This window comes from Mirounga leonina, unplaced genomic scaffold (genome assembly GCF_011800145.1).
Source record: "Mirounga leonina isolate KUSES-001 unplaced genomic scaffold, KU_Mleo_1.0 Mir_488, whole genome shotgun sequence".
Taxonomy (NCBI): domain Eukaryota; kingdom Metazoa; phylum Chordata; class Mammalia; order Carnivora; family Phocidae; genus Mirounga; species Mirounga leonina.
Genome location: NW_023270777.1, coordinates 3272692 through 3396551, shown reverse-complemented (window position 1 = coordinate 3396551; position 123860 = coordinate 3272692). Strand labels below are relative to the sequence as shown.

Sequence of the window (123860 nt, the reverse complement as noted above, 5' to 3'; positions counted from 1 at the left end):
TTCCCACTGCTGTGCCTGAATCCCACCTCTGTCCATCTTCCCACCACTGAGCCTGCATCCCACCTCTGTCCATCTTCCCACTGCTGTGCCTGAATCCCAGGGCATTTGTTCCTTCCTGAAGAATTATCTTGGGAATTACCCTCTCAGAGAAGCATTGCTAATTGACCTTCTCCCTCTTCCAAGTTCCTATTGCACTGCATATTAACCTTCACTGGATGCCTCACCCCTTAGGTACAATCCAGTTCGAATAGTGCTGCTCTGAAGTTTGCGGTGTGTGTCCTTTGAGTAAAAGTCTGGGAGTGGAATCGCTGCGTCATGGGCCATGCACAGGTTGCACTTGAGTGGGTACTGCTAACTGGTTGTCCTGGTTTGCACCCCCCCGCACCTGCAGCCGTGAGGGTTCACGGTGCTTCACATCCTCACAAACAGGGTTTTCTATGTTTTTCATTTTGGCCATTCTGGTGGGTGGTATTATATCGTGGTTTGAATTTGCATTTCCCTTATGACTAATGAAATTGAGCACCTTTTCATGTTTATTGGCCATTTGGAGAGCCTCTTTCATGAAAGATATATTCAAGTCTTTTGCCTGTTTTTCTAGTGATTTCTGTCTGGTTCGTATTTGTCATTGGTGGTGGTGGTGGTCCTGTCACTATGCGTGGCGACCTTTGAGGATCCCATCTTCCCATCTGATCGTGAGCTCCTTGAGATTTCTGGAACCCCAGTGCCTACTAAGACCCTCCAATAGTAGACCCTGAATACATGCTCGCTGTTGGTTAAATAAACCCTCTCTGATCCATACTTTCCAGTAGGATGACCATTCTCTTTGAGAAAGAGTGATGGAGGAAGTAGGCGGTAGAGTGGTTCTGCTTTCTCTAGAGCATCTGTAACTATGGCCCCACCTGCCTGGAGTGGCTAGCCTTATCCCCAGGCTTGAGTTCTGAAAATAACTCTACAGGCCCTTTTTGGGTCCTTGGTGCTTTTCTCAAGCCTTCCTTTCCTGACACGCTCACTCCTCCTTTGTGTCCATTCTCTTTCGGGGACCTCCCTTCTGTCTTTGCCATACGTCCCAGGAATCACGCTTCCAAGACATCAGATGTTTAGAGGAACACAGTTTATCAGATGGCTTGGTTTTAACCCAAGGAAACCTTCCAGCTGCTGTCCAGGTGAAGCATGCCACCATCCCGAAGCCTTGCTGCGGATCAACCTGAAGATTCATCTGAGAAAAGCAGCATCCTTACCTCAGTCAGGCGAGGTGTGCGTGGTCCCATATCCGTCTCTCTTCTTTTCTTCTTTTGTCATCCTTGAAATCTCTTTATTGTTCCCTCATTCATTCGTTATGCACTCATTCATCCAGCAAATATGTGCGAGGCACTCTTCTAAGCCCTTGTGGAGCTTACATTCTAATGGGGCTGGAGGAAAAGGATGGGCAGCACATATGATAAATAATAAGTAACATGTACAGTGTGTCCGTTGGTAGTAAGGGGTGGGAAAAATAAAACAGGGTGTGCCAGAGGTAGGGTTTGCCAGAAGCCCTCCTTGAGAACATAACGTAAAGACTGGAAAGAGGCGAGGGAGTGAACCTAGAAGACATCTGGGAGAAGAGCAACTCCAGGCAAAGGGAACAGCAAGTGCAAAGGTCCTGAGGCAGGAGCGCGCCTGGTGTGTTGGCTGTGGTCATTCTAGTCCCCAGGAGGTGACACCTTCCAGGGTGGCGTCAGCAGATCTCAGTATCTGAAATGAAGGGTGGTGTATTAGTCATGTTTGTATCTACCACAGCATCGAGCAAAATATCTTGTGGACATATTCACTCGATAAGGGAAGTTCTTCTTTGAGTAAATGAATTTAGGTTGGACACCCTCTTATGGGCTTCCTCCTGTCGTGGCAACCTCTAGCTGGCTAGTCGGATCTATTACTCAACCGCTCCGAGCGCCAAGTGTAAGGCTTCCAGCAAATGAGGCAGGAGCTGCTCTGCCTGATGACCCAGCTTGGGAAGCCACCTGCTGTTGCGTCTGCTGTCACCAGTTGGTCAAAACAGTCACAAGCCCGCTCAGGCTCCACGTCTTGATGGGCAAGGGGCACGGCTGCACCGTGGAAGAGGCTATGGGATGAGAGATGGGGTGACCCCATCTTGGGAAAATACAGCCTCGTCACCTACCTTCTGTTTTCCCTGGGGAAGAATTCTCATTTTGTGTTGTCATGGGGTTGTGGAGGGTTTTCGGATATTTGCCGGGCAGCCCGGCCAGCATAAACTCCCAGTGGAAGGTGGTTGCTGAGCCCAGCGTCCTCCCTCCTCCCACGCCTGCCCACCCTCCTGCCCCAGGGATGAGCCCCCACCCCCCAGGTGTGGGGATGGTGGGGAGTCAGGCACAGAGCTTGTGCTCTGCAAAGTATGTACACACCTGGGGCACAGCAGGCAAACCTTGTCGTTATTTTTTTGCTCGGTGTGATAATGGTATCTTCAGGTTGGAGAACGCCCTTGTTCTTAAGGGGTGCGTGCTCAGGTGTTAGATTGAACCATATGCACTTGCTGATACTCACTCCTGTTTGATACAGTTCAATCTAACATTTAATAGTGATTTGTCATGATATCCCAACCAACAGCTTGCTTTCAAATGGTTTAGCGCGCGTGTGTGTTGTCAACCTAAGGATTACTCTGCCCACTGGCTTAGCAGCCAAATAGGGGTGAGGCTGAAAGCAGATAGAGGTGGGACACCTCTGCCTTCCTTCCATCCATGACTCCCACCCACAGCCTGCCTCTGACCCAAGCCCCGGCTGCTGGGGGTGCTCACTGCGCCTGCAGGCCCTTAGGACTTGCCCCCAGCCTGAATGGGTGATGCGAGGTTGCTCAGTGTCTGTGCGTAGAGACCCCCTCCCTGCCCTGGCATCGCTGGCAGGGAAGGAGGCATGTATCTGCTCAGGGCCTGGGGCATCAGCTGTGGGTGAAGCACGGGAGTGCGCAGAGGAACCGCTGAAGGAGGCTCTGGTTAAGGATGAGGAGGGAAGAGGGCTGGGGCAGGGGAAGGGGTGCAGAGAGGGGCTCTGCGGGGGCAGCTGGATTTTCCTGGAAGGGTGGGCAGGTAGGAGCAGGGTACGCTTCGCTTCCCGGGGAGGTGAGAAGGGGGCTGATCCTCTGCCCAGCTCCAGGGTCTGCTCTTCCGTCCAGGGGAGGTTTTGAAAGAGCCCAGGACCCTTTGTGTGTGTGTGGGGGGGGGGGCACTTGCGAAAAGCCCCTGGGTGCCTCGCCCTCCTCTAGGGGAAACCTGGCCCCACGGGGTCTCCCCGAACCCCCGCACCACCAGCCTGGAAATTCTCAGAGAAATCAGGCCTGGGGAAGCCCCCCTACGTGACCCCCCCGCCCCCGGAAGGGTCTGCAAGGGGTCTTCCTGCAGAGAGGGCTCCCCAGCGCTCACGGCCCTGCGCCCCTGTGCACCCTGGAGCTGCAGACCTCTCCGTCGGCCACATCCTGTGCCCTGGGGTGCGCGGGGCACGGGGCGCTCTCGAAGCACAGGCCAGATGTGCAAATTCTGCGGCTGTGCCCGGGGCCGAGCGCAGCACGGCTTGCTTTTCTTGGAAATCATTGGTGATTTGTTAGAAAAACAGGAAACACTGGGGCTGCTGGTGTGCATTTTGACTTTTCTGTTTTTGTTTTTGAACTTCTTTCATCTGTCCCCAGGCCCAGGACGTTTTAAGGGTATTTCTGGTCAACCCTGGCCTTTAAGCCCCCTCTTCACCATGCCTCCCCCTGCTGCCTATCCTCTCTCTCTCTCTGTCTGTCCCTCTTGCCTTGTGCCCCCTTCTCCCCCACCCCCAATCACTGCTGTGGGGGGCAGGCAGGTCTCCAGAGCCATGGAAACAGGTGTTGCATCTTGGTGATGCCGTCACTTGGTGATGCAGGGGCATGTGCTTTTGTGGAGTCGGGCTTCCCTGCACCTGTCCCCCCCGCCCCGTCTGCGGTCCCCCCGACCTTTATCACCGTGGTTAGACGGGAAGCAAAGTAGTCTCTGTGCACCGGGGCCACTGCAGCTGGGGCCACTGTCCCCTTGCTGGGGGACGGAGGTGGGTGGCGTAGGTGGGAAGGAAATGCTTCATCCCTCCTGGGTCAGACTGGAGCTGGAAGGGCCCTCAGAAGGCACTTTTTCTGTGGAGACACTGAGGCCAAGACAGAGAGGACTCTGCACAAGGCCCCAGATGGGTGCCTTGACTTTAGAGGAAGAACGGGAAGGGGCTGAAGAGGTCTGGGTCCAAGCTCTGGCTCTGCCCCAAACCATCCCCTCCCGGGCTATGTCTCAGAACAGCAGGAGGTGTGCAGTTGGGGGAGGGGAAGCTGTGGTCGTTTTGTGCACTGAGCATGTAGTAGAAGGCCAGAAAGCCCCCCTTTGGTGCTCACCACTTGGTGAGTTTCCCCTGGGTCTCATCTTGCTAGGGGGTGAACTCTGAACATGCCTGATGGTTCGTTTGGGGCTGTATTCAGGGACTTTTGTTGTCCATCCCCCACCCCATAATGGGCCACCCCATATGGAGAGGCCCATCTCCCATTTTATGGATGAAGAAACTGAGGTCCACAGAGGTTATGTGGCTTAACTCACTGTTCTCTGTTAACCCAAGCAGCCCCCCAGGAGGCGGGAGGGCAGTGGCTCTCTGCCCAGGGAATTGCTGTGCCCCCAGGGCCCCCCTTGCTGGGCTCTGCCCTGGGTTTTCATTCAGTGTCTCTGTACCACACATTTAGCTGGGGCCTCCCCCTCTCCCGGGGGACCTGTGCTTAGGGACTGCCCTTCTGAAGTCATATAAGAAGTCTGATATGAGAGATTAGAAACTCCCCAAACCTCTCCAGGGTGTTATTTTAAGAAGGCATTAAACTGTCTTGAGAGAGCTAGGACAGGTAAGACTAAGAATAAGATGGGAACCAGCAGGGGAAATGGAAACACTATTTAGGGCCCTTCCCAGAGGAGAAGGGGATTTGAGGAGTTCCAGACTAGGGAAGGAGGGTGAGCAGGAAGATGACCCCTCCTCACAGCAGGACTCCTGAATACGGTGATCTGTATCAGGCCCTACTCTCCCTGCCCACATGCCTGTTCCTCTGGGTCACACAGCTTCTGGGGAGCAACGGCTCTTACCCAGGGGGTCCAAGAACTTGCGTGGGAAACCTGCACCATCTTGGTTGTCACCCACCTCTAACTGAATGAAGCTCAGTGTTTCTTCCATTATGAACACAAACAACAAGCCACAGTCATATTAGTAGTGCCTGTGACTTGGTCCCCAGTAGAAATCCAGGTGTGGTCCTATCACTTTGCATGTCATGTTGGGAGCATCTCAAATGACATTTATGCTTTTGACTACTTTCTTTTTTTTTTTTTTTTTAAGATTTTATTTATTTATTTGAGAGAGAGAGAATGAGAGAGAGAGCACATGAGAGGGGGGAGGGTCAGAGGGAGAAGCAGGCTCCCTGCCGAGCAGGGAGCCCGATGCGGGACTCGATCCAGGGACTCCAGGATCATGACCTGAGCCGAAGGCAGTCGCTTAACCAACTGAGCCACCCAGGCGCCCTACTTTCAAGTGATAATAGTGCTTAGACGGCTGCTGGATTTTGTTATTTCATGTGTTGATGAGGAGAACATAAATGACCGTTTCACAAGGTTGATTGTTACAACAAACTAGTGGACTGCCAATTTGTTGTAATAATCAGTATTTCAGTGTAATTCATTTCCTTTGCTGTGTCCCATGTATTTTGTTCTGTGCATTTGAAACATTATTCTGAAGAAGGGTCTGTAGACTTCAGATCTAGGGCATAAAAAGGTTAGGAATTCCTGCTGCTAGAGCAACTAGGGAAAAAATTCTGGATGTTACCTGAGAGCTGAGGGGGGCTTCGACGTTAGGCAGACCTAACTGGCATCCTTCCTGCAGACCCTGAGAAAGTGGCTTTATTTCTCGGAGCCGTAGTCTCTTCACGTGTCAGTGGAGGTAAAAGAAGGTCTACCTTGAAAGCTTGCTCTGTGCATATGCCTGCCTGGTTGGTGATAGTAACAGTGGTTTATTTAAGCCCATGAGACTCAAGCAGGCTCCTTTTTTTTTTTTTTTTTTATCACAGAGGAGATTCCAGGCTAGGTCCATTTCTTACTGTCCTTTATGCAGAAGGGAAATGTGCATACCTGGATAATGTCTCTCATCTTTTTCTTTTGCTCTGGACAAGAGCAGGTGGTCTACAGGTATCCAATATGAATGTTGATCCATAAACTGAAGTATTTAAGAACTAGGCGTGATATGGCCATACGGTGGAATACTATTCAGTCATGAAAAGGAATAAGTATTATAATACACTACAACATGGATGAATCTAGAAAACACTAAGTAAAAAAAGCTAGATGCCAAAAATAGTATGTTGTGATTCCACTTATATGAAATGTCCAGAATAAGGAAATTCATAGAAACAGAGAGTAGATTAGTGGCTGTCAGATGATAGGGGGAGGGAGAAGTCACTGCTAATGGGTATGGGGTTTCTTTCTGGAGTGATGGAAATGTTGTGGATTTAGATCGTGGTGATGGATACACAACATAGTGAATATGCTGAAAGCACTAAAGTGTGCACCTTAAAATAGTGCATATTCTATTATGTGAATTATATCTGAATTTTATAAAGTTAATCACTACCGATCCCATGGACATTAAAAAGATAATAAAGGAATATTATGAAAAACTCTATATCCACAACTTTGATAACTTAGACAAAATAGACCAATTCCTGAAAGACACAATCAAAGCTCACACAAGGATGGATCATTGGAATAGATCTGTATCTATTAAAGAAATTTAACCAATAATTTATAACCTTCCAAAATAGAAAGCACCAGGCCCAGATGGTTTCACTCGTGAATTTTGCCAAACATTTAAAGAACAATTATATCAATTCTGTACAATATGTTCCAGATTATCTATGTAGGAAATCTTAAAGAATTGACCAAAAACTAACAAACAAACAAACCTGGAAACTAGTAAGTGATTATGGGAAGTTGCAAGATACAAGATTAATACAGAGAAATCTGTCGTTTTCCTATATACCAGCAATAAACTGTTGGAATTTGAAATAAAAAATATAACACCATTGACATTAGCACTAAAAAAAAAAAAAAAGAAAAGAAAAAGAAATACTTAGGAATAAATCTGACAAAATATGTACAGAATCTACATTAGGAAAATTACAAAACCCTGGTGGAGTGACGTCAAAGAAGATCTAAATAAATGGAAAGATATTCCGTGTTCATGGACTCAATATGCCAGTTCTTCCAAACTCAAGCTGCAGATTCCATGCCATTCCAATCAAAATCCCCACAAATTACTTTGTGTCAACAAACTAATTCTAAAGTTCATATGGAAAGGCAAAAGATGCAGAACAGCCAACACAATATTGAAGAAAAAGAACAGAGTTGGAGAACTGACACTTCTAACGTCAAGACTTACAATAAAGCTTTAATAACCAAAAAATGTGATATAGGTGAAAGAATGGACAAATAGATGAATGGAATGAAATAGAGAGCCCAGAAATAGGCCAACACAAATATGATCAACTGATCTTTGTGTTTGTTTGTTTTTTTTTTAAGATTTTATTTATTTATTTGACAGAGAGAAAGCAAGAGAGGGAACACAAGCAGGGGGAATGGGAGAGGGAGAAGCAGGCTTCTCACAGAACAGGGAGCCCAATGCGGGGCTCGATCCCAGGACCCTGGGATCATGACCTGAGCCGAAGGCAGACGCCCAACGACTGAGCTGACCCAGGTGCCCTGATCAACTGATCTTTGACAGCAAAAAGTGAATTGACACATTAAGCTTAAACCTTTCACAAAATTAATTCAAAATGGATCATACACCTAAAGATAAAATGCAAAACCATAAAACTCCTAGAAGATAATTGGAGAAAACCTAGATGACCTTGGGTTTGGCAATGAGTTTTTAGGTACAATACCAAAAGTATGATCCATGAAAGAAAAATTTGATGAGTTGGACTCTATTAACATGAAAACTTCTGCTCTGTTAAAGACACTGTAAAGAGAATGAAAAGACAAGCCATAGACTGCAATAAAGTATTTGCGAAACACTTCTCTGATAAATAACTTGTGTCCAGAATATACAAAGAATTCTTAAAATTCAACAATAAGATAATAAACAACCCAATTTAAAAATGGGCAATAGTTGGGGCATCTGGGTGGCTCGGTTGTTAAACGTCTGCCTTCAGCTGGGGTCATGGTCCCAGGGTCCTGGGATTGAGCCCCACATTGGGCTCCCTGCTCTATGGGAAACCTGCTTCTCCCTCTCCCACTCCCCCTGCTTGTGTTCCCTCTCTTGCTGTCTCTCTCTGTGTCAAATAAATAAATGAAATCTTTTTAAAAAATAAAAATAAAAATAGGCAATAGTGTAGTAATCAGGAGAGGCAGTTGGGGCGGGGGGTGTTCTTAAGGATATCGATTGTGTTCTGCGTCTTGATCTGGGTGCTGGTTCCATGGGTGTGATCACTTTGTGAAAGCTCATCAAACTACTCTTATAATCTGTGTACATTTTATACATAACGTCATACTTGAATAAAAATTTCCCTTTAAAAAATAAAAAGCATAAATGGGCAAAAGATCTGAACTGCTCACCAAAGAAGAGATACAGATGGCAAATAAACATATAAAAAGATGCTCAACATCGTATGTCCCTAGGGAAGTTGGAAGTTAAAATGATACCAGTACCCACCTATTAGAATGGCGAAAATCCAAACCACTGAAAACACCAAATGCTGGCGAGGATGTGGAGAAGCGGGAACTCTGGTTCATTGCTGGTAGGAATGCAAAATGGTACAGCCCCTTTGGAAGAGAGTCTGGCAGCTTCTTAGAAAGTTAAGAAGTTTTGCCATATGATCTAGCAGTTGGGCTTCTAGGTATTTACCAAAAGGAGTTGAAAACTTATTTCCACACAAAACCCTGCACCTTCATTCATAAGTGCCCCAAATTGGAAGCCACCGAGATACCCTTCAGTAGGTGAGTGGATAAAAAAATTATGGTATATCTATAGAACGAAATGTTATTTAGTAATAGAAAGAAGCTATGAAGACACACAAAGCCACGGAGGGACGTTAGATGCATATTACTAAGTGAAAGAGGCCAGTCTGAAAAGTCTACATAATGTATAACACCAACTGGGTGACATTTTGGTAAAGGTAAAACGTAGAGACAGTACAAAGATCAGTGGTTGCTAGGGGTTGAAGAGAGGGGAGGGGATGAATAGATGACAGCACAGGGGATTTTTAGAGCGGGTAAAACGATTCTTTATGATACTGTCATGGTAGATACATGGCATTTTGCATTTGGTAACTGTATATAACACTATATAACACAAAGACGGAACCGTAATGTAAACTGCGGACTTCGGTTAATATTGGTGTATCAACGTAGGTTCATCAGTTGTAACATATATACCACAGTAATGGAAGGTATTAATAAAAGGGGAAACTGTGGGCGGGAGGGAGTTGGGGGGTCAGAAGGAGTATGTGGGAACTTTGTACTTTCTGTTCGTTTTTTTTCTGTAAACCTACAACTGCTCTACAAAATTGCAGTTTATGAAAAGAAAAAAAGAACCCATTTCTTGACCCTTCTTACATCAACTGAAATCCAGGTCTGAGTTTCACCCGTCCTTCCGGGAGCTGTCCAGGAGCTCAGAGATTTTCATTTTCCTGCCACAAACCTTCCCCGAGGTGGTTGCCTTATTAGCATGGAGGCAGTGAGGGGAAGGAACAGTATACAGAAGGAAACACATTAATACTACTGTAAATTGCCCTCTGTGGCCTTCGGAACGGCTCCTGGAAAGCTTGCGTTCTGACCTGAATCTCTTCCTTCGGTCCCAGGAAGGGAAATGCAGGAGGAAGGAGGTCTCTGGGGCAACCTGCCCACACCGTGGGTAGTCAAAATTGACCTGTTCCACACCTCCGAGGACTGACTTACTGGGAGGTTACAGTAGATGTGATTTCCCCCAAAGCCTGAGGAAGATCCCCTATTGCTCATGTGGTCACAACATCATGGCCACATGTTTGGATGGGGCTTTTGGTTTGCAGAGCACATTGGCATGCTCACATGTCCGGGGAGAATCCATCGGGGCCTTGGTCCAGAGGCTGGAGTTAGAACCATTTGTATGGTGATTGGGCCACTACTGCTAAGTTGAAAGCCCAGTAGAGGAAACAGTTACAACATAGGCATGGGGGAACAGGGGCGGGAGTGGGCACCCAGCCCAGGTTGCAAGTCGGGAAGGCTTCCCGGAAGAAGTGACTTTATAAACGACGACAGAAGAATGCATATTAGACAAACAGAAGCAGGGGAAGGTGGTGGAAATGTTTCAGGCAGAGGGGGTCCAGGCAGGGAGATGTTCATTATGGAGAGGGAAGGTGAGGGTATGAGACTGGCCAGGGAGGAAGGGCCCGGACTTCTCAGGGTTCTTATAATCCAGGTTGGGGGTTGAACCTTGTCCTAAGGCAACAAAAAGACCATTAGCTTTAAGGGACAGGGAGGGAGTGATAATCAGATGCACATCTGGGGGGACAACTCTGCATAGAATACCCTGTCTATGCTGTGATCCCATCTATGTTTGAAGAAAATGCATGCGTGTTGTAGGTATGCATATGGGCATATTCATGCATTAAAAAGGACTAGAAGGATAACAAGGTCAGACAGGGGGCAAATGTCTGTGCATTTGAAAAAGGAAAATGGGGTGCAGATCAATGGTCAGGCTAAGAAGAGCTTTGAAGATTTATTCTGTCCACTTAGGTATTGCACGAGTCTTTTTTTTTTTTTTAAAGATTTTATTTATTTATTTGAGAGAGAGAATGACAGAGAGAGAGAGAGCACATGAGATGGGGGAGGGTCAGAGGGAGAAGCAGACTCCCAGCCGAGCAGGGAGCCCGATGCGGGACTCGATCCAGGGACTCCAGGATCATGACCTGAGCCGAAGGCAGTCGCTTAACCAACTGAGCCACCCAGGCGCCCCTTGCACGAGTCTTTAAAAACATTTTTATTGAGGTCTGGTTTATATGCAGTGAAGTACACACATTTTATTGTACAGTTGGTGAGTTACGGAAAATATATATACCTGTTCAGGCTGTTCTTAGCAAGAGGTAGAATATTTCCATCGTCCCAGAAAGTTTCCTTATGCCCATTTCTGGTCAGCTCTCCCTGTACCAGCCAGAGGCAACTGCCATTTTTATTTATTTCACCGTAGGTTAGTTTTGCCTATTCTAGAATTTCCTGTAAATGCAGCCATGGTATCTGTCTTTTTGTGTCCGGCTTCATATGCACACCATGTTTTCAGTTTTCATCCATACTGTTACTTGCATTAGCAGTTTGCTTTTTTGTTTTGTTTTGTTTCTTGCATTGCTGAGTAAATGGGTAAACATGTATCAAATATGTTTTCTCATTCTCTATTGATGGACCTGGTTGTTTCGGGTTTGATGCCACGATAAATGAAGCTGCTCTGAGCATTTTTGTACAAGTGTTTATGTCAACATATGTCCTCATTTGTTTGGGGTAAGCAAGTAGAATTATTGGGTCAAAATGGTAGGTACTTGTTAACTTTACAAAGCTGCTAAACAGGTTTTCAAAGTAGCTGCACTATTTGATGTTTCCACCAACAACGTACGGCTATTCCATATCCTTGCCAATTTGGTATTGTTAATCTTTTTAATGTTAGCCATTCTAGTGTAGTGTGATCACATTGTGGTTTTAAATCTCCATTTCCCTGAGAACTAACGATGGCGGGCATATTCTCACATGTTTATCAACCATTTGGATATCTTTTGTGAAGTGTCCGTTCCTATTTGTTCAATTCCAAGATGCAAGTCATTTGTCAGATAATGCGTATCGTGAATATTGTCTCCCAGTCTGTAGTCCTTCTGTAATTTGGTCAATTCAAAATGATATATAAATTGAATCATACCGTTGATAATCTTTTGGGATTGGCTTTTCCAGTCAGCATAATCTTCTGGAGATTCATCCTGTTTGTGGTGTATATCAATAATTATTTCCTTTTTATTGCTGAGTAGTATTCCATGGTATGGATGAACCATAGTTTGTTAAACTCTTCACCCACTAAAGGACATCTGGGTTGTTTTCCATTTGGGGCTATTATGAATAAAGCTGCTATAAACATTCACGTATAGGTTTTTGGGTGAACATAACTTTTCATTTCCCTGAGATAAATGCCCAGGAGTGCAACTGCTGGGCCATATGGCAGTTCGATTGTATGTATTTAGTGCTATAAATTTCCCTCTCAGAGTGCTTTAGCCATGTCCTACAACCTTTGATATGTTAGATATTCCTTTTCATTCTGTTCATTGAAATTTTTGGATTTCCTTTGAGACTTCTTCTCTGACCCATGGATTATCCAGATTTGTGTTTAGTTTCTAAGTGTTTGGAGGTTGTCCTGTTATCTTTCTGTTTGCTTTCTAGTTTGATTCTGTTGTAGTCAGAGAACACACTCTGTATGATTTCAGTTCTCATACATTTGTTGAGGTTGTTTTTTTTTTAAGTTTTTTATTGTTATGTTAGTCACCATACATTACATCATTAGTTTTAGATGAAGTGTTCCATGATTCATTGTTTGCGTATAACACCCAGTGCTCCATGCAGAACGTGCCCTCTTTAATACCCATCACCAGGCTAACCCATCCTCCCAGCCCCCTCCCCTCTAGAACCCTCAGTTTGTTTTTCAGAGTCCATCGTCTCTCATGGTTCGTCTACCCCTCCGATTTCCCCCGCTTCATTCTTCCCCTCCTGCTATCTTCTTCTTCTTCTTTTTTTTAACATATATTGTAGTATTTGTTTCAGAGGTACAGATCTGTGATTCAACAGTCTTGCACATTATGGCCCAGGATATGGTCTATCTCGGTATACGTCTCATGGGTACCTGAAAAGAATGTGTGTTTTGCTGTCATTGGGTGGGGTGTTCTGTGTCAATTAGATCCTGTTGGCTGATGGTGTGACTTAATTCTTATGTGTCCTTGCTAATTTTCTATATAGTTCCTCCCTACATTGTTGAGAGAGGGAGGTTGGTGTCTCCAGCTGTAATTATGGGTTTGTCTTGTTCTCCTTTCCATTTTATCAATTTTTACTTCACGTAGTTTGCAATGTCATTGTTTGGGGAATCACATTTAGGATTGCTGTGTCTTCTTGGTGGTTTCACCTTTTTGTCATTCTGTAATGTCACTCTCTGTCTCTGGTAATTTTCTTTGCTCTGAAATGTACTTTTTCTGATATTAATATAGCCATTCCTTTTTTTTTTTTTTTTAGTAATGTTTACATGGTATGTCTTTGCCCACTTATTACTTTCAATCTGCCGGTATCATATTTGTGAGTTTATTATGGACAGCAAGCCGTTGGGTCATGTTTTGCAGTCCACTACTGATCTCTGTCTTTTAATTGATATATTTAGCCCATTTAAATTTAATGAAATTATTGATATGTTAGGGCTTAAGTCTGCTTTTTTATTATTTGTTTTCTGGGGCCTTTTTTTGGGGGGGGTCTGTTTTTGTTGTTGTTTCTTGGTTTCCCCCCCCCCGCCTTCCTCTGGATACTTGAAAAACTTTTAGAATTCATTTTGATGTATCTGTAATGTTATTATATATATCTCTTTGTATAGCTTTTTTAGTCTCTGCTCTACCTATTATATTTTATATACATATCATAGTTGAATGATGTCATCATTTTACAGTTCTAATGGAGCGTAGAAGCTTTACTTCCCTTTAGGCCCCTTTACCTTTTCTCATTTATAATATAACAGTCTTAAGTATTTACTCTGTATACACTTAAACCACATCAGATAATGTTATAATTTTTGGTTCAACCATCAAATATAATTTAGAAAACAAAGGAAAAGAAAGAAAACCTATCGTATTTATCTAGATATTTGCTTGCCATGTTCTTTCTTCATTCCTGATGTTTCAAGATACTTTTTTTTTTTTTTAATCATGCTCTTTCTGTTTATAGAATTTCCATCATCCATTCTTTTAGGGTAGCTATGCTGGTGACAAATTCCCTTAGCTTTCCTTCATCTAAGAATGTCTTAATTTCTTTTTCATTCCTGAAAGGTATTTTCTCTGGATGTAGGATTCGGGGTTGGCTGTTCATTAAGCACTTGAAAAATGTTGTTCCGTTCCTTTAGGGCTTCATGACTTCTGATGAGAAATCCACTGTCATTTGAATTGTTTTCCCTCTAAGAGAAGGTGGTATTCCTCTCTTGCTACTTTCAAGATTTTTTTTTTCTCTGTCCTTAGTTTTCAGAACTTTGACTGTGATGTGTCTTGGTGTGTATTTCTTGGCTTTATCCTGTCTAGGGTTCACATAGCTTCTTGAACCTGTAATTTTATGTATTTTGCCAAATTTGCAAGTTTTCAGCCACTGTTTCTTTGAGTACTTTTCCAGCTTTGCCCCCTGCCACTCAGACTCAGATGATATGCATGTTAGACCTTTCGTTAGAGCCCCACAGGTCCCTGAGGCTCTGTTCATTTTTCTCTAGTTGGTTTTCTCTCTGTTGTTCGGCTTGGGTAACATTGTTGTTCTGGATTCAAGTTCATTGATTCTTTCCTCAGTCCCCTCCATCTGCTGTGGAGCCCGTCCACTGAGGTTTTTATTTCAAGTTATTGTATCTTTCAGTTCTAGAATTTCCATAGCTATGCATTCCTATCTTCTGTTTCTTTTCTGAGACTTTCTTAGTTTTTATTTGTTTATAACTGCCCATTGAAGCTTTTTTTTTTTAATTTTTTTTAAATTTATTTATTTGACAGAGAGAGACACAGCGAGAGAGGGAACACAAGCAGGGGGAGAGGGAGAAGCAGGCTCCCAGCTGAGCAGGGAGCCCGATGTGGGGCTCGATCCCAGGACCCTGGGATCATGACCTGAGCCGAAGGCAGACGCTTAATGACTGAGCCACCCAGGCGCCCCTCATTGAAGCATTTTTAATGAAGCTGCTTTAAAAGCTTTGTCAGATAATTTTAACATCTGTGATTTGGGTGTTGGCACCTCTTGATTGTCTTTTTTTTCACTCAATTTATAGAATCCCCTTCATTTCATTCCTTGTCCTTGGTGTGACAGGTTATTTTCCATGGACACCTGGCGTTTGGGGTATTATAAGAGTTAAGAGGCTCTGGGTCTTATTTAAACCCCTGTTTTAGCTGGCTTCCTCTAACACTTCGCTGAACGGAGAGGGTACTGCCTCATTACTACCAGGGGAGGGTAGAAGTCCACGTTCCATTCACAGCTTCCATTGACAAGGAGGTGCTCTTTATTACTACTGCGTGGGGTAGGAATTATGGCTTCCAACTAGGCTTCCATTGATGCCTCCCTGCCCGGGAGGCACAAGGGTGTCTCATTACGGCTCCATCGACACCATGGGATGGAGGAAGTGACCTCACCACCACTGGGCAGCAGTGAAAGTCTTGGCTCTCACTAGGCTTCTTTGACACCACCCTAGTCAGGGGGTGGGGGGGGGGGGCTCTTAACTGTCTGGTGGGGCTGGAAGTCCAGGATCCCTGGTGGTCCTCACTGACACCGTGGGGCGGTAGGGGGCTCGTTACTGGCAGAGAAGATGAAAGGCCTGGCTTTCTCAGACACCACCCGTGGTTGGGGGAGGAGGGGTCAGGCACCTCATTAGAGCCCAGCCAGAGTGAAGTTCAGGCCCCCATTTGGCCTTTGCTTGTGGAGATGATGCCATAGTTCTTTCTGTGGTGTTTGGCTGGGGTAGAGCAGTTATTCTCTAAAAGTTTTGTGTCTTGGTTAGGCTGCCTCTTTGCTGAGCCTTTGGCTGGAAAGACCAGGCTTTTCTTGGGGCTTTTTCTGTCTCTACCCATTGGTGTTTCCAGGTTGTCGGCACCTCAGGTCCAAGTCTGGGATATATGGGGCAAAAAGGAAATCCTTTTCCACCATGATCACCACCATGTCCCTTTTTGTTCTCAAGGTCCTTGGCCTTCTCTCTCCTTCGTATGTTAGTCTTGTATATAATGTCTGGGGCTTATAGCTGTACTTTGCAGGAGGAATAGGGACAAGTACATCTACTCCACTTTGCCAGACCTTTGTCTATTTTTTATATACTTTACACCTGTTATTTGTGTGATCAAAAAGTAATGTATAAAATATGTTATTATACAAATGTTTTTTTTTTTTTAAACATTTTATTTATTTATTTGACAGAGACACAGCGAGAGAGAGAGAACACAAGCAGGGGGAGTGGGAGAGGGAGAAGCAGGCTTCCTGCCGAGCAGGGAGCCCGATGCGGGGCTCGATCCCAGAAGCCTGGGATCGTGACCTGAGCCAAAGGCAGACGCTCAACGACTGAGCCACCCAGGTGCCCCTATACAAATGTTTTTAGATAAAGTAAAAATGGTATCTAATCTTGCCTCTCGGATTAACACTTGGCAGGTAACCCTATATAATTTTTTTAGATGTAAAGATTTTTTAAGTAATCTCTACCCCCAACATGGGGCTTGAACTCACAACTCTGAGATGGAGAGTCTCATGCTCTACTGACTGAGCCAGCCAGGTGCCCCTTTTTAGATGTAGATGTAGGACTTTAAAAAAACATAATTGGAAGCATCTTGGATCCTTTTGGTCACACTTAGCAGAAATGAACTTGTGCTGGGTAAATTAAAAAAAAAAAAAAAGAACTCAGCAGAAGGATATCGGGGTATCTTATAAAACCCAAGCAAGCAAAGCTTCTCAAAGGAGTAGACTCTCCCTCACCTCCTTTTCTCTCCTCAGCCTGTTCCATTGGGTCTTCTAGCCCCCTTCATATTCATTCCAAATTCATTCGCCAAAACCTCCATGTCATCAAGTCCAGTGGCCACTTCTCTGTCCCCATGTTTTGGATGCCACAGTAGTATTCCATTCTCCCTCCTCGCATCATTCTTGTTTTGAGTGTCTGTGACATCATTGTCCCCTCTTTCTGCATGAATCTCACCTTCTCAGCATCCTCTTGCTGATTCTTCACATGCCACCTCCTAACACTGGATGCTCAAAATGTGATATAACGTGGACAGAGTAGGACTCTTCTTTTCTCCTCCCAAATTGTCCTCTCCCCAAACTTCCCCATGTCGGCGAATGTGACCCACCAATCTTCATGAATGGAGAAGGCAGAGGCGGTCAAGCATCCAGAAAGGGGGCACATCCACTTGGGGGCCAAGTTTTAAATCAGCCATGATGCCAGCCCCGCCCACCTTCCATAGAGATTTTGGCCAGAACTGTAGCCTGGATTTGCCAAATCCATTTCCATCTGATTTAGACATGATGCCCAAACCATACCAAATATTGGTCTTCAGTGTGGACTGTGAGCCCTTCTGTGTCGTTGTGAGTGTATTTGGTGAGACTGGGGAAAGAATGCATCAGCACTGCTGCTCTAATATCAGTGAATAGCCCCTCAGAGTCCTAGGGGGTTCTAGACTGGGCTAAGTGGAACTCTCAAAAGCAGTGTCTGTTTCGTAAAAAGTTGTAGAAACCACACCTGGCCAAGTATCAAGACGAGTTTCTGATTTCAGTTCCATCCACAAACCTTGATGATTTCTTTTCTTGTTAGAGAAGTTTCTCTTGCACCAATAAACCATATTCATGAATGGGATGGAAAGGGAGGAGGTAAGAGATTTTTTTTCTTAAATAATTGGCAAGAGTTTAAAGAGAGGGAGGAGAAGGCGGCTGACGAAGGTGGATGTGCTGGTGTCTGAGATCAGTGACCTGCTGTTGGAAGGATGGAGAGAAGAGGGGGCTGCTGGGTGGTTTTCACTCTGGGAAGGAAGAGATAACAGGTGAGACCAGTCTGTGCCGAATCTGTTCCAATGGTAAGGCGTCTGGACGTCAGAATGCTCCATACAATCTTCTTTGCCTGAAACTACGAAATAGTCACTGCGTCTTACAAACTGGAAATGATCCTGCCGAGAGTGAGCAGCCTGTAACGAACGCGACTCATCACGACAACCGCCGTCTTTTGCCACATCCAGAAAAATCAGAAAGCTGCCCGTGTATGTGCAATTGGCCTCTCTTGAGTTTTGACATTTACATTTATTGGTCGCTTTGTTACCGTGCGAGCGTTTGCTGGCAAACAAGACAGGCTGTGCGTTTGAAAGGCGGCAGGATTAAAACAGCCTCCAGTGCCAAGTGCCCAGGGGTTAGCCTGGGAGTTTATACCTTGGTAAATTCCTGTAGTCTTTCTCTTGTTCCCCATCTTGGCAGAAATTTCAGTTTGCCCGTCTTAAGGTCCCCTTTATTGCACAGGGATGCTAAGTTGCTAGCATATGCGAAGAAAGGCCATTCATCATTTGCCAGCGAGAGAGCCCTCTACGCCTCGCTCTTTTCATCTGTACAATGGGGACAAGAACGTGTCTACCTCCTATGAATTAATTCGTAGAAAGAACCTAAACAGTGCCTGGCACATAGCAAGCCCTCAGTTAGCATTAGCTGCTATTATTATAATTATCATAGGCGAAGGCAGAATAGGCATCCTGTTTCCTTCCAGGTGATTCCCTGGGTAGAAGGGAGTCAGACAGAACTGGGTTCATATGGTTCAAATATTCCTGCCCATGCTACTTGCTAGTTGTGCGACCTTGGGAAAGTCATATAGCCACCGGAACATTCCTCATCCTTGTGTGGTCAGAGTTTTACAAGGTTGCTCAGAAGGAACGAGATCGTGGACTTCAAGCCCTAAGCGGTCTCTGGCATAGAGTCGCACGCACATTGTTGAGTGTCTTTCTCCTTCCCTTCCCTCATCTTATTTCCTCTTGGTCTTGACCACAACGTTGGTCTTCCCGAGCAGCCCGGCGCCCTTGCCTCGGTAAAGAAGGGCGTGAGCAAAGGTGAGAAGTAAGTGAAGGCTTATATCTCTGTTTCCTTGGCGGTTCTCCCTTTTCGTGCCCATCTGCTTCACCCTGCTCCCTTCCTGCTCCCCACACCCCCTCCAACCATCACTGCTTACCCTTTCCCATTTCCTCCCTTCCGTGGCCCTGGAGTCCTTCTGATGTCCACCGTCCACTGTCGCCACTGTGTTGGACGCATCTGTTACCTAAATGTCCCTCCACAAATCTTGCATCTTGAAGAGTAAGCTAGGCCAGAGGAAATGAGCCATCCTAACCCATGGAGAATGAATCACTGGCAATGAGAATTCGGGTCATTTGTGTGCAGGATGTCCTCGCTGGAAGTCTCAAATTATAACGCAGAGGCGCAACCACATACTTAGACCTCTGAGTGTCTAGAAAACAGCAGGGATGATTTCCTGTGAACAGGGCACAGGAAAGAATGTGGGCTTTGAGAGCCCGGCCAACTTTGGATATGCTTCCAGCTTGGATCATAGGAACTGTGACCACAAGAATTTGGGCAAATACATGGCTGACTCTCCCCGAGCTGCAGGGATTGTGATGACTATGATTATGTCATGGGGTGATTATGGTCATTAAACTAGGCAATCCAGTGAAAGTGCCCCCCCATGGTATCTGACACAGAACAGCCACTTGGAATAGCCAGCCTGTCTGTCTGCCTGCCCGCCCTCTTTCCTTCCTTCCTGTTCTCTAGGCTAAAACTTATAGAGAATTGACATTCCTGTGTAATACTGAAAAGGTGTCCATTAATTATTTCTTTATTCCTTTTTTAAAATTGTGGTAGAATACTCATGACGTGAAATTTACCATCTCGGGGACGCCTGGGTGGCTCAGTGGGTGAACCGTCTGCCTTCGGGTCAGGTCATGATCTTGGGGTCCTGGGATCGAGTCCCACGTTGGGCTCCCTGCTCAGCGGGGAGCCTGCTTCTCCCTCTGCCTCTGCTTCTTCCCCGGCTTGTGCTCTTTCTCTCTCTCTCTCTCTGTCAAATAAATAAATAAAAATCTTAAAATAAATAAAATAAATTTACCACCTTCATGTTGGTAAGTATATGGTTCAGTGGTGCGAAGCACATTGACTTCGTTGTGTAAAACTAAAACTCCGCACCTGTGTCCCCTCCCCCAGCCCCTGACAACCACCATTCAGCTCTGTCTCTATGAATCTCATTACTCTGGGTGCCTCATATATGGGGAATTGTACAGTATTTTTCTCTTTGTGACTGGCTTATTTCGCTCAGCATGGCGTCCTCAAGGTTCCTCCACGTTGGAGCATGTGACAGGGTTTCCCTTCCTTTTTAAGGCTGAAGAATATCCCATTTTGGTATACACCACATTTTATGTATCCATTCACCTGTCTGGGGACGCTGGGGTTTCTCCTACTGTTTGGCTATTATGAATAATGATGCCATGAACACGGATGTAGAAGATCTATTCCAAGTCCCCGCTTTCAGTTCTTTTGGATATACACTCAGAAGTGGAGTTACTGGATCATATGGTAATTCTATTTTTAATTTTTGGGGAAATCACCAGCACCATTTCACATCCCCACCAGCAGTGCACGAGGGTTCCCATTTCTCCTCATCCTCACTAACACTTCTTTTTGTTTTGTTTTGTTTATAATAGCCATTGTAATGGGTGCGAAGTGGTATCTTATTGTGGTTTGGGGTTAAGATTTTTTTATTTGTTGATTTGAGAGAGGGAGGGAGAGTGCGCATGAGCGGGGTGGGGCCGGGCAGAGGGAGAGGGAGAAGCAGACACCCCCATACCCCCAAATCCCCCAGCTGAGCAGGGAGCCTGACAGACGTGAGGCTTGATCCCAGGACCCTGAGATCATGACCTGAGCCGAAGGTAGATGCTTAAACGCTTAACCAACTGAACCACCCAGGCGCTCCTTACATTGTGGTTTTGATTTGCATTTCCCTATTGATGAGTGATGTTGAGCATCTTCTCATGTAGCTCTTGGCCATACGGGTGTCTTCTTTGGAGCAATGTTTATTCAAGTCCCTTGTCCATTTTTTAAAATTTTGTTGTTGTTGTTGTTGCTCTTCTTGAGTTGTAGGAATTCTTTATATATTCTGGATATTGACTCCTCATCAGATATATGACTTGCAAATATTTTCTCCCATTCTGTAGGTTACCTTTGCACTCTCTTGACTGTGATGGGCAGAGTTTTAGATTTTGGTGTAAGTCCACTTTATCTGTTTTTATTTTGTTGCCTATATTTTTGGTGTCATTTCCAAGAAATCATTGACAAATCCAGTGTGAGGAAGGCTTTCTCTTATGTTTTCTTCTGAGAGTTTTATCACCGAAGCTCTTTACATTGAGGCTCTGATCCATTTTGAATTAATTCTTTGATACTGAATATTCCTGTCTCATAATAGCCTGTGTATTTCCATTTATTTACCTTCTTTTGTATCCCTCCAAAAGTTTTATTTCATCAAAATTTTGCCTATTTTTAAAGCTTATTTTCTCTTATTATTTTTTTCTTGCTATTATAGGCAGGGTCTTTTTTTTCCAATGCAACTTCTGTTTTTTACTCATATAATGGAACAATAATTAATTTCTGTCTTGTACCAAATTTCTGTATTTGTACCAAACCACCTTACCTAATTCTCTTTGTGGTAGCCATGTCTTTGGTTGATTATTTTGGGTTTCAATATAAACATTTTGAAGGTGAAAAAATTTTGAGTTATGCCAGCTCTTTAACCGGCAAAGGTAGAACTCATTGTGAGCCTCAATGAAGGAAATGACATGTGACATATAAACTCTCAGAAACTACCTCACCGCACACACTCATCGTGAAGTTACTCGAAATGCTCCAGCTGAGCGAGACGTGAATCAAAATAAAGAACTCGTAACTAGGGATGACATAGTTTAAAAACAAAGAAACAAATAAACAAAAATAACCAGCAAGCAATGAAGTAAATCAATCCTAAAGCTGCTGCCTCCCCCCGGACCAAACACTGCCATTTTCAGTTATTACATTTACTGTGAATGTCAACAAGATTTATTGAAAGAATTGTGATGTAGTGTAAAAGTAGGTAATACAAATCTGATCCAGATCTGTATTTTAAAAGAAAATGTAATTTTACAACATTTCGATTAAGAGAAGGGCTAAAATCGCAGGTTCAGAAACAATTTTTAAAAATTATATAGAAATTCTCCGGGGCGCCTGGGTGGCTCAGTTGTTCAGCATCTGCCTTCAGCTCAGGTCATGATCCCAGGGTCCTGGGATCGAGTCCCGCATCGGGCTCCCTGCTCAGCGGGAAGCCTGCTTCTTCCTCTCCCTCTGCTGCCCCCCGCCCCCGTTTGTGCTCTCTCTCTCGCTGTGTCTCTCTCTGTCAAATAAATAAAAATTTTTAAAAAATTATATAGAAATTCTAGATCCCGATCTTGGCTAGTAAAATTCTGAATCTGGATTAAAATGAATGATGTTGTCAGAAAGCCTAAATTCACAAAGTTGACACATGAAGAAGTTGAATACTTACACGATAACTTCAAAAGAAATTTAGAAAAGGAGTCTAGAAGTAACCTTGAGGAAGAGCCGAGGTCTCACTGATGGACGGCAGAGGTTGACTCCCACCTAAGCAAGAGGGTGCCATGACTCCCCTGGGTCCTAGGCTCAGAGTGTAGTGATAGATTTGCGACTTTTTAATCTGAGCAAGGCCCTTTCCTGCTCAGAGCCTTCATTTTCTTATCTGTAGAATGGGAAGGTTGCACTAGCTGGCCTCCGGGATGCTTTCCTAGTCAAACAGTCTAGTACGTGTGTGTCTTAGAATAATAGAAAGCATTACTTTTCAAGCCTGACTGCAGCAGAATCATCCAGGGAGTGTTTTATTTCTTGGCCCAGTCTCAAAGCTATCTGGAATTGGGCCATAGAATTGTTTATGCGAAGAAAGCACGCTGATAGCTAATAGATAACATTTACTGAATGCCACTGCTTTTTAAAAACATTTTTCATTAATTTACATCCTGGTTTCTCCTCAGATGGTATAAGTGTTTCTCCTCTTACGAAACATTTTCCATCAACTCACTGTGTGCAGCCTTGATCCCTAGTAGACCCCAAGAACACACCTTGCATGCCCTGTCCTTTTAGGCGATGGTCTCAAATGCAAACCAGGCTTCGACTTTTTATGGTAACATTTGGCCATAGGTGTCATCATTGTGCTTTAAAATATACTAACTACCGACTTCTAGATTGCCACCAAAATGAAAACACAGTTTAACTATTCTCACAGAGAGCCCTCAGAGACCCTCCAAGAGCCCCAGAGATTCTCCACCCTAGTTGAGGAACGTTGGATTAGCGGGGAGGCAGCTAGCCCTGCATTGGCGCACCCTCCAGTACCTAGGAACTGTGACCACACGTGAAGTGGGAACTTGAAACAGGGTAATGAAGGACAGCAAGGCATTGAATAACTACCTGGAAGTATGTTCAAAGGATATGTAAGGCTATGGAAAGGGTTTTAGAACTATGGAGGCCATCCACCCAGCTTCCCCTAATGTTAACAACTCACGTGACTTGGTACAGTTACCAAAACCACGAAATGATCATTGGTCAATACTGCTCACAAAATTGTGGACCTTATTAGGATTTTAGCCATCTTCCTCCCATTAACGTCTCCTTTTAGTTCCAGAATTCCATCCAGGATCCCACATTGTGTCTCCTTGATTTCCTCCCATCTGTGGCAGTTCCTCAGTCTTCCCTTTTATGACCTTGACATTCTGGTGAGGACTGGGCAGTTACGTTACAGAATGTTTTCTCATGATTCAGTTGTCGTTATGCATTTTTTTGGTAAGGATCCTGCAGAAGTGACCTTAGGTCCCTCTCCATGCTTCAGGGGAGATAGGATCTTGAAATGTCTCATTACTGGTAATATTACCTTTGATCATGAGATTAAGGTGGTGGTGGGTTTCTCCACTGTGAAATTATTATTTTTCCCTTGTAATCAATTAATTTCTTAGAGGAAATACTCTGAGACTATGCAAATATCCTGTCCCCTCTCAGAATTTCATCCAGAGATTTTAACATCCATACTGAGGACGGTTATTACTGTGGTGTTTGCCTAATGGTGATTTTTGTATTTTTCTCATTCTGGCCACATTTATTAATTGGTATTCTGTCATAAAGAAGATCTGTTCCTTCTTCATTTATTCTTTTCTTCAACTGTTTATGACATCAGTGTAGAATCATGGGTATTTATTTCATTCTACAAATTATAGTCCAACGCTTTCATTATTTATTTTGTCGTTAAAATTATCCTGGCTTTGGCCACTGGAAGCTCCTTCAAGCTGCTCCCATGATATCTCTGACACTCCCATCTCTTTTCAAGGAATGACTTATTTTCTGGCACTATAAGATGTTCCAGGTTCATCTTCTGTATTTCCTGCCCCGGTCCTGGAATCGGCCATTTCTCTAAGGAGCCCTGGTTCCTTTGAGTGGAGAATGGTATTTAGAAACCAAGACCTGGGCACTAGGTGTGCTCATTACTACTGGGATGTCATTTCCTGGGTCTCTCGGCAGAGCTAGAAAATATATGTATGCATTTTAATGCAAGCAGACACACATCTTTTTCACTTCGGTATGTATCTCTGTGTAAATACATTAAAAAAACTACGAGTTCATGCTGATTTCTCCAACTCCAGTCCAATAGAGTTGGTTCATTCTAGATTTCCCACATTCCTTCTTTGTAACTTCTTTCTCCAACAGTGAGAAGTTGGCTCTCATTACCTATGATATATTTACTTATTTGCTTAGTCATAACACACCCGTAAAGAAGTCTCGGGATTTTAAACACACGTCCCTATGGCAAACAGGTTTAATAATTAGAAAACAATGTTTGTATGTAGTTCTTTTTGTCTTTAGCCTTACAGTATCCAGTCAAAATACTATTTTCCAAAGTTCCTCCATTTAATTCTCTCATCCCCTATCCCTTCAATGCGGTTATGTTACTCATTTATAATGCAGTTGGGTTCCTTTGTTTTGTTTGGATTTTTGTCCCCCTGCCCCCCGCAATCCTAGTTGACTTGAGTTATTCTAATTTGGGGTATGTAAAAATCCTGGCTATGGTTCTAAGAGTCAAAGGGATACCCTAAAAATAGCCCCAAAGAAGTGTTGCCTTTCCTCCTCCCCATCTCATTCTCCTCTCCTTTTCACCCCTTTCTTACCCCAGTATCTTTAGTTTCGGGTGTATCCTTCCTGCTTTGATGGCGAGAAATTTTAAAAGTAGGTCGCAGAAGAGATTCTGCCTTGAACAGTCACATGGAGAAGAGCGGGGGCCAGAGAGGGGAGGTCAAACCACAGGGGACCATAGGAAGGAGCAGAGGGAGGAGTGATGCAGGACCAACACGGGCGGGATCAGTGCAGGACCACATGCCTTGGTGCCTCTGTGATTCCCACCTGTGGAACTAAGGCTTCAAAGCATGGGCCTGGATTATTCCAGAACAGCAGGGAAGCTGTGTGGGTGCCGGCCAGAGCCTGGAGGTATATGCTTCTCCCCCATGAGAGGTAGGCCCTCTACCCCTACCATTCCACAGTGTTTAAGAAATCCTCCAAGAAAGAAGCGCCCTTCTCTGCCCCACGTGGGGGCTGGCCCAGGACAGTCGGACCCAGGCAGACCTTCGACTAGTCCTGCGCATTTGGGAAGATGACCCTGTCTTGCATCATGGGGTCAGGTCAACATGTGAAGAGGAGGTCTCCCTCTGTGCCCTCTGCGGTCACTGCCCACCCCCCCACCCCCCAGCTCCAGGCCTCCCTGTTCTGCTCAGGGTCCCTAGTAAGGACTCACCCTTACTGGCTCAGAAGAGGAACTTGGAGATGGGGGCAAGCCCGGCTGTTGAATGTTTCCACACGACTCCACCGGTGGGTGAGGGGCATTCCCATTCCAGGCAGCAGCTGGGATTTCACAATAGACGCTCCTCTTAGAAGGTGTTCGGGGAAGCCAGGCCTTGCCTGCCAAGTGTTTGAAAAAAAGACATCATCCTTGGGGAGGGAGGGAGTGCCACCTTCTTCCCTCTTCATCTCCACCCCAAAGCCACTAGGGTTCTGCTGACAAGTCACAAGAAACGGCTGATGACTGACTCATCAAACGGAAATGAGGGTGCCAAAGGACCAGGTGGTGAGCCACGGGGCGCTGGGTTAACCCCCAGGGCAGCTCAGCTGAGCATCCCCCCGCTGGGCTCCTACCTGCCTTGGCTCCCAGGGCCCAGTGCCTTGGGCAAGTCCAGCCTCTCAGAAAAGCTTGGGGCAAACTCTAGATGGTGTCAGGATTCCCCGGGGGGTTGGGGGGAGCTGGCACGCCGGGAACCGTGCCCCGTGCCCTTGGGGCTACCTGGCCCATCTGCGGAGAAAGTCTTGATTGTCTTCAGCGAACCGCGGGGGACACTGAGGCCAGGAGATGGGAGTCTCGGGGGCCTGGGGAAGGGAAGGAGTGTGGGCCGGCAGGCGTTGGAGGGGTGCTGGGAAGGCTGCTCCCAGAAGCCCCAGGACACTGTGTCCTGACCCCTAAGGACAGCGGTGCAACAGAGGCAGTTTTGGCTGAAAACATTCATTTGCATCTTGTGTTTACAGTGGGATGCAACAGCTCAGGGTGACTCATGCCTGCCTCGTGACACAACCCAATTGTCCCTGGCAGCAGGGACTGGGCGGAGGGGACTTTAAACCCAGTCAGTGTGGTTCAGCCCTTGTTCCAGGCTAGAGATCACCCAGTTCAGCGAGTAGCGCCCTCCTGTGAGTCCTGATCCCCTCCCTGGAGGGTGGGCAGCTGGTGTAGACAGACGTGGGGGGCTCAAGATCCCTAGCAGCTGGGAAGGTAGGTCTTTTAAAGCAAGATCATGTTACAGCTAATTGAGTTTCCATTTTGGGGGGTATGAACACGAATTGGTTCTCTTTTTCTTCTGGTAACTGGCATCTTGACTGTACTGAGAGCGCACTGTAGCGGCGACTGGAGGAACCCAGACTCCCTGGGTTCCTATCCTGGCTTTGCCACCTCTTCGCTGTGTGGCCTTGGGCAAGTCGTCTAACTTCTCTGTGCCACAGATGACCCATCTCTCCATCCGCCTCCCCAAAGGTGATCCACCCATCAGCCTCCTACTGCTAACTTCCCCTCCTCCCCGCCCCCCCACCCCAGCCCTCCAGGGCCAAGTATCAGCAGAACAGCTACAGTCCAGTTTTTGTGGCTAGTTCTCACCCCTCCCCCTCCCTACAATGAAGGACTGTGAAATGAAGGACTTGAGGCAGGGGTGGGTGGGCAACATCTGAGCTCCCTCCAAGAACCCACCCTGGGACTCACGGGGAGAAATCAGCCTGCGGGGCAGAGGGTCCGTTGATGCCATCCGACCAACCATCCATGCCCCAAAGTCATCCTTTTGAAGGTGCCTGAGCTTCCAGCTTCTGCAACGGATACTGGTAGCCCTGAGTCTGGGTAGGACTAAGCTGGAGAGGGTCTTGTACTGGGGCTCCACTGGAGGCAGAAGGCTGAGGCCTCATCACAAGGGTCCGTTCCCAGGACGCACACCCATGGCAGGCGAGGCAGGGGCCGGAAAGCTTGGAATCTGCCCCGTCTGGCTCAGTGGCGTTGGACTCATTGCCTGGGCCACCCGTGGAGGAGTCCGCAGACAAAAGGCCCAAAGGTGTACTGGGAAAGTTGCCCTGGAAGGGCCCAGGGACATCTTTGGGCTGCCAGATGCCGCCCACGGAAACACCCAGCATGCACGGCCCTGAATCCCCAGTGAGAGGTTTTTCTGAGTTCAGTCTGCCACCTCAACAGCCGGGAGGTGGGGGACCTGGCCTTCTGTTCCAGTGTCTCAGTCCTTGGCAGGCTCGTCCCTGCACCCAGACTTTTGCACATGCTGCCTCTTCTTTCTGGAATGTACTTCCCCTCACTTCTCGATTCCTCGTCCGGCTTCAAGGTCCCTTTGGGGAGGCATCCTGACGACCTAGTGTGGGCTCCCCATTTGGCCTGCCCCCAGCACCATCTGTCTTCACAGCATCACCTTCTGTGACGACTTCTTTCTTGGTCTATTGAACTGTTCAGTGTTAATGTCTGACGCCAAGGAGCACGGCCCAGCGGGGACATCACTGAGGTGGGGAGACGCTGGACAGCTCACAGAGGGCTGATGGTTCCTCGGGTACGTGGTTCCTCCCGGGCTGGGGAAGTAGGAGGATTTGCCTACGTGGGGCCCCTGCGAGCCAGGGGTTCCAGTCACGCAGCTGGGTCCGCGTTCGGATTTCGCAGTTTTGCATGTCGTTTGCATGGCTCAGCTCTGAGCTCCATGCTTCTGCTTGTGGTTTCCTGGTCTGTCCCCAGTTCCACAGAGCTGGACCACTGCTTCCTCGGCTCCTCTCCAGGACCTGGCCTGACGGGCCAGCGACTGGATCTGCCTGGAAGGGGTGAATGCGGGAAAGTGGGAGTGTGCCAAAGCCTGTGGCAGGATGGGCAACATCTGAGCTCCCTCCAAGGGACTCAGTACAATCAAGAGCACGCTTGGCACATCCACTGGGGCATTCTTCCCGTGATTCTGATTTTTGCCCAGGAGTCCTCCTGCCCACTGGGGTCTGGCTTCTCTTGGGCACTCATGGGGACATTTGCCACTGCCCCTGTCCACCTCGCAGCGTCCCGCCCTGACCCTCACTGCCTGCATTGCTGTGCTGCTGGGCCGCAGTGACTGTGAGCTCCCCACCTCCGTGCTGTGCTCTGGGCACCGGAACTACGGCAGGGCTGATCGAGCTGGGCTGCGAGCGCCCATGGACTCTGCCGTCCACTCCGCTAGGCCATTTGCTCCCCCAGCCTGGGGCTCTCCCGGCTGACCGGCGTCTGTCCTCCGTGTAGGCGATGACTCAGGATGCAGCCAGGGGCCACGACGTGCACGGAGGACCGTATCCAGCATGCCCTGGAGCGCTGCCTACATGGGCTCAGCCTCAGCCGCTGCTCCACCTCCTGGTCAGGTAGGTCTGGGGGGGCAGGGGTGGGGCTGGTGGGGCCCAAGAAAGCCCTGGGGGCTACAGTGAGCACTGGAGCGCATACAGAAGCCCGCAGGTTCCGGTTCCAGGACCGTGTGTGGGACCTCCCGTGGGCCGGTGCTCGGCACAGCACCTGATGGAGAGTAGCCCGTCAGAATGTGGCAGTCTGTCTGTCCTCCCCTGACACCTTCCTCCTCCTCCTCAGGGCTGTATCTTGCTTTCTCTGCATGTGCCAGAAGCACAGCTCCTTGAAAAGGTATTGGTCCTGCTTAGAAAAACCACAGCTGCTGGGGACGCCTGGGTGGCTCAGTCATTAAGCGTCTGCCTTTGGCTCAGGTCATGATCCCAGGGTCCTGGGATCGAGCCCCGCATCAGGCTCCCTGCTCGGCGGGAAGCCTGCTTCTCCCTCTCCCACTCCCCCTGCTGTGTTCCCTCTCTTGCTGTGTCTCTCTCTATCAAATAAATAAATAAAATCTTAAAAAAAAAACAAACAACCACAGCTGCCGATTCCAAAAGAACAGCTAGGAATTTGTAGATGGCTCCCCCCAGAGTTCTGTTTAGTTGGTTTCTGGTTCCTTCCAGAACCCCATCTCCTTTTTCCCTGCAGGACAAGGGGGCATGTCAGCTGAGCTTCAGGGAGCGGGAGGCTTCCATGTTTCCCAGGACTGAGAAATGGGCTTATCTGCAGCCTGGGGCAGTTGCATCTCTGAAGACTGGTGCCTACTTGTAATAATTTCTCATGCTTCTGAGATTGTGCACCTCCCATGTCTCACTTGCCTCTCTAACTATCCCATGAGATAGGTAGCCACTGCTCCTTGAACTCACCTGGTTCCTTCCCTGGTTCCTTCCTACCTCAGGACCTTTGCACTTGCTGCCTGGAACAGCACATAGCTGGCTCCTTCTCATCCAGGTCTCAGCCCAAGTGTCACCTCCTCTGAGAGGCTTTCCTTGGTCTTTGGGATTACACAGATGTAGATTAAAACTGCCTCTCTCTGGTTGCTATCACCTCACACAAGTCGCTTAACCTCCCAGGAACCCCACCTGCCTCGGCCATAAAGTGAGAGTAGCGACAACAGGGGCCACTTCCTGAAGGGAGGATGGGAGACTCCGTGGGGCAGAGTGTATGCAAGAGCATAGCACCTTATGGGCACACAGTAGGTGCTCAGTAAATGGTAGTTTGCTTCCTGCCTAGGGTTTGACGGAGCCTAAGCATATAGAATGGAGTGTGTGTGTGGAGGGGCATCATTAAGTAAAAGAAGACAAAAATATCTGACTTTGGCCAATTTTACAAAACCCCGTGTCCACATGAAAACACTGTTAGGGTCTCCCCAACCTTGAAAGGAGCTGGTGCACCTGAAGGCGCGCGGAGCTCAAGTTCCACGAAACTCACGGCTGGTTCCCTTCCCGCCTCGCCCCTACTGCTCTGACCTCCACTACACGCACACGCACACGCGCACACGGGCCCCCATGACCACGCCTTTAATTTCTAGGGGTTTGCCCTTGCTGACTGCAGGGAAACAGAGACCGACACAGGAAGGAAGTCTGGGGAAGTTACAGAATGACCAAGTGCTCACTCGGGCTTTCAAGAGATAAAGGCATGGACCTTACCCCTTTCCTGCGCTCCCCTGCCCCGCAGTCCTGGGAAGCCCCACGGCCAGGAGAGCCTTGCTCTTGCTTCTGTGGGGCCCGCGGGAGCCGCGGCTGTTCTCCTCCTCCTTCCAGCACTCTCTGCCTCTGCGCTCCTTCTCTGCACCTTGCAGGTTCCAGCACCCCTGTGGGAAAGCGGGGACAGGGGAGGCTGTGGAAGAACCGTAGCTTCCCGGCCCATCTCTGTGTCTCTTGCAGGACTAAGACACTTGTCTCGATGAGGCATGACAGAGATGACTGTTGATCCAGAGTTTTCTCAGACTCTTACTTTAGCAAGGAGTGCCCCCGTGCAATCCCCGCGGGGATTCCCGCTGCTCTCCAAACCTGAGCTGAACTCACCTCTCTGCCTTTCCAGCTGGCCTGTGTCTCAACTGCTGGAGCCTGCAGGAGCTGGTCAGCAGGGACCCAGGCCACTTCCTCATCCTCCTGGAGCAGATCCTGCAGAAAACCCGAGAGGTGAGCGCCGGCCGGGGACCGAAGACGCAAGGGAAAGGTCCCCACGGAGTGTCGGTTCTGGGGTGCTTGGCCCGGCGTGGGGCTTGGCAAAGGCACTGGGAACCCCTGACTTTTCTGTTCCAGCACTGCTTGTGGATTGAAGGTTTCTGACTAGAAAGGAGGGGGGAAGCTCTCCCGAATTCCTTTCCTTGAAAAGATCCATAAAAGTAGACACAGAAGAGAAAAGTGATTAAACTGAGACCCTGTCTAAGAGCAGGTCCATAATAAATAGGCTTTTATGACTAAGAAGAGGGGTGTGTTTGAGGCTCAGCTGGGCTGGTCTTCCAGAACAGCTGGGAATCCCTACAGAGGATGCTGGCTCTCGTATAAGGAATTCTTAAGTTTTTTTTCTTTTTCTTTCTTTCTTTCTTTCTTTCCCTTTCTTTCTCTTTCTTTCTTTCTTTCTTTCTTTCTAAATACATGACTGAGTTGGAGGACATGTGACTGTCTCGGCTGTCCCTGGAAAGTCTTGTTTTATCAAGACGCCCAAGGTCCCAGTTCTGGTCCCACCATTTACCTAGTGCTGTTAGACCCTGATCACAAGCAGACCAACTCAGAAAAGCTAAACCACCTTTGGGGTTTATAAACTTTATAAACGCAAATATCAACTACCTTGTAACAATAGGGGAGGACTTGTAGAACGGATGGGGCAGCAGGTGTATTGGACACGTGGTCTGTTCAGGGTAAAGAAAAGGAGAATTCTCAATTTGAGCCTGTGGAGCCCAGCACAGATGGTGGGACTTTCTCTGCATCTTCAACGCCCACGAGTTCCAGAAGGGGCTGAGACCTTTAGCATGTTGACCAAAGAATTCTAAATCACGTGCGTATGTAGTCTGGTGGGTGGGTCAAAGGGATGATGCACCGAAGAATACGTAGACCTTGGAAAAAAATATGGAAAAAATGTTGCCTCAGTTACAGTAAAACAGATGCAAATTAAAACCGTAATGAGACAGTCTTTGCCTAGCAAATTAGCAAAAAAATTATAACGAGCAATGCAGGGAAGGGTAGAGTGAACCCGTGTTTTTGTATACAAGTATGGCATATTAAAATTGGCACCATCCTTCTGGAAAGCAACTTGGCAATGAGCTTCAAAGATCAGAAATATGTTTATCGTCTTTGACCCGTTGATCCCACTTCTTGAACTCGAACCTAGAGAAGTAATCCAAATTATGGAAAAAGGTAATGTGCATAGAGTAATGTGCATTGCAAAAAGATTTAAAACAGCCGGACGATAAGATAATCTCAAATGTCCAAAATGAAGCTAATAAATGACGGAGGTCTAGCAGAAGAAATATTATGCAGGTAATAAAAAGATGGGCATTGTCCAACGGCATAAACAAATTTTAAGGTACAAAAAAATTGCATCAGTAAGATTTATTAAATGGTTTAGTGAAAATTGACTAAACATTTGGAAAAATTCAGAGTGCGTTTCCTAGCGCATACCATACAGCAGATGGCATTCTAAGTGGATTAAAGATTTACATTTACGAAAACGAAGCTTCAGAGAAAAGAAGAAAAAAGATATGAATATTTACATGATGCTTGCATGCCAAAGCAAAAACCTATAAGGGAAAAAAACTGAACACTTCTAATATCGGGACTTCAGGGAAAAAATCTATAAAATTAAAAGATACGCAACAGGGGCACCTGGGTGGCTCAGTCGGTTAATCGTCTGCCTTTGACTCAGGTCATGATCCCAGCATCCTGGGATCGGGCCCCATGTTGGGTTCCTGGCTCAACAGGGAGCCCGCTTCTTCCTCCCCCCACTGCTCATGCTCTCTGTTGCTCTCTCTCTCTCAAATAAATTAAAAAATCTTAAAAAAAAAAAAATACCACAAATTAAAAAAAAAATCTTTATAACAGAAATAAAAAGGAACTGCATTACTAGGAGCGGGGGAAAAGGCGGTCTTAGAGATGATGTAGCAAAACAGAAATTCATTTGTAATAATAATAACAGGTAAGAAGCATGAGGAGTAAAAATATACACACTATGATTTACACGTTTGCAGAGGAAAATACGTAGAGGAGAAATGGTGTCAGGAGAATCGTTGCGACATCAGCTGTGGTCGCTTTTGGAGGGGGGATATTGTGAGGGCTTTTTTTTTTTTTTACCTTGTATTTCCCAAATTTTTGCCTAGTGCTTACATTACTTTTCCCCAGAAGCAAGAAAGAAAAGAAAGGACAGAACGAGAAAGCGCTGCTCCGTTCTGCACCTGTGATGAGCCTCACGCTCCTCTCCTGTCCTGTCCACAGGTCCAAGAGAAGGGCACCTATGACCTTCTCGCCCCCCTGGCCCTGCTCTTCTACTCCACTGTGCTCTGCGTAAGTTCCAGCGCCCGCCAGCAGGGGGAGGCGGGAGGGGCCCCGGAGGGGCGGCCTCACCCCTCCAGAGACAAGCCGGGACCCTTGAAACAGGTGTCAGCCCTCTGATGGCTTCCGAGCGGCCCCCGTGAGAGGCCTCCAGAACTCCATGCAGGACGCCACGGTGCCTGGCACCTCCGGGTTCCCGTGGAGGGCCTGTTCACGAGGCGTGACGCAGGTCCTGCTGAGAGATTTTCGGTCCACCCCATTCTGTACCCCAGGAGTCAGTTCCCCCGGTGTGAGCATCCCGTCTTCACCAGGCCGGTGGCACCCCATGACCGCACCTACGCGGGAGCCAGTCCACTTCCAAGCATAGACCTTTGCCTCCCGTGGGGATGTATAAATAGAGGTGGTTCAGGCACTGAAGACCACTCCCCCAAGCGAGTGGTAGCAATCGCACCCTTAGGCTGACCTCCCCGGTGACAGCTTTTCAGAGAGGCGCTCTTACGTACTGGGTATTATGTGTGGTGAAATCATGGCCCTTACAGTAATTGGGCCCCCCCGGGTGCCATCTTGCCCACCCGTAACTCACTCCCAGTGGTAACTTCCGGTTCTTTCTGACCTTGTCCCGGGACGCCCTGCCGCCAGGAACAGAGTGCCTTCTGTGGCACGTTCCAGAAAGGAGCAGGGTCTGTTCGGGAATATCAGTGAGCTCTCTCTCACCCAGACCTCTCTGCTCGCTGCTCCCTTTCCATCCAGACGCCACACTTCCCACCCGATTCAGATCTCCTTCTGAAAGCAGCCAGAACCTACCACCGGTTCCTGACCTGGCCTGTTCCCTACTGCAGCATCTACCAGGAGCTGCTCACCTTCATCGATGCTGAACTCAAGGCCCCAGGTGAGTGTTGGTGTGGCAGGCGCGTGGGGCCTTCATGGTGCGCAAAGGATCCGATGGCTGACAGAAGTGAACACAGGCGGTAACTCAAGGAGGAATTCTTAGGGGAAGCTGAGCAGGGGTTCAAGGCAAGGAGACCCCACTGCATGGTCTGTGCCTGTGCTCTGGCTTGCCAAAGCGTCTCCGAGACTGCCCAGGTCAGACAGAGGGGCCCCCGCAATACTGACAAGAGGCCTTTGCTTGTCCTCTTTGCCTCAGGAGCAAATGGGGAAATGCGTGTGTGGATCGATTCAGTTCTGGTCAGGGGAGTGACCGGGGCTAGGAATGGACGGGTTGATGGGCGCCATGACAGGTATGGACAAGGGCCTGGGGCCAAGTTTTCACACGTGGGGTCTGGAAAGGAGGAATTCTTGAAAAATTGCAAGTGCTCTAATAAATACGAAAATGAGGGCCCAGCAAACTGTTCTAGAGCAAGAGAAAACCTAAGTAGGTAAGATTTACTGCAAGGTGGCCTGAGAGAGTAATTCATCAATGTCAGTAGCTCAAAGAAAAAACGTCACATAAACATCCTGATAGATGCCCTTAACACATTTGATAAAAGTCAGCATCCATCCCTAATATTCAAAACTCTTCTAATATATGGATACTATTAACACGTGGCAGTATTCTTTACAGCCCACCGTGAAATGCTAGAGGCATTTCCATTTAAGTCAGTAACCTTCCTCCTTGTGCTTATGGGGATTTTGCCTAGGCAAAAAGGCAAAAATAAAGAATATTTCTTCTTCCAGAGAAGATAACATTGTAATTATGCAGAGATCAAACAATTGCTTATCTGTCAAGACTAACAGAATCACCCAAAGAACTGACAGACCTAGTAAACAGGTAGCTAATGGCATTAACCAGTAAGGGAACATAGTGATGGGGGGGAAAAAACATCTGTAATAGCAACTAAACATATAAAAGAAGTAAGAGATATGTGAATTACCTACATAGAGAAACAAACTTAAGGGTAAATAATTTAAGAGATGTGTTGCCAGATTGAGTCAGTATTGTAGTAACAGCAGGTGTTATAGAAATAAATACAAGTATGATAAAAAAAAAATACCAACCATATCTTTTAAAATTTACCAAAATAGATAAAGTCTGTCTGAAAGAATAAATGCTCTCCAGTAACATTTACTTATGCATTTATCATGTATGTATTGATGCATTCTTACAGGAGGAGAATGGGGTATTTCCCATACTAGGTCTTTGAAGGTTGTAACCATAACTATAAGGCTATAGGTATTAAAATAGTGCACTCTTGGGGCGCCTGGGTGGCTCAGTTGGTTGGGCGACTGCCTTCGGCTCCTGCAGTCCCGGGATCGAGTCCCGCATTGGGCTCCCTGATCCCTCTGACCCTCTTCCCTCTTGTGCTCTCTGTCTCTCATTCTCTCACTCAAATAAATAAATAAAATCTTAAAAAAATAAAAATAAAAAAAATAAAATAGTGCACTGCTGGTATAAGAATAGATAGGTTAATGGAACAACATAGAATGGCTAGAAACAGGTTAAATATATAAAGATTTGTTATATGACCAAGTGACATCCTGAAACCAGTGATGAATCAAATCGGTCATTTGATAAATGGTATCAGGACCATTGAAAGACCACTAAAACTGAGTTACAGTTCTATCTCAAAAAAAAAAAAGAGTTCTATCTCAAACATAAAATAAATTTCAGGTAGATTAAAAGTTGGAAGTGTGGAAAACGAGACCACGAATGTAGTAGAAGAGAAGTAGGTTACATGAACCACCTAGAGTAGAGAAGAGATACCAAACGGCTACCCCCTCCCCCAGGCAAAAATGATAAAAGATAAGGCAGACAGATTTGAGAGCATAAAATTTAAAGCTTTTATATAGCTATTCAATCATTAAAGATATAGATACAGAGGTACCGAGGGCAAAAGATGTCGAGTCACTTGCTGAGTTAAAAAGCAGGTCGCCAGAATACTATGTATATTATAAATCTCATTTTTGGGTTTTGTTTTTTTTTTTCCTCTTTTAAAATTTGTACAGGTACCAGACCCTGTTTAGTGCCCACAGCACTTAGTTCTCATCATACACATTGAACACACACAGGACCGGAGTACCAAATCTTATTCCCCAGCAATTCCTAGAACCCTAGAGAGCTCAGGACTGAAGCTGTGTGTGTAAATTCCTTTGCAGGGATTCCTGACTTCCTTCCCCAATCATCTGATTTGTCTCCTCCCAGCCAATCAGCTGAGCTGCCCTCCCCCAAACAGTCAGCCTAGCTGTCTCCTCCCAGCCAATCAGTGGGTCTGTCTTCTCCCAACAGCCGTCTGCGGTTACAAAGGCGCAGAGCCCGGCACAGGTTAGGGTTGGCGGGCCCCAAAGCCCACCTGTTCCTGGGACCTCACTGCATGGTAGAGACTTGGGTGCAAGAATTTAGAAAACCACCAGGGCGCCTGGGTGGCTCAGTTGGTTAAGCGACTGCCTTTGGCTCAGGTCATGATCCTGGAGTCCCTGGATCGAGTCCCTGGATCGAGCCCCGCATGGGGCTCCCTGCTTGGCAGGGAGTCTGCTTCGCCCTCTGACCCTATCCCCTCTCATGTGTTCTTTCTCTCTCATTCTCTCTCTCTCAAATAAATAAAATCTTAAAAAAAAAAAAAAAAAGAATTTAGGAAACCAGGAAGGCCCTGAGGAGAAGGTGCTGGATGAGGACAGGTGCTCAGGCACGTGATGAATAGACAGTTTGCCAGTCTTAACTTTGCAAGGTGCGCTAGGTGAACCAGTTCAGTTCAGGGTTAATCTCTTCCATTCCCTTCCTTCCAACTCCTCCCACAAACCAACGGATCTGCATTGCGTCTGGGCTTCTTGCTGGTGACCAGAATTCCTTTAACAAGAAGGCGAAGCTTTTCTTCCTTTCTATAATGTAGGCAGGACGGATTCAAACTGCAGATACCTTGGCAGGGCCTTCAGTGGCTAAGCAAAGATCCAAGTGACTCTTTCTTACTTTGAAATGGGTACGGGCGGGAGATGTAGGGCTGGGGGAAGCTGTCACCTGCACGCAGGAAGACCGCCTCCCAATGTCAGGTAGAAGCAGCTGGCTCTTCTCCACTGAGTGCACGCTATGCCTTGAGATATTTGGGGAGCGGGCAGCTGAGCGGGGACTCTGTTCTGGGCAGCCCAGTGAGCATGGAGGGTGGGCTGTGGAGGGTGAGGGCCTGACACTGGGACGGGGGGGTTCCAAGCCTGGGGGACAAGAGCCAGGCAGAGCAACAATGGGAGCCGTTGATGGGATGAGGGCTCTTGGACTCAGAGTAGAGGACCCCGGGAAGCCCGGTCACTCCTGCTGAGAGCCTTCCCCTCGACATTGCCCCGGGGACCGTGTGACACCTCGGATGTCCTGGTGATGGAGAAGGCCAACACCCGGGTGGAGAGACTGCCTGTGCTAGGAACTCGTCCTCTTCCAGGGAAAGCAGAACCGAAGTAGGAAATCGCGGACCCTTTCGCACATCAGTTATTTTCAAACAGTTAAGAAAAACCACCCTCACCCGGATGAACATGTAGCGAGTCCTCGTCAAAGACGCTGCGCTCGTTACCGACGGAACCGGCGAGATGGCAGAGCTGGTTTAAAGGAGGGTCTGAGAGCCTGATAGAAGTTTCTCCATAAGCCGGAGTAAGATTGCAGAATTAGATGCGAAATGAGTTAATATCGTAGAGGGGGGTCACGCCGTAACCTGTGGGGTGCGCTTTTCGACCGAACAAAAATCCCTTCAATCGTCTCACACCCATGGGTTCACCTCTCACTTCTCAGAACCTCAGCCCTCGTCGGGGGCGACTGGTAAATTAAGCTAAATTACCCTTTCCTACATGATCCCGAAGTAGGCTTGTTAGAAAGCGCCCTAGCGAGCTTCTGTTACCGCCCGGGCGAATATTTTTGCCTCTTTGCAGAGTGTCCCCATCCCCAGTTCTCCCTGCTGAGGGAGGCAGCGGGGTGGAGGCTGGAACGGAGGCCACGGAATGAGCCCTTGGAGGGGAAGCCGAGGCTGAATCACGTAGTGGTTACCAGTACTTGGTATGAGGCCGTGGTGGGGTGGCAGACCTTTATTTCATTTATAGGAGCTTTTCTTCCTCATCCGTAGAATAGCAGCATAGCAACGCCTCCCTCTCGGAGCCCCGTGAGGGTTAATGCTGGCCTCCGTGGACTTCGCGTCGCTGGTGGATTGGGCAGTGGTACCGAAGACACAGGTCCTGACAAGGGACCTGGGGAGCCGGGCCCTCCACCCGTGGAGCCTTAGGGAGCCAGTTGCCATAGCGACGAGCGAAACAGTTGATCCCGCTTTGATGTGGCTGGGTGGGCAGAGGAAGTGGGCAGGTTATCGAGCGTTCGGGCCTCCCCCTTCTTCCTGGCTCCACCCCTGTCGGGTGGCCCCCCCACCTCTCGTCTGGGGGTGGCAGGAAGCCTCAGGTCAGTGCTGCCGGCTCCCGCCCACCACAGCCCTCTTGGGTTCAGCCCACATGTTTGTTGAGTATTTGCTCCGAGCCCCCCGCACGGCTGCGTAGACCACAGTACTTGCCTGCAAAGGACAGATCCGTAATCGTGAGGGGCGACAGTGAGCATCATCCGGGAGTCACAGGACAGTTTCCAGAGCACACGCTGATTGCTCTCCGCCCAGACCTCGGCCCCTCTGGGCAGAGGGAAAAGCAGTATTCCCCCCATTTCATGCAGGTGAAAACCGAGACTCAGGGAAGTTTAATGTGTCTTGCCCACGTTATGGAGTCAGGTGTGAGAGAGGGAACGCGGGCCTTGGTATGACCTCTGCTTTGTCACTTCCTAGCTGATGACCTTGGACAGGTTATATAAGCTCTCTGAGCCTCCCTGTCAAAAGTAGGACTGTAATTTTTGATGATGCTGCTGATGTTTGCATCTCCCGTGGGCTTCCCATGCGTTGACCGCTGCTAAGGGTTGGTCTCCCCTGTCCTCAGAACACCCCTTTGGGTATATAGTTTATTCCCATCTTCCAGAGGATGAACCTGAAGCCTAGACAGGTAGGTAGCTTGGCCACGCTCACAGAGCTGACAAGAGCTCTACCCCTTGAGCCTATGTCTGTTTGATCCCCGAAAGCCATATCCTTTGACTCCAGAAACCTATTCTCACATTTGCATAAAGCTCTTTCTGCCAGGAGGCATAGGCCGGGAGTTGCGTGTGACGGGAAAACCCGGGGCTGTCCCAGCTGCCATTTTGTCAGCACGTTCCTCTCTGGGCAATCTCGGCCGCTTTTCCTTTCACTTGGTGCCTTCGACCCTTCGACCTTCTGTCGAAGCAGGTACAAACCTAGATTCCGTCACTTTGGCTCATCAACTGGTGGCAGGTGAATTCTGAATAATCTTCAGTGGCCCTAAGTTTCTCTCGGGACATTACTGACCAGAGACATTTGCATTTCATACTTTTCTTGTCTCTGATTATGGAATAAAAGGTGTAGATCCCTTGAAGGAAAGTCAAGCATCATTGAATAGCAGGTAGGGCCTTTCCTCAAAGAACGCTCTGGCACCAAATGCATAGGTTTCCCCCCCACCCCAGACAACCACGAGTCCTCCAGCTCTCCAGACACCACCTGAGTGTCCCAATACCCGGCTCGGTTCTGACACTAGCTACCCAGAGTTAACGCAGACCCCACGGGTTAAGAGCTCAGTCCCACAGACTACACCCATTTCGGATGCCATTTGCAAGTCCCACTTTGATAAGAACCCAAAGTGAGAGACGCAACTGGCAGGGAAAAACATTATAATTGAAATCTACTCCTTACCTTTCAAAGTCTTAATTATCACTGACCAAAAGTGGTCTGTCCAAAAAAAAAAAAAAAAAAATACAGAGAACATTTAAAAATTTGAGTATTTGATGACACAACATCAGTGAAAGAGATTTTAATGATTGAAAAACAGTAGTTAGGAGGGACATAACATCACTTCTCTGGTATTCTTGTCAAAGATTCTTGCATCACTCCAATCCTGGGGTGACATGAGACACCCCAAATCGAGGGACATTCTGCGGGAACCAATCAGGACACTTGGGTCAAGATCACGGAAGACCGGGACAGACTGAGGAAGCGTTATAGGTGGAGGAGGCTAAGGAGAAATAAGTCCATGCAGTGTGGGACCCTGATAGGATCCTGGAACTGAAAGAGGACATTACGACCACATAATGTATTTCTTGTATCACGGAGTCACAGGGGGAGATGTAGGGAAAGGAGTGGGGAGCCGCTGTTCCAGAAATCACGGGGTGGGATCAGAAGTAAGCTGGCTGCCCATAACAGAAACCCCTCCCCACCCAGTATAAGGCTGGTAGAAACTCATAAGGGTTTATTTTTTTCCTTCTATTAAAAAAAAAAAGTCCAGTGGAAGGCAGTCCACAGTTGGCACAGGAGTCCCACTAACATTCTAAACCAGGCCTTTCCTGGGCGCCTGGGTGGCTCAGTTGGTTAGGCGACTGCCTTCGGCTCAGGTCATGATCCTGGAGTCCCTAGATCGAGTCCCGCATCGGGCTCCCTGCTCGGCAGGGAGCCTGCTTCTGCCTCTGCCCCTCCCCCTGTTTGTGGTCCTCTCGCTTGCTCGCTCTCTCAAATAAATTCTTAAAAAAAGAAAAAAAAGAACCATTAAAAAAAACAATCTGGGGGCGCCTGGGTGGCTCAGTTGGTTAAGCGACTGCCTTCGGCTCAGGTCGTGATCCTGGAGTCCCGGGATCGAGTCCCGCATCGGGCTCCCTGCTCGGCGGGGAGCCTGCTTCTCCCTCTGACCCTCCCCCCTCTCATGTGCTCTCTCTCTCTCATTCTCTCTGTCTCAAGTAAATAAATAAAATCTAAAAAAAAAATAAAAATAAACCAGGCCTTTCCTTTTATTCTGCTCCACCATCCTTAGCAGGGAACATCGGTCTTAATGCCACTTTGTGGTCTAATGGCTGCAGGAGCTCCGGCTTTCATGGCCCTATTCCAGTTAACAGAAAGGAGGAAAGCGGGGGTTGCAGAAAGGGGTGTTCCAGAAGCCCCACCCAACCCCTGCAAGGGAGGTTGAGAAATGTGACGTCTTGCCCTGTGCCCAGGGTCCCTTTGGTAAAGAAGGAGGATGGGTGTTGGGTGGATGCCCACAAGTCTCTGCTGCATGTGGCCCACCAGGAAGAGTGGCGTGGCAGAGCGGGTCTGGTCCTGTCGGGGTGACCGTGGGCAGGGCAGTGAAGGAGCGGGGTGGAAGGTCTCACTTCACTCCCCCCAGAGCTGGAAGCCATCCCACAGACAGGAGGGTCAGGAGAAGACTGAGCAAGAGAAGTCTGCACGACAGCATTTCCCTGGGGGGCTTGCAGGGGGCGGGGAGGAGAGCTCGCCTCGGTCATGCACGCGAGTGGCCACCAGGTGGCGTCCCAGGTCCTGATAGCGGTAGCCAGTTTCAGGGACTTTCCTATCAAAATAGACATAGGGTTAACTTTTTTATTGGGGGCAGAGGCAGGGCTCAGCCTGGGAGGGACAGCAGCAGGGAGGGCGAGCTGCCCTGAGAGCCAGTGGGAAGCTGGGCAGAGGCTCAGAGGGCTGGAGGAGACTGAGCTGGGGGCCCACACACGCTCGGGGGAGCCGAGAGAGGGTCAGGGAACCCCTGGGCAGCCGCAGGCTGGCCACCCTAAAGCCTCAGGTAGTACACCCACCGTCTGCGGGGAGCAGAGCTGCATGGGGCCTGAGCCTCATCGCGGGCAGGGCGGGGCCACGGGGAGGCCCAAGGCCATGACTGCTGAAGTTGCAGATAAACCTACCAACTCTGTTTGTTTTGGCAACAGGAATCACCTACCAGCGACTGGTGAGGGCCGAGCAGGGCCTGCCCATTAGAAGTCACCGCAGCTCCACCATGTGAGTGTTCTTGAGGGGGGTTCCCCCATCCCCAAACCCACACCGTCCCCCCTCCCAGCCCCATGCATCTGGTTTTCCGTCCAACACTGTACCCCCCCACCCCAGCCACCAACAAACAGTCTTCGAGAGGACCAGGAACGCCTTGGAATAGTTGGTGATGCTTTGTACATAAGGTGGTTTCTCTGGGCTGAGGGGTTTTCCTCCGAGTTCTAAATGGCTCGGAAACTTAAACAACAAACGTTAAAAACCACCTGCACCGATCAGGCCAGGTCCTGGGCACACATGACCTCACTTTGCCCCCACTTTTCAGATGGGGAAACTGGAGGTCAGAGAGGCCGAGTATTACTTCCCGATGGTCACACAGCTAGTAAGCGTCTGAGCCGGGATTTAAGCCTCAGTCTTACTCAAAAGCCCACGTGCTTTCTACGATGTCTTTCTGCCTGTTACTAAAATAGCATTTTCCAAACTTTTTCGACAGTAAAAAATGCATGTTATTTTATTTATTTATTTATTTTATGTAATCTCTACGCCCGAGTTCTGTGGGGCTCGAACTCACGACCCTGAGATCAAGAGCGGCATGCTCCACCAACTGAGCCAGCCAGGCACCCCTAAACAATGCATTTTATATGAAAGCCTACGTTCATATACACGCAAACGCACACGCACACGCACGCAGAACTGAAATGAGTTTTAGGTGAACACACGTGCCCAGAAGGCATGCAGGGGGAGGGCATGCGCCTGGCTGGTCGCGTCCTGCACACAGCGGAGCTCAGCACACGTACGTGGAAGGAGTGAGCAAGCACGCGGTGGAGGACAGTGGCTCAGGCAGGGACGGCTTGTGCAAGCCTGTCCCCTTTTTCTGACAAATAGAGAAATCAACATTAGTTTCCCCCCTATAGGATGGGGACTCTGATAGAGCCCGGTCCCGTCCGGGGGGGCCCTGACCCGGGGCGGCCATCCGCAGAGACGGGACAGGAGGGCCGCCTTCACCTTGCTTCTCTGCACGGAGCCTGGGGGGGCGGGGGACAGTGCAAGCAGCTCACACCAAAGTCTCTACAGCTGGGATATTGTGATGTCTCCAACACACTTCGAGAAAACACAGCGACGGAGGGCCGATGTGGGCGAAGTGAGAACAGTCGTGTGGCTGTTAACTGAGCCATCGACACCTTGGGGGGTTCACGATTCTTTGAACATTTGGGTCTGTCTGAAGTTTTCCATGATGAACAGAATGTCAAGGCTGGCCCCGAGAGGGAGCCCAGGGTCCAGGAGAGGAGAGGCGGGGGAGAGGGGGGGTGGGGAGGCTAGGCACACAGTCCGCTCCCAGCCCCTCACAAGCTAGCTGGGGTGATGGCTTTCGGGAGTTAGAAAAGGGGCCCCCTGTGAGCTGCAGGCTCACAGGCAGCCTTGACGCCTAGCCTGAACTTCCAGGCCAGCCTGCGTGCAGGTATGTGGCCGCCCGGCTCCCTCCCCCCTGCAAAATGAGCCCCTAGCTCCAAGTGACCTCCGCTGAGAGGGCAGTCCTCTTGAGTCCTCCTTCCATCCATTCCGACGTCCTGTAGGAAAAATGCTGATATAAAAATTAAGGTGAAGTTCCTTTTGTAAAAATGAAGTCCCGCTTTCAAAAGGCCCTTTGAAAACACTGGCTGAAAAATACTCAGTAGACCGTAAGCTTTGCACTTGGACCTGGGACCCTTGAGCCAGCCCCCTGCCTCTCCCCTGGCCTCAGCCGCCAGGGGGTTGGGGCTCAGCAGCTCCGCCAGGCACCAGACGTGAGGGGCTGCACTGTCCCCACCCCCCAGAGCCTGCCCTCTGTGTCCCCAGCACCGTGCTGTTGCTGAACCCAGTGGAGGTGCAGGCTGAGTTCCTCGCCGTGGCCAACAAGCTGAGCGCGCCCGGGCACTCGCCCCACAGCGCTTATACTACCCTGCTCCTGCACGCCTTCCAGGCCACCTTCGGGGCCCACTGTGACCTCCCGGGGCTGCACGGCAGGCTGCAGGTACGTGCCTGGGGCCCCGGGGCCTTAGCGTCACCGTGGCTGACGTGGCAGGGCAGTGGCTGGAGGGCTGGCCACACTGAGAGGTTTCGGTGGCACTGGATCCCGACAGAGGTGGGTGGCAGCCTGGGCAGGGGGCTGGGCAGGAGCCTCTGAGGATGGCGTGGGCCGGGCGGCTGGGAACAGGCTGTAGAGGGAAGCTGGAAGACCTGACTTCTAGTCCTAGCTCTGTGGCCCTGGACAGCCCCCTCCCCTGTCTGGGACGTGGCGGGGAGCTGTGAAGGACCCTCCCCCAACTCGGCAGTGCCCTGGCTCTGGGCCTTTCCTGAGAAGAGGGGCCTGGGGAGGCCCCCGGCCAGGTGTGGGGGGAGGTGGGTGCCGAGGCAGGGGAGGAGATGGGCCACGGCCGCCATCGGGAAGACCCTAGGAGCTCGAGGAGTCGGGCAGCCAAGCCTTGGTTCGGGGGCGTGAGCCCGTCTCCTCCTGGGCTTTCAGTCCAAGAGCCTGGCCGAGCTCGAAGACATCTTCACGGAGACTGCGGAAGCTCAGGAGCTAGCTTCTGGCATCGGGGACGCAGCCGAGGCCCGGGAGTGGCTCAGGACCAGGCTGCAGGCGGTGGGACAGAAAGCTGGCTTCCCCGGCGTGTTAGGTGAGGCTCTTGGGAGAGCGCGGTGCCTTTTCCCCGGGTGGTGAGCAGTCCAAGTCGGCCGGTGGTTCTGCCCCACACCGCCCGTGGGGGACCCAGGCTCTCCTCATCCGGGTGCTCCCCCACCCCCGAGGGCGGAAAGAGGCTGGCCAGCTTCCCACTCGGCCCTGGCCCCGTCCAGCTGTGTGGCTGGCGCTGGTCTCTTCTGTGAGCGCCTTCCAGCCCTCACCCCCTGTCCCCCTGTTCTAGCAGACACTGCCCAACCTGGCCAGCTCCGCACCATCCCCATCCCTGTCGCCAGGTGTCACACGTACAGCTGGAACCAGGACAGCTTTGGTAAGCAGCTGGCTGGGGCCCTCGTGGCGCCCACCCCGCACCCCCTGGGGTGGGGCGGGGGGGGGGAGCTGCTTCCTGGTCCTGCCGCCGGCTGCCTGGGCAGGCTCTAAGCAGAGCAGGGGGCGGTGCTCAAGTCCTGGGCTGCACTTCACCTCCTTCTGCCCTCGCCCTCCTCCTCCTCCGGCTGGTCTGAGCCTGTCGCCCCTTCCGAGGGGGTGCAAGAGGGGTTTCAAGGACCCCGATGCCCAGACGGTGCCTCCCCTGGCTTCCCTGCAGACATCCTGCAGGAAATCCTGCTCAAGGAACAGGAGCTGCTCCAGCCAGGGATCCTGGGGGACGATGAGGAGCAGGAGGAGGAGGAGGAAGAGGAGGAAGAGGAGGAGGACTTGGAAACGGACGGGCATTGTGCCCAGAGGGACTCCGTGCTCTCCACCAGCTCGGCGGTCTTCCACGACTCCACCCTGTCCCTCGCCTCGTCCCAGGCCTCGGGGCCCACCCTCTCCCCGCAGCTGCTGACCTCCTTCGTCTCGGGCCTCTCGGACGGCATGGACAGCGGCTACGTGGAGGACAGCGAGGAGAGCTCCTCCGAGTGGCCCAAGAGGCCGGGCGGCCAGGAGCGCCGGGGCCACCGCAGGCCTGGGCAGAAGTTCAACAGGATCTATAAACTCTTCAAGAGCACCAGCCAGCTGGTGCTGCGGAGGGACTCCCGGGCCCTGGAGGGCGGCTCGGGCTCAGGCTCGAGCCTGCCTCTGCGGCGGGCCGGGAGCCTCTGCAGCCCCCTGGACGGCCTGCTGCCACCGCCGCCGCCACCGCCGCCCCCCACGCGGGCCCAGCGCTCGCGCTCCCTGCCCCAGCCCAAGCTCAGCGCCCAGCTGCCCAGCTGGCTCCTGGCCCCCGCCTTGCGACACCAACGCCGCCGGCCCTTCCTGAGCGGGGACGAGGACCCCAAGGCGTCCACACTGCGCGTCGTGGTCTTCGGCTCCGATCGGATTTCGGGGAAGGTGGCTCGGGCCTACAGCAACCTGCGGTAGGAGCCGGACCCGGGGGCCTCGCTCTGCCCTGGGGGGGCGGCGGGGCGGCGGGGCTGAGGGTCCGAGAGGGACCACTCCTCTCCTCGCCTTCTTCTTTACCAGGCAGCTAGAGAACAACCGCCCGCTCCTCACACGGGTCTTCAAGCTTCAGTTCTTCTACGTGCCCGTGAAGCGAAGCCAGGGGACCGGCTCCAGCGCCTGCCCCCCCGCTGCCAGCCAGACGCCCCCACCCCCCCCAGACTCCCCGAGGCACCCCAGCCCTGCGGTATGCCCCCAGCCCCGGGCCACATGCAGTGGGGGCGCAGAGTGGGCACCTGCAGGTCCCGTGACCCGACGGGGGCTGGTGAGAGGTTGCCAAGAGCAGTCACCGTGTCTAGGCGACTGCAGTCGCCTTCTCCCGCTTGAGCCTCGCTCTGGGGAGCAGCTCCTGCCCTGCACGTGGGGGCGGCGCTTTGCTGTGTGACACAGACTAAAGATTCGCAGACTTCTCTCAGGGCCGGGAGGAGCTACGGTTGGGGCTGCAGATGCCATCTGGGGCCCCGGGGGGCTGGAATGACTCTCGCCCCTTGCCCCAGGAGCTGGAGAGCACCAATGACATCTCCCACTACCTCGGCATGCTCGACCCCTGGTACGAGCGCAACGTGCTGGGCCTCATGCACCTGCCCCCCGAAGTCCTGTGCCAGGTGAGTGGCCCCCGGGGGGGCGGGGGGCACCAACTGCAGTCGCACAGCGCTGCTCGGAGGCCCTGGTTTTGGGGGATCCAGCTTGAGGCCTCCAGGGAGGACTGGGGTGAGAAGTGCGACTGAGCCCAAATCGAGGGCAGTGTCACGGCGGGTCCCAGCAGGGTCCGGGGGACCTTAGGCTTCAGCCCCCTTCCTCACTTCCTCCGGCTTTGTCCAGCTCGGCCAGGGCCCTCCCTGGTGGCCCTGGTGTCCGGTGAGGGTGGGCTGTGGGTCGTCCCCCGACCATTGTGTGTCCTGCTTTGATCCCACCACCCCCTTGCCTGGCTTGGTCTGCCTTGTCTCCACACGTGTGTGTGTCCGTGTCTCCTGCCCTCACGTTCCCTTGCTCCCTCGCTCGCTCGCTGGCCACCAGTGCCTCTGACCGGGCTCCGCCGCCCACCCTCAGCAGTCTCTGAAGGCGGAGCCCCGGCCCCTGGACGGCTCCTCGGCCCAGCTGCCCATCCTGGCGGACATGCTCCTGTATTACTGTCGCTTCGCGGCCCGGCCAGTGCTGCTGCAGGTCTATCAGACAGAGGTAAGGACCCCCCCACTGCAGGCACCGCCCCACCCCTGCAGCCAGCAGCCCCGGGGCGGGGGGCCACTCCGGGAGGTCCCCACTGACGCCGGCCCTTGCCCTCTGCAGCTGACTTTCATCACCGGGGAGAAGATGAAAGAGATCTTCATCTACTCCCTGGAGCTGGGTCACTCGGCCACCACGCGTGCCATCAAGGCTTCGGGTGGGTGCTGCCTGAGTCCCGGGGGAGACGGGGCCCGGGAGGTGGCGGCCCCGGGGTCTGGGAGGGGTACCGGAAACGAGAGGGAGTGAAGGTCTGTCCCGTGTGGCCCAGGTCCTGGCAGCAAGCGTCTGGGCATCGATGGTGATCGCGAGGCCATCCCTCTAACACTACAGATTATTTACAGCAAGGTGAGACTGCTGCTTGGGACCCCTGTCCCTCTGGGGCCCGTTCCTGACCCGTCCTCACCCAGAGTCAGCCCCTCCCGCGCGATGTGCCCGGGCCCCAGTCTTTAAGCTGGGAGGCTGCAGCAGGCTCCCCTGGACAGAGGGGAGGGGGTGAACATCCTTCTCCCCTTGGGCCTCCAAAGCGCCCCCCCCCCCCCCTGTGCTCTCCCCCCCCCTGGATGTGCTCAGCAGCTCCCGGGAAGTGTTTGGGCCTGGCGGCTGGGCTGAGGGTGAGGGGTCCAGAGGCACAGTGAGGGAGAGCCCAGCGTCCACGGGGCTGGCGTGCCTGGCTGGGTGCATGGGAGGGGGCCATGTCGGAAGGGAAAGGGGGGATCTGGAGGGCCGGAGTGTGGGAGGGGCGCCCATGAGCCCACCAGAGGGAGCGGGTGCTCCGAGCTCTCGTGCCCTCAGATCCATGGACCAGGCCAGCGACCTAACGCTCCTCCCCAGAGTCATCAGGGTCTATAGGGGATCGGGAGTCGGAGGGCTCTTGGTGCAGAAGCGAGCCGGCGAGAGCTTCCCGGGGGGCGCCGACTGCAGGCAGCTCCCTGTGGCTGGTGGGCCCCGGGGGCCTCCGGCTGAGAGGGTCTGGCTGCGTTTCCAGGGGGCCATCAGTGGACGAAGCCGCTGGAGTAACATGGAGAAGGTGTGCACCTCGGTCAATCTCAGCAAGGCCTGCCGGAAGCAGGAGGAGCTAGGTGAGGGGGCGCAGGGGCGCGGCGGGGCGCGGCGGGGTGGCAGGGCCCCGAGCCTGGCCTGAGCCGCCCCTGCCCCTCAGACTCCAGCATGGAGGCCCTGACGCTAAACCTGACAGAGGTGGTGAAAAGACAGAACCCCAAGTCCAAGAAGGGCTTCAACCAGGTAAAGACGCCCCCCTCTCCGCCGTCGTGCCTTCCGGAGACCCTGGCACGGGTGGGCGCCTGTGTGCGTGCATGCGCGGGTGCGGGTGGGGAGGGGAGGCAGGCTGGGGGTGCGGTTTGGGGTGCACACACTGTGGGGTGCCCTACGGGCGGATGTGTCTGCGTGCAAAGGCTCTGGCGGGCAGCCGGGGGAGCCCTGGGTGCGCGCAGAACGGCTCCGTGTTGGGGACCCCGGGCCTCACAGTGGGGCCGTGGGAACTTCTCCTGGGGGCACTTGTTTCTTCCAGACTCAGGGAGGGTGGAGGCCGGAGAGGAGGCAGGGCCTCGCGGAGGCTGCCGGACCCTCGCCCGAGCTGGCCGTCAGTCCCGCAGAGCTGCTGCCGGGGTGGCCTGAGGCAGAGAGCCGCCGAGGGCTGGCGGTTCTGGGGCCGGGGATCGGGGAGGACTGATGGGGGCCTTGCTTCCAGATTAGCATGTCACAGATCAAAGTGGACAAGGTGCAGATCATCGGCTCCAATGGCTGCCCCTTCGCCGTGTGCCTGGACCAGGATGAGAGGAAGATCCTGCAGAGTGTGGTCCGGTAGGAAGGGGGGCCCAGGGAAGGGGCCCGCCTCTGCGCCGCGTGCTAGAACCCCGGAAGGAGCTGCAGGGATGGGGGGGCCTGCCCTTACTCCCGCCTGCCCCACAGGTGTGAGGTCTCACCTTGCTACAAGCCAGAGAAGAGCAGCCTCCGCTCCCAACCCCAGAGGACCCCGGACCCGCCAGCCCAGGCCCCGCCGGACCTCTGCTCCCTCCTCTGCCTGCCCATCATGACGTTCAGTGGAGCTCTGCCCTAGTGGGGCCCTCACCAGCCTGGACAGGAAGCCCTGGGCAGGCAGCCTCCTGGGAGGCCCTCCCCACACGGTGGCCTCGAGGGTCTCACTCCCTCTGGGGAACTAGATGGCCCTCTGTTGGATCAGGCCCTGCTATGGGCCCTGCAGTGGACAGTGGGCAGGGGATTGGTGGTTTCTGGGCCCTCGGGCTGTGTTTAGGAAAGACACAGGCATTAGGGAGAGAGCGGCTGGCCACACTGCCCCTCAGATTCCTCACGGTAGAGAGGAGAGGGATGGATGAGCTGACCTCCAGAGGCCCCGGCCACTGGTGTGGTCTAGGATCCTTTCTAGAAAGATCTGAGGCTCTGGTGCTCTGGGGTGTGGTTTAGGCCTCCTCTCCCAATGCTTGGCTGGACCCCCCGCCTTAGTCTGTCAAAATCTTGGGGGGCCCTTTGTATCTGGGGTTCAGTCCCCTCTACTCTGGGGCTCAGGTGGTAGTAACAAGACTAGGAATTTCTTCCCAGACCTTCAGTACCACCCCATCTCTTTCTCTCTCTCTCTCTCTCTCTCCCCCCCACCCCGTGTCTCACAAGTTCCCTGGGTCTTCTGAAAAACAGCACTAATACTTTACCTGTCTACTCAGCCCCTGGAACATATTCTCTCAGGAGCCCCTTTCTGGATCTGAGAGCCTTGGGAGACAGGGCAGGCATAGATTCAACAGCTCGGTTACCTTCTAGCTCAGTGACCAGAAGGAAGTGAATTAGTTTCTCCGAGCCTCCACATCCTCAGCACTAAGACCTTCAGGGGTTGAAAAGAAATCGTCCGCTAAGCACCTGGCCCAGTGGCTGGCTCATAGCTGGTGCTCAGTACAGATGAGTGGCCTCACCCTTAAGCGCCAGCGCCCCCCCCCGGCCTGGCACTGGGACACGCTCATGGCCTCTGGGATGCTCTTCATTCACCCTTGAGGCAGAACCGAGACTGAGGGAGTGAGGAGTGGTCAGTTTTACCCTCTGAAGGAGGAATGGCCTTGGCGAGGCTAGGAGGAGGGTTGCACGGGTATCCCCAAGCCCTCGCCGACTTCTCTCCCAGGTTGGGCCCCGTGACTCCCGCTCCCACGTCACGCCTTAGGCTGGTGCACATTGCATATAGAGGCTTCCAGCCCCAAAGTTCACTGGCACCATTCTGGCGTCTGGGCGGGATCCTGGAGGGGTCGAGGGAGAGCCTGGCTGGGGGAAATGGGTCACAGGACGTGAGAGCCAAAAACGTAAAGCTGGCGGGTTGGAGTGGTTTGGAAGCTGGAAGCAAACGTGGGCTAGGGTGGTAGTGGGGGAGGGCAGGGCTGAGGACCAGGATTTGGACGGTACAGGTGGAGAAGGTAGCCATGGAAGATGATCGTATCCTGCTCAGCGCCTCTCCGTCCCCTCCTTCTCCTGCTTCACCCGGCTCCAAACGTTCTGGGCTTACAGGAGCCCCCGAACCCCAGCCTGGACCACTCACCACTGGAGAGAAGTGAACAGAGCCGGCTCCCACCCTGTATCACCATCCCTCCCCTGTCCTCACCATTTGTACGTGCTCCAGGCTCCAGAGAGCGGTCGGCCATATACCTTCCATAGTCTTTTGTTGGGTGAACGGGCTACTACATGATAAACCTATATCCAAGAATAAACGAATAGAATTTAATATTATTTTCAAATAAAACTTGGTTAGTCTCGTATTTCTTGACCCCCAGTTATTTTGCTGCACGATGAGTAACTGCTCGTTGCTTCGTTAACATCAACCAGTGCACACACAGCAGCAGCAGTCAGTTCTTGGGGGTTGTCCTCTTTCTCTCTTTGTGCACGAGAAGGGTAAGCAGAGACATAGGATGCCTCCTAGGGCCTGGGCCTGGAACCGGCACGGTGCCTCTTCTGCCAAAATTCAATTGACCAAAATCAAGGAAGCATATCAACCCATAGATTGAATAAACTTGGCAGATCTCACACAGGATAAAAACAAAATCACACGAGAAGAGGACTTCACTTCTGATAGTCTTCCCAAAATCCCATAGCCCCAATCTGATCATGAGGAAAATCCCAGACAGATCCAGATTATGGGACATTCTATACGATAGTCTGACTAGTACTCCTCCAGGAAGTCAGTGTCATGAAAAACAAGGAAGGGCTGAGAAACTCAAAAACCAAGGAGACAGGAAACCTGAAAACTAAATGTAACATGGTATTCTACACTGGATCCTGAAACAAAGAGGATATTAATGGAAAAACTGATGAAATCCCTATAAAGTCTGGAGTTTAGTTTTTTAAACACACACACACACACACACACACACACACACACACCTCATTGTAAGACTCCTGGGGGAGAAAAATGTAATGAAAAAATCTTAAAGACAGGGGCGCCTGGGTGGCTCAGTCGTTAAGCGTCTGCCTTCGGCTCAGGTCATGATCCCGGGGTCCTGGGATGGAGTCCCGCATCGGGCTCCCTGTTCCGCAGGAGGCCTGCCTCTCCCTCTCCCATTCCCCCTGCTTGTATTCCCTCTCTCACTGTGTCTCTCTCTGTCAAATAAATGAATAAAATCTTAAAAAAAAAAATCTTAAAGACAAAGGAAAAAAATATATAGTTTATCTTCAAAAGATCAACAGTTAAACTGAGAACTCCCTTCTCAATAGAAACATTGGAAGCCAGAAGACAATGAAATGATATCTTTTAAGTGCTGGAAAATTCAATCTAGAATTGTTCAATGATTTTTGTTTTTAATTTTATGCTGCTCACAAGAGACACACTTTAATAACACAGAAAGCCTGAAAACAAAAGGATTGAAAGGGTAACACCATACAAACCTGACCCAAAAAGCTGGCGGTATTACGCTAATATCAGACAAAGACTTTAAGGCAAGAAGCATTTAAAAAAAAAAAAAGGGACATTTGATAAAGATCAAAGAGTCAATCCAACAAAAACATATCACAATCATAAATCTGTATGCATGCAATAACATAACTTTAAAATTGTAAAGCAAAAATTGACAGAATTAACATCTCCACAACCATAATGAAGGACTTTATTACACCTCTCTTAGTAGCTGATAGAACAAATAGACAAAAAATAATAGAGATATAGAGGATCTGGACAACACAATGAACACATTTGATCTCGTTAAAATAGAACACTGCCCAGACACAGAATTCACATTATCTCAAGTACAACTAGAATATCAAATTTCAAATGACTGAAATCAAAGGGAGTATATTCATCTCAATCCTAAAGAAAGTAGAAGAAAGGAAAGAAGTGTAAGAGCAGAAATCTATGAATTAAAAAACCAGTGTACTAGTGGATAAGGCCCTAGCAAACAAATGATCAATATGCCTGGAAAAAAGGACATCTCTACAGATCCTACGTACACTAAAAATATAATGAAAGGATATTATAAATTCACCAATAAATTGGCAATTTGGATAAGATGGAGAAGTTTCTCAGAAGTACAATTTGTGAAAGAAATGGATTTCCTGGATAGGCAAATATATATTCCAGAAAAGGAGACTATTCCTTTCTTAACTAGCCTGGCAGCCAATCTTTCTTTCTGCTGCCCCTGTACTTAGCATATTTCAGGATATCATAGAATTGGAACCATATAGTAACTAGCCTTTTACAGACTGGCTCATCCACTTAGCAATGTGTAGTAAATGTTCCTCCTTGTCTTTTCATGGCCTCACGGTTCATTTCTTTTTGTTGCTGAATGATATTCCATTTTATTGATGTGCCCCAGTTTGCTTCTCCACTCGCAGACTGAGGACATCTTGGTTGATACCAGTTTTGGGCAATTATGAGTAAAGCTGATATAAACATTCATGTGCTGGTTTTTGTGCAGACATATGTTTTCAGCTCGTTTGAGTAAATACCAAGGAGCACAATTGTTCCATCATATGGTATATTTAGTTAAAAAAAAAACAAAAAACACAAAAAAACCCGCCAAGCTCTTCCAAAGTGTCTGTGCACTTTTTCATTCTTATCAAATGAATGAGAGTCCCTGTGGCTCCACATCCTCATCAGCATTTGGTGGCGTCATGGTTTTTTGGATTTTATCTATTCTTGTGGGTACGTAGTGATGATATCTCATTGTTGTTTTAATTTGCAAGTCCCTAGTAACGACGATGATGACGTTGAGTATCTTTTCATGTGTTTTTCATGTGAATATCTTCTTTGGTGAGGTATCTCTTCAGATCTTTTGCCCATTTTTTAAGTGCGTTGTTTATTTTCTTCTTGTTGAGTTCTAAGAGCTCTTTGTATATTCTGGATACAAGTCTTTTATCAGATACATGTCTGACATATATTTTCTCCCATTCTGTGGCTTGTCTTTTCATTCTCTTAACAGTGATGCCTTTTTCAGAGCAAATGGTCTTAGTTTTAATGACGTCCAATTTATCGATTTGTTCTCCTCTAACAGCTTGGAGCTTCCTCTGGGGCCCTGGACGCACTGGTCTGTCATCATCCTCAGACCTTTCCCTGAGGTCCCTGACATCCAAGTCATGCCTCCTCCAGTGGATCAGCTCTCCCACAACCCCTGGGGCAGGGAATGTCTACATCCCCTTCAGTCCGCTCAAAGCAGAGGCATCAGAGCTGTTTCCAGCCCCTTAGCAGAGATGTGTGTGGACCCCACCTGTCTGGTGCCTGCCCAGGGCTTCGGACTCTCCTCCCCCACTGTCACACCCACCACCCCCTCCAGCACTGGGATCCAGCCTGTCGCCCTGGGGGTGGCAGGTGGGGGCTTCTCCCTCCTTTCCCATCTCTGAATCCCTCTATTTCCTCAACCCTACCGGTAAAATCAGGGTAAAGGTAGCTGGCTATCCTGGAAGCGGCTGTCCTCCCCATCTCTCTGGGGGCAGAGACAGGTGGCAGACTGTCCCTACCTGGGCCACTTTATTTCTCTCTCTTCCTTGCAGCAAGCACATGTGCGTCCCGGCTCCGACCACAGTCCCCTGTGTCTTGGTTTGCTCAGGCTCCCATCACAGACACCACAGAGTGGGCAGCTTAAACAACAGATATTTATTTCTCACAGTCTGGGGGCTGGGACATCCAAGATCAAGGCGCCGGCAGATTCTGCGTCTGGTGAGACCCCACCTCCTGCTTTGCAGAGGGTCACCTTCTCACTGTGTCTTCGCGTGGTGGAGAGAAGAAGCTCTTCCTGGGACACCGGGGCTCTACCCTCATGATGTCATCTAGACCGAAATCCCTCCCAAAGTCCCCACCTCCTAATTACCATCACACTGGAGGGTCAACATATGAATTTGGAGTGGACCCAAACATTCAGTCCATAACACCCCGCAACTCTGAGTGTGTGGTCGCTGGAAAGGTGGCCGTGGCCACACCAGTCACCTGCACACGTTCAGTGCCCGTTGGAGGAATCTCAGAAATTTAGGGCTTGGAAGGCTGAGCCTCCTCGTCACTGCAACCTGACGGGGAAAATCTCCACCGAATGTCAGGCAAGCACAAAATGAGATATTAGCAAACAGCGCTTACTGTCCACGCGCTTTACATACTTCTGTTGTCAGCTTATGCCTCCCAACAGCCCCCTGGGGTGGGTACTATTAGGCCCATTTTACAGATGAGGAAACAGAGACGCTAAGGAACTCGGTCAAGGTCACAGAGACAGCAGAAAGGAGAAGCCAGGATTCAAGCCCACATCGCCGAGTCCCAGAGTCGGGGCCCTTAACCACTAAGCTAGGCTGCTCCCTCAAGCTGCTCAGGTCGGAGTTGGGGAAACTGAAGCCTGGAAAAATAAAGTTCACACAGCTCTCCGAGAGGGTTGACTTCGTTGTCATGGAATTCTGGAGCTCTGATGTTCCAAAATGGGGTGGGGTGGGGGAGCAGGACGGGGAAGCTGAGGCCGGAGTGGGTTGGCAGGACTCCAGGCAAGCCTGTGCCTTCCACTGGAGGGGGGCGGAGGGGGGTCGCAGTCAGGAAAGAGGCCCTCTGTGGAAGTGTTCCGGGCCCAGGAGCTGGCCCCAGGGGGTCCCCGGAGACCTCTGAAGAAGGGGAAGTGGGAGGGGCGGGAGGGGACAGAGCAGCCCTACCCCACCCCCACCCCTGCACAGAGGCCTCCTCTGAGCAAAACGAGTGGCAATCTCAAGGCCAGAACCAGAACCAGGATTGTCCTCAGGGACCTGAGGAAGCGGGCAAGGGCTTTGCAAAGGCCCTCCCCAATCCCTCTGTGGCAGAGGAGGAAACTGAGACCCAGACAGGAGCAGGGGCCTGCGCAGCTAGAGGGAAGTTACAACAGAGCCCCTATTTGGGGTGTATGTGTGCGCCTGAGTGCGTGTGCGCGTGTGCATGGGGGCCAGGCAGTTGGCATGGATAATGAAGGGCTGGGGTCTTTGAGTTTTCTCAACAATCCTAGTTACCCCCCAGCCCTCTTGACCCCCAGCTTTCTTGCCCTGCCGGCCGGTCCCTATTCCTAGAGGGAATGCGTGTGCAAGAACACAGCGACTGTGCTAGGTCTCTTACACAGAAAGAGCCTCCAGGCCCCTCCACATTCCGGGGGCGCGCGCAGAACGGCCCCCCAGCTCTGCTCCTCCAGCCCCCGCCCCGCCTGAGGAGGCGCGGGGACACCAGGCCCCGCCCCCAGGGCAGCCCAGCGCTCTCTCCGCCCCGCCCCCCGCCGCCCCAGAGGAGTCTGGAAAGGTCGACAGGTGCACCGACCAAGAGAATCCTGGGGAGGGAAGGTTTCTTCCCCACCTTGAAGGCAGGTGTGTACGAGGGGGAGCGGGCTGATTTTCTCTGCATCTCGACCCATGTCAGTGTGGTGCTGGGCCGGAAAATACGGACATTTACATTTAAGAAATTGATCCTTAGGTTCTGATCTACCACGCTCTCCAAGTAAACAAAGCACGGGGAAGATCGATTATGTATAATCACCCCAGGCAATAGCGATTATCACTGGATGGAGAGAAAAAAGATACTGGGAAGGCGGGGCCGGGGGGCTCCTTTTCACTCTGTATGCTCCTGTGATGTGTGAGTGGGTTTTTTTTTTTAGGATTTTATTTATTTATTAGAGAGAAAGAGCTCACAAGCACGGGGAGAGGCAGGAAGAGGGAGAAGCAGGCTCCCCGCCGAGCAAGGAGCCCGATGCGGGGCTCGATCCCAGGACCCGGGGATCATGACCTGAGCCGAAGGCAGCCGCCTAACCGACCGAGCCACCCAGGCATCCCGTGAGTGGCTTTTTGTAATGCAAATGTATCTGTGGAGTTGCTTAAGTAATGTTCTGAAACACTAAAATTAAAAAAAAAAAAAGTTGATGTTACAATCAAAACTCCGTCTTTCCTCAAAAATAAGAAGACTGTCTGAAAGAACGAGTGGATGGGTATAGAGCACAAACCTGCTTCCTACAGCGATGCCCCCACTAGTCCTAACTCTGCACGCACACTCACCCCATAGGACAGCATTGCCAGGGATAAGAATGGCCGTTTGCCGACGCTGTATCCTTCCTCCCTCTCCACACCCACAGCAGACACTACTGGAGGCTAACAGGTTCCCAGGTGATAATGATGCTGCTGATCCTGGGGCCCCACTGGGCGGACCACTGCTTTAGAGCATGATGTTATCCTGCTGCCCCCCCTTCCCTGGGCCACGGCTCTGAGGGCTGGAGGGAATTCACTAGAAGCAGAGGTGCGCGGCAGGTGCATACCAGCCATGTCCCTGTGGGCGTCTTCCTGGACTGGGGATGGGAGCCGAGGAGGGTGAGCCAGCCTTCTCGCTGACTTGGCCCTGCACGTCCTCCCTGGGGAGCTGCGGGAAGCCCCTGGACCCCCGGGGGCCCCTGGTTCAAGTCCCACCCCCACCACGTAGGTGAGCCATCTTCATAACTGTCCTAGTTCATGAGGCGGTTGTATGCATGAAGTAAGGTGTGTTTCCATCACACCTCTTTTCTGGTCTGCTGACCTCTCACACCTTTCTCACCAACCAGGGAGCCATTTGGTTTTGGGTGTTGTTCATGAGTTTGGGGGTATAAAACTGGAGTCAAGGGTCAAAATGGAGGTATAGTGCTCGGAATGCACTTCTTTTTTAAAGACTTTTCGTTCATTTGAGAGCATGAGCAGGAGGGAAGGGCAGAGGGAGAGGGAGAAGCGGGCTCCCCACTGAGCAGGGAGCCCGACGCGGGGCTGGATCCCAGGATCCTGGGATCATGACCTGGGTCGAAGACAGATGCTTAACTGACCGAGCCACCCAGGCACCCGCTTTGAATGCACTTCTAAGAGGACTTAGCTTTGTTTGTGAAAAAGTCTGGGCGGAAGGAACCAGGAGTGCGTGATTCAGAGTCACTGGGAGGAGAGAAGACAAAGCAGAAAAACCCCTCCACCCTACCCCAGCCCACCAGTCCAATGGCAGGGCATGGACCAAGACTGTCTGGACAATAGAAATGTCCACAGGGGATTTTTATTTATTTATTTATTTTAGTTTTTTTATTTAAATTCAATTTAATTAACATACAATGTGCTATCAGTTCCAGAGGTAGAATTTAGTGAATCATCAGTTGCATGTAACACCCAGTGCTCATTACATCACGTGTCCTCCTTTATGCCCATCCCTGTTACCCTACCCCCCATCCCCCTCCCCTCCAGCCACCCTCAGTTTGTTTCCTATAGTCAAGAGTCTCTTACGGTTTCTGTCCCTCTCTGCTTTCATCTTATTTTATTTTTTCTTCCCTTCCCCTTTGTTCATCTGTTTTGTTTCTTAACTTCCACATATGAATGGCATCAAATGAGCTTTGTCTTTCCCACAGAGGATTTTTAAATTGTTTGCTAAGAGATGTGTACACACTTTTGCCATGTTCGCCCTGTAATCTTCAGTAAGATCTACATTGTTTATTGGGATTTTCTGTGGGTGGATTCCTTAGGAAACTGCCAAGAGCTGATGAAGTCTGCGTTTGCTGCTTGAGCTTCCCGAGATGGTTCCCACAGAAGGTGCAGCTGGAGCGAGGGCACAGGTGACCCTGGGTGTCTGGTATCCAAAGCAAACAATCTTGAGTGATTCCAATGCCCTGGTCCTCCAGGGCGCCCCGATCCCAGCACTGGTCCCCCTGCCACCACCATATCAAGAGGATTTAATGTAAGGTACTTAGAAGTTAAAAATGTAATTTGTCTGAAGCCCTGGGCTACTTAGTAATGGACAGGCAGTGATACATAGTATCTCCCTGAATAGGAGGGGGTCTTTTTGCAACATTGGTGCAGATGGGAAACCTAGCCACCTGGAAAAGAGATTCAACCCTAAGAAAAGCGTCTGGAAAGGCAAGGTTCCCTGGGATCAGTCAAAAGAGCAGTGACTTGGTGATGGTAGAATGCTGCAAGGGACAGGTAGGGGCCCTCTGTCCTTCTTCTCTCCCTCCTCTTCACTCCTCCTTGTTCCTGGCTGCCTATCACGCAGCCCCTCCTTGCAGGGGACAGCTCTGGGGCTGTCCGCCGTCACCAGGCAGCCCATGGCTACCACGCCCAGTACTCGGGCAAAGACGTTAGCTGTTGAAAGAGTGCAGCCACAGGAGGCCCTCATCAGCTTGTGATTTCCGATTCAGTTAGGCCAAAGCTGATAAGGAGAGGGGGCTGCCCACTCGGGCCACACTGGCTGCCTGCTGCTGAGTGCTGGTCTGCAGGGGCGGAGTCCCTGGTCCTTATCCTGCCCTGGACTTACTCATTGCACTCATTCACTCCCCCATCCAGCCACCCATCCAGCCATCCAGCCATCCATCCATCCATCCATCCATCCATCCATCCATCCATCCATCCATTTGTTGTATTTAATGAGACAAACATTCTATTAACAGTCTCTTACTCTGGGACAGATAGGATAATGAATAAGACCTAGCCTCTGCCTCCCCAGGACTTACTGGAGGAGGGTGGACAGATGAGGCAGAACTCAAAGATACAAGATAGAATATGATTCCAGTCACATGAGGGAGCGCAGAAAAGTACATATGGCAGGGAGACTGAACCAAGGAGCAAATGATCTTCTCCTCCTCCCTCGTCCTCCCTCCTCTTCCCTCCTCCTCCTCCCCCCTCCTCTTTTTTCTCCTCCTCCTCCTCCTCCTCTTCTGCAGAACCCATTCAAATCCTGGCAGAAAAAAAGACCACTCACTTCTTTGATTGCAAAGGAGAAACCCAAGCGACAGAAATCCAACTCAAACTGTCTTACTGAAAAAATGTGGGCAAGAGAATGTATTGGATCATGTAGTCAAACAATTAGGCATCGGGGTTTCAGGCGCGGCTGAATCCAGGCGTTCAAACGGCGCTGTCAGCAATCTGTCTCTCTCCAGGACCATTTACCATTAGGCCAAATCAGTTGAGGGCATAGCGACTCTGAGCTTTTCAAAGGTCCAGAAGTGTGTGTTGAAGATTTCCCAAAGTATTGCTTGGCTTCAAAGTGTGAGAAAAAGAAAGACTATGAGGAGCTAGCCAATGGGTCCATATCTTAGAGGTGATCTGCTCCCTGGCTCTGTTCTCTCTTAATTGCCAAGGTCAGCAGATGCTTTTGATGGCCTCCTCACCCGTGTCCTCTCTGCAGTCTTTGACACCACTGACCGCCATGTCCTTGACACCCTCCCCTCCCCCAGCTTGCACGGCACCCCGCTGTCCTCCAGCCTCTCTCACTTGTGTTTTCGCTCTTCTCTGCTGGAGCCGAGAGGTCTGGAGGGGACTCCACAGCATATACTCCAGCCTGGAGCTCAGGGGCCGCCGAGACCACTACAGAGCTGCAGGTGTCCAAGACCCCCGGGAGGGGTCACAGTGACAGGATGAAGCCTGGGCTTGGGGATCAAGGAACCACCAGCTCGAGACGGGCCTTGCCGGTCACACCAAGGAGTCTGGCCGTTCTCCTAAAGATAACAGGGAGCCACTGAGGGCTGTACTGGGAGCATAAGGTGATCAGATTTGTGTTTCAGCACCAGAGAGAGCCCTTTGGCTGGGAGGTGGAGGCAGGATCAGGCTTCTACGGCCATTCAGGAGGAGGACAATGGTGGCCTGATGAAGGGGTAACAGCTGTGGGGGTGGAAAAAGGGGACGATTTGCTACATGGGACTTGGTTCCATTTAGATGGAACAGTTGAGGGAGAGCGAGGTGTTGAGGATGACACTCAAGTTTCTGAATCTGAGATGAGGAGCAGAGAGGCGGGTTTGCAGGGGGTGGGGGAAGAGAGCTTGTTTTTTTTCGCATTGAGCTGGAAGTGCTGGATGATCCTCTGGCTCACAGTGTCTGGGGCAGGGACAGTGCGGTTGGTGTGTCTGGAGCTTGGGAGAGAGGTCTGGGCTCTGGGCATCACAGCCCAGTCAGCACCAGGGGGGGACTCTATGGAGGTGCCCCCTCCAAAGAAAGAACCTCCAGTGCCCATGAGTGACCGCAGAGCTTCTGTAGAAAGCAGCCTCACTGCAGGATGTATTCTGGGAGGAGCTTTCAAGGCCACGGGGAAGGGGAAGGGGAAGGAAGAGGAGGGGACAGAGCCGGGCCTGGGCGACACAGGGCCTTTCTCTGCAGATCTGGAGGCTGTCGTGGAGACTAAAAACATCGGGGTCTCTGGTGTGGGCAGCATCCCTGGGCAGGACTGTGGGGAGCCAGTCAGCAGAAAGACTTAGGGGAACCGAGTTCCTCCTGAACCACGGTAGGTGCTGGCTGGGGTAAGGTGTCCAGGGAGGAAGCCGGGGAGGCAGATCCAAGCAGAGCAGATGGAGGGGCCTGGAGGAGGGATTCTGGCAGGGAGCCCTCGAGGGGCTGAGATGCCCCCGGCACTTATGTACAAAAGCCTTTCGGAGAAGGGTTACCGAGATATGTGGCCGCTAGGAGCACTGTGCCAAGTTAAGATCATTTAACTCATTTTCACAAGAACTAGGGACACAGGATCCATGAGAGGACCTCTCCTTTCTTCCCCGAATCCTGTAAGTGCCAATAATAATATAACCGATTACACACGCCCGGCGCGGCAGAGTATACTCTCCGTCCCGCGGGCTCTCCCGAGCAATCGGAGGTGGGCTGGATGCGTGTTTTCGTGCCCGTTTTATAGCTCAGAGAGATGAGGCAAGCTGCCAAGGATTGCAGGGCAGGTAAGCAAGGCGCCGGACTCAGATCAGTCTTCTGGTCCTGCCCGCACCCCTTCTGGGACATCCTCTGTCCATCCCTCTTCCCGGGGTGGCAGGTGACCATCATGCTGGGCTGGCCGCTTCTCTCCACATGCACAATCAAGCAGGAGCCCGAGGCCACGCAAGGCCAGGTCTCCGTGCTCGAGCTGGTGTGGCGTTGAGATGCGGTGTGAGTGACCGACAGAAAGTAAAGGGCATGAGGGTCCTCGGTGAGGGCAGGCAGGTACGCAGGTGACCTTGGGGTGTGGGATCTGGCGGGGGCGTCTCTGCAGGAGGCAGCACGTGAGCCTTGAGGGGCAGGGAGGGTCTGTGTGCAGAGACAGCAAGCGTCCCAGTGGGGAGCAAGGTGTGCAAACCCCCAGAGCAGGAGAGTGGGTGCGGAGGAGGAGATTATGGGAAAGCACAGCTCTTGACTCCGTTTGGCTGCTGAAGCTGGAGCCCGTAGAGGGCTTGCAGGCGTGAGCCCGCTCTGCGCCTTCCCTTCCTCTAAGAGGTTCGTGAGCATCCTCCTGTTTAGTCCTGGCAGTAATCCTACGAGGTAGGTGCTATTATTAGCCCTCCTTTAAAGATCAGGAAGCTGAGGCACAAAGGTTCTAAGCAACTAGCCCAAGATGTCGCAGCAACAGAGAAGATTAGAACCCAGGCAATCCAGCACCAAATTCCATCAGCCCAGCCACTTTGCCACACAGCCCCGCCCCACGGCCCACTCCTTGGCTGACGTGGTGGCTGTGAATCTGGTCCCCCGTGAGATTCCTCCCTGCGCACCCCTGCCCCCCACCCCCCAGCCCCCGCAGAACAATGCTCTCCTTCCCCCACCCCTCACCGCCCAGACTGGCCTCCCTCACATCCAGGTGTTTCCTCCCCGGCCAGGGGCAGACACAGCAGGGGAAACAGGCCTGCCCCATCCCCAGGGGACAGCTGGGAGCAGGGCCCCCGCGTCCCCGGTGCCTCGGGAATCTAGAAAGCCCAAGTGGGCCTCATGGGATGAGGGTTGAGGGTTGAGGACTCCAAGCTCTGCATTTCTACTGTGAGTCCAATACTCACATACTCTGGCAAGTATGACTTTCTCCACGGAGGCAAAGTTCAGAGTACTGGAAATAGCATCTGTCCCCAAAACTCAGGGGGTTCTGAGGCAGCAGTGGTGGGAGGAGGAGGAAGTGGGTTTGGTGGCAGGGAATTCCCTTTTCCCTGTGCCAGAGTCGGGGGCGGACGACAGGTGGGCCGTAGAGCTACCATCTTGGGAAACTCTGTGTCTTCGTTCCCGGATTGTAGGCCTGGAGGGCTGGCCGCAGGGAGGGTGCGTGGTGGGTTCTGTGTAAAGAGCCTGGCCTAGAAGCCAGCAATGGGGGGGGGGGTTGGGGTGCCAGGGTGGGCAAGGGATCTTCAGAAGCCAGGGTCTTCATTGCTGGAACACTGGCCCCGAGCCAGGCCTCCCCAGATCCCCCTCTGGACCCTGCTTCCTTGAGTCCTTCCTGTAGCTAGAAGTCTTCCCCCACCTCGTCTTGCACCAGCCGTGGGCTGGGAACAGCAGTAGGGAACGGGCTCCCATTGGCTTCTTCCTGCTGCGTCCCCTACAGCCACCACTGTGGTTCTGTGGGGGTCCCGGGCCGTGTTTCACCCCAAGGCAGTGACCAGCTGGTGTTTGCACCTGCTCTGAGGACCGTTTATTGTGAATGTTCTATATTTAAGGAATAATACCCTCCGAATCCCAAGTCACTCATTCATCCTTTGTCTCTGATCTTGTCCCTACGTCAAGAATTGTGAAGCGCCTGGGCGCCTGGGTGGCTCATGGGCGCCTGGGTGGCTCAGTTGGTTAAGCGACTGCCTTCGGCTCAGGTCATGATCCTGGAGTCCCGGGATCGAGTCCCGCATCGGGCTCCCTGCTCGGCAGGGAGTCTGCTTCTCCCTCTGACCCTCCCCCCTCTCATGCTCTCTCTATCTCATTCTCTCTCTCAAATAAATAAATAAAATCTTTAAAAAAAAAAAAAAAAGAATTGTGAAGCGCCTAAGATCTTCCCCTCCTTGTAACTATTCGATTAGCCCGCCACAGTTTCGCCGGCAGAAAACCTAAGAGTCTAGAGTCCAAGACGAAGGACTTGATGACTCAGGGCGTGACAAGCATGTGAGCATCAGGCTGGAGTGTCTCGGGCAGATCTGGCCCCACTCATTCCCGTGCCTTTGCAGGTTTCCACCCAGAGCTCACCTCCTCAGTGAGACCTCCCTGAGCAACCTCTTAGAAACCTCACCCCCAGCTCTGGAGCCTCACATTCCCCTGCCCGGCCTCGTCCTTGCAGCGCTGACCATCAGCTAATAATACGACTTAATTCCTGAGTCTATTGTCCATCCCCTGCGTGCTCACTAAACACCCTGTAGAGCAAAGCCTTTATGAGAGCAGGTGTTTTTGTCTGTTTTAAATTATGCCATTTCCCCAGGACCTGGAATGGTGTCTCACATCTAGAAGGGGCTGAATGAAGGAATGAGTGAGTGAATCCATCCATTTCTTGGGTCCCCCACTGAAGGCCTGGTTTTCCTACCTGCGTCTGTAGGACGGCGTCTGGCACACAGCAGGGCTCAGTAAAGGAGACACTGAATGAACACTGGGTGGGGGGGCAGGGCAGGGTGAGAGGCGGCCCACGGGGACTGGGGGGCTTCTCCCTGGTGGTGGGGGTTCACCCCGGGCTGCTTTCCCTGCTGCCGACACCAGCTGCTGAGAATCTTCCTGACTGGTGGCAGAGGCTGGTGTGTTCCTTTCCTGTGCTGTCTCGTTCTTGCGGTGACTGGGGGAGCTGGGAGAGGGCGGGAGCACGTGAGTGGAGCCCTGCAGAGCCCTGCGGTGCCCTTTCCTTGGGCAGTGGCACAAAAGCCACACCAGGACATTGCAGCCTGGCTTGTCCCAGGTGCGGTCTGACCCGGACCCCCATCCCCAGGTGGCAGAGCACGATGTCCGTCTCACCGTTGTGCCTGGGTCTCCTTCCCATGGGATGGTCGTCTCCTTCGCCAGCATTCTGAGCATCAACACAATCTTCATGTCATGTGCCATTTGTCCAACCAGCCACGCCCCACAGTCTTGTTTCTGCTCCCTAGCCTGAGAGCGGTTGGGAACAGTGACCCTGTTCTGTCTTCCTATGAGTGCCTGGTGGTCGTTCATTCAATGGTATTTATCGGGGTCCTTCTATTGGTATAAGCAGCGTCAGGTAATGGGGAGCCAGCAGTGAATAAACAGAGTCCCGCCCTCATGGAACATTCTAGCAGAGACAACCAGTCCATCCACAAATGGGACTCCATACACGGTGCCTAGAGAAGTGGAGAGGCACCCCGTGGGTGTTTGTTGACTGACTCGCATGGGCACCGATGTGGGACTCGATCCCAGGACCCGGGGATCATGACTTGAGCCAAAAGCAGTTGTTTAACCAACTGAGCCACCCAGGCGCCCTCTCTTTTTTTTTAAGATTTATTTATTTACTTGAGAGAGAGAACGAGAGCAGGGAGAAGGGCAGAGGGAGAGGAGAGAGAATCCCAAGCAGACTCCCTGCTGAATGTGGAGCCCAACGTGGGGCTCGATCCCACAACCCATGAGATTATGACCTGCGCTGAAACCAAGAGTCAGATGCTTAACCAGTTGAGCCACCCAGGTGCCCCCACAAAAGCCATTCTTTATTGGCTGCTCTTAGAGCATCAGGACTAGAGACACAGCATAGCTCATGTCTGCCTCCAGGGGTCCTGCCGGGGCATGAATGATGCCCCGGACAAGCTCCCGGGCACCAGGGAACAGCTGCGCCTCTGGCCCTCCCCACGGGCTGGGCATGCCTGCAGGCTGTTGCCATGCAGAACGGTGGGCCCTGTCTTGCCAGATCTCCCAGTTATTCCTTTCATGTAAAAGCTGGGCATCTGGATTTTTATGTGAAATACGACTTTTTAAGAGTTGGCTGCAGATTCAGATCTTCTGAAGCTCTCGCTTCTTCTGGGATGGGGCTGGGGGGCGATGGCCCAGACGAGGGGTGAGGATGCTGGCTTTTCACTGTAGAGCAGTTTGAACCTTTTCGATTTACCATTGGTGTGGTTGTTCTTCCCAAGGTGAGTTTTATCAATCTACTAGGCAGAGTGTGTCGCTGGGGCCCCGGTGTGAATCTGAAATGGGTTCTTTGTCAGGCATGTTGTGCACATGGGTCCGTGAGAGTGTCAGTGTGCTGATCCCGGGCCAGAGCGAGGCAGCTGGGGCCGCACTGCCATCCTTAAGAAGTCCTTAAAAAGTCAGGGCCCCCAGTTCGAAGGACAAGGACCGCGTCTCCCTCATTCATGTCTGAACCCCCACGGCCTTGCCCAATTTTGGCCGCCTGGATTGGCCCGTGTTCCATAGATGCTCTTTGATTGCTCAGCAATGTCAGTCACTCCGAACACTGCCAGGAACTAAGAAGAGAGCCGCGGGGCCTCTGAGCTGCCCAACTAGAGGTTCCACGTCTGTGGATGGAAGCTTCCCGCTCTTTTCCTGGATCTGTTTTCCTCAGGCTTTGTTTTTGTATTTTACCTACAAGACAATCCCATGTGCTTATCTGGCTTCCCAGCCTTCTGGAAGAGCAGAGATGGCCAAGACATGGTTGCTGCCAACACAGGGGAGCCTTTGTTGGAATTAGAAAGAAGCACCCCCTCTGAGCAGACATTCAGGGTAGGGTGGAGGCTGCCGTCCTCTGCAGACAGCCCCTGAAATCTTCGGCGTGCAACAACATGCAACGAGCCCCCCTGAGATTCATCGAGAAAACCTTCAGAGACCTGTTTCGATGCTAAAACGGGCAAGCTTCATTTCCTAAGAAATGCGTGTCACCATGAAGTGAAGACAGAGGTGATGCTGCATTTTGAGTATGACCTGGGTGCTGCTCACTGCCATTTCCTGTCTGGGTGCAAGCTTGTCCCCTGAGGGCTCCCCCACCGCCTTATGGTCAACAGCCCCAAAGGACAGGAAATAGAGTACAGAGGTCCCCTGCAGAGGAGTAAAGGGGGGTGAGCACAGAGCATCTCCAGCACTTGTGCAAGTATATGTAAGTACTGAAGAAATGTTTGGTGAATGAATGAGCGAGCAAATGAATGAAGAGAAAAATGGATAAGGAGGCTTTCCGACCTTGGTTGTTTACGCTTCTTACAATTTTTATTTTCAGTTAAAGATCAGCCCAGAATAGCCCCAGTTTTGCACCGCGAGTCCTGAGACAAGCACCTCTTTTAATCTATCTCTTTGTGATTTCTTTTCCTTCGAGCATGCTCAGTATTCCATATCTGCTGATTCCACCTGGACAGACGCTTACCTGTGTGTTCATTTCATTTTTACTAGGGCAGAGGGTGCCCTGCGAGGTTTGGAGGTGGGGGAAGAAGGGGTGCAGAGGGCAAGGGAGGTGGCCGTGACTTCATACCCTCAGTTGAGATCGAGCTCTAGCCCTGGTTTCATCGTTCATTAGCCATGTGATTTTTGGCAAAATACCTCACCTCTGTTCCGCAGGATGTTTATTCATCATCTACTGGGTACCAGCACTGCCCGGGGTGCTAGACATGCTGTGGTGAATAGACACAGGAGAGCCCAGTGTTTGTGGAGCTCACGCTCTAATGAGTAGCTGAGAAAATTAATCATGAGACAGGAAAACTTTGATACTGATAAATGCTATGAATAAAAAAAAAGAGTATGCTAGAGTATCACCTGGGGTGGGTGTGGGGGTGGTTATTTTAGATAGATTGACCAGGAAAGGCCTCTCTGAGGAGGTGACATTTAAAATGAGACCTGAATATTGAGAAGGAGTGTCGCTGTGCAGAAAGGTGTTCCAGGCAGAGGCGTGCAAAGGTCCTGAGGCAGGTCTGGGAAGTGTGAGTAGCACAACGAGCCATGAGGTGAGAGCCTGGTGAGCCAGAGGGAGAGGGGGAGGACCTGAAGCTGGAGAGCTGCACTGGAGCGAGATGTGGCAAGATTTAGGCAGGGTGAGGAGTGGGGAGTTATTCTAAGATCTAAGAGAAGCCATTGGTGGGCTTTAATCAAGGACTGGGTTATAGGGAAAGAGTGGATACAGGGGGACTTATTGAGGGAACGGCCATGATCTGAGCAAGAGGTGACGATGGTAGCTTGGTCCCCATGCACTGGGCAGAGATTATCATGATGATTCTTTTTTTTTTTTTTTAGATTTTATTTATTTATTTGACAGAGAGATAGTGAGAGAGGGAATACAAGCAGGGGGAGTGAGAGAGGGAGAAGCAGGCTTCCCGCTGAGCAGGGAGCCCGATGTGGGGCTCGATCCCAGGACCCCGGGATCATGACCTGAGCTAAAGGCAGACGCTTAACGACTGAGCCACCCAAGCGCCTCTATCATGATCATTCCTTAACCACAGCTAATAGAGGGGGACCTGGGAATCCAGCGTCTTGGGTCCCACTTGGGAAGTTTCTCTTGGCCTCCCCGCATCACTGGGTCTGGAGTCAGGGTCTGTCCTGGCCCCACTGTGCAGTGGCTCAGACCACCCCACGTTGCCATTTCCAGGCCCTCCCGCCAGACTGGGGACATCGCAGGGTCAGCCACATGCTCTCATCCGTGGTTGGATCTTCAGGTTTGTGTTTTCACAATTCCTGCAGATTTCGATGTCTATTCTCACCCACAAAAACACACCACGGAGCCTTTTCGGAAAGAATGAGTGGCATGAATGCCCAACGCATTCCTCTCTTTGGCGGAGTTTTGGGTCCTTCATCTCTACACCCAGCCCTTTTTCAAAATTTTGTCACGAAGCAGTTTGACATTCTGCCTGGCACTTCGGAGCACCCATTTCACCAAGAGGGAAGCTATAGCTCTGAGAGGCCAGTGACGAGCCCCACCAGTGCCCAGGAAGGGAGAGAAGGGAAATTATTTTAACAGTTCTATTGTGGTTTTTTCTTTTTTAAGTTACCCTGCTTTTTTTTTTTTTTTTTAAGATTTTATTTATTTATTTGAGAGAGAGAAAGAGCACAAGAGGGGGGAGCGGGAGAGGGAGAAGCAGACTCCCTGCCGAGCAGGGAGCCCCATGCGGGACTCGATCCCGGGACTCCAGGATCGTGACCTGAGCCGAAGACAGTCGCTTAACCAACTGAGCCACCCAGGCGCCCCTGGCTGTTAGTTTTAGATAGCATGGGTATTTTCTATGTTGCATTTTTTTTTTTAAAGATTTTATTTATTTATTTGAGACAGAGAGAATGAGAGACAGAGAGCACGAGAGGGAGGAGGGTCAGAGGGAGAAGCAGACTCCCTGCCGAGCAGGGAGCCCGATGCGGGAATCGATCCCGGGACTCCAGGATCATGACCTGAGCCGAAGGCAGTCGCTTAACCAATTGAGCCACCCAGGCGCCCCTAAGTTACCCTGCTTTTAAGTTAACACCACAGGGCAACGTGATGGCAGTCTTCCTAAGTCGGGTGGTGGGCTCACAGGTGTCCATTTTATTGTTAGGTTTCACAACGTACATATATGTTAGCTCGCCTCTTGGGCACCATCTGTTCCATAATAAAAATAAAGCCAGACATCGTATTAGGAAATCGGAAGATGTAGAAAAGCATTACAATGAAAATTACCTGTGATCCCAGTGTCTATGGGTAAGTGATATCATGTGCGCGTATGCGCGCGCACAAACACACACAGGGTATAAACAGACACAGGTAAACTGGGCAAATCTGAATAAGGACGTTTGAGGTCGATGTCCTGGTTATGATACCATCCTGTGGTTTCACGAGATGCTATCACTGAGCAGACCGGATAAAGCGTACGTGAGATCTCTTCTTACCACGGCAGGTGAATCTGCAATTATCTCAAAATGAAAAGTTGAACTTCCAAAAAGATAGCAGCTCTTTCTTTCTTTTTTTCAAATGTAACTACAATACTATGATCTCCCTCCCCGCAAATTTCTGTAGTGTTTACATTCCCACTTGCCTCTGTGTAGTAGTTTTTGTAATATTTTGAATTGGGATCTAAACAAGATACACACACCATCTTGGTTGATTAAAGTCTCTCCGGTCCCTGTGAATTCCTAGCCACCCCCCACCCAACACCATTCATTTCCATGTGTGTTCTCACCGCCACCCCATCTTCCTTGCTATTACTCTGTTAAGAGAGAACAGGGTCTGTGTCCTGTAGAGGTTCTCAGAGTCTGGTTTTTGCATCCTGGTAGTATGTGTCCGTGTATTCTGTATTTTTCATAAATTGGTCATCGGATGTAGAGGCTTGTTTGCTTTTAGAGTATATAAAACATGCACAAGTTTTAAAAATTCCTTTTCTAGAATGTCCTATAAATGGAAACATACAGCATGTAACCTTTTGAACCTGGCTTCTTTTACTCAGTATGAGATTCACACATGTCGTTGTATATAAGACTAGTTCATCTCTTTGTATCAGCAAGTATCCCATGGTATGAATGTATCAGTTTGCTTGTCCTTTCACCCTTGAGGGCATTAGGTTGTTTCCAATTTGGGGCCATTATGAACAGAGCTGCTATACCTACCCATGAACAGGTTTTTGTGTGAAATTGTCATTCTTCTACAGGAAGTCGTTAGGACTGGGATTTCAGGATCACATAGTAAGCGATGTTTAACTTTATGAGAAATTGCCAGACTGTTTTCCAAAATGGTAGTGCTATTTTGCATTCCCACCAATAATGTGTGAGCATTCCTGTTCTCCCACATCCTCTCCAGCATTTTGTATTGTCACCACTAAGTTTGGGGCATTCCGATGGTTGTATGGTGGTATCTCCCGGTTTTAATCTGCATTTCCCTGATGACAAATAACATGCATTTTTTTTTTCTTGTGCTTACTTGCCATCCACATATCTTTTTGGATGAACTGTTTAAACAAATATTTTTCCTGCTTGGGGATATTACTTGTTTTCTTACTGTTGAGTTTTGAGAGTTCTTTATATGTCCTAGATACAAGTTCTTTGTCAGATATGTGATTTGAAACTATTTTCTCCAAGTCTGTATTGTCTTTTCATTTTCTTAAAACTACTTTTTGCAAAGCCAAAGTTTTTAATTTTGGCAAAGTCCAATTTATCAATTTTTTCCTTTATGGATCATGCTTTTGATATCATATCTAAGAATTCTCTCTAACCCAAGGTCTCAAAGACTTTTCCCTATGTTTTATTCTAAACCTTTTATAGTTTTACCTTTTACATTCAGATCTGTGATACATATTAAGTTCACTTTGCCTTGAGGTGTGGGATTTAAGTTGAGGTACTTCAGTTTTTTTGCATATTGATGATTGCTTGATTGTTCCAGACCATTTGTTGGAAAGACATATCCTTCCTCATTGACTTGTCTTTGCAACTTTGTAAAAAATCAGTTGGCTGTTTCGATGTGGGTCTATTCCTGGACATTCCGTTCTGTTCCTTGGATCTGTGTCTAGTCCTTCACTAATAATTTTATAGTTGTTCTTAAAATAGGGAGATGAGTCCTCAAATTTTTTTTTTCAAAATTTTTTGGCTATTTCAGTTCTTAGAAATTTTAGAATCTGCTTATCTTCTGTCTACAAAAGAAATCTGATATTTTTATTGGAATTATATTAAATCTATAAATCAACTGGGGAGAATTGACATCTCAACTATATTGGGTCTTCCAGATCAGAAACAGTGCATGTCTCCATTTATTTCAGTGTTCTTTGCTTTCTTTCACCAGCATTTTGTGGTTTTCATTGGACAGATCCTACACATGCTTTGTTAGTTTTATTTCTCTTTTTAAAAAGTATTTCTCTCTCTCTCTCTTTTTTATTTTGGAGCTATTTTAAATGGCATTGTGTTTTAAATTTTGGTTTCCAGTTGTTTATTTTTAGCATATATAAATATGTCTGATGTTGTATGCTGACAATATGTCCTGTGATCCTGGCAAACTCACTTATTAGTTCTAGGAGATTTTTTGGTAGATTCTGAGGGATTTTTCTATGTTCACCTGTTACCTGTGAATAGGGTTGTATTATTTGCAAATAGTTTTATTTCTTCCTTTCCGAGCTGTATACCTCTTTTCCTTTCTTTTTCTACTTTTTTTTCTTTGTCTTATTACACTGGCTTCCAATATTATGTTGATTTGTTGAATAGAAGTGGTGAGAGTGAATGTCCTTGCCTTTTCCTAAACTTTAAGGGGAAATATTCAGGGTTTTTTGCTATTATATATGTTAGTTGGGAGGCTTTTTGGTGTAGGCCCTTTATCAGATTAATGAAGTTCCCTTATATTCAGTTCCCTAGGTTTTGTTTTTTTGTTTTTTTTGTTTTTTTTTATTTGAGAGAGAGAGAGAGAAACAGCATGAGAGGGGAGAGGGTCAGAGGGAGAAGCAGGCTCCCCGCCAAGCCGGGAGCCCGATGCGGGACTCGATCCCAGGACTCTGGGACCATGACCTGAGCTGAAGGCAGTCGCTTAACCAACTGAGCCACCCAGGCGCCCAGTTCCCTAGGTTTTTATCATGAATGTTAAAATTTGTTAAATGTTTTTACTACATCAATTAATAGGAACATATGGTTTTTCTTTTTTAGTCTTTAATATAATAGATTACGCTGATCAACTTTCAAATATTGAACCAGTCTTGGATCCCTGGAATAAACCCCATCAAGTTGTTACACATTATTCTTTTTATATATTGCTGGTTTTAGTTTGCTGATATTTTGCTCAGAATTTTTTTTAGATATGTTTATAAGGGATATTGGTCTATTTTCTTTTCTTGTACTATCTTTGTCTGGTTTTGATATCAGGAGAGCGTTAGACTCCTAAAATTAGTTGGGAAGTGTTAACCCACTTATTTTATTGCTGGGGCCTATGGATTATTTAGAAATGTGTTGCTTAATATCCCGATATTTGGAGATTTTCTAATTATCTTTATGTTACTGATTTCAAGTTTAATTTCATTATGATCAGCAAACCTACTTTGTATAATTCCGTTATTTTAAATTTATTAAGGTTTGTTTTATAACCAAGGGTATTGTCTATCTTGGTGAATGTTTCATGCACACTTGAAAAGAATTTATATTCTGCTATTGTTGTGTGTAGTGTTCAATGATTGCCTGTTAAATTCAGTTGGTTGATAGTATTATTCAGTTTTTACATGTCTTTCCTGATTTTCCATCTGCTGGTCCTATCAATCACTGAGAAAGGACTGCTAAAATCTCCAACTGTTAACTGGATTTGCCTACTTGTAATTTAGTTTTATTAGTTTTTCCTTTGTGTATTTTGAAGCCCTGTTTTTAGGTGCATACATGTTTAGGATTGTTGTAGCTTCTTCATGAATTAACTCTCCTATCATTATGAAAAGTAGTAAGAAGCTTATTCCTAGCAATTTTCCTTGCTTTGAAATCTACTTTGTCTCATACTAATACAGCTACTTCAGCATTCTTTTGATTAATATTCAAGTGGTATATATTTTTTTCTGTTCTTTTGCTTGTCTATGGCATTATATTTGAAGTGAATTTACTGTAAACAGCATAGAGTTGGTTCTGGTTTTTTAAAATACTGACAGTCTATGTCTTTTAATTGGTGTGTTTAGACTATTTAGATTTAATATAACTATCGATATGTTTTTATTCAGGTCTGCCACTTTATTATTCATCTTCTGTTTGTTATTTCTGGCTTTTGTTCCTCTGATAGAGGGAAGAAAGCATTAAAGATTCTTCCCATGCCCTTGGAACTATAGTTCCTCTAGTCAGAGGAAAGAATTTCCCTTTTTCAGAATTTTAGGCACCTGCATGGCCACCAGTGCCATCCCTGTTGCTGCTATTGTTATTACAAGATTGCCTGGGGGATATGGAAGGAGGAACTGCAAAAGAAAAAGTAAATTCCCCCATCTCTCCAATCCTTTGGGGACCCATTTTTTGATCCTCAGACCAGAAAGAGAGGCTTTTCTTCTAGCTCCTTCTGTCTGCCCTAAGTGTGCACTTGTGAGTTTCAGGCTGTCTTTGTGTCCAGGCCAGGGTATAATGGGGAGGGGGGACGTGCAGAAAACTCATTGTCAGATTGTTCACATACTGGTTTTCTTCCCCATTCTGCATGGTACCATTTACTTTTCAGAATCCTCAGATAGCCGTTCCATGCATACCATCCAGAGTTTTTAGTTGTATTGAGTGGGAGAGTTACAGCCGAGTATACTTACTCCATGTTAACTAGAACCAGGACCTCCTCCAATGTCAAGTTTTGATGTTCAGTTTTTCCTGACTTTTTACAATGCATCTGAGCAAATTTAGAAATATACTTTTTAAAATTAATGTGTTAGAAAGGTGTTAACTGTTTTGTTACCTAGTGTTTAAAATGAATACTTCTGAAAATCTTTTTAATTCAATAAATGTATCATTTTTATGTCTGCTTAGTATTCCATTGCACAAGTAACTTGTATTTGCTTAACTGATGCTCTGTCATTGGGCCTTTAAGTTTCTTCTGTTTTTCTCCCTTTATAAACAATGTTTCGATGGACATTGTTATATACTTTCCTTATGCACTCATCCAATTATTTCCTTAGGAGAAATTCCTAATAGTGGAGTTGCTTGGACAAAAAGTATACACATTTTGAATTTTGATGCTTATTGCCCAGCTACCCTCCAGAAAAGCTATACAAATTTCCACTCTCACCAGTTGAGTACAGAGCAAATTTTTCCATATCTTCAGCAATTTTTTCCATATCTTCAGCAACTTCAAATCTTTTCTAATCCTTGCCAATGGCATATCACATTTTAATATTCCTTTCTATGATTATCAATCATCTAGAATTATTCAGAATATATTATAATTTAAATTCATTGAATTCGATCAGTGATATTTATTTTATACTTTTAATATTTAATTTTTTATTGTGGTAAAATATACATACCATAAAATTTTCCATTTTAACCATTTTAAAGTACAAAAATTCAGTGTCATTAAGTATATTCACAACATTGTACAATCACCACTGTCCATTTTCAGAACTTTTTCATCATCTCTGTACCCACTGAGTAATAATTCCCTATTCCTCCTTCCCCATAGCCCCTGGGAACCTCTGTTACACTTTCTGTCTTTGTGAATCTGCCTATTGTAAGTGCCTCATGTAAATAGAATCAAATAATATTTGTCCTTTTGGCCTGACTTATTTCACTTAGCATGATGTTTTCAAGGCTCATCTATGTTGTAGCATGTGTCCAAAGTTCATTCCATTTTAAGGTTGAATAATTTTCTTTCGTATGGATATACCACATTTTGTTTACTCATTCAACTGTTGATGGACATTTGGAGTATTTCCAATTTTTGGTTATTTTGAATAATGCTGCTATGCACATCAATATGCAAGTATCTGTTAGAGTCCCTATTTTCAATTCTCTTGGGTATTTACCTAGGAATGGAATTTCTCGGTCCTGTGGTAAATCTATGTTTAACTTTTGGAGGAATCACTACTCTTTTCCACCACAACTGCACCATTTTGAATTCCAACCAGCAACGCACCAGGTCTAATTTCTCCACATCCTTGCCAACACTTGTTATTTTCTGTCGTTTTCTTTTTTAAATAGCTGTCCCAGTGAGTGTGGAGTGCTTCATCTATTTTTTAAGCTATCTTTATTAGATTTTGCTATCAAGGATAAGTTGACTTTTTCAGAGAATCTTTCCTTCTTTCTCTATGCTTTCGAACAGTTGAAATAGCTTAACATTTTTCTTCACTGGTTTGAGAGAGCTTATCAGAGGAACCATCTGAGACATATATCACCTTTTTTTTTAAAGAGATTTATTTATTTATTTTAGAGAGCGTGTGTATGAGTGGGGGAGGGGCAGAGGGAGAGAGAGAGAGAGAGAGAGAGAATCTCAAGCAGACTCCACACTGAGCGCAGAGCCTGATGCGGGGCTTGATCTCACGACCCTGAGATCACGACCTGAGCCGAAACCAAGAGTGGGACACTTAACCAACTGAGCCACCCAGGTGCCCTGACGTATATCATTTTTTAAGAGCTAATTCTTTGACAGCTTTCTTTATTTCTTCACTGCTCACTAACATAAACAGTTTTGCTAACTCTTATGAAGCCTTTTGTGTCATTTTTATTTCCCTAGAAAACCATGTGTGAGATATAGAGTTTATATATTTTTTTGCTACAAATAAACATATATCACATATATATATGTGCATATGTGGTATGCATGTATGTTATCGTTTTAAATCATTGCCAACGGTATATCACATTTTAATATTCATTTCTATGATTATCAACAGGCTACAATTATTCAGAGTACATTATATTTTATTCTGTTGAGTATACTTGATGTTTACCATTCCTGATATTTTCTTTTTGTTCTCTCTCTCTCAATTAGCTTTCTCAGGCATATTTTTATTCACTTACTCTTGGATTTGTTCATAGTTCCTCTGCTTTTTAGTTGTGGAGTTTATTGCTCTGGGAAGCAGGCTTTGGGGGTCCCTCCGACTGGGATCATGGTCGGGCGGCCAGGGGTCATGACTAAGGGCATGCATTTGAGAGCCAGACAGTCTGAGTTCATTCCTTTACTTACCAGCTCTTTGACCTTGAATCATTATTTAACCTCTCCTTACTTCAATTTCCCCATCTGTAGAATGGGGAGGAAGATAGTACCTACATTATAAGGTTAATATGAATGTTAAAAAGTTGATCGTCTTTAAGTGTTTAGAAGAGTACCCGGCACATAGCCAGCACCATAGAAGAATTTCTTAAATAAATCTAGGCTTTCCTCCAACGCACTAGAAGCCTAGGTCCCCTAGGAGCCTCTCCATTCCCCCAAATATACTTTCTGTACCTTCCCACCACTTACACTAACTGCCTTTTATTTTGCAGAACCACCTCTGTGCGGAAAAACAACCACTTTACTTTCCATTCTGCTGTCTGAGACAACCACATCCTCCTCACACATACCCCAGGCTCCCATGGAGAGCTCAGGTCAGTATGACTGGGGGCAGAGGGGTCCAGTGCACCTGGCTGCATCGCAGGGTAGGCCTCCCTTGCAGGTGAGAAGGCCCCCAGGGCAGGCAAGACCACCTTCACCTTCACCCCGACCCCCAACTCAGCTGCCCAAATGGGAGAACATCTTGAGAAGTGGACATCCACACACTTGTGTGAGCCCCAGCTGCTTGCAGGTCACTGAGCTGGACACTGGGGATAATGACAATAATAGCCAAGATCTGTCACCAAATGCTTGCATTTATTTAACAAAAACCTCTCTAGTGCTTATACTCTATCAAGTAGTGATAGAAGCAATTGACAAATATTAACTCATTTAGTCTTCATAAAGACCCCATGAGATAACGGTTATCATTCCTCCCATTTCTCAGAAGGAGAAAGTGAGACCCAGAGGGGACAGGTATTACTTCCAAGGCCATACATTGATACTGTATAGTCAAACCAATATTTGACCCCCTCAATCTAGCTCCAGCCCTATGCCCTTAATGATTTCACTGAGGATTGCCCTGTGCATTCATCAGGATTTGTGAGGTACAGTATCAATGTAATTGTCCTCGTTTTACTGAAAGGGCAACAGAGGCTCAGAGAGGTTAGGTAATTTGCTCAAAGCTACACAGCTAGTAAGTGGCAGAGCGAAGATCAGAACCAAGGTCTAGCTCATTTCCCAAACCCAGACTCTTCATGCTCTGTCAACCTGCGACAGCAAGGAGAGACGACCCTTCCCTCAAGATGTGTATCACCTAGTGGTCACCCAGGAAGACCCACAGCACTCCTCACGAGGCTTGACTCTAATGACCTTGAAGACCCCGATCCCAGGGAAGGGGAGGGCACGTCCAACGCAGGTGCAGCTACCAGATTGTTACCATCCCTAAGACACGCATCCTTTCCACAACCTCCTCACCCCCACCGTCATAGTGCCTCACCCAGCCAGAAGAAGCTCCATCTGAATCAGGCAAGTCCGTGAATCCTGGTGTTGAGATATTCTGGGTTGTCTTTAACCAGCTGGGGTTTGCACCAGGAGGATGGTGGTGGAGCCAGCCCTGTGAAAATCTAAATATTTCAAAACCAACTTACTTTGCCCCAACTTTAATTATAATAATAGATGCACACCATGCTGTTTTAGGAAGAGAGGTGTGCCAATAAAGTTTCTCTGGATACAAGCAGTAGAAACCCATAGGACTAGTTTAATTGTCAAAAATAAAGAGTGGCCAAGCATTGAAGGAAAAGTGAAGCCTCAGGCACCAGTAAGGGGCAGGGAACAGAGTGGACCCACCACCAGGACAGGAAGAGGTGGACAGTGACCTCAGAGAGCGCTCCACACGTTCTTCCCTGCTGGCCATCATCTGCACAAGGTTTGCCTAGAGGGAGAGAGAGTCCATTGGCCAGCTCAGTCCTGTGCCCACTCCAAGGCCAAGGCAAAGCAGGGCACCTGGGCCACAGTCTCACCAAGACAACAACGAGCAGGGAGGATTGCTGGGCAGAAGAAACAACAGATATCCACCACCAAAGATGTGACAGATGACCCCCCCACCCACCCAAATCAAATGGGCAGAAGGAAACATCCCCAAATTAGGATGCTTGCCCTGGGAGCTCTGAAGGGGAGTTTTCCCATCATGATCAGAAATGCAGTTGTATGGGCTGTCTTCCCAAATTACAAATGTTTATAACTTCCCACCTTCCTGTAGCCCTAAGGGGTTCTGTCATTCTAGAGTTAAGAAGAAGCGCACCTGAAAAGTAAGATATTTATTTTAAGGGATACAAAAGGGCAAATCGCTAAGATACCAACGCTATTGTTACTTAGCCACCCCTGCAAACAGGGCCAAGATTGCAAACATTTTTAGAGCAATCTGAGCCTTTGTTCCACATGGTGGTAAGGGGGAATCAAGCATGGGATGGAAGGAAAGCGTGAGCCACGTGACTCCAGCTTACAGTGCATCTGGGTGCCGAGCCCAGATTTCAGTGAGCAGCTGAGATGCCGAGACAGCTGTCTATGCACCAGGAGATTCCAAGACAAGTCCTCGGCCCTGGTTGGAAGGGCAGTCCGCGAGGTCCAGATGGTCAACATGTCAAGGTCAGAGAAAGGTCATCCTCTGAAATGGAAACCAGTGTACCAAGTGACATCCATCTGTACAGAGCTAACCTACCTCGGGAGTCCCAGGTCTGAATCGGAACACACATAGACCAACGTGTTCCTCTCAGTTGTTTTATGGCTCACCTCGCATGAGGAAACGGGACCTGGGGTTAGTGATTTTATAGTGATTTCAAAAGAGAACAGACCGGAAAGAGTTTGTTGGCAAATTTCCATTTCCATCCCAGGGAGGGGGTGCTGATTCGGATGGTTGATATCCAGAAAGTAGAAAAGGACAATTCTTCTCAACACTCTAGTTTGAGGGGAACATCCTCTAGGAATTACAAATTCAACCTCTTTGGTAATAATTTTGTGGATACCAAATGACCTGAGTGTCTCTGTAACCCTTGCATCTGGATGGACATGTCCACCTCCCAGTTCCACTCCTTGGCTGAAGAAGGCTGAGGAAGCACTAAGTTTGATTATTCTTTTTTTTTTTTAAAGATTTTATTTATTTATTTGACAGGGAGAGACACAGCGAGAGAGGGAACACAAGCAGGGGGAGTGGGAGAGGGAGAAGCAGGCTTCCCGCCGAGCAGGGAGCCCGATGCGGGACTTGATCCCAGGACCCTGGGATCATGACCTGAGCTGAAGGCAGTCGCTTAACCAACTGAGCCACCCAGGCGCCCCTAAGTTTGATTATTCTATCAGCCTTCCCCATCCTGATGCCATGGTCCTCTGTGGGTGTGTTAGGAAGGGTATCCTACTGTATACACATACATAGAATGAGATTTATTATACGGAATTGGCTCGCATTATTATGAAGGCTGTCAAGTCCCAAGGCAGGAAAAAACCAATGTCCCAACTGGAAGGCAGTCAAGCAGGAGGAATTCCCTATTACTTGGGGCAGGGGGGAGGGGGTGCGGCGGTGTCAGCCTTTTGTTCTATGCAGGCCTTCTACTGATTAGATGAGGCCCACCCACATTAGGGAGAACAATCTGTCGACTCAGTCTAGTGATTTAAATATTCACCTCATCCAAAATCACCCTCCCAGAGATGTGCAGAAGGATGTTTGATCAAATGTCTGGGCACCCTGTGGCCCAGTCAAGGTGACACATAAAATTAACCATGACAAGTAGGAATAGAAAAATCTGAGAAGATTTTATTCATGTCATGGCTGGACCCCAAGAGAGTTAGAGATCTAGTGTCTGCTTCCTAGCTCCCAGGGTCACATTTCTGGATGAATGCCATACCTGTTGCAAAACAAGCTAAGAAACAGCAACAAATGAAAATCAAACTTTCTCCGATTGTATTCTTTGAATCTCCTCCCGCCACTGTGACAGCCAGGGAGGAGCCATTCTGACCCTGTGACCTTCATCCTTAATGCAGGGATGATTGTCATCTGTGAACTCTGAGTGTTTTGGCACCTGACTCCTTCCTTGACTAACAGGTTAATTGTCCAGAACTCTCAGCTTATCACCTAAGACAATAATTCTCACCCTAACTATCCATTAGAGTGTCCCGGGGAGCTATTAAAAAAAAAACAAACAAAAACATTATTAGTCCCTACTCTCAAAGATCTGATTTAAACTGGTTTGGGGTGGGCTGTACATTAGTGCTTTTAAAGCTTTCCAGGTGATTCTTCTGTGTAGCCAAGATGGGGAAGGAGGGAAAAGGCAAACATCCTACAAGGATGTTTGGGAGAGATCTGGTTCTGTCTGGGATCACAGGGCAACACAGAGCTGGAATGACCAAATGCTACTATAGCTTCAGGTGGCCTGAAATCGAAGACTGGACCTTGAACTACCTCGAGAGCTGGGACTCTTTTTCCAGGCAACTTTATCTGGGGCATTGGCTTTTGGCATTCAAAGCCCAGACACACATAGATGGACGTGTGTTCTTCTCCCTTTTCTGGGTAAGCAGGTGAATATAAGGGCACACAGAAGGGTGAAGCTTTCGAGGAAGAGCATCTGCCAAAGAGAAAGCTCTGTTCCAACAGCTCTGTGGCCTCACACAAATCACCTCTCCCCTCTGAGCCTCATTTGCCCAGCTATCAAATGGGACCAGAGCCTCCGAGGTCCCTCTGGGTCTGACTTCTGTGTTTGGAGAGGCAATATGGGGCAAGAGTAAGAGCTCTTGATTTGGAATCTACGAAACAAAACAGGGAGAACAGTATTTGCCCTGCCAAACTCCCAGGGCTCTGCTCAGAATCCAATGAGATAAGATTCCAGAAAACTCTCTGCGCGTCCGCGAGTCTGTCAGAGAAGTCTAGCCGCTATAACAATGACCCCAATGTCGGTGATTAGCACAACAGATACTTATGTCTCACCCACTACACCATCCAGTCCAGGCTCCAGTCCTTTAGGGACTGAGGCTCCTTCCTGCTTGTGGCACCGTCTTCTCCAAAACATCTTCCAAGGTCACCAAGGAATGGGAAGACAGCGGTGGAGGATAATGCAGAGGATTTTTTTTTAAAGATTTTATTTATTTATCGAATGTGTGAGAGAGAGAGCACAAGCAGGAGGAGGTGCAGAGGGAGAGGGAGAAGCAAGCTCCCTGCTGAGTAGGGAGCCCGAGGCAGGGCTCGATCCCAGGACCCCGGGATCATGACCTGAGCCGAAGGCAGATGCTTCACAGACTGAGCCACCCAGGCGCCCCAGTGCAGAGGATTTTATATCATACATTGTGTCCACTGCATTCCACTGGACAGGACTCAGCCTATGGTACCCATCTACCTGTAGGGGATTCTGGGAAATGTAGTCTTCCCAGTGACCTGGGACAAACCTGAAATCAGTTTGATGAACACGTAACATTGTCTTTTTTTTTTTTTAAAGATTTTATTTATTTGACACAGAGAGAGAGAGAGCACAGCAGGGGGAGCAGCAGAGGCAGAGGGAAAAGCAGGCTCCCCGCAGAGCAGGGAGCCCAATACAGGACTTGATCCCAGGATCCAGGGATCATGACCTGAGCTGAAGGCAGACACTTAACCAACTGAGCCACCCAGGTGCCCAACAACATAACATTGTCTTGCCACACCTCCGTAAGACTCTGTGTGTGCGCCTTTCACGTGCTATTTAAATGTTAGTTATTAATAGTAATGTGATGCCTGATAGTAATATCCCACATTCCTGGATGGAGGGGAAGATAATAATTTTGAATGTCATTTATTTATTGGCTGTTCTGAGTCAAGAATAATAGAGACATGCATGTCGTATATGAACAACCCTGAGACGCTCGAGGCACAAGAAATATCCCGTTTCTTTCTTTTGCTTAATCAAATCAAATCCAGCTTCAAGCTCTCATTTTCCAAGGTCAGTACAAATTCCAGTGTCATTCGCTTGGGGTGCTTCCCCCGTCTTTGTGATCTTGTAAACCCAGGCGTTATAAAGTCTTCATGATGGGAAGAGGCCATGGTCTTCAGTCCGCTGTAGCTACAGCCCACCCCCCTCACCAAACAGGTTGGCCAGGTCTGCATGGTCCGTAGGGTGAGAGGGGGTTCCTTTGGAGACATTCTTGTGCGCTGGCCAAGGTGACCCGGGAGACCACAGCAGTGACCCTCAAGCACAGAGTGTAGTGCTCGCCTGCCTTCAGCTGAGATCTCTGCCACCCCCGTGAGGCTGTGTCCCAGCCAGCCCCAGTCCTTCTCATTCCCTGGGTCCCCGTAACTCTTGGGCGCTCACAGTCCTGGGGAACCCAGCCTCCCGCCTCGGGGTGCCACTGTCCTCAGTAGCTAAAACCAGCAGCCTTCATCCCCATCCCTTTGAGACAATCCAGCTGGGTTGTCTCAGTCCCAGAGTCCGGGGTCTCAAACCCAAGAGGCCGGGTACAGGGTGTCGATGAGCGAAACAAGGAGAGGGGGCACTGTGAAGAACCCGAGTAGCTGTGCCCCGTTTCAAGGGGGAGCCCCCCTCCCCAGCCCCGTGGATTGCCACATGTGCGAAGAATGCACTCCTGGTGTTAACAGACTTTCAAGAGATGCCAGGAACCCAAACTTTCATGCAAAATCTCCTGATTTGTACATGTTGGCAGCTGATTCGATTTTTTTTTTTTCCAAGACGCTCTATAAGCCCAAACAAAACACGTCTGCAAGCCAGATGTGGCCCAAAGCCTGAGCGTTTGTTCCAGCCGCCCAGACTTTCGAAAACATAACTTTATTTGGGGCTGTCTCCTGGGGCTACTGGCAACTTCTCTATTTTTCTCTGAAACATAAAAGCTTGACTCCCTGTGCAAGGCAGGGGAACCCAGGGCTCAGAAGACAAAAGCTTGGCTGCCCTTCTAGTGAGGGGGTGGGGAGGAGATCACGGTTATCATAGTTTTAAGTCTGTGCTGTCCATGGTCTGGCGGCTGGGGAAGGAGGGAGTGCAGAAAGAAGGAAGGAGGAAAAGAAGGAAGTAGACATAACATAATGTTTTAATAACTCTGCCTGCGTTAACTCCTTAAATCTCCATGCAAGGTGGAGACAGGTAGATGGAAAGATAACTTGTGACCAGCCTTCGTGCCAGGCTTAAAGATTTCTTTGCCAGTGTGGGGGTGGGGGAATGCTGCACTGCCCAGCAGAGTGGCCAGTGGAGAAACTTGGGTTGTAAGAGGTGCCCACTCTCAGCCTTGGGGAGACTCAGGAACAGACCTTGATGAGGTCCAGGAGGACCAAGTGAGCAGCAGGAGAAAGGTGGGGGTTTCAGAGAAGCCGGGGGGCCCTGGCCGACTTAGCCAAGCTCATGCCAGAGCCCCGGAGGGGCTGGTCCCTGAGCACCAGTGCCTTGGCTAGACACATTCTACCTGCTGATTCTTTAAAATGTGTGATCTCTATCCTGCCTGCTTCCAAAGGAATGCGAGGGAATTAAGATATAGGTTTAGTAGAACATAAAGCAAGAGCACCAAAAAGGAGCAGAGAGGAGGAGGCGTCCATGTCCCTGGAGATGAGCTGGGTTTTGGGGCTGGGGCCCCCACTTTGTAAGTTTCCTGACAACGCAGCAAAAGAGGAACCCCCGAGGCATGTGGTTTGTATTGTATGACAACCAAAGAAGGCACACTTGCCTATGAAGACAAATGCTTGGTGAAAGCCAGTCACAAAGAGGAATTTATGGTGCGGGAAGTGTCTCTCATGCTTCCTGTTTTTAGTCTGAAGACTCCAAGAAGCAGACCTCACAATAGGGTGGCCATGCAGGGATTGAGGTGGGGACACAGCCCAGTGGCGGGATACAAAGAGGGTGCTGACTGATATCCAGCTCTGAGGGAAGGAGAAAGAGTCGACGAGCTCGTGGAAATGCGTTCAACTGAGCTGTGACCAAGAAAGGCTCGGCAGGGCGGTTGGGGAGCCCTGAGCTGAAGTCAGGTGCCTGGAGGGCATCCAAGTCTTGGAGGAGGAGTGCCACAGTGGCCGGGAGCGTGGCCCCGCGCCAGGCGATGGACTGTAGGTGCACAGCCCCGAGCACCCCCCAACCCCGGCCAGCTAACCTCCCTGCAGTGGGAGAGGGGCCAGGGGCCTCCTCACTGCTCCCATGCTTCCCGATGTCAGGGGCTCATCCTTGTACCACGCTCACACTTTGCCACGTCAATGGACCACAGTTGAAGAAAGAACAATCCCGTGACCCTGGTTCCAATGGCCAGGGAGACTTTATTCTAGACCTCACACCAGGGGACAGAGATGGGGCTCCGTCCCAAATGACACAAACCTGGGGAGTTACAAGCCCACAGACTGCAAGGGGGTCGGTGGGTGGGAAATCGGTCCAAGGAGACACGGGGCATCTGGATTCCGGCCAACAACGTTCTGCTCAAACTGGGCCAGGCGGGCGGGAGACAGAACCGGGGCCGAGGCCGGGGTCTGGAGGGAAGGTTGGCTTAGCGGAGCCTGAGGTAAGTTCGATGAGGGGACAGTCTGTCACCTCCTGTCCCAGCACTGATCTGACGTGAAATTGACTTGAAACTTGGGAACACATCATATTTTTCTCGAACACACATTTTAAAAAGTGCGTAATTATTCAGGTTTCAGGACCACTCCGGCGCTTTGGGGACCGTGGGTTTTACAGAGAACACGGAGATGCTGATTGAAAGGCTCTATTGCAGACCCGTGTGTGGGCTGCCCGCTCTAAGCTGCTCACTTTGGGGCACCTCTTGGGGCTTATAGAAGGGGCAAAAGATGGTCTCAGGGAGAGCAGGGGTAGGGGCAAGGGTGAGGCCAGGGGCGCTGAGCTCCAAAGCTCCTGGCCTCAGTGCTCCCCCCCTCCCACCCCTGCTGCCCAGATGTGGAGCTGGACCTCCAGCGGAGTGTGCAGGCAGTGCTTCGAGAGCTCAGCACCCAGGCCCCAGCCCTGCAGAACAACCAAGGTAAGAGCCAGCAGGCAGCCTCCGCGCCCGCTCTTTCTCAACCATCTCCCCAGCTCCCCGTGCAAGCAGAATCCCTCTTGACCTCTGAGCCCGCACGACTTCCAGAAATGTGGCCCGAGGAGCTGAGCTGCAAACATAGCCAGCCCATAAGCCACACGCACACTCCGCCCCACTAATGTTCCACAGTCCCCATCCTTTCCACCCTGAGAATTTGCTGTCCTCGATGGGTAGCGGAGCAGAATCCCCCCATGTGTGACAAGCCCACCCTTGTGCCCCCAGAGCCAGGCGCCCGGCGGAGAGGTCGGATCTGTGGCTGGTCAGAGTCATGGTGTAGGGCTCCAGGGCTCAGGGTCCTGCTCAGGAGGGTCCCCTCTAAGAGCCCTCTGCCCCGCCTGTGTGCTGGGCTCTCCTCTGTCCTAGCCAGGCATGTGGAGATGGTCCCTGCACAAGAAGGTCGAGCGAGATCCTGGTAAGAGTCCGGTGCTGGTCCGAATTCTGCTCAGAGAACTGGAAAAGGTGGGTTCTCTCTCAGGCTGCGGGGAGGCAGATGGGTTGGGGGAGGAGGTAGAGAGAGGCGGGGCCTCAGTCCCATCGTGCTGCGTCCCCCAAACTCTGGTCCCTTGTGGCCCGCCTGCATGATTTTCAGCAGCTCTGTCTCCCTCTTGTACTTCTATAGGGGATCCCATGGTTTCCCCTGACTTTGCATATTTCAAAAACTCTGTACCGTGGCCATACATGGAAAACCCCCACTTGCAGGAACAGAAAACGCCGATAAACATAAATGCAGACCTATTAAAAATGTTTCAAAATTGTTCTTGTACCACCCAAAATTATCCCCCACACCACCCGATGCTCTGCGTTGCAACCGTTTGGGAGACGCTGCACTCAGGCACCTCCATGTTCGGGGTGGGGGGGCGGCTGGCCTGCTGCTTGGCATGAACTCCTGCCCTGCGTGGTTGCCCCACGCGCCCCAGGCTCTCCCAGCCGGCTCCCACCCCTGTGCTCCCTCCCCACCTACCCCTCCCCTACTAGGGCAGGCTGTGCCCTTTTCCCTCCCCTTGGTGTGATGGGACGCTTGCCTTCCACCCCATCTCCTGCCCACCCCCACACCCCCAAGCTGCATCCTGCTAGGATGTGGGGAGCCCCCATTGAGCGCCAGCCCAGTAAATGCCCCGCGGTCCCCTGTTTTCCAGGCAGAAAGCGAAGACCTCCGGCATGTCATCATTCCTTTGCTGCATACCCTACTGTACGTGCTCACTAAGGTGAGCTGGGGCTGAGGGTCAGGGGGGTCGTGGAACCCCACAAGTCCCAGGGCCAGACACTGTCCTCTCCCTCAGAGGACACCCGGTCTCTGCCTGGGTGAGCCTAGAACTCTTGGAAGCCCCAAACTGGCTTCTCCACCCTAGCGGTGCCCTCTCCCTAATACACGGAGGGGAAGTGGGGAAAGCAGTTCACAGAATGCACGAGAGTCTCGACTGCCAGAATGAGGTCCTCAGGATTGCTCCTATGTGCACTGGGGGCCATCACTGACCCCTGCACAGAGAATGGACAAGCCACGGAGAAAATGTCTTGAGAACAGGAACCAGGAGCTGAGTATAGTCACAGGGGGTGGGAGTGGGCAGCAAGGGAGATGAGGGGCACAAAGAGCAGTTCAGGGGCTGCTGGAATCCAGGGACAGGATGGGGCTGGGCTCTGGCCAAGGCAGGAGGCTGGGCGGGGGCAAGGGGAGCCCCCGGGCATTGCACTGCGAGCATCGTGCCCACTGGATACCCAAGCTTTGAGCCTGGAGCACTGCAGGAAAGAGGAGCCGAAGGGTGGTGAGGGGGGTGGATTTGCCAGCAGAACAGGGTGAGATGGATCCATACCATAGTGAATTTGAGTGGGGTGACAGAGAAGAGGTGTCTTACAGGTGACGGGAGAAGAGGCTGGGGGTGTACATTTGGGAGGGAGGTGTGAGCCCAGGTCTGGCTGTCAGCCCGTCCTTCCTCCTCTCCATCCCACTCTCCCACCCCGCCCAGAGCCCTCTGTGACCTAGGGCTCTGGGCACCCGACTCCTCCCTCCCACCACCCAGGCCACCGGCATCAGGGAGGAGCTCTACCGGAGAACCTACAACTTTTGCACGAAGCTGCTAACCCTGCCCGCCCCCTACTGCACAGTAGCCTTGGACTGCGCCATAAGGCTGAAAACAGAGACAGCTGTCCCAGGTAAGAGCCGTCCCAGCTAAGTCCCAGCTGCAGCGCGTCATCGTCTTGCTCTTTCTCCAAGGTTCCTGGAGCCTTAAAGTCCCAGCACCTTCTGAGGAGGGTGAGGAATGGGGGTCAGGGACCAGGGGCTGGTTGGCTGAGGTGGTCTGCTTTGCAGGGACGCTGTACCAAAGGCTGGTCATTGCCGAACAGAACCTGACGAGTGAGCTGTACCCCTACCAGGAGAGGTGAGTGTCCCCAGGAAGACTGCTGCCTTCTGTCCCGTCCAGGTGTTGGGACTACGTGACTGCTCACTGAGGGGGACCAGGCGGGGTGGAGAGGAACCCCAGCAGAGCTTCCCATGCATGACATGTGTCTAGCAGTGGGGTGTATTTTCAAGGGTGGGCGGGGCCTGCCTTCTCCGGAGATCACCGGAAGCAGGGTAGGGCTTTCTTGTTGGGCTGGGCTTCCGAGCCATCCTGCTCCCGTGCAGAATGTGACATGAGCCCTGAGCCACTCTGGAGTTCTGTCGTCCCACCTCCATCCCGCCCTTGGCCGTGAAGCAGCATCACCCATCCAGGCAGCCAGAGGTCGCTTCGGGGTATTTATAGCTCAGGCCACAAGCACACGATGGAATGTGGGCCTTTCATCTGTGTGTGCCTTGCCCTTTACGCAAGATTGAGCCAATGTCCACTTGTCGTGTTGGGAAGAGGGGCTGATGGAGTTGGGGGTGCCGCGCCTCCCGCCCTGAGCTAGCACTGGAAGGGGCAGCTTGAGGTGGTGTTCACGGAGGGTGCAGGGAGGTGGAGGGACCCAGAGGAGCTGGCAGCGGGGAGGGGGAGCAGATGCGGGAGGCTGGCTTTTCGGGTGTGATCGGGCAATGGGAGGAGATGGGGCTCACTCAGGGTCCAGAGTCCATTTGGGCAGGAAGGATTTAGGGTCCCTCCTGGAGGCTGATGTCATCAGTGGGCCCTGGAGCTAGGGGAGGGAGCAGAATTTAGGTTGGGGCTTACCTGGACTCTAGACTAGCCTTCCCTCTCCCCCTGCCCCAACAGGGACGAGCTGCTCCTGCCTGCTCTGGTTTGCCCCAGTCCCCACTGCTCCCTATCGCCATCCCCCTCTTAGACTTTCGAATTCGAGGCTCCTGTTTTTGGAGAAACAAAACACTTGGGGGCTGCGAGGCTCTGAGGGTGCCCATCCAGGGGCTCCTCTCCTGGTAGTCATCCTCACCAGCCCCCCCACCCCCCACCCCCTGCCCTCAGAGTGTTCCTCTTCGTGGATCCTGAGCTGGTGTCTCCCTCCGTGTGCAGCGCCCTGCTGCTGGAGATCGAGGCGGCCCAGGCGCAGCAGACCCCGGAGGCCTGCATGCGCCACGTGGTCTCCCACGCCCTGCAGGCCGCACTTGGGGACGCCTGCCATGCAAGTTCCCTGCAGAGGAAGCTGAAGGTAACTGCCCTGCCCCAGCCCTCCTTGGCTGTAGCCCACGCCGGCGCTCCGACTCATCCTCCCGCTTCTTCTATTTTCATACCGTTTTGCCCTCAATCAAAAATGAGTACACACTCAAGGAGGAAGATCTGGGGGAAAAAAATGCATGTAAGCCAAAAGAGGAAACAAAAATCCCTCATGCCCCCCACCCAGACATACTAGCAATGAACATTGTGGTCTATTTGCTGAATCATACTGACGACGCTCATCATCATAGTTGCTGTTGACTGAACGTCTGCTCTGTTCCGGGCACAGCGCTAAACGCTTCACAGGTATCGCAAAATTCTCACCACATCTTAACGACATTGTGAAATGGATATAATTGTCAAAATGGGCACAGAGAGGTTGCTAACCTACCCACGGTCACACAGATACAAAGGGACTGAGTCGGGATTTGAACCCAGATCTCTCTGACTTCAAACCTACATTCCACCGCCTCCCAGCCCCAACTCCCCACCAGTGCTTTTTTAACAAAAGGAGATACCAAATTCTGTATACAGTTTTTATATACTGCACGCGTATGTGCACTGGAACACTGGAAATACGCCATATGGAAACGCTTTCTTTGGAAAATATGTACCCCTAATGGCTGCACCATATTCTCACCTATGAATGTGCTGTTATTTATTTAACTAGTCCCCTGTTCCTGTTGTGGGCATTTTATTCATTTCTCACGCTCACCTGTTTACTTCCTAATTTCTCTCTCTGACTCAGCCTGGGCCCTTGTACACAGCCAAGACTCCAGTAGGTTAGAGATGCTCCAGCCAAGCATTGTAGCAGATGCAGGACTTCTTAGAGGGGGAGGATGCCACCTGGGGCTGTGCGTCCCGCACCGTGGGAGGTGACCTTTTTGAGGGGAAAGGCTCTGGTCCTCTGGGGCAGCTGGGTGGGATCGTGGCTAAGGTTCCGAGCTCGGGGCTGTGGGGTTGCTGCTATGGGAGGGACAGGCACCAGAAGGGGGGGGGTGCTCTTAGGGGCTCAGCTATCCCCCGCTTGTCCTGCCCCAGGAAGGGGTATCAGTCCTTCATCCGGCCCTGTCTCAGACCCTGCTTTGCCCATCAAGATGCATCGGATGCGGTCCCGTTCCTCTTGCCGTTCTCCACCTGGAACCCTCCATCCATGCTCTGAGCCCAGCATCTTGGACACTTCCTTTGACAGTGACTTTTATGTATGGCTAGGTCCCTCCTGAAACCATGATGACTGATTTCCATCATTCCTTTGCTCTCAAAGAGCCCTTCATGCCTTCAGAATTCCATTTCTTTGTGGTTGCTGGGACCTGTGGAAGGTTCCCAACTCACTCCCCTTCCCCACTATCCTTTATGTCCCTCGTTGATAGCACCCCCTTTGGGGAGTTCACAGCACTGGGCCACCTCCTGGAGGAAGGCGCCCCCAGCTCATACCTAAGCCCCATGTTGGTTTCAGCCCAGGCACCTATGGCCCCAGATGGGATTACTGTCCCTTCTCCCCGCAATGGGCCATGGGTCTCAGAAATGTGGGGAGGGGAGGAGTTTGTCTACTGACCCAGCAGCCCCCACCACCCCCCAGCAGCTCTGGTGATTGTTTCTGGCCTATAAGACCCTCTGAGAGCAAGTGCCCTGGAGTATGTTCTCTGGCTGTCTTCCCTCACCCTCACCCACCACTAAAGAATCCCATCTTCTAGCTTAGAGGATGCGGGGTTCTAACAAGGACATCAGCAGGCCCACCTCTGTTCTGTGCTAGGAGTCTGCCGAGCAGGGTCGGGTCCTGACTTCCTGATTAAGGAAAAGCAGGTCATTCTGACCAGCTAGGGCTCCAATAAATATTTGCGGAATGAATAAATAAGGCAGTTAGAGGAATATATGAATCAGAGTTGGAAGGGGCCATAGAATCCATTTCGTCTTGTTGCTTAATTTATAAATACATTAAATATTTACTGAGCACCCACTATGTGTCAGGCATTGTTCGCTCTAGGTGCTGGGATCCAGATAAAAATTCCTGTCCTCAGGGAGTTTATATTATAGTGTATCTCTTTCTCTTTCTTGCTCTGTGTGTGTGATAATAAACAAGATAAGTAAAATGTATAATATCATAAATAACAGCTAAAGGGGAAAATGTGCAGAGAAGAAGGACATGAAATTGGGGGGGAGGGGCTGAAATTTTAGATCATGCGATCAGGGACGTCTCCCTGTCAGGTGACTTTTGAGTCAAGTCCTAAAGGAAGTGAAAGAGCGAGCCATGTGGATATCCAAGAGAACATTCCAAGCATCGGGAACAGCAAGTGCAAAGGCCCTGGGGTGTAAGCATGTCTGGTGCATTTGAGGAACGATAAGGAGACCTGTGTAGCCAAAGCAGAGCGGAAGAGAGGAAGAGTATAGAAGATGGAATCAGATGGAATCAGAGAGTAAATGAGGTGGTGGGACAGATCTTGAGGGTGTATATGACTGGAGGCAGGAAGCAGCCATGCTAAAGAGCACAGAATGCACGAGAGGCTTACAAAACCTGTTTCCATTAATTTCCATTTGGAGAAAGGCTCAGCTTGGTGCTTTACCCCTAATTTCTTTAACACTAACTTCCCTTTCTTTTTTTTTTTTAAAGATTTTATTTATTTGAGAGAGAGAATGAGATAGAGAGAGAGCATGAGAGGGGGGAGGGTCAGAGGGAGAAGCAGACTCCCTGCTGAGCAGGGAGCCCGATGCGGGACTTGATCCCAGGACTCCAGGATCATGACCTGAGCCGAAGGCAGTCGCTTAACCAACTGAGCCACCCAGGCGCCCCCTAACTTCCCTTTCTAAAAAGAGAAGGCAGCAGGGGCGCCTGGGTGGTGCAGTTAATTAAGATCTGACCCTTGGTTTTAGGTCGAGTCGTGAGCTCAGGGTTGTGAGCTCGAGCCCCACAACGCCCTAAGGCAAGCCCCTAGCTGGAGCCCCATGTGCGGCTCAGTGCAGAGTCTGCTTAAGATTTTCACTGCCCCTCCCCCTGGCGCTCATGCATGCGCTCTCGCTCTAAAATAAATAATACATCTTGGGGCTCCTGGGTGGCGCAGTCGGTTAAGCATCTGCCTTCGGCTCAGGTCATGATCCCAGGGTCCTGGGATCAAGTCCCGCTGAGCAGGGAGCCTACTTCTCCCTCTGCCTGCCTCTCCCTCTGCTTGTGCTCTCTCTCTCTGTCTCAAATAAAAATAAAATCTTAAAAAAAAAACCACATAAAATAAAATAAATAATAAATCTTTAAAAAGAGAGAGAAGGGAAGCTCCAAGCTCTAAAGCTTGGCAGGCCAGAGTACCTGGCTAGAATTTAATAATCGTGCCTTGTGATCGTTATAGTCACCTTAGTTATTGTCTGTTACCTCTGCCTTTTTATAGAGAGTAGCAACATAAATTGCCCCTCTGAAATCATTCTGAACACAAAAAGGTGAGCTGATTGAAAGAAAAATTGCAAGTAAATCAAGATAGCGTAGGAATGACAGAAGTCTAGGCAACTGTTTCTCGAGCACCTGCTGTGTCGGAAGATGTTCTAGGGGCATCGGGTGCACTGCAAACAGAGGCCTGCCTTCCCGGAGTTTGCACCCAGGTGGGGGCAGCACATTGATCCCAGGACGGCGATCCCTGCCCCGCTCTGGGGTCCAGCCCTTGCAGGGAGCCACAGTGGGAGGGACAGAGGGGACCCGCAGGTGCAAGCAGCTTCGGGCAACGTCGGAGCTGGGGGGGGGGTGCTGGGCCGGGACCCAGGCTCTGGCGCTCACCGCCCCCCCGGCAGGCCAGCCCTCGCCACGCCCTGGAGCGCTATTTCCACGCCGTGGTGGCAGCCGTGGAGCAGATGGCCGGCGAACCCAACCCCAGCCGGGAGGTACACCTGGAGAGGCTAGAGGAGATTTACTGCTCGCTGCTGGGGCCGGCGGCGGCCGCCAGGGGGAGCTGCTGCGGTAAGCGGGCGGGGGCAGCGAGGCCCGGCGAGGGCCTGCAGGGGGCGCCAGAGAGCAGCGCTGCACCTGCCGCGCGCGGGGAGGGAGCCTGGGGACTGAGGGCCGCCAGGAACTTGGAAGGGGGGGGAAGCGGCTAAGAAGGCGGGTGATTTGGTCACAGTGACAGCTGTCACCTGCGGGGCACCGCCTGTCCCCCAGCTGCTGTTCCATGTTGCATGGATTAATCCTCAGAGCAAACTTCTGAGATAGAAATTATGCCCCTCGTTTTATAGACGAGAAGCCTGAGTTAGAAAGAGGCTGAAAAATCTTGCCCAACATCACCCGGCTACTAAGAATCAGACCCAGGCTGTGTTATAGAAACACGGCAGCAAGAAAGGTGACCTGGCCTGGCTGCGCTTCTGGCTCGGGGTTAGCGGGAAGGGACCAACCACGGGAGGAAAGGTCCCAAAGGACACTAGGAAGTTTGCAGGAAACAGGGGGCCGCTAAACAGCCTCGGGCAGGGAGGGGACAGGTGGCTGTTGGGCCCTGGGTGAGCCGATGGGACAGAGAGGAAGCCTGGGCTGGACCATATGGGAGAGAGGGTCTCTGCACCCTCTCTGGGCCCTATAGGAACTGGAGGGGGGAGGGCAGAGAATGCCACAGCCCTCCTCCTGCCTTCAGGTGACCGCCTGCAGGACCCGCAGCCAAGCATCCCTCTGCCCAGCCCTCACATCACCTTCCACCTGTGGACCGATGAGGAGCAGCTCTGTAAGTGCCTTGCATCTTCTCCGTGGAGAGCTGGCTGGAAATAGGTGTGTGTGTGTGTGTGTGTGTGCGTGGGTGCGTGCTCCTTGTTCCCTGAGTCGTTCTGCACATCCAGGAGGACCCATTTTCTCTATGTCAGAATAGCTCACGTGCCTGGGAATTGCCACATGCCATGTTGATGCTAATAGGCAATGAATGTCCCCAGGGAGGAGGCAGTCACCAAAAACAGTTCCAGTTCCAGCAGCTGGAGAGACCCGCCTGCCTGACACTTCTATCCACCTGTGTTCCCATGTGGCTGTCCCCAGCCCTTCTCAAGGCAGGCGGGTGGGGGGCAGACAGGGGTGTGGATTATGGTGGGAAGTGCTGGGCTAGTGAACTGGGTCCAAGTCCTGGCACTTCCTTTCCTATGCTGGGTCACCCTACACTGACTCAGTTTTCTCATGGGTAATAAAATGAAAGCAGATTAGAAAAGCCTGGAAGTCTTTCCTGGAGCAGGTGCAGTCTGTTTATTGTCCCGGGGGAAGCTACAGACAGTGGGAGGATGCGAGGAAGCCGATGAGTGGATATGATAAAGAGGACTCCAGGGTCAGCTAAGTGGGAGGTACTGAGTGAAGCTGACTTCTTTACTGCAGGACTTCTCAGAGCCTTTAATATGTTTACTAATGGAACTCAACAAGAGGTGGCAGGAATATGCGGGGTTCTCCGTCTTTGTTAGCCACAGAACCTTTATTCCTTTGTGGGGCATCTTGTGGGGCTTCTATCTGGCTGAACGGTGTTTGAGAAACACAGAACCACAGGCCTTGCTGGGGTGAGACCCTGCCGGCCTCACGTAACTTCTCCGCCCTGACGGTCCCCTTGTTCTCGGCATCCCAGGGAAGGAACTGGTACTCTTCCTGCGCCCGCGATCCCAGTTGCGCCTCAGTGCCGACTTGGAGGCCTTGGATCTGCAGGGCCTCTGGCCGGACCGGGAGCTGGCCCGGGCATCCATTCTGTCCACTGACAGTGGCATTGAGCGGGACCTCCCCGCAGGGGCCGACGAGCTGCCTGTCCCCGGCAGCCCTGAGATGGAGCGCGCCGGGCTGCAGCGCAAAGGAGGCATTAGGAAGCGGGTGTGGCCCCCCGACATCTTGATGCCTGCGTGCTGGGACGGGCCCCAGGGGCTGCACCGCAGGACGGGCATGCCCAGTGGGGATGGGGAGCTACTGCCCGGTGTCTCCCGGATCCACACGGCCAGGGTGCTGGTGCTGGGGGACGACAGGATGCTGGGGCGCCTGGCCCAGGCCTACCACAGCCTCAGGTAGGGCCCCGTGGCGGGGGGGCGGGGGGGAGGGCAACTGGAGGCGGGGGTGGTGCTGGCCGGGGCACAGGCGGGCCCATATGCAGCAGGGGTGCGGTCACCAGCTCGGCACTTTGCAGTGAGCTCCGTAAGCCCCGCCACCGCCCCTCGAGACAGACATTACTGTACCCATTCTGTAGATGGGAACACAGAGGCTCAGAGAGATTGAGCATGTCGCCCCAAGTCAAGAGATACTAAATACCAGAACCGGGATGTGGAACTGTTGGGAACCACAACACCTGCCTTTACGTAAACCCTGTGGTCTGCTGCCCCTTTCCAGGAAACGAGAGACCCAGAAGTTTTGCCTCACCCCCAGACTCAGCCTGCAGCTCTACTACATCCCCGTGCTGGCGCCCGAGGTGGCTGGGCAGGGCAGGGGAGGGAGGGGAGGGAGGGGAGGGACGTGGGGGAAGGAGTAGGGGGGCTGTTCCCAGCAGGGGTCTGGCTTAGGGGCTGGGCAGCCGCATCCCTGGCTCCAGGGACTAGGATCGTCCTTCCTTAGGCTGCGGGGCCGGGGGAGCCCGTCTAGATCAGGTCTGTGTTCCAGAAGCCCCAGATGCGGGCCCTGGAGGCTGAACGTCCCCTCACGGGGGCAGCCTGCCCATGGCTGAATTTTGTTTGGCTTTTCTAATGGAATTCATTGCAAGCTTCTCCTCAAACAGGGGCTCGCACACACAGCACGCTTCCTGGGGTCACATAAAAGGAAATTTCAGACAGTGGGAGCCCATTGATCTATTGGGGGGTGGGGGACAACCTTACGCTTGCAGCTTTGCATTTCTGCTGTCCCACTCTGCTTGCTTTTCCGGGAGCAGTAAATTCAAAGCAGTCCTTGTCTCTCCACTTCCAAGGCTCATGGTCATTTTTCAACGTCCCTGGCAAGCGGCCCTCAGTCAAGGGTATCCCAGCTTCACCGGAGGCGTAAAACCTAATGGTCTTCACATGGCAGAGAAACTGAGGCCCCAAGAGGTTCAGTGTTTGGCCAGTTTGCCTAGGGGAACCTCTGGCCAGGAAGAAAGTGCCAGAGACCGGGCCTGATGGGTCCACCCTGTCCCCCTGTCCCCAGGAGCCGCCGTCATGCAGACATTCGGAGCTCAGAGAGCTGGCCACGTTCCTGGGCCGCGCAGACCCGTGGTACCAGAACACCGTCAACACACTATGCCCGGCCATCCACAAGCTGGCAGAGATGGTAGGGGGCCCGCGAGGGTAGGGGGGAGGTGGGAGGGGCCCGTTTTCAGATACCACCCTTGGCTCTCGACCTCAAGAGTCAGCCCCAGGGCCCGCTGGGGTGGGATGAGGCTGGAAGGGAGCACAAGGGAGGAGCCCTAACCAGCTCGTGGTGGAAATTCACTCAGAACTCTTAACAGGCACCTGCTTTGGGGGCGGGGGGACACTGGGGACAATGTGAAGCAGAACCTTCTTCCCTAAGGGTGTAGGCCCGTTTCTGCCTTCTCTTCTGAGGTTCCTGGGATGGTTTCTCTGTGATTGTAAGAGCCCATGCCTCCTGGGCGCTCACACGGGCCAGGCACTCAGCAGCCCTACCAAGTAGGCACTCTTGCTGGCGGATGCTAATGTTGCCATGTCCCCATTTTACAGATCAAGCCGCGGGGATGCAAATAAGTTAGGTAACTTAGTCCAGAGTTGCAAAATGAGAGGTCGAGTCCCACTTGGAATCAGACAGCTTGATTCCAGAGCATATCCTCTTGACCACAAAACCAGGCTGCTACCCCCCAACTCTCCTGGGTGGTAGGGAGGGAGTTCCCATCTTTCCCTGACTTGAAAAGGACTTTATCTATTAAGAGAATCTTTTTTTATATCTTTCCAGTAAACTCTACCCCCAACGTGGGGCTCGAACTCGCAACCCTGAGATGGAGAGCCTCATGCCCCACCAACTGAGCCAGCCAGGCAGGCACCCCTCATATTAAGAGAATCTTAACCTTTTTGGTGTTGCAGACTTTTCTTCCCCATTTTGTTTACTTGCCTATCAATCTTGTCAGTAGGGTTTTATGACTTACAGAAGTTCGATATTTTTATGCATTTTACTTTTATCCTTTGTGATACCTGCCGTTGGCATCCTGCATTGACAGGTCTTCTCCACTGATTACGTTATATCCAGGATTAAATTAATATTCACTGATCATTTACTGTAACTTTTCAGGTCTCGGTTTTTCCATTTAAATAACCTGCCTGTAATCGATTTCAGGGTTGAGTGTGAAGCATGCAAATTGTTTTTTTCCAAATGGCTAGCCAGTTGTCCTAAAGCTATTTATTGCACGAACCATCTTGCCCCGTCAGTCTGAAATGCACATTTTATCATCCACTAAATTTTTACAGATGCTTGAGTTTATTCCGGGACACTTAACTCTTTCTCGTTAATCCATTCATTACCGGCCACGTTAGCATTTTTTAATTTAATAGTTGGCAGGGTAAGCCTACCCCATTACTCTCCTTCTTGAAAACCTTTCAGACTATGTTTGTTCATGTCTGTTTCCAGATAAATATTAGAAATTTGGTCAAGTTTTTTTTTTTTTTAATCCTTCCACCTCCCTTGGGATTTCAATTGAAATTTGGAAGAGAATCAGCCTATTTTAGGGTGTTACACAGCCCCCTCTGGGAGCATGGTGTTTATCTTCATGTAGGAAAGTCTTGTGTGTGTCCCTCAGAATAGCCTTACACTGTTAATCACAGCGCTTTTACCCATTTCTGGTTAAATTTCCTCCTTATGTTTCCTAGTTTTTTTCTTGCCATTGTGGATGGTGTCTCTCTCCCCCCCATATATCTGGGTGGCTGGTACTCCTACATAAAACGAGCCTCTTGATTTTAGGTACCTGATTTCTAACTTGACACTCGACTTGATTAGGGTGGTTTCTTGTACATTCTAATAGAGGCACGGGGGGAGGCCTGTTTCCTGAATTACTGCTTACCCGAAAAATGTCTTTGCGTATGCACAGGAGACTGTTTAGCTGGGTATTGAAATACTTTTTTGCTCAAAACTTGGAGGCTGTTAGAGGAGGAACGTCTTATTTGTCCTCTTCTACGGTAGCTTTTATTCCCATGCTGGTACACATGCAGGACTTAGGGTCCTCCCTGTTCTCCTTGCCCTCATAATTAACAATTTGTACGGCCCCAATGCTTCCTCCAAAAGTGGTTTCCACAGGAAGAGACTGGAAACAGTGTGAGCAAGGACAGCCTTGTTAGAGTACGTTCACCATTCCTCCATGTGGCCTTTCTGAAGGGAGCAATATTTCGATAGGCCAGACAGGAGAGTCAGAAGAGATGTTATAGGATTGGGTATGAGTTGGATGAGATAAACTCTAGCTGCTTTCCAATTCTGGTACTATGTGAGCATTCAATTTATCTAAAAGAAAAAAAAACTATGGTTCTGCTTTATAATCATATGAGGAAGGCCTGTAGGACATGGCACTAGTGTTTTCCCGATAACCTACAAATGTAAATTAATCTGTGATATACTTAAACACCCCAAGAGCTGAAGGAAACAGCAGATCCCTGCACTTCTCATGCCCTAGGTCACTTGGCCAGTGAGTGGCTGGGACCCAGCCCAGACTCTGTGATCACTGGCTATATTCCCAAGCATCTTGTCCACACCCAAGGCACCCAGCTCAGTGCCTTCCACCTAGAGGCACCCCATGTGTCTTTGTGCAAGTGGAATGAATCAGAGGCCCTGGGGACCTGGGGGTGGAAATCGGGTGGGAGGAAAGGCCTAGAGTGTGTTGAGGGACCAGCTGGGTTAGTGCCTCATGGAAGGTATGTGGGAGCGTTGGAGTTTCTCTGTTACCAAAATAGCACCCCCCACAGTCACATGGAGGGCGGTGGCTGAAGACCTTCTCTGCCCCTTCACAGCCCCCTTCCCTGGACACATCCCGGACTGTGGACCCCTTCATCCTGGATGTCATCACCTACTACGTTCGCATGGGCACCCAACCCATCTACTTCCAGATCTATACTGTCAAGGTAGGTATCCCCCGCCCTGGGACTTCACGGGTAGTGTACCAGCCTGCAGGACCCCAGGACCCCACCCCCTAAACACCCTAGCCCTGGGGAAATGCAGGTTACTAGGGTACAAATCACAGACTCACTGGACTTGGTTGTTAACTGTATCCTCCTAATCTTTGGATGCATCGGATAATTCTCAGCTTCAAAGACCTCCACTGCAAGCAGAAACAGAATTTGTTCATGTGGAGGGATGCCTCAGGCTTTGACCCTGTAGAGGACGGGGGACAGGCAGCTGTGAAAATTATCACCAGGAATGGCTTTACCTCAGAATTCCTAGATGCTCACTTTCTAGTCTCTGATCACAAACTCCCATCCCTGCAAGACCCTCTCACCTTCTCCTCCAGGACCTGCCTCCTTAGAGAGATGGGCAGGTCCTTCTACTTTCTCATGTCCATTGGCCCCTTGCTGTGGTTTCCTTTCCCAACCCCGGCCTCCCTGCCCTGCTGTCTCCCGAGCCCAGAGCAGTGCTGCAGTGTGCCTTACCTTTCACTAAGCTCGGGTTCCTGAGCACCATCTGGAAAACATTCCGAAGCCCTCTGGCTGGACACAGACACTTCCGTGGTGTCCAGCCTCAGCTGGGCCTACACCGCCTTCTTGGCAAGCTCCCCCTTCCCTGCTTTTCTCCTGTCCTTCACTTTCAGCAAGTGACTTTGTCATCCACACCTCTGGGGAAAATGGAGACCATTAGGTGTCCCCACGCATGCTGTCCACACCTATCGATGCATCCACACCTTCGCGTGCGCCTCTCCAGTGGACGCGGAGCACCTCCAGCTCCAGCAAAACCCTGTTATCCGTGCCCTTCTTGTCCTCACCCACCTCCTCCTGGACCTCCCCCTCAGCCAGCCCCTCTCCTGGGCCCTCCCCTCCCCCATGCTGTCCTTGTCACCGAAAATGCACAGAACAGCCTCTGGAGCCTGCAAGGTTTCCATTCATTTTCCTGCTAAGCATGTTGCCTAGTGACAGGGCCTGGGAGGGAGAGCCCGAGAGTCAGACTCTTCCCAGACTTTGTCTCAACCTTATCTCCCACCTTGTTTTCAAGCTCCCAGGCTCAAAAGGTGGCAGGGAAGTCGGGTTTTTAAACCCTCTAGTTCCCAAGACTATCCAGTTCTTGTAGGCTGATCTGGTCAGAAAGGAGCTCTCTTGGAGGAGAAGTGTTTCTGCCCTCTGTGCTAAGTTCCACCAGCGTCTGCTGACAGTTGGCACTTTCTTACCGTCCCTCACTGACACACACCTGCATCCCCGCCCCCTGATGCATCAACCTCCGTAGGCTTGGCGTCTGAGCACGGGTCTCCAGTGGGCAGGCCTCCCAGTCCCCACCGGGTGGAAGGATGCTCACTGCCCTCCACTCCTCTTGGACTGTTCACCTGCAAAATGCCCCTCCTGGCTCCCATTTTGTGTCGGGGAAGACTCTTGGAGTTGCAAGTAACAGACATCTTAAAAATCGGTGTCAGGAAAAGAGTTCTCTTGGCTCACCTCGCTGGCAAGGGCAGAGTTGACGTGGTTTTGGAAAAGTTGGGTCTGGGGCTTTAAACAGGGTGATCAGTACAGCATCTGCCTTGCTTCGTCTCCCGTCCTGGTGACAAGATAACCTGCAGCAGTCCTGGGCCAGCATTTTTTTCAAGCTCAGCAACCCCAGTTGGGGAGAGAGTGTCCCTTTTCCAACGGGATCGAGGCCAATGCTCATCAGTACGCCGATCACTATGACCCAGGAGATGGGCCACACGTCCGTCCGCCCTGAAGCCAGGGCTGTGGGGTTAGATGGCCCGACCACCATCTCCGTCTCTTTCTGTCTCGCTCTGTCCTCCAACCAGGCAGTCTGGCACTTCTGACACCATTCTTGCCAGTGACCTCCAATCGCCAGGCCCAAAGGATGCTTCCTGTCCTCTCTTTTGGGCCCTCTTCTGCATTCGACATCCCGGGCCACGATACTTTTTTCCCTTTGTCTGTACAATTAAATGTGTGATATCCATGTGTGTGTCACCAGCAAAAATCAAGGCCCGCATTTCCCCTTCTTGAAGTCCGCCCCTCGCCTGACTTCTGGAACCTTCTCTCCTGCTACTCGTCCTCTGTGACCTTCAGAGAGGCTTCTTTGCCCAGCAGCCCCTTCATTCTCTCTTTGCTTTCCATACACACCCTGATGCTCCCACCTCCAAGGCTTTGCTCACGCTGTGCCCCATCCTGGACTTCCCTTCCTGACCCCGCCTCACCTCCCCTGCCTCCTCGCCCGTCCTCACCTCTCTGTTCCTCTTGCCCCCGCAAGCAGGCTCAGGTGCTTCTCCTCTGTGTCCACAGTGCTGTGGACACAGCCCTTGCTTTTCCCTACACCTCTGTTGCATCCCTGCTCTGTGCATCACTTCCCACCCAAACTGTGAGTCCCTGGAGAGATGGTTCTGCACTTTGAATCCGAATTCTTTTTAAGATTTTATTTTTAAGGAATCTCTACACCCAACATGGGGCTCGAACCCACAACTTGGAGATCAAGAGTCGTGTGCTCTACCTACTTGAGCCAGCCAGGCGCCCCCTGTATCTGAGTTTTGAGTCTCCTGCCATTAACACAATAAATAGTGTGCGTGCATGGATGCGTGTGTGTGTGTGTGTGTGCGTGCAGGCAGTGAATCCGTGTGGCACTGGCAGGCCGTCAGGGTGCAGCAGGTGTGGAATCAGGGGCCATGTGGGGTGGTAGAGAGTCCACAGCCTGGCTGGTCCCTCCACTTGCTAGCTCTGTAGTCATGGGCACCTGCAAAAGAGGTATGATGATCTTCACCTGCCTTAGGGGTTTCATGAGGTTTCCAGTATGGTAAAGACATGGGGGGGGGGATGCAGGGCAAGGAGGTAGGCATACAGATGATTCCAGAGCAATTCCAGAGCAGTGGCTGGGATGCTGAATGACAGCACAGCTTTGCCGCTTGTGACCTGGGGCAAGTCAGCGCACATCTCCAAGCCTTAGTGTCCAGGGTCCTAATGGAGGCTAATGAGACCCATCCCCTGGTGCTGCTGGGGGGTTAAATGAGGTCACGTAGGTCAAGGGCCTTTCTCAGAACGTCTAGTGCAGAGTAAGGTCCCAACAAAAGGGACTCTTGAGCCTCCTCCTGCACCAGGTCTCATTCATCCAAAGATCCGGCCCGCATTCCCCCAGCAAACGTCTGCAACAGAGCTGGACGTCGGCACGTGTCCCGGGCTTCCGTTAGGATCTCCCTGCTAGTGCAAGTCTAATGACTATTTCTGTGAGTCCCCATTCTGTGTTCTTTTTTTTTATTATGTTATGTTAGTCACCATACATTATATCATTCGTTTTTGATGTAGTGTTCCATGATTCATTGTTTGCGTATAACACCCAGTGCTCATTGCAGTACATGCCTTCCTTAATACCCATCACCAGGCTAACCCATCCCCCCACCCCCCTCCCCTCTAGAAGCCTCAGTTTGTTTCCCGTAGTCCATAGTCTTTCATGGTTCTTCTCCCACTCTGATTTCCCCCCCTTCATTTTTCCGTTCCTTCTCCTGATGCCCTCCATGCTATTCCTTATGTTCCACAAATAAGTGAAACCATATGGTAATTGACTTTCTCTGCTTGACTTATTTCACTTAGCATAATCCCCTCCAGTTCCATCCATGTTGATGTAAAAGTTGGGTATTCATCCTTTCTGATGGCTGAGTCATATTCCATTGTATATATGGACCACATCTTCTTTATCCATTCGTCTGTTGAAGGGCGTCTCAGCTCCTTCCAGAGTTTGGCTATTGCGGACATTGCTGCTATGAACTTTGGGGTGCATATGGCCCTTCTTTTCACTACATCTGTGTCTTGGGATAAATACCCAGGAGTGCAATTGCTGGGTCATAGGGTAGCTCTATTTTTAACTTCTTGAGGCATCTCCACACCGTTTCCAGAGTGGCTGTACCAACTTGCATTCCCATCAACAGTGTAGGAGGGTTCCGCTTTTTCCGCAACCTCTCCAACATTTGTTGTTTCTTGTCTTGTCAATTTTTGCCATTCTAACTGGTGTAAGGTGATATCTCAGTGTAGTTTTGATTTGAATTTCCCTGATGGCTAATGATGTTGAACATTTTTTCATGTGTCTGTTAGCCGCTGTATGTCTTCTTTGGAGAAGTGTCTGTTCATGTCTTCTGCCCATTTTTTTGACTTGATTATTTGTTTTCTGGGTGTTGAGTTTGAGAAGTTCTTTATAGATCTTGGATACCAGCCCTTTATCTGTAGTGTCTTTGCAAATATCTTCTCCCATTCCGTGGGTTGCCTCTTTGTTTTATTGATCGTTTCCTTTGCTGTGCAGAAGCTTTTTATCTCGATGAAGTCCCAAAAGTTCATTTTCACTTTTGTTTCCCTTGTCTTTGGAGATGTGTCTTGGAAGAAGTTGCTGTGGCCAATGTCAAAGAGGTTACTGCCTATGTTCTCCTCTGGGATTTTGATGCATTTCTGTCTCACATTGAGGTCTTTCATCCATTTAGAGTTTATCTTTGTGTATGGTGTAAGAGAATGGCCGAGTTTCATTCTTTTGCATGTGGCTGTCCAATTCCATGTTCAGAGGAAGGCCCTGCACCGCCCCATCCCCCAGAGATTTCTGGCAGCCGCCTCTGCCTTCCTGACTTCCCCTTCTGAATTCTCCTTCTTCCCCTGGCATCCCGAGATGGATCTTTATCACCTTCCCCCTTTCAGACCTAATTGAGGGATTTAGGCCCTTTCTTGGGTTTCCAGAAGACAAAATCAAACAACACAAAGTGGGACAATTGGGAGAAACCTCTCACGCAGGTAAAGGGAGTAAACATCTCAGCACCACAAATAAAAGGAAAGGTTAGGCATCCGTCCACGGTTAACGCCTTCAGCCGGAGGCCCCAGGAGCGCACCTGCCCCAGCACGGAGCTGGGTTTGCGGACAAGGGAGGAGCAGTGCACAGCGTGGGCAACCGCCGGGAGTGGTTCTGTGACTGGCATCTCGGGCGTTCTTAATTCAGAGTGATCGATCACTTTGATTCTGAGAGGCAGCAGTCCCCCTCACGTTTGCCTCGATGGGAGGGTAGGGGGATGCGGCCCGCACAGCGTTCCCGTTTTTTTCCCGTGTTTGCGACTGTGGCAGGGCCTGGTGTCAGTCTTGACCCATCAGGGTCACAGAGCGGCCTCCCCTAAGGATGCTGGCGTCTGTGAAGTCCTTGACGGTCAATGGGAGCACGAGGCCTCGCTGGGAGCGCCCGCCCAGCTCACGGACCACTCTCGGTAGCCTCTTTTCTTTCGGGATCCCCACTCTCAAAAATCCTGCGGCCACCTTTCCCCACTGCGCTGCCTGGCTCCCCTCAGAGGCCCCTCCAGCCCCACATTTCTGCCCCCCCACCCCCCCCACCCCTGAGCGGCTCAGCTCCCTCTAGCCCTTCCCTCCCAGCCCAGCTCACAGTGCAAGTCAGGAATGTGGTTCCCCTCACCGGACACAGCCCCACAACGTGAGAATTCTGTTCCCCGCTCCTGCCCTCCCCATTAGACCACACTGGTTACAGGTAGTTAGGGTTTCAAGACCAGCTTCTTCCCTGATTTATAAATATGTTATGTGGCTGGAGACACGTGGACCACAGGTGCAGGAAGTCACTGGATGCGGCTCAGAATCTAGCGCTAGCAGGATGATGGGGGACCCTCCGCCCTGCTTCCGGACACTATTCAACTATCTACACCCTCGGGTTCTGGGGGAGGAGGGTGAGCTGGCCTCCTCCAAACCTCCTCCCTGTCCCCCTTCCCTCCAGATCTTCAGGGACCTGAGCCAAGACCCCGCAGAGGACATTTTCCTCACCGAGCTGAAGGTGAAGATCCAAGACTCCAAATCCCCCAAAGGTGAGCATTTGTTTCCCCTTTCCCGGAGCTGGCTGACTCCGCTTGCCCCCGCCCAAGCCCTGTTTCCAGAAAGTCCTCCCAGCTCTCACCTTCGCTGAATACCAGGATGCCCTTGGCTCCTCCAAGCCTGCCTAGACTGGAACCCTCGAGGGGCTTCCTTCCATCCAGGGAGAGGTGCTGTCAAAATTCAGGAGCTTAGCTCGCCCTGGGTGAGGTGGGGAGCAAGACGGGACGGGTGGGAGCCTCCCACCCTCAGCCTCTTCTCCCCTTGCCCCTCAGATGGCTTTTCACCCAGGAGGAAGGGCGTGGCCGAGGGCCCAGGGGCCGAGCTGTCCATCTGCTACCAGAAGGTGCGTGGCCGTGGGCGTGGTCAGAGGAGGTTGGGGGGTGGGTACGGCAGGATGGAAGCAGGTGTCAGGGACGGGCAGGTGGGGAGCAGATCGAGCCAGAACCTTCAGCCTGTCCCCGGACTTCTCCCAGCCTCTGGAGAGTTTTGCAGGGATGGGTGCATTACAATTGGCCTTGCGTGCAGCCCAGGAGGCCCTCTGATTTAAGGAACAAGGGGCTGACCCATCGCTCAAAAATACCTTCCTCCCTGGCCAACCGGATGCTTGAACTGATGGCATCAGAGACACATTCCCTTGGGCCCGGGAGGCTGAACGTGGTCCCCGGGGCCAAGAGTGCTCTAGGCCTTTCTCCACCAGCCCCTTGTTGGACAGGAGCGACACAGACAAGAATCTCAGTCAGGCCAGGGGCGGGAAGCAGGACTGTTGACATGAGGATGCCCAGGAACAGGGCTCTTCTGAGGACCCCCATCTGTTCCTGCCTCCCCCTCCCCAGGCCCTGCTCAGCCACCGCGCCCAAGAGGTCTCCAGTTCCCTGCGGGCCACTGGGCTGGTCCTGAAGGCCCTTCCCGCCAGTGACACTGAGGGTGAGGAGTGGGGACAGCAGAGAGAGAGAGACAGAGAGAAGGCACGAGAAGCGGGGAGGACGGGGGAGAAGGAGAATGACAGTCGAGTGACAGTAGACGGGGAGAGCCAGGGGAGTCGGGCCTCCCACCTGTCCCTGGGATCCTAGAACGAGGCTGAGTCCCTACCAGTGCTGGGCCCAGGGCCGGGCGCTGGATACCTGGGTGAGGCGTGGTCCCCACCATCAGGGTGCTCACCAGCGGGGAACGCACCGTAGCCGTGGCCTCTGGCTGTGCCCTGTAGACCTGATGAGACAACAGCTAGAAGTCGGAGGCACCCCATGGAGGCAGGTGCATTTGCCCTCCTGCTTCTGCGTCGGGCCCGCAGAACTAGTTGTGTTGGGTCTGGAGATGTTGAATGTCGTTCCACAGGGCAGGTACTCTCCAGTTCGCAAAAGGCACCACTGGTCCAAATTATCTAATTCTGGCCAGTTGCCTAATTAGAGCTATACAGTAGATAATCAGATAGTCAGTCGATCTAATTACCTAACTACCTAAATCTAAAATGGGGATGAAAAAAGATACTGATTTATATGCATATCGTAAATTATACATATGAGCTCTCCCGTTAGCCTCCTGGTCTTCTGAAATGACAAAAAGTTTTGTAAGGTGGATTAACGTCACCGAACACCTTCATCAGAGGCGAGGCCATGTTCAACGTCAAACACGTCAACGCTTTGAATCCTGTGAGACAGGCATTATTACTGTTAGCAGCTTTTTACTGGAGAGGTAATGAAGCCAGAAAAATGACCCACCCAAGGTCATGTCCCACCTCCTTCCTCCCAGGTTCGGGGCCCACCCACGCCCCCCCATCTGCTGCTCCAGTCATAGACCTCAGGTGCCTGAATGTCAGCGTGATGGAGGTGGTCAAGTCCTCCAACTTGGCGGGCAGGTCCTTCTCTGTAAGTACTGGTTTGAATGGGATGCTCTGACAGGGCAGGTGGATGGGAGCCTGGGCTGGGGGTGTTCAGAGAAGGGGAAATGTCTTCTGAGCCTTTGCTGTCGAAGTGGGTCTTCCTATTGGAAAGAATCTGCTTTCCCCCCATCTGTGAGGTGCTGAGCGTAAGTAAGACACAGTGAGACTTAAGGCCTTGCCCTCCACCTGCTGGCCCTCCAAGGACCTAGAACATGCCCCCAAATAGAAACTGCGTGCACATTCTGGCTTCCCCAGCAGTCAGACTCCTACGCAACAAACCTTGGACCAAATTGAACCAGCTCTTTTAACCTCGCTGCCCTTTGCCCTTATCGATACTTATTGATTTGGATTCCCTTATTGATACAGACCTAGGACCTGCCCATATGCTCCCTATCTGATGGCCTCTCTGGACTTCACTTCCCTACTCAACCGGGCTGTGAATCCCATGATTATACCTGAACCCTATTCCAGATGCCCTCCACTCCCGCACACCACCGACCAGGCAGACACTCTCTTGGGATCAAGCCACCTACTCAGTCTGGCTCCAGTGGCTTCTTCTGGAATAAATTCTACATCCACGGGAGCAAACACCCGACCTCCCACCTCAACAGGACCCTTGGCATCACTCAACCCTCTTCTCTTGCTCCTCTTCTGGGCTCTTGTTCATCTATGTTAGTTCCTTTTCTCCAGCGTGGACCCTCTCTACCGCTCCTCCCTCGTAGCCTGGAAATGTGCTCGGGTCTTTTCCATCCTAGAAGGAAAATCTCTACCATGATCCGCTTACCTCTCTAGCTACCACTGTACTCCTTCTCTTCCTGGTCAGGGGTCTTGAGAGATACCCCCACAGGAGTTTCCAGTCCCTTGCCAAAGACTCTCCTCCCCACTGCCATCTGCATACAGCCCACCCCACCTTGGTAAAGCCACCTCTGTGCCACTAAGACCAAAGTTCACCTTCGAGTCCTTAATGTTTCTTTTTCTTCCCCTTTAAAAATGATGTTTGTTTTTTAAAAAGATTTTATTTATTCATCTGACAGAGACAACAAGCAGGGAGAGTGGGAGAGGGAGAAGCAGGCTCCCCGCAGAGCAGGGAACCCGATGTGGGGCTCGACCCCAGGACCCTGGGATCATGACCCGAGCTGAAGGCAGACGCCTAAGGACTGAGCCACCCAGGCGCCCCAATAATGTTTTAACCTATAAACAAAAGTTTAGTGATATGGGAGAAATGCAAAAAAATTTTTTTAAAAAGCACAAAGAGGTAAAACCACTTCGAGTCCCATTTTCTAGAGAGGATGACTGTTACTATTCCAAGGTGCAAACATCCAGCCTCTTTTTTGCATATCTGTACATAATAGATAGCTATAGACACATGGATGCTTACTTCCTTGTATGTCTCCTCAACTGGGAGCTCCTACCTGTTGGGGTTTTCTCTGTGGGAAAACTGGGTCGAAACCTTGACCTTCTAGAGAATTCTGTATCTGCCTTTGCCACGGGCCCCCGGGATATCATCAGCCCAGGACCATATTTGGAGTTAATTTCTAGGCTCAGAAATTCCCAGACCATGCAAACAGTGAACATGTATACCCCAGATCCCCCTAAGGGCAGACGTGGCTTGGAATTCCCAGGGGAGACTCGTTCTCCTCATCCCATAGCACAGCTGCTATTTTTCTAATCGAGTCTTTTGCTAAGAGCATGGCCTTCAAGGGTCCTTGAAGGCAATCTCAGTTTCCAATCCCTTGGGCCTGTCCCCTGGTCCCCATGGCTGTTGAAACCCAAGCCCCTTGATTCCTGACATCACCGAATGACCCTGGGACGACAAAGCATGTGACCCACACAACTTCAACTTTAGAATTTATGTGGCATTGTCTTCACTGCCCCATATATGATCGATTTTTTTTTAAAGATTTTATTTATTTATCTGAGACAGAGAGAATGAGAGAGACAGAGAGCACATGAGAGGGGGGAGGGTCAGAGGGAGAAGCAGGCTCCCTGCGGAGCAAGGAGCCCGATGCGGGACTCGATCCCGGGACTCCAGGATCATGACCTGAGCCAAAGGCAGTCGCTTAACCAACTGAGCCACCCAGGCGCCCTATATGATCGATTTTTAAATATCCTGTGATAACTAAAGAGGACATGTGTGTTTTCTGTCTACAGAATACAAACTAAGGTACTTAATTATTAGGTCAAACACATCATGCTACTCAAATCTGCCATGTAGAAATGTTGGTCTGCTTCATCTATCCAAAACAAGAAAGGTTTGTCCACATTCCCAGTATGGCTTTGATTTTGTCAGTTTGATCTCAGTTTGTTCAAACCTGAGTGTTCTAGTTTCTGATACTGCTGCTTTGGAATAGGATGCCTCCTTCTGCCCAGCCTTTGTATAAGACTGTTCCTTTCTCTCCCTTTCTAGAAGCTTCTGATGCTTCACTTCATAGAAGGTTCTGGAACATCACAAGCACATGCCTTGGTGGAATCTTTTTCATTCATTATTGTGGATCTTTAAAGGGCATTATCAATCTGGAGACTCCCATCTTTTGGCTCTAACATATTTCCTAATGTAGTTTTAAAAATTATTTCCTTCAGGGCGCCTGGGCGGCTCAGTCGGTTGGGTGACTGCCTTCGGCTCGGGTCATGATCCTGGAGTCCCTGGATCGAGTCCCGCATCGGGCTCCCTGCTCGCGGGGAGCCTGCTTCTCCCTCTGACCCTCCCCCCTCTCATGTGCTCTCTCTCTCATTCTCTCTCTGTCAAATAATAAATAAAATCTTAAAAAAAATAAAATAAAATAAAATTATTTCCTTCCTCTTCCCTCTTTTCCTCAAAGTTCTACATATCTGAATTGTGACTTTTTGGCCTCTTTCCCGGGGCTCTTTTTCCTAAACCCGTTCCTTAAATAGCTACTGTTCTCAACTTTCATCCACAGCTCACTTCTTTTCTCATTCCCTGGACTACCTAACCCACATACGTGGTTTGAGTCCGATGTGCTCAGGGCACCCAAATCTCTATCCCCGGCTCTGGTAGTCAAACCCCGAGTTTCTGACTCTGCATTCAACTCCGCGCGAACCAGACGTCCCACAACACCCCACACTCAAGACCTGCAAAACCAAAGCCAGTACTTTCGGATAGTTAAGAGCTCTCTAGAACCAGACTGAGACGGCCTGGGTTTCGGAGCTCAGCTCTGCCATTTACCAGCTGTGTGACTTCAGGCGAGTTAATCAAGCTGCCTGTGCCTCAGTCTCATCATCTGTAAATGGGGATGATAGTGATAGCACTGAATTGACCCAGTTGTTGTGGGGATGAAATGATGGTCACATGCAGAGCTCTCAGAAGAGTGTGTGGCCAAGTAAAAGCTATGCATGTGCTAACAGTGATTTTTAATTCATTCTCTCACCACTGTGGCTGACCTCTCACTTAATGGTATCATCATTACCCAGTCACCTCTGCCAGGATCCTGGGAGTCCCCTCAGATTCCTCCTCTTCCTCCCCTCCCTGTGCCCTGCTGCTTATCTCTCTCAACACTTCTCGAACCTCGCCCTTTCCCCCATCCCCCTCCTTCTGAGTCACCTAGGTTGACAAACCACCGCAATTTGCCCAGGACCGAGGACTGCTTCCCGGGGCATGGGACATTCTGTGCTAAAGCCTGGACGGTCCCAGGCAAATCAGGACGGGTTGGTCACCCTTGCTGCAGATCTTCACCATCCCCTTTTCCTGGACAAACGCTGTAGCCTCCTAGCTGGTCCCCCTCATGCCACTGCAATGCCCCTTAGGTCCACCCTCCACATCTCTGCCCGAGTGCTCTTTCTAAAACCCCTCTGTCATTTCCCATTCTCCATGGCAGAAGGGCAGAAAAACCCTCTAGTTTTGCATAGTGTGGCTCCCATCCCTCCCCTCCAACACCTCACCCCTAAATAGTGCACTATTTCTGGGACAGCCCATCCACTGTAGGAGAGCTCTGATTGGCTGAGAGGTCTCCACCCCCCCCCCCCAGCTGAAATCTGCCTTCCTATTGGACAGCTCTGTGTGCGAACCTCAAGCCCCAAGGTGGATCCCTTTCAACTGACCTCCATGGCTGCACTTACAGAGTGAAATCCCAGAGTCCTGTGGTCCCCCACGGGGCCAAAGCCAGGCAGGTCTGCATGTGTCCAGGCATGCAGGCCACAAAGGGGAAATGAAGGCATCTGTCTACACAGCAAGCACGTGGAAGGAGGCCTTTAGACTGCCTCTGGCTACGGGGAGGGCAGGGTCATGGGAGCCCAGATCCTGCTGGGAGTTACCTAGAGTGGCCTGATGCAGAGAAACAGCACTGTGTCTGGAGTCAGGGAGAAACATCCCACACCTACTACTGTGAAAGCTTTAGATCACAGTCAATACCTCCGGACCTTGGTCTTGTCCTCTGTGGGAACCTGGAGTTTCCCTCACCAGCGGGGGTGAGTTCAGGTGGGGCCCCCTAAGCTATCATAATGCATCTGGCTTTCCCCACTCCCCAGCCCGCATAGGACTCCAGCCTCCCTGCAGTCTCTCCAGGTACTTCTGGAAGGTCATGGACCACAACTGCCCACCATAGCTGAGGGCCCCAGGCCCCGATGCTGCCGTGGGTCCTGATGCACAACAGGGGAGAAGTCTCCTTTCCCTTTGTGTCACTCTCTGTCCCAGCAAGGCTTAAGGCTTTCTGCCTTTGCTCAAACCCACCTGTTCTGACTCATAGGAGTCTATAGATGGAGGGATGGCAGGAGGGGGCTTGGGCTAGGAGACAGATGGAGCAGCAAAAGAACCCACAGTGGAGTCCCCATCCCCTCTGACAACTGAAGCTGCTACTCATGCTTGGCTCCTTCTTGCACAACTATAATTAAGAAGAAGGAGAGTAACAACGGGTCAACAGAAATACAGGGCTTACCATGTCTCGGGCACGTGGTATATTCTCTCCCTTTTAATCTTCACAAAACAATCCTACAAGGTAATTGCTATTACTACCACGTTTTGGTTTTGTTTTCTCAGTAGGTGAGAAATAAAAGCACAGAGAGATTAAGAAATACGTCCAAGGTCACACAGCTAATAAGTGGCAGAGTTGAGACCAGAACTCAGGCAGTCTGTCTGTAGGGCGCCTGGGTGGCTCAGTTGGTTAAGCATCCGACTCTTGATTTCAGCTCAGGTCATGATCTCAGGGTCATGATCTCAGGGTTGTGGGATCGAACCCCCCGCATCAGGCTCCACACTCAGTGGGGAGTCTGCTTGAGATTCTCTCCCTCTGGCCCTCCCCCTCTTCTCTCTCTCTCTCTCAAATAAATAAATAAATCTTTAAAAAAAAAAAATTCCTTGCCTGGGCTCGACTCCAGACCACTTAAATCAGAATCTCTAATTTTATATCTTGGAAAGGTGATGCTCATGAGCAGCCAGGACTTGCGAATTCTTGAATGAATATGAATCCTAAAGGCTCAGAACGTTGTGGGGATGAACCACCAAAGCTGCTGTCTGCACGTAGGGGGCGCCGGCCACCTGGAAAGGCCATCTGACTGCCCCACGTGTATCTGACCCCTAGATGATTCCACGATACAAACAGATACAGGCCCGGTCTGCATCATGAGACTAGGTGGCTGCTTCCCAGGGAAATAATTTTGCATGTAATCCAATTCTGAGATCGGCAGTCAGGACTCATAGAACCCCTGAAATACTGCCCCCCCAACATTGCACTTGTGATATATTCACCTGGGATGTGGGGGTGCTGAGGCACCTGGATAACCTGGCAAGCACCAGCCACGGCATTCGCGGTGGTTTGAAATTTAGGACAACAGATTGGGAGAAGACTAGCAGAAATGAGAGACCCAAGGGCCGGGGGGAGCCCAGATGCAGTTTCTGCAGACTTGTCAATGCTCCAAGTCACTTGCAGGAAGAGAGCTGGGGACCCCGTGGGCTAGCCTGTGGAAATACACCGCAGAGGGCAGGAGGTGTTGGCAAGGTGAAGGTCGTGAAGGTGACACGCACACGAGCTGTCTCTCTGTTGTAGACGGTGACGAACACCTTCCGGACGGCCACCATCCAGATCCAGAGCCAGGACCAGAGGCTCCTCACGCTGCTGCTGGACAAGGACAGTCGGCGCACGTACAGGGATGTGGTCAGGTGAGGCCGCGCCTCGCCACCCCTCCGTGCCCCACGGAGCGATCCCCTACCACCTCCTGCCTCTAGCCCAGGACACCTGTCGGAGGCAGAGCCTGGGGCCGGGCAGGTGGGGTCCACCTGCTGGCGTGGACTGAGGCCACTGCCCGGTGACTTCCTGGGAATCCAGGGAGAAGAGCAAATGAATGGGGCAGCCGAGGATACCAATGTTTCTGGAGATTTCCTCTGCATCCGCTCCGCCTGCGGCCGTAGCCACAGATGCAACCCCCGTGTGGGCACTGATCCCTCCCACACAGGCTGGCTTTCTGTGGCAGTTGTTAATGCGACCCCCTAGCCATTTCCCCCGGGGCGGAGTAGTTGGGTATGGACGGGGTGTACACAGAGGGACCCACGCAGGCAAACCTCCTCTCCCGGGGTCCACCCCTGGCCTGGGTGCTCTTTCCTTGCCCCGACTCCCCCTCCTCTGTCTGCAAGGCCTCCTCCCGTATACCCTGTAATAGAGGGGATGTCTTCACAATGCCCCAGCCGATCTGACCCCAGAGATGGAGTCTCCTGAGCCGGCCTCTCTCCACCCACAGGTTCGAGGTTGCTCCCTGCCCAGAGCCGTGTTCCGGGACGCACAAGTCCAAGGCGCCGTGGCTCGGTTCACCCCGGCCGGAGGTGGAAGGGACCAAAGCCAAGCCCAAGCCCCTTCTGATGCCCATCAACACGTTCTCCGGCATCGTCCAGTGAGCCCGAAGGGGCGGCAGAAGTGCTGACTCTGAGAGCCCCAGACCAAGAGGAAGGATATACTACCCCGCCGGCCTCCAAACCCTCACACCAGCAGCTGGGACAAGGCCTGGCTGTCCTGGGTGGCTTCTGGCTGTGAGTAGGAGCCAGCGAGTGACCAGAGCACAGGGAGCTCGGCCGTGGCAGGTGATGGTGCAGGGCCCACACCCAGGCCCAAAGATGGTCCCAGCAAAGCTGCACACACACAAGCAAGACCCAGCTCTGAGCACAAATGTCCATACGCCTTTGTTTATTTTTAGTCCCCACCTCTCCCACTCAAGCTCCCCCCTCGCCCCTTAAAACCCAAGTGAGAGCTGCTGTTTTGTCCAGGCCCCGTGGCCTGGGGGAAATGGGAAGCAGGGCAAAGGCACCTCCTCTCTCCTGAGTCTGTTCCTTTCCTCCCTCCAGCCACCACCCACACCCTGCGTGCCCAGGCAGGTGTCTCTCCTGGAGGAGAGGAAAATGTCAGATTCAATAAAGGCACACTAAAGCCCTTTTGCTTTTATCTAATACCTAGTGACATTCGGATTTTAATAGAGATCCAGGGCCATACGTGATCTGACCTCATGAGTCCTCTTAGGCCAGTTGGGAGTTCTGTGGAGTATTATTGGTGTGTTCTCTCTGGCGCCCACCCCTCTCCCCGTTCACGTGGACTTAGGGACTTCTGACCAGCACCGTCCCAGAACAGAGATGGGGATGCAAAGTCATTTCAAAGGAGCCAGATAGTAAAGACATGAAAATTCTTGGCTTTTGAGTTCCAAAACTTATATCCAGATGCAAAATAGGGAAGATCAGGGACACAGAACTTCTATCCTCACCGCCAGGACTAGGTGGGGGGCAGGAGGGAAAGTGGAGAGGGCAGGGTCCCAGGGGAGAGTGGGAGGAGGGTGTGGAAGAATCCCTTTCAGGTTCGGGGATCCAAGAGTACAGAGGTAGGTGCTTTACTTCCGGCCTCATTGCTCGGGGAGTGGGGACAAGTCTGGAAGACTCCCTGTGAGAGGGGCCTCCTGGGGGTCTAGGCAGAGGGGTCCAAGGGACACCAGTATGGCAGTGTGCCCGCCCCTCAGTGGACATCAGCCCTGGACAGAGTGAAGACGGAGGAGTGGATGGATGTGAGATCCTCCACTGAAGCTGTCCCCTCCCAAAACAGAACCCAGGGAGAGAGGGATTAGGGACAGTCCCCAGTAAGCCTGAGTGGTTTTAAACCGGAAATGACTGATGTCACTGAATTTGAGTGAGTTCACCTGGAGTGGCTAAATATTATTTCTCTGCTCTTGGCATGATATACACTGATTCCTATCGATTTTGGCATTCACACAGTGACTAGATTCTTTCAGTAAACATTTGCAGAGTTTACCAGTTGTTAGAATTAGGTGAGGGCGCCTGGGTGGCTCAGTTGGTTAAGCGACTGCCTTCGGCTCAGGTCATGATCCTGGAGTCCCGGGATCGAGTCCCGCATCGGGCTCCCTGCTCAGTGGGGAGTCTGCTTCTCCCTCTAACCCTCCCCCCTCTCATGTACTCTCTCTCTCTCAAATAAATAAATAAATCTTTTTAAAAAAAGAAGAAGAAGAAGAATTAGGTGAGATCTCTGGGCTCCCCAGCAGTAATCTCTCTACCAGCTCACCATGGAAAGCATGTTGCAGACCAAATTTGGCTACACATTCAGACGGGTGTTGGCAAGCCGCCATCCCCCTCAACCCCACCCGCCAGCCAAACTAGGTGCTCTGAGCACACCTTGCACGAAAATTTCACGGAATCGGTGGCTGGACGTTGGACCATTTGGGAGTAAAGCCTATGACACCATTTCAAAGGGCTGGACCACTTGGGATCTCCAGATTCCTATAAATGCTTGCCCAAGGAGCAAACGCCTCCAAGAAAACTATGACCAATCCACTAATATCAGCAGTGAAATTTCACCAGTATCTATCAGGCTAATTCGTGAAACCCCTTCGGTTGATCTAAGACTGCTGACGTGTTGGTATTCGCTGCCTCCGGAGCGCAGCTTTTGGATTAAATGTTAGCTAACTGCCTCTGGAGGCTGTACCCCCTAACTGGACCACGGAGCACCCTTCGGTGTAGATTAAAACTCTCTGATACACACACACTGTTAGAGGGGCTGGGACGGCTGTCTGGATGGGGTGCAGAGTGCCACCCCAAGGCAGCCCTCAGCTGTCCGCCCTCTGGGGATCGCTCCGCTCAAGAAAGCTGTCACCCAGGGGCGCCTGGGTGGCTCAGTCATTAAGCATCTGCCTTCGGCTCAGGTCATGATCCCAGAGTCCTGGGATCGAGCCCCACGTCGGGCTCCCTGCTCGGCGGGAGGCCTGCTTCTCCCTCTCCCACTCCCCCTGCTTGTGTTCCCTCTTTCGCTGTGTCTCTCTCTGTCAAATAAATAAAATCTTTAAAAAAAGAAAAGAAAAGAAAACTGTCACCCATAGCGCCTCTTCCGGGGGCACCTGGTATCCAGTGCAACAGCTCAATGCCCCGGGGACAAAAACAGCCGCCTTCCTGGAGTTCTGATTCTGATGGAGACAGACAAGAAACAAGATAAACACGCGCAACAGAAACCCGTGGGGTGCTGGGCGGTGATGCGTGCCACGGAGACAAATAAGGCAGGGGACGGGGTGGGATTTGTCGGCCACGGTGGACAGGGACGGTCCCTGAAGGTCACAGGGCGGTCATTGCCGGGGGAGGGGGCGTCAAGACCTGAGGAAGATGAGGGAGGGAGCCCCCATCACGAATTCCATTCCCGCGGCCCCCACCGCCCACCGACGTCCTTGCCTGAGGCGACTCGGGGCGCTAACTCAGGTTCGCGGGCGACCCTGCGCCCAGCTCGCAGCGCGCCCCGCAGGCCCCAGGCCCCACCCCCGCGCACGCGCGCACGGCCGGGGCCCCGCAGGTGCGGCCGGCAGGTGCGCCGGCCACGCCCCCCAGGTGCGGCGTCCCGGGGGCGGGGCCAATTCCGGGCGGGCTGCCGAACGTGGCGGGGGGTGGGGCGGGGGTGGGGGCGGGGGCGGGGGTGTGGGCGGGGGCGGGGCGGGGCGGGGCGGGGCGGGGGGCGCGGCCGTTGACCGGGTGACCGCGGCGCCGCCCAGGCCCGAGGCGACTCCCGCGCCCCCGGCTCCCGGGCCATGCCCCGCGCCCGCCCCGCGCCCAGCTCGGCCCCCCGCGCGCCCGGGGCTGACGGAGCCGGGCCGCCATGAGCGCCAACCCCCAGTGGGACGTCAGCAGGGCGCTGCGGGTGGCCAGGCTCTTCCACCTGGTGTGCGGGGCCCGGGACGCCTGCGTGACTCCCTTCCTGGCTCTCTACCTGCGGCGGCTGGGCTTGGCCGCGCCCTGGGTGGGCATCCTGATGGCGACCAAGCACCTGATCGCGGCCCTCTGGGCTCCCTTCTGTGCCCTCCTGGCCAAAAGCTACCGCAGAAGGAGGGTGCTTCTGATGGGCTCGCTGCTCGGCTCGGTGGGAGCCAGCCTGTTGATGGTCCTGGTGCCGCCGCCGGCCACAGGTCCGGCGGACCTGTCCTGTAACGCCAGCGGCCGCGCCGCCCCCACGGCCCTGCCACCGGCGGCCGCACGAACTGTGACCGTCGCCTCGGCCCCACTGCCCGCCTCGCGCCCCGCGGCGGGGGCGCCCAGCCCCCCAGGCGGGAGCAGGACTGGGACGCCGGACGCCGCGGGCCTCAGAACGGCACCTGCGGGAAGCGGCCACCAACCCTCGGGCCGGCCGCCTGGCTACGCCGTGCGCTCCGTGGAGGGAGCCAGGACCACGTCCCCAGTGCTCCATGCGGACACTTCAGGGGTGAGGGATACTCCCGGGGAAGGTGCTTTGAAGGCGGGCTGGACGGCCCTCCCTTTGCTTGCTGGGGGTACAGCCCCGGGAAGTCCGGCCAACTTATCGGCAGCCCAGGGGAATGCCCGGACCCTAGGCCTCTCCCTGGAAGGCTTGCGCTGGACTTTCCTCCTCTCCCTGGGGTCCCTGGTGTTCTGGGAGCTGCTGACAGCCCCTCTGGAGCAGGTGGCCGACGACAGCCTTTATGAATACCTGGATTTTGTGGACGCCACGGACCGCTACAGAAGCCTGTGGATCTGGAGGCTGTTGGGCATGTCGGCAGGTGTGTGTGGCATCTCGGCCCTAGTGGGGCATCTGGAGTGCGTCCTGATGACAAATGGCCCCCGGGGTGTGTTGCATTTCTATGGCTACTCGCTGGTCAGCACCCTGGCTTTACTGGTGAGCATTGTCTTTCCCATCCCCATCTGCAGGCGGCGGGAGCCCAGCTGCAAAATGGGCAAAGCGCTGTCCCTGGTGGGCGGCGACCCCCGGCTCATTCTCCTAGCCCTCACCGTGTTTCTGATAGGTGCGGCCACCAGCACAGTGCAGAACTTTCTGTTCTGGTACATGGAAGACCACGGGAGCAGCGAGCTGGTCATGGGTTTCTCGGTGGCCCTGGGCTTGCTGGGGGAAATTCTACTCCATCCGTTCAAAGCAACGCTGCTGAGGAAACTGTCGAGGGTGGGCACGGTGGGGCTGGGGCTGGGCTGCCTGGCAGCCCAGCTGCTTTATTACTCCTTCCTCTGGAGCTGGTGGTCGGTCCTCCCCGCTCAGATCTTGAGTGCCATCAGCAATGGGGCCCTGTGGTGGGCCGTGAAGGCCTCCGTCGAGGACCTGGCCACTCCCGGGACCGAGAGACCTCTGGGTGCCATGTTCCGAGGCCACATTTATGGGGGAGGGTCCAGCCTGGGCAGCGTTGTGGGGGGCTTCGTGGCGTCGTCCTTCAGCCTGGCTGTGCTGTATCAGGCCTGCTGCGTGGTCCTGGTGCTCTGGCTGGCCCTGTTCCTGTCCATCCAGCCCAGACTGCCCCAAGAGCAGAAAATCAACTACTCGAAACTGCTGGTCATGGAGGCCAGTGACACGAGCGACTCTGAGCAGGGGACGGAGCGGGACTGGCTGGTGAAGGCCATGAGGGAGGAGTACTCAGAGTAGAAGGGCAGAGAGAAGGTCAAGATGCGCTGACCCAGGAAGGCGCCCAAGGGGCTGGACAGGAACTCACCTGCTGAGGACAAACCCTGCGTCCTGCCCGGGGGCTGCAGGGGAGTCTGGAGAGAGAGAAAGTTTGTGCAGAATCCCCCCACACCCCCACCCCAGGGATCATCTCATTGCATGATTTTCTTTACTTTTACGGTAAAAGGAGATTTAACTTTTTGCTGTTCAATCTTTTTTAAATAATGGAAGAAGAATACATTTGCTTAAAAAGAAAAAAGTGCCCTTTGTATTCACCATGCTTTGGTGTCTAAGGTTTGCAAGAGCTTGATGGTACTGACTCTGGTACTGTTGATTTCAGCCACGGCTGGAGTGCTCAGACAGTGGGGACCCGCAGGATTCAGTTGGCAGAGGGGGCAGCTGGCTTTGTTTGGTGAGTCACGTGCGTTGCCATGGGTCCTAAAAGCAGGAGCCTGGTCCCATAGAGGCCATGCCGTGGCAGGTAAGAATGGGAATGAAAACCAAGCAGGTGTCCACACTCATACCCAGGTACCTGGGTTTCCCGACCAGAGCCAATGCTACCCAATGTACTCTGTGTTGGGGGAGCAGGGATTCAGGTTAATACGTTTTCATTCTTTCTCTCGGATGTGTGTGTCACCGGGGGTATGATCCCTAGAATTGCCTTCCATACTTATATCCGAGCAAGGGCAGCTTCATGTCTTTGGGCACATACCATGCACGCTCCGCCCCGCACAAGTTCATGGAGATTGTTTGCATCTGCTTGATTGGGGTGCGGCGGCCTCTGTAGGGTTGGGGTGCCACAGGTGGTCCACACTTGTACCTGTGCTTAGCCACACAGCGGGGTGACTGCTCAAACCCTCCCCCCCACCCCAGGAAAGGGCCCTTTATTCCAGAAGCCAGAGATCAAGTCTTCTACCTTATAATCAGGTAAGTATAGGATATTGGATTTAGAAGGGCCTCACTTTACAAATGTGAAAACGTCTCATAGCTGGAGAAAGGGGACGAACCCATGAATGTCCACTGGGTCAGACACGGGTCTAGGAAATTGATTCTTTTTCAATTTTCCCTGCAAAGCTTTAGGGTATAAATAACCACCACCAACAAAAAATTAACCTCTGCCTTAAATAATTAGGGATTCGTTTGTCTCACATAAGAAGTCTGGGGGTAGGCAGTCCAGAGCTGACACAGCTCTTCAGCAGTGCTACACTAGGGACCTAAATCTTTTCATCCCTCTGTTCCCATCACCTTCAGCTCATAGATCCCGTATTTGTCCACTCATAATAACAAAATGGCTGCCTCACCTCCAGGCCTCTCATCCGTGTTCCAGGCAGGAAGAAGAGGGAAAAGGGAGAAACAGGAATGAGTGCCTATAGCAGGGGAACAAAAGCCTTCCCAGAAATCCTCGGCAGATTTATGCCACCCTGACCTGCAAAGCAGTCTGGGAGGTGGAGTATTTTCCTCCAGGCACGTTTACATTCCAAGCAAAGTCAGGGTTGTGTGAGGAAGAAGAGGGGGCTGAACGTCGGATCGTATCTAGCACAGTATCAGATGTGAAATTCACATCCAGGCCTTCTCACTGCAAAGTCTGTGTTCCTCCCTGCACGGTAAGCCAGCCTCCCCAGCCTAAATGGCTTTAACAATTCCACTCCCCTGCCAACAACCCTGCGATTCAACCAAATTTGTTATCTGCCTGTTACAAAGGAGAAGACAAGAGTCTCAGAAAAGTCACACACTGGGTCGCTGGCAGAAACACCACCAGAGCCCTAATCGCCTTCCCCCAAATTTTGATCATTTTCTGCGGTGCCAGTTCCCAAGCCCGGCTGTCCATCCGAGTCATCTGGGGAGAAGATCCAAAAAGACAGGTTCCTGGGTTCCATCAGAACCTGCTGGCTGGTGCCCAGAAATCTGTATTTTTAATGCAATCTCCGAGGGACTGGGATGTGCCCTTTCCAGCCCTGTCTGTCTCACCAGTCCTTCGGGAATGCTTCTAGCATGCAGGGAAATGCACCATAGCTGCTGAGGGGTCACCATGTGCTAGACACTGTTGTGAATACTTGACACGAGCTGGCTCACTTCATCCTCAAAGCGATCTTAGGACGCAGCCAGTGTCACCACCTCCAATTTACAGATGACAAAGTGACAGCTCGGTAACTTGCTGGAGATCAACAGCTAGGAAGTGGCAGAGCAGGGACTCAGATCCAGCCTGGTGGCACCACAGCCCGAGACTTTAATCACCATGCTCTACGGCTAAGGAACGGGAGAAAAGGAGGGAAATTCAGTATTAGAATTTAAGGTAGCCAGCACTTGAAATTTACTGGATGGGAGACAGAACTTCCTAAGCAGACAGAACATACAATACTATCAAAACCCAAACACAGGTGTGTCCCCCTAAGGTAAACAAAAGGATGAGGAACAGGACTTGGTTTAAGGAAGGACTGAAGTTAGGGAGCGTGGTTTGACCTGCAGAAGGAAGGAGGAGAAAGAGGAACAGGAGGAGCTAAGTGACGTGCCAGTTTAAGGGTCTAAAAGATTTTACGGGGAAGGTACTGAGAAATTTGTGTTTGGGCTATTTAGTTAATATGTGACAATCCTCTGTTTGTTTGTTTGTTTTAAGATTTTATTTATTTGACAGAGAGAGACACAGTGAGAGAGGGAACGCAAGCAGGCGGAGTGGGAGAGGGAGAAGCAGGCTTCCCGCTGAGCAGGGAGCCCGATGCAGGACTCGATCCCAGGACCCTGGGATCATGACCTGAGCTGAAGGCAGACGCTTAACTGACTGAGTCACCCAGGCGCCCCTACACTAAACTTTAAAAAAAAAAAATCAGCTTTATTGAAGTGTTACTTACATATAATAACGTATACATATTTAAATGGTACAAGTTGACATATATACAAATACACACCCCTGAAACCATCACCACAATCAGGATAGTGAGCATATCCATCACCCCCCAGATTTCCTCCTGCCCCTTTGTAATCCTTCCTCCACCCTGGTCCTAAACAGCCACCAATCTGTTTTCTGCCACCACGTAGTGGTTTGCATTTTGGTAATACACACCAAAGACTATGGTATGTATTATTTTATGTCTAGCTTCTTTCACTCAGCATAATCCCAGTGACTTCTGACACCAACCACCCTGAGTTAGGCCAAATTCCACTGGTTAAGGGCACCCAACTGCCCCCAACTCCCTTCGGACCCCCAAGGCCACCCTCACTTCTGACCAACCGGCTGCACATTTGGAGGTTCCCAACCCCCCTCAGGTTCCAGAATTCACCAGAACGATTCCTAGAACTCCGAAAAGTGTTAACGCTTGTGATGACAGATTTGTTAGAGCCAAAGAGGACAACTCAGAATCAGCCAGAAGAGGGGCGCCTGGCTGGCTCAGCTGGTGGAGCATGCGACTCTTGATCTCGGGGTCATGAGTTCGAGTCCCGTGTTGGGCATAGAGATTACTTAATAATAATAATAATAATAATAATAATAATAATAATAATAATAATAATAAAAGAATCAGCCAAGAGAAAAGATGCGTGGGGCAAGTTCTGGGAGGATCCTGATGTGAAGGGTCATGTGTCCCCCCCCCACCCCACCCCCAGCCCCATGGAGTCGGACCACAGCGTGCTCTCAGCACATTGATGTGCAATGTTACACAGAGTACTGCCAATAATCAGGGGGACCCACCAAGCTTCGGTGTCCATGGCTTTTACTGGGGCTTCATTACAGAGGCATGACTGAAGGAAGGACCAAGTCCTAAAGACTCGAGGTATGACTTTTACTCTATTATCTCTCCGGCAGGTCATTGAAGATTCATAAAATCAAAAGTGACTGAAATTCTTAGCTCCCGGCCTTATGGCTATCAGAGATACTGAGTTCTAGCATATCCTGGTTCCATTTAAGAGGAAAGCAAACATTGAATGAGCCATTAAACTTTAAGCTCAGGCTTACTTAGGCCATTATTTTCCAAGTGAGTCCTGCAGAACACTCAGTCCTCGTGTGGTGGGAGTTACAAGGTTACAACACATATTAGCAGTAAAGGCTCCATAAAGCCCTGTAGTCAACCCACTCGTTTAGCTCTGTCAGACCTGTAATTCTCCTTACCCGTGGGATGCCAAAACCTCCTTTCTGGTAACACACATCACTATCTTGCACAACTCGGATTTCCTGGATAATACTTTGGAAAATGCCAATGTTGGTAGTTCTCTGTGTGACCTTTTCAACCCGGCAGAGCCGGTGCTTGGGGACAAATCTGGGCTCCCACCCCCAGGCTGGCAAGGATCCTGAGAATCCGCGCTAAGAATTTGGCTAAGCCTGTCCCATTAAATCAGAGCATGAACTCATTTTACTGGTGAACTAACTAAATTCAAAGCTAGGTCTGTTTGAGCCACCCTATCAGGCTCTACGTTACAACTGGTTCAGATAAGTGGAGGGTTCATTCCTGGCCGGGGAGCAAGGATCAGAGGCAGGGACATGGAGGGGAAGAGACACTGAGTCTGCAGGTGGATTTTGTATGCGGAGTCATGGACAACAAGGTTGGAGACATGAGTTGGGTCCAGATTGTGGATGTCCTGACTGCTAACCTAAGAGAAGGGGAACTCTCATAGGATGAACCGTGCCTTCCCTCTCTGGGCTTAACACCTGCATACGGTAATGCTTGTAATTTTCACAGCTCTAATGCTCATTTTACAGCAGGGGAAACTGAGTCTCGGAGAGATTAACTGACCTAGTTGCCCAGCATCACGACTAGTAGATGGTAGAGTGTGGCTTGAGTGCAGATCAGACCCCTGCAAACCTCATGGTCCTTCCTCTGAACACCATGCTGCCTCTGGGAGGTTTTACCAGCCACTGGGGATGCACTGCCTTGTGAACAATAGGTCTGAGTTGGGGGGAGCTTTTGGGCTCTGGGCCGTCTGTTTTGGGCAGACCATTGCAACTGTCCAGGCAGGAAGTATGTTAGCAAGGGCTTCTAATACCATATTGAATAGTAATGGTAAAGCAGCCATTGTCATTTTGCTCCAGACCTTGAAAAGAATGCATCTAAAGTTTTAAGTATGATGTCCACTGAAGGTTTTATTAAGTTAAAAAAAAAACAAAAAAAAAACCTTCCCTTTTCTTCCTCATTTTCATATTTGCATCACAAACCTTATCAAGAATTTCCTGCATCTATTGGGAATGTCATATGATTTTTCTTCTCTAGTCCATTTGTGTGGTGAATTTCACACTAACCATGAATTATTAGATGACCCTTATTTGGTCCTGATAAATTGTGTTTAAAAGAAAACACACTGTTGGATTTGGCTGGCCAACATTTTATTGAAGATTTTTGCATAAATGTTCACTTTGCTTTTTCTTTCCTTAGGTAGTTTTGTCGTTATGGTTATACCAGTCTCCCCTTTATATTTTCTATTCTGTGGAACAACTCATATAAGATAAGACTCATCTGGTCAACGAATGGTAGAACTGTTTGTCGCGGGCTGTCAGTAGAACACATTTTCCTGTATATAGGCACAGTTCTTGGTTTATTCATGTGACTTTTTAACGTTTTTCTGTATCCTTTTTACTCAAGCTTTCAAATGCATTGGTGTATTGTTGTTGAGACAGAAACTGCTGCTTTCCTACTCAACACTCATTCTTCTCTCTCCTCTACCCAAATTGTGTTCCTGCCAGCAACTGTGTTCAAGTGGAATGCTTACCTTCCCAGATTCCCTTGCAGGAGGAAATCTGCACAGGATGTCTGGGGAAGTCTTTGCTTTCCTGGGCATAGGCCCCGCCTCCTCTAGGGGCCCCGCCTCCTCTAGGGGCCCCGCCTC

At 50.8% G+C, this 123860-nt stretch overlaps 3 protein-coding genes across 7 annotated transcripts in view; all 3 read left to right on the top strand.

Moving 5' to 3' along the window:
- The window catches only part of PIK3R5 (phosphoinositide-3-kinase regulatory subunit 5), a 64336-nt gene extending 13260 nt beyond the window's left edge, over positions 1 to 51076 (top strand). For 2 of the 4 annotated variants that reach the window (XM_034989589.1, XM_034989587.1), the window contains exons 2-19: positions 28687 to 28802; positions 30820 to 30920; positions 33213 to 33281; positions 34020 to 34158; positions 41980 to 42049; positions 43871 to 44045; positions 44538 to 44691; positions 44941 to 45024; positions 45301 to 46051; positions 46158 to 46320; positions 46631 to 46738; positions 47184 to 47312; positions 47421 to 47514; positions 47626 to 47702; positions 48343 to 48436; positions 48517 to 48599; positions 49066 to 49178; positions 49287 to 51076. In XM_034989589.1, coding sequence (XP_034845480.1) covers positions 28700 to 28802; positions 30820 to 30920; positions 33213 to 33281; positions 34020 to 34158; positions 41980 to 42049; positions 43871 to 44045; positions 44538 to 44691; positions 44941 to 45024; positions 45301 to 46051; positions 46158 to 46320; positions 46631 to 46738; positions 47184 to 47312; positions 47421 to 47514; positions 47626 to 47702; positions 48343 to 48436; positions 48517 to 48599; positions 49066 to 49178; positions 49287 to 49434 — 2655 coding nt within the window. In that variant the 5' untranslated portion in view covers positions 28687 to 28699 and the 3' untranslated portion in view covers positions 49435 to 51076. Of the gene's footprint in view, positions 1 to 26308; positions 26668 to 27891; positions 27986 to 28686; positions 28803 to 30819; positions 30921 to 33212; positions 33282 to 34019; positions 34159 to 41979; positions 42050 to 43870; positions 44046 to 44537; positions 44692 to 44940; positions 45025 to 45300; positions 46052 to 46157; positions 46321 to 46630; positions 46739 to 47183; positions 47313 to 47420; positions 47515 to 47625; positions 47703 to 48342; positions 48437 to 48516; positions 48600 to 49065; positions 49179 to 49286 lie in introns of those variants that run through there. The other 2 variants (XM_034989588.1, XM_034989590.1) reach the window with 2 other exon arrangements.
- Positions 51077 to 60897: 9821 nt separating this feature from the next.
- Positions 60898 to 113549, top strand: PIK3R6 (phosphoinositide-3-kinase regulatory subunit 6). 2 transcript variants are annotated; one of them, XM_034989586.1, is made up of 20 exons: positions 60898 to 61041; positions 76290 to 76391; positions 84724 to 84807; positions 85232 to 85323; positions 86001 to 86069; positions 86880 to 87012; positions 87170 to 87239; positions 88254 to 88437; positions 92211 to 92376; positions 93038 to 93124; positions 94151 to 94418; positions 94738 to 94816; positions 95521 to 95643; positions 98316 to 98426; positions 104212 to 104299; positions 104579 to 104649; positions 105140 to 105230; positions 106053 to 106168; positions 112179 to 112291; positions 112867 to 113549. In XM_034989586.1, the coding sequence occupies exons 2-20, from the start codon at positions 76379 to 76381 to the stop codon at positions 113018 to 113020; spliced, it is 2112 nt and encodes a 703-aa protein (XP_034845477.1). In that variant the 5' UTR covers positions 60898 to 61041; positions 76290 to 76378; the 3' UTR covers positions 113021 to 113549. The 2 variants fall into 2 exon arrangements, with proteins under 2 accessions (XP_034845477.1, XP_034845476.1); XM_034989585.1 differs by having other exon boundaries at positions 93995 to 94418.
- A 2703-nt stretch (positions 113550 to 116252) lies between these two features.
- On the top strand, positions 116253 to 118034 carry MFSD6L (major facilitator superfamily domain containing 6 like). The gene has a single exon (XM_034989315.1). It carries the CDS (start codon positions 116253 to 116255, stop codon positions 118032 to 118034), a length of 1782 nt encoding a protein of 593 aa, XP_034845206.1.
- Positions 118035 to 123860: the final 5826 nt, after the last annotated feature.

Bases quoted from the DNA above. Each gene is read 5' to 3' on its own strand.
- PIK3R6 (XM_034989585.1), top strand. The intron at 85,324-86,000 runs GTGGGTTCTCTC...CCTGTTTTCCAG, and splicing joins TGCTCAGAGAACTGGAAAAG to GCAGAAAGCGAAGACCTCCG. The intron at 92,377-93,037 runs GTAAGCGGGCGG...TCCTGCCTTCAG, and splicing joins CGCCAGGGGGAGCTGCTGCG to GTGACCGCCTGCAGGACCCG.
- MFSD6L (XM_034989315.1), top strand. From the start codon at position 116,253: ATGAGCGCCAACCCCCAGTGGGACGTCAGCAGGGCGCTGCGGGTGGCC.